Genomic DNA, 144,179 nt, shown 5'->3' on the forward strand with positions numbered 1-144,179 from the left:
TTAAAGCATTCTTCAAGAAATATTTCAGTTGTTTGAATATGGATGCATTCTCCTCAAGGGAAGAATGTTTTTGCACCTTATCTGTTAATACATTCAATATGAATAAAATAGGTGAAGCAAAAGTCATTGTTGTCCCACAGTAGAAGGTTAATTTAGATTAAGTTCAAGACAGAGGAGCTGCCTAAATGAAATACATAAACTGATATAATTAAGACACATTTTTATTAGCATGTGTTCTGAACAAAAAGGGTACAAGAGTATTCACCTGAGATAAAGCTAGTATTTGAATATTTCTAAGTAGTAATGAGTTTCGCTTGAGGAAAGCCACTTGAAATTTTAAAATATACATTTTACTATTATACAATATATGCAGTTTAAGTAATTAAGATTGATGCTAACATAAAAGTCCTAATCCCCCTCCCCAAAATAATCACAGTGTGTATCAATATTGTTAGTTACAAAATTTATGCTACTTCATAACTTTTAAAAATTATAATGATTATAAATTTTAAACCATTACTTCTAAAAGTGATCTTTTGAGTACAAGCTTTAAGGAGCAATAAACTAAAGCATAAGAATTAGCTTATTACAATTTAAATATATACATATTCACTGATTTAGAAAATAATCAAGCTTTGGAAAAAATGTACAAAATTGATTAATTTTGCTTGCACTGGTTAAAATAATGAACTATTCTAATCTTTTTCCCTAAATGAAAAGAACTGTTTCCTGAATGTGTAATGAAAAAAATTTAGTATTGAACTTCACTTAAGACTAATTTAACAGCAATTTAGAATTGCCAAAAAGATGCATTTATAAGGATTTTAAATACACTTTCTGTTACCAACTTAGGTTGATCAGCAGCTTTTGTTCACTCTCAGAATCCTTCAAAAAGGGAAACTCAAAACAGGAAAAAGGCATATATAAAAACAGTAAACACTGACCTCCTGAGGTTCCTACAACAAAAATATTCAAGTAGAAAATTTACACCATTACTTAGCAGCGGCTATTTCTGTAGTTTAGCACACTAACAGCACTTTATTCAGTGTGTAAGGAGCAAATGAAGTAAGCCGTGCTTTTAGCATGCCAAGAGGCAGAAACACTGGAATGTAACAAAGACAAACTCACAATTCTACCAGTATAAACATTCAGTCAACATTCAAGAACTGTCAAGACTACACCACAAGAATTAAGATGCTTTTTATATATCCCATGATGCAATAATTGAATTATAACTGTTAATGCTGATTCAGAACTTTTCTTACCTCACATTATACCCTAAATGGCTTCTGCAAACCTCTGCGCTATATTATGCATTAGGAATATGATTTATTTGCTTTAAAATATACCATGAGAGAACTTACTGATAAAAAAGACTATTTTGTCAGTACTGTTTATTTCTGCCTTATTTTAATTATTTTCCTTGCTGTTATACCAGATCAGTTCACATCTGTACAAATACCTATTAAAATATGTATGTACAAAAGTGGCATCCTAAGCTAATCTGAGGTGAGGTGGAGTGGTTTTATTTGGTTAAAGGGGCTTTCTGAAATTTAAGTTTAGTTAAACTCAGATTCTAGCTGTAATGCTACAGCATTATTTGGGTAGGTTTTCTATTCTACAATGTTTTTAATGTCATTTCTCTGAAACTCTTCCCTAATGTTCAAACACATTTAAAATTAAAGCAAGTTTGGGTCTAAAATAATATCCCACCTTGCTAAATTTTAAGGGTTTTTTTTTTCCTTCCAGAATTTAAAGTGGTTTTAATGACTATTACTAATTTATTTCAGAGTTATTAGTTAAGAAGGAATTTTGTATTTGCTACCAAAGCAATGTAATTTGAAAGCAAGTTATCACATGCAATTTTGACCAAATTGAATAAATATTATGTACTAGCATTACCGAATGTACTTCATACAGTACATGTCCCAACAATTATTCAGGCGTAATCCATTAAAACTTGCAAAGCCAAAAAAAAAAGGGGGGGGGGGGCATGTAAAACATGCATGCTATCATGCACAAAAAAATTCAAAACTCTTTAAACAGCATTTATAAGTTCACACTCACACAGCTCAAACTTCAGTGCAATGGCTAAATCATTCAACAGTCAAAGAACAGAACCATGCAAAGAACAAGTTCTTAATAAAACAAACCCCAAACAAACAAAAAAACCCCAAGACTGTTATCCAGTATCCATTCTGCAATGCAAAGGTGAGAAACAAAATCTATAAAAAGGCTGTTATGGCTTAATTTTGTTTTGCAGATTAATTATGCAGCACTTGAAAAATGGAAAGGTGTGGCTTCACCTCTGACCAGCAGAGTTAAAAATCTCTCCATTTTCCTTTATCATCATGGGATACTCTTTAGGCAATCTAACTTATTAAAGACTTGCCACTTTCAGATGGACACAAGATCAAGTGTACCAGTTAGGATTTCACATTCACAGTACATAAGAAAATACACATGGAAGGAAAAGTAAAGGGTTAACTTAACAAGGATTTATTCACAGGAATACATGTAAGTAGAGAAAAAAAACACAACAGAAAAGCTAAACAAATGAAATGAAGAGGATCCAAACCAACTTTCACTCCGTAGCTTTAAACTTGCACCCTTGTGCATATAACTACATCACAAAGGGCCACCAACATGCGCCGATACAGTGTAGATACCCTGCATTACATCCATTAACTTAAACATCTCTTTAAGATCATGCTTTGAACAAAAAGAAAGCGTAGAAGGTAATATGTTGAGTGGGAATAAACACAAATATAGCAATCATGTCATCAACTTCTACAATTGTCTTTACGTGCCAACTAACATTTATGCAGCCTTTAACCGGTCTTACCACGTAACTCATTTTTAGAGATTCTGATAAAATCACTAGTATATAACCATGCAGAAAGCACATCACACTGACAGCACAGAGGCAAATATTTTGCACAGCTATATCAGCTTTCCACATTGTGCAGGTTACACACAATACAATATCAATCTTATTCTTAACAGATCCTAAAAAGGTATTTCAAGGCCTAATTGTTAACTACAGTACTTTATATCTATATTCTTAATAAAAATAAAATCCACAGAATCTTAAAAAAGGAATTTTAAATGCAGGGCTATATTGAATTGGTAAACTGCAACACAAAACTGGCGCAACATAGGTAAATGTATACCAATTTCACTCTATGTGATGCAAGCATGCTACTTTCCCACTAATTTAAATTACTTCTCATCACTATGAGCCAGAATGCATGCCTGAACCTTAAAACTGCACGTTAAGAATAATGCCTTACTCTAGAAATTAAATCTAATGAAGTACAATAATCAAATCATATTCACTACTTTAATTTTTTTAATGTAAAAATTAAGATGTCAATCTTTCTTTTGAAAAGTCCCTCCCCTTACCCCAAAAATGAAAGGAGTGACTTATTTGGCAGCTTGCAGGTTGCTTCATTTTGTCCAAGTTAACTTTATTAAGTTATGATGGGGTTTCTATATTGGACACTGCAAGTGCCTGCTCCTAGTACAGACACAAGCTGCATTTTAACTGTACTAACTTCATTTGTGTAGTTCTTCATTAACATGCAAATACCTAGGAATCCCATCAAGCAGGATGAAATAATGTAGAAAACCCTTACTTAAAAAAACATAAAAGAAAAAAGAAAGCCTTTTACTGTTTGTGACCCCCCATTCTTAGGTTTCCTTTATTGTGCGCAAAATAGTTTTCCTCTTTACGTATCCCTATGGTTCAATTATATGGTTCTTATTTTGGTACAATTCCCCACAATGTTCCAAAATGTGCTGTTTTGTGACTAGATTCTTTTTTTTTTCTTTTTTTTTTTTTTCTTCTTCACATCCAGTGCAGAGTTGTAATAGGAGACAGATTTCCACCCACAAAGGCTCCAGATGTTAAAACATTTCCCAACATCGACTTAATACAGTGACGGCAACACCTCCCTCCCGCCCCTCCCAGTAGGGTTGGGATTGTACTGTATTCCCTACTGGTTTACCCTTCCCCCCAGTAAAGGGTAGCATTTTCCCTGGGTGCAGAGGCTCCCTCATAGTCTCCCAGACTGAAGGACCTGCAAAAGGAAAAGATAAAGGTATAGTTACATCTTACCTTAAACCTTAACTGACAGATCCATGTATAAACAAAGAACTTTTTTGCCTTTTTTAAGCATTAGGTGCCAACCTTTGACTAAAAATGAATTTATGCCTAGATTTTCCCTTTTAAGTGTGTTTAAGAAAAAAGCCCATTTATATCAGGAAAATGATTATTCATGAAACAACAATGTACACTTTAAAGCTAAACTGACAGTTGCACTATTGTGGCTAAGCTTAGATTTAAGATAAAAGCAGTCCTATATATTCTAACAAGTTTTCCATTTTTAGCATAAAATTATGAGGTAGTTATGACATTGAGAAAGAATATTAAACACATCTGCTACTGACCTAACACAACTCACTTTCAGGTGGATTAATCAAGATAGCCATACTGTCTCCTCAGTTCAAACTGAGAATAATGGCAAATTTTATCCTTTGGATTCCTCTTCATTAGAAGGAGAAAACACCCTTAATGTCAGAACTAAAATGCCCTCATTGATAAATATGTAAATGTTTGAAATGGGTTTATTTTAATCCATTGTTCAGATCAAACATGCAATTCAAACAGGATTTCTTATATCACTGACTTTGACAAAATCTGAGGCTGACTTTTAAATGGTTGTCCATTCAACAATAAAACAGAATTGAATGATTCACTTCCATAATTTCAGTAGAAAAATTCTACAGCAAGTATCAAATTTATATAAAGACTCACTGAATAAACTTTATTCACCCCCTTTTTTGGGTAGTATAATAATATCTTCACAGAATCACACTACTTTACACATGGGAAATTTGTTTTATACAGTGTGCACAGACAGCATACAAAGCAAGGTGGTATAATAATATAACTATTCTACAATGCATTGTCACTGTTCTTTGCTGAAGTTGACTCATTTGCCACACAGAACTGAAACAATTCTGAATTGGTGCACAAAATGGAACATGGCAATAATGAATACATCAGCCTCCCCAAAACATCAAGCTCTATGGTTACAGCAGAGTTACAGGTTAGCATAACAGCCTTTATTCAGTGCAAAGATCATCTAGTATGTGGTTAGGAGTATATTTGACTTCTAACAGCTAAAGTGTGTTAACAAACTTGCTTTCCTATCCTAGAGAAGCATTCCTGCTTAGACCAAGTCTGCTATCTACTAATTCATAAGACATAAGGGAGCCTGTGCCTTTACTGTGATGGCTTGAGGATCTCATTCATCACTTTGCTTATTAAACCTGAAGTGGCACTTTGTTATACCTACACTTCCAACCTTATCTTGATACACTACTGTGCATATCATACACTCACTTTTTCTTTCTCTCTCTCTCTCTGTGCAAAAATAAAATAACAGAGTCAGGTAACTGCTTTTGCTACAGCTACCATCATCTAGGTATACTATCATCCCTTTTTTCCCCTTCTTATAGGAAGGAAAGATATCTCATCCAGTGCACCTGAAAAATTCTAGTCTGATGAATTAATTACGTTTCATATAATGGAAAAAGGGAGAAAGTCTGTTACAGAGCTCTGTTTAGCAAGGAAGATTCATGTACTTACCTCTAATTATGGGACTGCAGCTACAGTGCATGAGGTTAAACTCCATAGTAAGCTGCAAGGCGCTCTTTTAAGGGAAGAGGAAACTGGTCAGAGAAACGCCTCCAATTATCATCCCCAACTTGATTTTTAAATCCATGAAGAATCTACAAATGAGAGGGGGGAAGTCAAGATAATCACTAAACAGTAGATTCATGATCATTATTTACTAGCAACATAGGCAGTAAGCCACAAATTGCTGGATTGTACATCTGGCCATTTGAATTCTCCAATTTAATACTGAAATGCTACAAAGAAACAAAGGAAGTCTAGTAATGTCTATCTTAACTGATTTTTTTTTTTAAGGGTGACATATAGAATATCATCCACACAAATTAGTGTGTGTATACCTATCTGTATATGTGTTTTTAATGAGTAAGTTGACTTACAACCTCGAGTTAGGCCATTACAGTATGCTAAACATTTTATCAATTGACACAGTTTATACACGTTAAGATTACTATATTCACGTTTCTTTTTTAAATGTGTAATATGTTGTGGGAAGAAAGCTGAGCCAAAACTGCAGCCAGCATTTGACAGAATGAATGCCTGTCAATTTCTAGCACAAATACAGAAGCATCCTGTGAGAACTCTGTTTTTTCCATGGAACCTGTAAGACAACTGTCATTAAAAAGGAAGCTGTTAAAATCTTTGGTACTTTGAAAGAACATGGATCCACAGTCAGTGACAGTCAAAAGCCAGTGAAAGAGGAAAAAAACCCCAAACCGTACAAGTTTCAGTCTGGACCTTCCAGTGTAATAAATTAAGTGAAAACTATGAAAATTAAATGATACTATCAAAAAGGTCTTAGTATGTTAGCTCTGAAAAAAGCAGGTTTAATATTAAAAGGCAAACATTAGAAAGAACAAAAGCAGATGAAATGGTGCCTCATCATAGCAAATACCACCAAGAGAGTCTAAAGTTTTTTCTTTTTTAAATTCAAAGATACTGAATTGTGGAACAGTATGTCAAGAGCACATCCTCACAGAAAAGGAAATGTTAAAGTTAAAGCTCATGGTACCGAGTTTACTCTCAACACAACATTCTCAAGCAGAGCTGTTCTTAAACAGGATATAGCAATATGACATTACAGTGTCACCAGTTAACTTACTGCTTTTCTCCCTGGAAGAGACCTTCCACAAGCAGGCTCACCTCTCTTTCCTAACCCAGAGAGTCAGATTATCCAGCTCCCAAGAAACTACTAAAAATCTAAGAATGTTCACATATGACAAAAGGAACACTTTTAAAATCATCTTCCAGTAGAATTTTAGCAAGTGAGCTTCAGCTAGAGTGTTCAGATGTCCTGGTCTTATAAAAAGTCAAAAAATTCTCAGGGTATATGTCAGATTTCAACGCTGGTAGCTCATCTACCCATGCTCTTGGAAGTGGCATTTTTCTGTGTCAGTTCCAGTGCTAAAACCAAACCAAAACAAAAAAAAAGACACACTGGACAATCCCATTTTTTTCCATTGTTCCTGAAAGGCATAATTATTGTTGGAAAAACATCTAACTGGATTACAGAAATCCTGTATCCATGAGGAAGTAATCTAAGAAATGTGCATGCCATCACTTGAAAAAAATCTTTGTCTCATTTCTTGCATGGCAGAAAGCACAAAAGAATACAGTTTGAAAAGCAAGGATGCCCTTATGCCAAGTGACCAAGAACCATTGTGTCTAGTTGGAATGCATTAGTTATCCCACATGGATAACTTGGAAAGAATCTGAAAAAGAGGAGCCTAACTTACTGAAGCAAGTATTCAATGCTGAAGGACCACTGCAGAAATATACACTGACTGCTTTGGACAACCATCACAGACAGCATCCTGGCCTTTCTTTTAAGCTTCTAAGTATTTCTGCCGATGCTAGAATACTCACAGCTGTGCACTGCCTGGATGTGATGTTCCTTTGAAGGAGACCAGTTATCTGAGAGGCTAACTATGACAGCGAGATTTCTATCTGTGCTCTTAAAGATGGGATACAAAAGTTCTAGCTTATGATGTTCATACATGGCATTAATTGAATAAAAAGTGCCAATACTGACCCATGATCCTTGTAAGTACTTATGAATATGCTCCATTTCTGCTTTAAGAGGATTATCATGAACTTTTGACATACATTCTTCCTAAAACCAGATATTTCACTTTACAACTATGAGGGGAGCCACACTGCTGAACAGTAACAGCATCTGTTCATGAAACTGAAATTAAGTTCTTTTTTCTTTTCTCTTCTCTTCCCTTTCCCTTTTTTAAAAAAAAAAAACAAACCTAGGACACTAGTACCAAAGCACAATATATTACATTCTAGGTGGGCTGTTTTTCTTTGCTTAATTTACACAGGGCAAACAGTCCTTTCACTTAAATTCTACTGACACTTTGTCTAGGGATGTATTCTTGGGTATAACTACACATTAGTTTCTTAAAACTTTTTCTTCCAAGAGGGATTCTGAGGATGATTAAGTAATCCAGAGAACTTATTTTCAGCAGGAGTAAGAGAAACAGATCAGGATACTATGCAATATTTTAATTTGCAATTTTCTAGATATTTCTCAAAAATAAAGCAGGCATTTTTGTGGCAAAAAAGTCTTGAACCATACAAATCTCATTTTCTAGAAGAAAATCTTAAATGTGGTATAAAACCCCCTGTTCTTCCAAATGCAGGCAAAAAATAGTAGGCTGGACATTATGAAAAGTTCTTTGAGGATGATTATCCCTTCAAGTAAGATCTCAAGTGAACTTTTCAATAAACCAAATGCATATAAGAAAACAGAGATTTAAAAAAAAAAGTCAGGATTTTTATGTTTTGTCTGAAAATTGATAACCTTGCAAAGAAGCCTCCATGACCACAAATACAGTAAATATTAACAGTGGAAATAGAAAGCAAGAAAAAACCAGAAGATCCAAACCAACCACCATTAGGATATGCTGTTACATTAAAACATTACCTTACAGAACATGTCTCGGAGATCATCTTTTGGGCTAATCCACGATGCAACAGCATCACAAAAAAAAATAAAGTCCTACAAGATTAAACAATCACATAGGTTAGAAACCTCAATTTATAGGTCTGAAAACAATGCTTGATGTTCATTTTATTAACTAGGGAGGGTTGTTGATCCTAATTCACAACTGCTTTTGTTTTTATGTATTTATTTTCCAGTTAATTCAGACAATAACAGTAAGTCACTGTATACCTAAGTGTTCAGAAATAGAAATAGCTGAGTGTAAAACCAGCTTTGTTGAATTAGGTTTTTGATTAAATAAAACCACAGTTAAAAAACCTCCAACAACTCTCCCCTCCCACAACTCACTTGTTTAATGTTAATTCTTTCAGTACACGTACCAACTTCATGAACCAATCACCTTAATAACAAGCAACAAACTCAAGACCACAGTAGCAACACTCTCACATGCATTTCCAGTTGGGGAAAAAAGCTGCTGCATTTCTTTAAGCAGAACCAGAAGCTTTTTCTCGGATGCATAGAATGCTTATCATACAGGCTCAAAACTAAAGCCACCCCAAAACCCCTATACTTAGTTCATCTTCTGTCATTCATTACCTCCTACTACACTATTAAATCACCAGTCTTTAATCATTAAGTTGATAACACACATGTTTTTGGGTAGGAACTGAGGATAACAACTACAGAGAAGGAGAGATGGGATAGTGAAAACAGTCCTTAATTACCCTCTCCCCTTAAGCAATGCGAAAGAATAAATCGACAGCAGACGAGGGAAATGTTACAGAATACAGCATAAGTGAAATCAACTGAAAATTTCAAAACAAGCTACAGGCTCAATTGCTGTGTTCCAGGAAGAATTCCAGGCAGAGGAGGGAAAATCACCTTCATTTTCCTCTAAGAAAATATTACATTGGAATAGCTTTACTTTAGAGGTGTGGAGACCAAAGAGCAAGTCATATTCTATTCTTCAGATGTACCATTTATTCTCAAGAGATGCGTGTTCCTTGTCACATTAAATATTTAAGCAATATATACAAAGTTGAAACAGAAACTTCCCTACCCAAGTTTTAAGAATGAAGGGGTGGTTACTGGTTTTGTTCTGTTTCTTGTTTTAAAAGCCTAGCTTATATCTGGAAAATAGGTTTAAGTATGTCAACTTTTGTCTTCTATTTTCATACAGATCCTGAACACAACCTGACAGCAGTATCAAAATACAGTTATTTTAATCAAAGTTCATTGTTTACATATCCTTTGTAAGTAAAAGACACAAACTGAATGTAACAATACTCTTCTCCTTTCCTTTGCTTGGTGATAATTACTGAAGCATCATGATACGTACCATGCGCAATACAAACATTTTGGTCTCCTTGACCTCTAAATAAAGCTACATCATGTACTGCGCGGAATCACGTGAAGCTAAAATTTGTCATACTCCATATACGACTTTCACTAAATTTCACATGAGTAAAGAAAAGAAGTTAAGGTCTATTAATGTATCTTACTTGGACTACTCCACTGGGGTTGACCGTGATCATGGTACATATCCCGCGGAATGCTGAATCCTTTTCCTCATTGTCTCTTATGTTTCGCAGAGAGGTGCACCTAGCAAGTAGGAGAGCATAACTTAGCTTACTCTATTACTTTTTCTTCAATCAAGTCAGAACTAGATGACAGTATTTGATGGAATAGGTCACACTGATAAGATGATCTGAAACACTATTTTGAACACTTAGAAAAACACTTGTTGCACACAGTCTTTACTAGCGTATTTCCATTTGGCATCATCTCCAGAATTTTGTTCTCCTGTTGCACTATATACAGTTAGATAGTGTGACCTGTATTCCATTAAATACAAAAGAAACATGTATCTGAAATATTTATAGAAACTATCATTATTAGAAGCGGAACATATAATACTATCACAGTATGAATTATGTCAGATACCACTTACAGAACAGTTATTTAACTTTTACAGCAGCAAGCAAGCTATTTTATACATAACAAATCTATAAACATGTATTCCTTACAGCAATTCAAGCCTCAGACTAAATTTTAAGTAAAGTAATGCACGGTTTAAATTTTACAGTATTTGCATGCATTGTATTGTCATTCTGGTGGATTTTAAAATGCTCTTTCATAGTCAAGCTTTAACACAGCAAGCATGTGACAATCTTATCCCATGCATAAATTAGTCGTTAGCCACAACATAAAGAATACATGACGGTGCTACTAAAAACTCACAAACCTGATAGGACAAGATTAGTCACATGGTTGGCAATGATTAAGGATTGAGATTTTGTAACCAACTGAAAATATATCTAAAAGTGAGATAGAGAGAAGAAAGAAAGAAAGAGAGTGAAGAAAAATGAATTAAAAAAAAAAGATTGAATAATACACACCAGGGTCTTATAAACTGCTGTAGCATGGGGGCCACCTCTTGAGGACAAACGTAACCAAGACGACCAATTGTTATTGCTAAGGTAACGCAATCACGGTTATACACCACCAAACGCCAACCAAGACATGAGCAAATGAGGGGGGAGGAGAAAAAATAAAGAAAAAACAACAAATAACTCAGAAACAGAAACCAACAGAATCTGTGTATGATAATAAACATAAGATTTCACCAGTGCTGTTTATTACCACCCCCTAAATAAGAGGCAGCAACATATATGGTATACTCTCCAGGGTAAAAGAAAAAGAAGTAAATGAGAGAACACCAAAAACACAATTTAAAATCCAAAGGCTTTCTGATGTAAACAGTCATTCTGCCCTCTTCGGAGTAATCTCTTACAGTAAATTTACCTACCATACATTTTGAAGTTTTTATTCAAATGTACTATTATGGATACTATTGGTAAAAGGAATTAACCATTTTCAGTTTTAGTATCAAGTATTCTGACCATTTTTTCCCCCCAATGTTCAGGATTCAAGATTTTAATAGATGTACTCTATCAGTAAAAATAAGTTCATAAATACTTTTACAGGGAAAATATTGCGGTCTATATAAAAATGCTAAATAAATGAAACACTTCTCAAAGACCACTAAATATTTGTTTTCTTCATAATTTCAGAGATAATTTAATTTAAAGTGACTGCGGATTAATTATTTAATCCCAATATTTCTCCTGTTCACAAAAGGCTTCCTCATAGAAGTCATATAAGTATCTGACTTCTGATACCAAGGACACAAGAAAAGCAAAATTGCTTCATCAGATGATTAGGTAGCTTGGTCCTTTGTTCTGAGGGACAGACTAAAGAAAATATCATCATGCAAAAGTGTTTTAATGGTGTTTGCTCAACTCACGAAAGATTAATCTTTAGAAAAAGGAGAGGGTGGGGAATAATGTATCAAGATTACTTGAAGCAAAATACATGAATAATACTAAAATCCAGCAGATTTATATGAAGCAGAGAAAGGAAACCTATGTTGAAGGGACATACTATGCAACACTCTAATTAACAGGCATTTGTGAACAGTTTCATGAAACGTGCAATAAAGCAGATGATGCTTTCTCCAATAAATTTGGTGTAGGATATGTTAGCAGTTTGAAACATACTCATTCCATGAAAGCTGCAGCTCACTGGTAATGTACTGTTTTGCCCTGACATTACTCAATTTCAATATGCAGTGTCTAAAATTTTCAGTAGATCTAACATAAAACTTTGAAGGGCTACTTTCAAATGAAAATACGCTTTTATCTGTAAGTTCTCACAGCTACACTCTGTACAAGGAATAGTAATCTCTGTCAAAGCTCAACTTTTTGGTATGTACTGGTTATTTTCTATGTAATTACTTTTACTTAAGGTGGTCTCACGTTTCCATAGGAGAAGTGTTTTCATAGCTCATTACATAGCAAGCTAAAGCAGAAAACAGTAATATTCTTGCACATACTAGTGGCATGCAGCACTATATCCCACAACAAACTTATTATAAGTACACCACACTCAACATTTATTTGCAGTTATGCATCCACATTTAAAGTAACCATTAAGAGAATAAAAAAAAAAAAATAAAATAAATCAGTGTTTGGATGCTTCCAAAAATTCTCTAACAATGATGGAAGCAAACATTTAAGTACTGGATGCCTCTCAGTTACAGGTATTACACATCCATCAATGCAGAGGAAGGGGGTCAGGGCAGGGGTGGGGGAAGAAAATTTATACTGCTTTACTATTCCATGGTATATTTCACAACAACTAGGTATTTGCTCCCCAATTATCTTTTTAAAAAGTAGTACCTATAATATGCCAGACAACTAGGCAATTTTTCCTTCAAGTTCACCTTCCATACTAAATGGGGGGAGGGGGTCAGAGAAAGTGCAGCTTTCAAGTTTAGAGAATACCAGAAGAAAAATATGCATTGAAGATCTCTCTCCAATTTATCTCTTGCTTAGCTCAAAAAACATAACTGTAGTACTGAATATGCATAATTTTCAATCATGTCAGGTATAATGACTAAACTGTCATTTTCTTACAAGACAGTTTCCAAATAGGAAAAAAAAAGTAATTCTTAATCAGTAAAACAGTAAAACAGAAACCTGCCAAATTATTAATAAAGTTTTGCTGAAGTATGGAAGGTGCTCTTCATACCAGAACGTGCCCTCTATAAATGCAAAAGAAACAAGCCTCAGAAATTCTGATTCAGTAAGGCATTTGGGGATTGCTCCCAATTTGGAAGGCAAAGCTGTGGGCCAGAACATAAAACACGCATGCCATTATTAAAATTATTTTCAGAAATTTGTTATTAAGTGACCAGGTAATTGAAGTTAAAGATAATTTCAGTTACATTGTGGTAAAACTGCCATCACAGATCTAGATTTTTGTGCATGATATTACAAGTTTATCTTAAAAAAAAAAAAAAAAAGTAGTGCATTTCTTGTAAATTCAGAGAGTTCATTATTTGTTTTATATATGCCAATTACATTTGTTTCAAACACTAGACATATATATACAGTACACATGTGTAAGGACATGCATATATTAAAATCAGTGTGAATGAAGTATTTAAGTGTTACTGCATACATCTGTCATACTCAATACATAAATAAAATTAGAAGAATACTTAATTAAACAGATGATAAATAAATATAATAGATGTTATAAAAGTGAGAAAGCAATAGCTTTAAGAATCTAGATATATGATAGATGGTTTGCGTCAAGACTGAGACTTGTAAGAGCTTCTGCAAAACAGAGTTGCTTTGCTTATAAAAGCCAAATACGTAGCAATAAAATCAGTTCTGGTGTGGTTCCCCTATGCAGTTTTTTAAATCATTATAAAAAAATTTCTAATTCTCTTCACCATGTATGGGTCAGTTTTTGGGTACCTGTGTTCTCTAACAACGTCTTTGGTGTGTTGGGTCTGTTAATTATTTCTACAAGCTGGTGCAACACCATTGGAATATAAGGCTGCATCTCTATACCTGAAAAAGCCAAAAAAAAAAAAAAAAAAAAAAAAGAAGAAAATATTCAGAAGAAAATGACCATACATAATCAAATCAGATCTGGTATGCTGAACTTACTAACAAGAATCTCAAATTTAGTTTAAATTTTAACATGAAAGTATCACTAAAAAATCCCCCAACCCACGCCCCCCCCAGACAAACCATGCTAAATGTGCGAAGATTCAAAGAAAAAATAAATCTTACCCATCTGGATGGAGATTTCTCCAATTGCCCAGGTGGCATTGTTACACACAGAAATGAATTCGGGGTTTAGGTTGGTTCCCAAAATGGGCATGAAATCAGCTAGAAAAAACAACATTTTAAAATCTCATCACACAATACAACCATCTTGTCCCATTGCTGTAAGATCAGAGGGGAAAAAAAAGTTTTTTAAAAAAATAATCATGTAAGCCTATTTAAATGCTTGGAAAGTGTTACACATGAATTAACAAGAGCTATATTTCTGCTATATATCAGATTAACCTGGATTTTAAAACCTAAGCATATCAATGCAAATATTTTCAAATTATGATTTTAAAATGTTTGTTATAGGCTTTATCTTTATGTAACTCTAGAAACCTTTTTTCTCCCCTTCTCTTGCTGGAGTGGGGGGAGAGAGGGGAAGAGGGAAGAAGAAAAAAACCCACAGCTACAAGTACTTGTACTTTCATAATATAGCTGAACAACCCTCAAATCACCTGGATAGCTATGTATTCAGCTATGTTTGAAAAAACAATGAAGCCTAGAAGGCAACCACAACCTTGATTAAATTTTAAGGAAAAAATAGTCACAAAGATAGATTATAACATCTGCCAAATAAACTTTCAATTCCAAGCCTACCCAAGCATTCATTTGGCAAGTTAAGGGTATCTCAAGAGTATCTGCAGGAAGAGACAGCAAGTATCACGAAGTGTCTAACCGATGCTACTTCCCTACTGAAATTAAAAACAAAGCAAAAAATCAAACCAAACCCTACTCTTTAGTCTTCTAAGTTTTCATATATATATGTGTGTGTGTATATATATATATATATAAAATTTTATGTAACAATATATTCTAGTAGAACAAAAAAGCTAGAAATTCAAGGATTTATCAAAAGAAGCAACTATTTTCTAGTTGAAATCTAAGTACACCTGTTTTGCTATTTTCCAGCACCACAGGTAGCTTGTTACATTATAAAAATCAAGGACTGCACTGTCTACAAAAATAAGAACATGTCTTTTAAACACACAATTTGAAGAAGAAAAGACTAGACCCTTGCTGATAAAGGAAAATGAAAACTTACACCACCATGAAAAGGCAACCCATAGAATAGGAAGCTTAACGGTTAAACCAGCCTCTTACCAGTTTTTAAAACAATTTAATTGATTAATATGTAAAAGAAACATACCAATGCAAGGCTTCACATGCTGAAAACACGCCTTCGTCAGATCACCTAACAATGCAAAAGAGCTCTGCCGTACCTCAGGCATTTTATCCTAAGAAAGGAAGAAAAAAAAAGACAATTCTAGAAGTGTTTCTGATTCTCTTAAGAAAGAAAATCCTTGGATCAAACAGGTTACTCATCTCACCTGCATGCATTGGTACATTAGTGTCAGGATATTGCTGCGAGCCACTAGCTGTTCAATGTTGCCTCCAAGTCCTTCAGCTAAACCACTGAGTAAATCAAGAGCCACAATCATGAAATCTTTATCTGGAGCCTCATATTGATCTGGCTGAGCATTATGCAACTGCAACAAAGAAGTATGCATTTTCAAAATAAGTATTAGATTTTCTCAGTGGTATGCGTAAAAAAAAAAAAAGTTTGGAACTGCAGATTTATTTAGATATTCAATGTTATGCTACAAATCTCCCTGTAAACCCATAACTTTACAGTTAACATATTGGTGTAAGGAGATATTCTGAAAACGTTGGAATAGCAATAGAAAAATACCATGGCTTGCGTAAGGGTCTTCTGCACCAGATTTACACAACGCTGGTACACAGGTTCACAGTATGGAAGAAAGCCAGATTGCAAGGCAGTAGCAACTGACGACAGGCACTAGAATTCAAAAAAAGAAAAGACAGAAAACAGTCACTACCTTTCCTCGCATCCCTGAAGTGCCTTTTACTTGGGAGAGGTCAATTAAAAGATATTAGCATTTTAAGTATACCCACATGTAACTGATACTAAGTAAACACAACCTAGAAACGCAGGATTAGCTGAGCTAAGGCAACTATCAGGAAGTTGTTACTCCTACATATGTCAGTTGAGAATTTCTCAGCAGCAGCATCTTCTTAGAGGCAGCCAAGAAAGTGCATACAAAACCAGTTACAATAATTCAGCCAGCACTTACACTAAGCTTTAGTATCTCGACCAGGTATAAGCCCTGACATTACCTAAGAGTTATGAAATTGATTTTTCTAGAGATGCTTTCCTGCTTCTCACTCAGAAAGTACAGAATAGACTACGTGGTCTGGTTCATACCTTCAGCTCGTCTGACAATAGTTTTAATGGAGGGATGAAGTGAGAGCAAGGAGAGAGAAGTCAAGAATAAAAGGGGGATGCAACATTTATTTTTTTTTTTTCTAGAAGAATCCCATCAAAGAAAACACTCCAGAATGCCCCCCCCCCCCAAGAAATCTAAAACATTTCTGCTAAACCTAATGACATTTCCTCAGTCACAAATTTTTCTTACTACAGTCAGAATATTTTCTCCATAATGGGAATTCTTATAGTCATACCTCCTAGTAGGAGCATCTTTAGTAGAAAGTGGAATTCCTAAAAAAGGTTGATAAAAAATATTCAAATTTTAACATTTACCTCTAATAAAGGGAAGAGATCTTTATCTTCATCCTTCAACATGTTCCACTTCTGGATTAATGGGGGCATTAGCATCTGAATATACTCCTGTTTAGGATGAAAATGCATCAGCTGCTGAAACACTTCACTGCATACTATTTTATTTCAAAGCTAGAAAACGGATGTATTAAGAATTGATATATATTTTACTTTTTTAAAAAACCCCACACCCCGAAGTACCATAATTCAATCATTGTTGCTATATGTAGAAGTAGTTTAATATTACAATTTATAGTTTGTGTCTTAAGATTTTTTGCTGAAGCACAGCACCTTTGCAGAGTGAATCTTTTCCGCCAGATTTGGTTTCAGTCTAGCAACTTTTAATAGCTGTCTGGGTTGTTACAAATCTATATGATTACCTCAGGGCCTATGGAAAATGATTTTACTAGCAATGCAATCTGGCTGTGCGTCTGCCACCTGCTTTTCTCAATCATTTCCCATTGCCTTGATGCTGCAACCCTATCCCCCCAAATTCCTGAAACTTCTTCCTCAAGCAACTAACCATCCACGAAGAAAGTAATTTCCTGTCCCTCCAGAAGGGCACACTTACCCATTCTGTATAAAGCTGGTGCATCTTCCCTGCCACTGCACAGCCACAGTCACAAGGCCATTAGGCAAGGCATCCCTAAAGTGCCGTTGCTCCCAGAAGGTATCTATAGAGCCAACAGATGCTGCCAGCTAATGCTATGACCAAAATTACAGAATTCTAAGTGACTAAAGAAAGTCCCACCATCACCAGGAGTTCCCATTTAGCTTCCTCCTGGTGCTGTCAAATGTCAAGGCGGCCAGGGCCAGAGAGAGATTGAAAAAGAGATCCTTTAATGGTATGGGGTCTCAGATGGCAAGTAAAATGCCATGGACACAAATCAAACTGTGTTATTCTAATGTGTCTATGTCATGTGAAGCACTTCAGTAACCATTGTAAGAAGATGCACACATGTCATGTATGCATATTCTATTAATTAACATACATACACTAAAAAAACCCCCACTATATCTGCCTGTGTGTTATCTGTGCTTTGTCCAAAGGATTCTGTGTTTTTATATATAAAATGAATGCCTGTCTCACTCTCTGATACAACAATTTCTAGTGATGATGTGCTCCAATACATTGGAAAGAGACACAGGGAGCAGCTTAGCTATACTGAAAGTGGTTACAAAAAAAAGTGTTGTCATTAGAAATTAAAACCCTCAGTCCACTGATTTCTCTACAGTCCCATTTTGTACCTATATTGATATATGTATCTCCTCTGAGTCAAAAAATTCTCAGCGTAAGGAAAAAAATCACAATGAGAAGCACATTTCACAAGCCACCACACACACAATCGTTTATTCAAAATGGCAAATATTTGTATAGTGGGCAAATTACATGCAGTCTATGTATTTTACTTGTAAATATTTAGTATAATCAAAACCTGCACAGAAATATCAGCATTTCTGGTTTATAACATGTAAAGCACACTACAAAAAACACCAAAACACTTTTTCAATTATGAGGAGTGCTTCTGCAGAACGTAAGTTATACTCACTGGTTTATTTAGATGATGTCCTACAGAATCTGCTAGAGTTCCTATAGCATCATAAAGAATGAGCAGGTTTTTATGCTGGTATTTACTAAATGCGAAGACCAAAGTGTCAAGTATATATGCAAGATAAGGAACAAGCTCTGTACAAGCCTCCTCTTCTAGAGTAGCAAAGGCACTGAGGGACAAAAAAACAGGTCAGTTAGTATCTTGGAAAAAAACCAAAACAAACAAGACGACCCCAAAATGCCTCACACTAGCCACTTCTGTTTAAACATAAAACTACATAGTCCTCAAATTCATCCAAGACATGTTTTGAAAATGGTATTACTGAGGTAACTTCGATCTGTTTTGATTGAACGCATAAGGATTCAGCTCTTACATTGTGATGAACAAAATTAAAAAATATTGCTGTAAACCCCATTATGTATACGTAGGAAGCCCCCACCAAGAAAAGTGTTACTGTACACGAGTTTCAATATACTAACTGAAATAGTAACAAAAGCTGTTTACTTAAGTTAAAAAATGGCCCACTATCTTTAATGTATGCTGTAGCTGCACCTTGAACCCTAGTGCCATTGTGCCAGTACAACATCAGCCTGTACTTTCAGCAGTTCACTACATAGAAAAACAGATACAGCAAGACATGGAAAAATAAAGACAGGGAATGAACAATTTTAGCCAGCCTTGGTCAAAGCACACATCACAGCATCATGGAAGTTTTTCAGGTTGTCTGTCAAGTGTTTGAACAGCATTAAAAAACTCCACCCAAAACAAACATCCCCTGCCTGCCCGCGCCCCCACCTCCCCCGCAATGCTACTTCAGAAAAAGAAAATATTATGACCTATTGAAGATTTACTGGCCTAGCTTGTGTCAACAAGATTATTATTAGCCTGTCCCTGCACTAAAAATGCGTGCATCACTGCATGAGGTGAACAATCCCCTACTAGTGTGCTACCAAATACAGAAATGCCTTTTTCTTAACAATGCAACTGTGAACACTAAGTGGCTAGCATTCTTATTTTATTTATGATTTTATTATATTATTATGAAGTATTCTTTCAGAAAGGCACAAGACATAAGCAGGAAAACATGTTTCAGTAAAATATCTTTTCAAGTGTCACCAACTTAAGGAGCACTTTCTCAATAGTACCAAAATTTAGACATCTGCTATGATACAGTTAGCAATGAGAACATACAGAATCCTATGACCAATTTTCAATTTCATAGAATCATAGAATGGTTTGGGTTGGAAGGGACCTCAAAGATCATCTAGTTCCAACCCCCTGCTGCGGGCAGGGACACCCTCCACTAGACCAGGTTGCCCAAAGCCTCATCCAACCTGGTCTTGAACACTTCCAGGGATGGGGCCTCCACCACCTCTCTGGGCAACCTGTTCCAGTACCTCACTACTCTAACAGTAGAGAATGTATTTCTAACATCTAATCTAAATCGACCCTCCTTCAGCTTAAACCCATTACCCCTTGTCCTGTCACTACACTCCCTGATAAACAGTCCCTCACCATCTTTCCTGTAGGCCCCTTCAGGTACTGGAAGGCCGCAATTAGATCTCCCTGGAGCCTTTTTTTCTCCAAGCTGAACAATCCTAACTTGGTGCAACTATTCACTGTAGGAATGCACATTTTCCTCCCCTCTGAGAAGGACCATTGTATTTCCTTGCAATTTAGAAAGCTAGTATGTTTTGGCTTGTAACAGCTCTGCATTTTCCTTAAAGTGGAGTTTACCAGTTTATTTTTTACCTGCAACAGTAATTTTAATCAATCTCTGCTCTAAAGAAAGCATTTCAAAACATATTATAAATATGATATTGAACTTTGAATATAAAAAAATCAGGTCTATCATTATTTTTAACATTTCTATTCTATCTCTTTCTTATTACTTTAACAGTTTCCACTGCTCATTGCACTTCCTTCATAAGCACTACATGAGGGCATTTAACAACTGCAACAGAGCTGTGTTCAACTACATGCGCATTTCAGTCATGTTTTTGACAAGGAAAGTATGAACAGAAGTGTGGGGGTTTTTATTTGTTGTTGTGGGGTTTTGTTTTGTTTTGAATAGCATCTGTACATAATCTGATTCCTTGGGTCTGAAAATGTGTGAAGCAAGTAGTCTTCATATCACCATTTTCCTGCTCATTCAGGACTGAAACAAGACTATCACTATGAAAAGACAGAATGGAACAGATGTTAAAGCTCAACAAATTTGCTAGCCCAATGTTTTAAAAGGTTTAGAGAAAAAAAGGAAACAGTGTTTAATACTCAAATCTTAACTAAGTACATTTCATTAAATTCACTATATCTGTTCTCAGGCAAGGATACATCTACCCTTTTTGTGCAAAGCTTAGCACAAGAACTCTGACGTCAACCTTGCCCTTCAGCACTACCGGTATTTGAGGGTGGGGAATAATTAACAACAACAACAACAACAAAAACAATAATACAATTTGCATGTTTCAAGTGTTAAGCATGCAGTCAGATCCAGGTCTAACTCTGCTTTATGAAGAAACCTTCTTGGCAGTCTGCTGTGTACACTCCTGCCCCACACAAACTGACACGTAAAAGCTTTATTTTATGTACTTCCTGCACAAGAGGTGCACCCATTCCCATTCCATTAATGGTGTGTCCATTAATGGAGCTTTTTTTTTTTTTTTTTTTTTTTTTAGTATCAGCAGACAAGGGGGAGAAGGGAATCTTATCATCCAGGATCTCCCTTGAAGAGAAAGGGAATATCCCTTAAAATAATCATAACCCAAATGTTTTGGTAATCCTGAGCTAAATATAAACACCATCAGTAATCCAATGACAAGATAGTTTTCCATTGCAATCAGTATTGACCTTGTTCATAGGCATATTAAAAAAAGCCAGACTTGTGGTCAATGAAACATCATATATTGAAAACAAACAAGTGTCACAAACAGTTTCTTTTACTACAATAAATTATTTACTTTGGTGATTCATACACTCTGAAAACAAACTGGACAAGAGAAATACAAATTAACTCTTTTTCATGCTATTACCACTCAGAGTAACTTGTAACTACTCCAAAAGAAGCTGCGTCTACTCCAATTTAAAAGAGAAAGAAATAGATTAAGAGCTAGAAATGGAGTCATGCATTCATTGATAAAGGCATTAAAACAGTTTCCCATAAAAAAACAGTGTCATGGATAGTGCTTTTTGCTTAAGCTTTGGCTTACCTGCAGGCAGCTTCTTGTACTCTCTTGTTGCTATCCAGGATACGCTTTAGCAACTCAGTCATTAATGGCTTCAAGTATGTGTCTGGGGGTTGACTGACTACCCAGTGTGCATAGCGACTAAGAGTCCAGCATGTAATGGAGCGCACAAGAGCCTTTTTGTCGGAGAGGCACTGAATAAGGTGAGGGATCAGCTCTGGAAGATATGGAATCATACCCTGCATGCAGCCTACAAGGAAAAATATAGCTATTGGAGTTCCAGAACTAACAAAAAGTTATATTGTTTTCTATTTTCTGGAAGGACATAGTTTCACTCTCTATCACATAGGAATAGATTTCAGCAATATACAAAGCAAGTCTACTTAATTTATATTAAGTCCTGAAAAGAAACCTTACATAAACAATAATGAAAATCCCCAATTAAACTTACACTCATTTCAACTACACTTCTACTTCAGAGCTTCCTCAATCTCCAGGAATTCTGCTTTATTAAATGCAGTATGGCAAGTACATGCAAATAAAATGAGTTTATAGAGCCTGGAGGTCCTACGTCAGTCTGCTCAGAGTAACCAAGACAAGTAGAGAAAGACTCGGTCTTGACAACAAATCGTGACATCCTTAAAAAGGATTCCTTAAGAAATTTAAATTTCTTCTTTTCTCTTAATATCACACAAATACTGACCAGCAATAAAAGCTACACGTTTCAAGCCAGCAAGGGCAGTAATACACTGAGATTTGCAAAAAGTGCTAACTTTTACATTGCTTGACTTGAAATCATAACCAACAAAAAAATTTTCTAGCAACAAAGAAAAAATTATGTTCACTAAGCACTGTGGCAAAAGAACCAGGCATGGACCCAAATGTATTCCTTCAGCTTGCAAAAGGGACAGAGATGCTGGAAATGCAGGCAAGGAGCCAAGCAAGCCTGTGAGTAAGTACAAAGGCATGGAAGTTATCATATTTAAGTTGGAGAACTATCCAGAAAAAGCAGCTCAGGGCACGCGAAGTCACACGAGTAGTCTTTTCCATTTCTGAAAACACTTAAATGAAATGTAAGGCTCAAATTTATTAAATATTCCTCTTCCATGAAATCAAGGTAGTATTTCATGAGACAAATAAATATATGCTGCAGAATTAGGAAAGGGAGAAATAAAATGAATTATCTAAGTTATTTAGCCTCCTAAACATGCATAATTTGAAAATGAAAAATTACATAACTGCAGTCACCAATTAGTAGACATAGAGATTAATCACCAAAATCAAACCAGCTTATACTGGTTTATATATATACTTGTTTTCATAAGTAAATTCACCTGGAAGGAATCACAGGGATGCTTTCAAACCAGTCAAAAATTCAGCAACCTGATATGCACTGTTGCCTTACCTTCAGCAATTGCTCCAAGAACAAGGATACCAGATTCTTTAACTACCCATTCAGGATGGAAGAGCAATTCTTTCAAAAGGGGCAAGATGTGTGGCAGAAGTTCATCACGAAATACATTGGCTAGGACGTCTAGAGCAGCAGCAGAACATTTCCCTGAGGGGAATTAACAGTGTTAATCTATGCTTATTATACAAGTAGTTGTAGTTAGGCAATATAATCCTCATTTTAACTTTGACTTGCCAGTGAAGTCTCAGGGCATTAGGAGGAAAGATACTTCATTACAATACACAGTTATCCACTGTGCTCTGGTGCAAAGCCACAGCTCTTAGAAAGGCAGTTTTGCAGCACTTAAGTAGCTACTAGAAGGACTTACACAGTGGCGATATTAAAACACTCACTGACACATACCATTAACACACCAAAACACACCATTATATTACAACATTATATACAATACATGATTTCAGGATGGCATAAGACTAAGGAAAAGGGAAGGTCTGTGACACGAATGTAACATATTGGAAAAATTAAGGAGAAATGGCCTAAAAATATTAGCATTTGATTCAAAAGAAAATGCGCAAACATGATCCATGTCTCAAAGCAAAAAAAGGCAAAATCACCCAACTCTAGAGATTGAAAGGAATTTGCAGGCCTCTGCTCTGAGCTTTTATACCTTATTCCTATTCTGTGATACACCAATATAAAGAGGAAGACCTCAAAATTTGTTTGAAAGTTTTAATCTCATATTTTTAGGAAACAAAGGCTCATAAAAGAAAAATCAGGAACAACTGCAAAACATGATTCAGAAATCCTTACTCTGGTTTTCTGCTGTGCTGTTGTCATGTCTAGAAAAACGTTTTGCTAAAGTGGTTTTATAAAGAATGCTTGTATTACAGAATTTATATTGGGCTTTTTTTTACACTGAAGTTAAACAGGTGATACATGATTTTTGTTATCTTGTAGAATAAAAATTCTAAGTCCCAAAATTCTGTTGAATTGTATCCAGTAAATGTTTGTAGCTTGATCTGCCATATTCAAAATAAGAAATAAGCTTACCGATGGCTAGCTTTTGCCAATACAGTTACATAGTCAAAGTGTCATCTGATAGACTCCCCCCTTCCACCCCATCCACCAATTACATCAGCAGATAGTTCTTTTTGTATTCAAAAGCAAAGCTTCAGTATTGCTATATACAAAGTCCTCTTTTTACTGTGGTTCTTGTATTATGTAAGTAGATCTATTTTAAAACATTTTACACATTACTCTGACATACTTAAATTCCAGTCGGAAATAGTATCATCATCATCAAGTTCATCATCATCATCGTCATCATCTTCAATACCATCTTCTTCATGCTGCTGAGCCACTGTCCGTGAACGATGAAAACGAGGTCTTATGTCCTGCTCACTATCTGGAATAGCTTCATCCTCTTCAACATCCCCCTGTCATCAAAATGTTTTATCAGATACACTACTCCAATTATATTGCTGAAGGAAGTTAAGAATGTAATTTTACTTCAAGATTTATAAGCATATAAAGGATTCACATCCCACTTGTGCTGCCCAGCTAACTGAAAATGCCATTGTTCCTGCATTCTGCTGCTGCATTTACCAGAAAAATGGCAGGAAGACAGAAGCAAGAGAGGTAAGCACCCGCGCAAAGTATCCTTCTTGTTAAAAAACTCCCTTGATGGGAAGAAGTGATAGAGAAATTCTGGTATACAGAAGTATTCTAAAATGTAGTGATGGAAAAAGCTGTGTATTCAATTTAGAAGGCCTTAGAACTGATTCTGAACATTTTTTTAGGCTGCATTGTTACCGTAGTTCATGTGTAATTGTATCCCAGCTCTGCCTAAATTGAGTGGGAGGGGCAAAGCATGAAAGCCCACAGATTATTTTCCAACAAACACGGCAGCACTTGCCTTTAGTATTTGGAACAGCACACCTTTCCCAGAAAGCTAATTCTGCATTGAATGGATGGTAGACCAGATCTGCCCACTCTGATTTGAATCATTCTGATTTACACATCAGAAGCTAACCAGATACTCTTACAGAGTGAAAGAAATTGATGCTCACCTTCAACAGAATAATATCAATCTCTGAATATTTCATACCATTTACCAGCACAGGTATCAGCCTACAAAGAAATATTGATACATGTCAAAATACCACATAAAAAAGCAAGCCAGTTTTCAGTTACCTGGGCCATAATTTTGGTTGCAACCATCACCCCCTCAAGCCAAAATAAAAACCCCCCACCCTTAGAGTGCTAATAAAACCTAGTATCTAAACCAAACTCCATTTCATAACGTTCATTAATACTTTCTAATCTGAAAAAGTGTTAATTTCAAATTACAAACTTTTAACTAGAGGTAGCCAGATGGCACAACTGAGTTTTAAACTTAAAAAACAGATATTCTTCCATATGACGACTTTGCTCTGAAGCACCTTTCAGAAATTGAGTCTATAGGCTTTCAGTAAGAATTCCAACTCCCATAACATGCATGATAAACAAATACAAAGCTGGCCCTCACCAACAGTACTTGCCACTGAATTTGCTCGTGGCTTAAGACTCTACCTCGCTACTCTTAAAGATGGAAACTGAACTACATTAAGCCCTCCTATACTTTTGTGATTACTTCAATAGGACAAGTCCCCAACATTGCAGAGATCTTCACTAATCTATATTGGGATTTCACTTTGTTATTAAACTGGCTATGGCTATGGGACTCCAACTGTACAGATGTATAGCTAAAAAAAGTACCAAGGGAAAAAAGCCAAATACTTCACATAAAAACACATTCTCCACAAAAAAAAAATCCATAAAAATATGTATTACAAGTCAAATCAAGCTAATAATGAAATTGCCATGGACATACCCAGCACCAGTGACAGACTCAATCTCTCTATATTTTGCATCTGGGGACTATTGTTTTTGAAGGTACTAGGCCAGCAATAATATTCACGCATTGCAATGGCACATTACCTTCTGAACTTTAAATGAAGGAATAGTAAGTACTGACATTAACACCAACTCATTGGCATTTCTACAGCATACTTCGTGAAGCATGCAGCAGCTATGTATTTTATAAGAAAGCCTACAGGAGCAAAATGGAACAAGATGTTAGATAACACATGAACAGGTTTTGAGAAGATCTTCTCCCACTTCAATTTAATATAAAAAATTTTAAGATTACCATCAAGTATTGACAAACTCATATAGCTCCCTAAGTCAAACGGGACTTACCAACAAATAAGTAGCTTTCAATAAATGCGAGATTGAAAGATCATGAGAGAAATGTAATGTTACTCTTATTTGTTTTTTTAGAAATTTAAAGGCTTTTAAAAAAAAATTAAAAAATTCAGTATGACGCTTCTGCAATACCAATCAATGTTCATGTAGGCCAAAAGAAGTTCAATACTAGTTGTTATTGATTAGTAGTTAGTAACTGTTAGCCTCAGTATAAACACGATGTGTGTTGGGAAGGGGGTGGGTAAATTCAAGAATTGTGCTATCATTCTTTTGTCTTTTGAACTACAATAGCAGGAATTAAATAAAACCATTTTAAAACTCAAAAATTATTTCTCATAACATTGGTTCTCCAGTTTTCAACTCCTATTTCTCCACTGCTACAGTCGGTGTTTTAATCTCAATTCTCTATTTTCAAGTTGCTTATGAAAACTGATTTTTTTAATTGCTTCAAATCTATAATGCTTATTTTTGCTGAGAAGAATGCATCTCTTCTGTCTGTGATTCTGTTCTACCAGTTAAGATCTTGAGAGAACTGCCCTAGTAATTTCAAAAACCTTCCATGCATGTTAAAAAAAGAAAGAGTATCCATTTACTGCAAACACTGAAGAATTCATTTCCTATTGCAAAAGACTTCAGATTATTCTGGAAAATAGTTATAAGCACTGTTGCAAACATGCAGATGTTTAAGTCTCAAACATGGATATTCATTCCGATTCAATGAAAAATCTACATTTTGAGGCATAGGATAACTTTTTGAAACTTACAAAAAACTGTATTTGAAACTGAAAGTACTATCAGGCTGCAGAAGTATGAAGGAAACATTTTACATGCTTTCTTCAAGTTAAAATTGCAATAGCAGTTGATATAAAATTGATTCCTAAATCCAAGTGATGTCATGCCATTTTGTTACATTCTTTATAAAAGGAGGAACCCTTTGCACGACTGTGCAACGTAGAAGCATTGCGCACAGATGCCTACATCAGCAAGTAGTCAAGACATGTTCGTGGTACACCAGATATTACAGGTAACGTTACGTGGAGATGTTTGAGCTTAAGTGCATATTTGTCCATCTTTGTATTCATCTGAAGCTTAAGAGCCTGTTAAGCTTGAGGCAAAGCACCACAGTGACACAGTTTAGGTTGCTTCTGGAGCTTGTTGGGTCTGAAATCCTCAGAAGTCTTTTCAATGAACTCTGTGCTACAGACATTTTTACTACACACAAGAACTCGCTACAGGTAAATTCTTCTAAGCATACTGTAAGCTAGATACAGTCTCTATAACAAGGAACAAGTCAACTGAAGTTTAAACGTGACTATTTAAAAATAAATAGGAGTTGTAATTCTTAATACTTACTTAGTAAGATGCCGACATAATACATCCTTACAAATTGGCTGTTCAGCCAAAGTCAGCCAAAACTCACAAGCCTCCAAAGCCACATTCTCATCTTGGTCCTGGGTCCTTTGAAGCATGTACTACACAATATAAAAATAAATTACTTGTATGAGAGAGAAGTTTTAAGTGTCCAGAAGCAGCTACCAACGCTGTGAAGTGTGTTCGCAAAATCAGACTATGCTACCACAGCAATTTTGTTTCTTTGGGGTGAGGGGAAGAAACAGACATAAGAGACTTCTTAAGGCTATAGTGACAAAAAGCTAAGAGAATTCTTTCTTAATGCTAGGTGATTCAGATTCTAAATTTCTTCATTGCTTAAGTTAGAACATTATAACCAACAAACTGCAGAGACCCAAGATAATAAACAGCACTTTCCTGTGAACAGATTGGTTTTTTTACTCTCCCTTTGCACTTTTGAATAAAAAGGTACAACTATACGCTTAAGATGATGGAAACAGTTTTTATTTCCAGTGTCATAAAAAAAGCTTCCCTTCCAAATCTAGATTACCTGGTAGGATGTAGGTAAGTAGAACCCATAACAGGAAGGAAAAAGAAAAAAAAAAAATCTCACATTTTTCTAGCATGAATGGTAATTCAGAGATTCAGTATCAAAGCTTTAATCTTGCTATTCAAATTTATTTCTCCTTCAACCAAAAATAATCAAATACCTGCATAAACAAAAAGCCTAAGCAAACTACTGCTACATCAGTTTCTTATACACAACTGCCAAAACAATTTAGGGAAGACTCTTGCAACTTCCAAAATAGTAATTTCTGCATTCTTCCATGTCAGCCTTTATTTCTGGAACAGTTGGTCCTTCCATTCATTTTAGAAAACCTCATGGAAGTCCATGCAGCTACACATAGATTTAGAGCAAAAGAAATCCCTCTTCAGTTGCTTCAGAATACCATTTTATTCTCAAAATCAAATAGAACGGGGACACCTTTATTTTCCTTATGCATTTCAGGGGTGCGAGACTTGTCATGAATGCATCCCTTCCTACAGAATCGCATTAAATTGCAAGCTTTTCCTTAAGAACTCACAGTAACAGAAATACTGCTCTAATTCGAGTTGTCAACAGATCGCAGCTCAGAAAAGTTGAAAAATGTCCTACTCGTCGTAAGCAAGGCTTCCTTAATGCACCTTAAGTTAAGAGATTTTGCATTTTTCACCAGAGAGCTTGAAAATCCACTCTTTTGTTGTGGATTTGTTATTTGTCAAGAAGATGAAAACAGAATGACAAAAAATTATAATAATCTGTTTGAAGATGCCCCTCACATTGTCATTTCATCTTTAAGTATCTATTATAAGTATTATACCATATACTTCATAGATAGCTGTAGACTGGAAAGACTGCTTACACTCAGTGGTGTAAGGCAGCCATACACACAGCTTGGAAATCATAACAAGAACAGTGATTCTAGTAACAAAGTAAAATATGGGAAGGGTATCTGAAGGCTTTTTTTTTAATATTATTATGCCAAATTGTAACAAGTATTTTAAATTACACGCTATAAAGTTCTACTGACTTTAGGCAATGCAAATAGTTGCTTGGTCAAAATAAATTACAAAATAGCATAGGAAGATTATTCAGTATAGTTTTGTCTATTCTGTAACTGAAACAATGTTGTGTTAGTCTTGTTAAATCAAATCAGAAAAAAATAGTGGGATATGCAAAGTATTAAGAACAACACATCCTTTGAGTACTTACAGACCTGTCTTTATCTGAAGAAAGCAACAGGATGCAAAAATCAGAATTTCTACTGAGAAAGATCTTAGGAGCCATGTGTTTGGATGAAAATGCTCTGTGAGCATAAAAATGCAATCTAATATTTGAACGTTACGTTGGTCTGCTCCTGACGTATCTTGTTATCAAGTTCTCAGACAAAAAAAAACCCAACACGTGCTTCTGTGCACCTGGAAATACATGCCCCAAAAGCCCAATGAAATCCAAACTCAGCCATTCCTGTATGCTCCACGTATTTGGCAAGAAAGTTAATATTAAGCCTGTCTGCTTCAAAAGCATGATGTCTGCCAAGACTTTCGTAGAATCACTAATGGATCATTAATATAACTTTAGCACTTTAATCACTTTAAAAGTGATTCTTCATAAGCATAAAGAACATAATTTAGATAAAAGTTTTTCTCTTTTAACACTTTCTTCACTTATAGCAGCCATCAGCAGCAGCATTCAGCTTGCATCAAAGCCTCAAAGGTGCAAAACCTGACTCACTTGAATACTGAACAACAGCCAGCTCTGGGATATTACATTTGCCCATACCAGGATGTATACAGAACTGGGAAAATCAGTAACAATACACAGAAGTCCCAAAACTGGGAAAAAAAAAAGCCTAAACTTTCTGTTACAGATCAGAAATCACTATTACTGTCTTTTGTAAAGAAGCCTAGTAATAGTTTTCTGAAGAGCAAAATACCAGGTACAATGAGAATACAATCTTGGATCTTTTTCTGGTTGGTGACATCATTTCTGCCTACAAAGTCCAGAAGTTCCTTAGTGATCTTAGGAGAGTGAAGAGCCAGAGAAGTTATCACTTCTTGACAATATCATCTCCAAACCTTTATTCTCTCTCAAAACACCAAAAATTCAACCAATCAAACAAAAAAACAACCCACCAAATACCAACAATCTTTGCTTGTCCTATGTTATACGAGAACACGTTTGCCAAGACTGGTGTAATGGAATCCCAGCCAACATTAGGAAGACTAGACAGCAGGCCAAGGCTGTGAAGGGTCACCTCAGGTTTATGCATCTCTAACGCCTGTGTCCAGGAGCAAAAAAAAAAATCTTAACATCTTCTTCATGTCTTCATGTTGTCTGGACTTAGTTCTTATGGAATTTGACACTGCGTTATGACCCACCTGTCCACATGAAATCTGCATGAGAAACATTCTGATCTTAGCTATATTTCTGGTCTGGCAAGTAGCATATGTAAACGCTACCTAGAAACTGCCAGTTATCCCCAGAAACATGGAAATTACAGCTCAAACAGTTGAGTAGACAAAAAAACAGAGCTGATTGGTCCTTCTGGTAGACAAGTCTGCACTAATTGAGAATGGTAAAGGAACTATTAAATGACATTAACCTCTACAACTGAATGCAATGGGAGGCAATGTCATTAATAGCTCAAATAGCATCTCAGCTATATAAAATAACATGCGTTATCCTTGTTATGGTCAACACGTCCAAAAAAAGTGACAGCTTCAATGTGTGAACTGTAGCAGTATAGGCGCTAGCACTACATTTTTAACATGATCTTCTCACTTGGGGTCAAGCAATGCCTGGCTGCTCCATAGTATAGCTGATCCCAGCCATTTCAGGATCAATTAACTCAATGAAAATTAAACAACTGCCATATGCATTGTCTGTCAAACACAATGTCAAGTTGGCAATTAGCTAAGAAAAAAGTTTTGCAATCTCAGTCTTGAAGGAAAATGAAGGGTAGGCAAGTGCAAGATGCTCTGATGAATGCTTTTTATTTGTTATTATTTCTGCAACCCCAAAGAGGTTTCAGCACACAGTCTGGGAAATGAGACTCACCTCAACTATACTAATCATATGAGGAAGCAGGCGATCCATTCGAACTTCCAGCAACATTACCAGAGCACGGCAAACATTTTTGCGTACTTCAGGCTCCTCGTCACCAGCCAGTGCAAAAAGATTCTGTTGGAGAGTAATACCAGTTGAAAAGCCTCAGTTCATCTAGTTCAACTTGCACTTAAATTGACATTACTGGCAAACTAAAGTATGCAAATATGTATTTCTGTATTCTCCCACCCCGCACCTCAGAATACCATTTTATTTCTTAAAGACATATGGTTCAGCAAATGAACTCTTCAGACTCACTATGTGTATTGTACACATAACTAAAACACTGGGTAATATCAGCACTGGCACAAGAACAGTATTTCCTGGATTTTTTTTCCTACTAAACATAAATTAAGATCTGAAGCCAGAGAACGACATCACTATGTAACAGCAGCAAATCCCATACTCTAGATAACCCAAAGTACTACCCTTCTAATCTATGTTCAGTAGCAGTATTCAAAGACACCCAGACGGACTCAGTGACATGATGATCCCTGTACTGCACTTTCCATCATAGGTGACAGACTGCTGCCATTACTTTTACAACTTTATGGAACAAAAGTTTTCTCCACTTATGAAGAGGAAGCATCTTTCAAAATACTATTTTTTGGGCTTGGAGAGTGCTTAGACTAATCAACTCTGAGCATGAGCATACAGAATGAACTTCAATCCATGGAGACTGAACCTAAGAATAAGCAACCAGAAATGGGGAGTTGGGGGTAGAGGTAGTCGTAAAGCATAATTCAAAACTCTTGACAAATCAGATATGTAATTTGACTTAAGCCCCCCAGTCAAGAATGCACACCCACCTCAATAAAAGAATCTATGTGCAACATAAGAGCTTGAGTTCTGCTGATGATAAATTGATTGACACATGCAACAGCATGAGACCTACAAATGGAACAGTTAAAATATACATTTTTCATGAGTTAAAAACATTTTCTACATTGTATATAGGCATCAAAAACATTAGGAAGCAAATTACATTGTCAAAACATCTAGAGGCAAGAGGGAACAAATCTGAACATCTATAGTATTACCAAGCAAAATTACTAAACCACATTTAAATACCACCTTACACTCTGATATATCTAATAAATATTTAAAAATAAAGCATTCGACAAATAAAAACCAGGACAGGATGACTACATCTGGCATTTTTGTTCCAAACAGTATGTAAGGATGTTCGTTTTGAGTATATTATGAATAATGATCTTCTCAGGTATTAACAATTCCATACAAGTCAACATGGTGAAATATTAGCATGCCTTTCTTCTTCGTTAAATATTCAACTGCCTTTGCAATATTTTTAGTATTTAGTGAGACCAGTATGCGTCAACAATATAGTTGTACCTTAGGAAAAACACACACTTGTAGTAGGATACATACTAAAACGCTTGTGGTAGAAACATACTAGAAAATGGGGCATTGGTTCTTCTATTCCATTTCATGCAAAGCCATTACTTACAGATTTTTTTCATTCTCAGAGATACAAGTGTCAAATTTTGTATGTAAAGGCACAAGGCAAAACAAGTTGTAAAAGCCTCTGAAGATCCATTCAAGTATTCTTACTAATGTAACTCCAAACTTCTATTCTGTTCGGACATTTCTTGGAAGACTGTCTCATTAAACATTGCTAAAAAGTTGTCTCTTAACAGATTTAAATATAAAATATTGTACCGACAGTATGAATACTTCAGCACTATGTATTGAAACCAGGCTGTGGGTCAGCAGGTGGCTTGCTTTAAACTTGAAACTGGTTTAACAGTCTCAACAACAAAACCAACGCAGCATAGGAAAAAAGTTAGACTGTATAATGTGGTAAGGAAAAAAGTGTGTTTTTCTTTATGTCTCCCAGCTCCAAAGAAGTATTAAGCACAGCCTTCCACAAGGGCAAGTTCATACTTTGTTATATATCCTTCTCAGTATGCATCTATTTTAGGTCAGTTTCTAAATCTTATTTGTGTCCTATCATGATATATTATACTCTTCCTCTTAGTCTTCACCATATATTACAGTTGGCAATAAAGAATTACCACCTCCAAGTTGTAGAGTATTAATTTTCAAATAGGAGTTAAAAAACACATTTCACAGAATCACAGAGAATCACACAATGGTTGAGGTTGGAAGGGACCTCTGGAGGTCATCTGGTCCAACCCCTCTGCTCAGGCAGGGTCACCTACACACCTAGTTGCTCAGGACCATGTCCAGATGGCGTTTGAGTATCTCCAAGGATGGAGACTCCATCACCTCAGTGGACAGCCTGTGTCAGTGCTTGGTCACTGTCACAATAAAAAAGTGTATCCCGATATCCAGAGAGAACCTCCTGTGTTTCTGTCTGTGCCCATCACCTCTGGTCCTGTCACTGGGCACCACTGGAAAGAGCCTGGCTCTTTCCTCTTTACACCCTCCCTTCACATATTTTCATACATTGATGAGCTCCCCCAGTCCTAGCTCTCTCAGCATTTCCTCACAGGAGAGATGCTCCACTCCATCATCTTCACAGCCCTTTGCTGACTCTCTCCAGCAGGTCCATGTCTCTCTTGCACTGGACAGCCCAGTACTGGGCACCCAGGTATGGCCTCACCTGGAAGATGAGGGGAAGGATCACCTCCCTTAACCAGTTGGCAACAGTCCAGCCCAGGATACCATTAGCCTTTTTTGTGGCAGGGGCACACCATTGGCTTGTTTCAGGGTAAAGCTACTGTTCTTTGTAATAAGTATTAGCAATAACAATTTAATTCTGGAATTTTTCTTCTATCCTATACCTCTGTTACTTTGGAGAGATTAATAGAGTTTTACAGTACTATGAACCCATTTAATTTCATTCAGCTGAAAGACAAAGAGCTTTCTAAGGTTTGGTGCAGTTAAAGCAGAAAACATTTTCTGCAAGAACTCAGAAACTATTGTCAGTAAAAGAATTTTGACTCTGCCATTGCTGAAGTCATTACAAAATGAATGCAAAATTTTTCTTTCTAATCAGAATATTAAGTTCTAACCACAGCACTAAATTTTTCATAATAAGATGCAAAAACTTAAATTTTCAATATAGGCAGATTGTATGTTTGGAAGATGTATAAAGAGGTGAGATTGTTGTATTAACTAAGCAGATGAACATCGAAATTACTGATGCATGGAATCTCTGTGGATCTCTGCAGGATCATTTAAAAAAAACTAAGTATGTTTTAAACAGATCTGCAAAACAGTAACCTTTCTGCTCATGCAAATGAAATTTTAACAGGTAACTGTACTACAACACTAACACCTACCTGATTTTTGGACTGCTGTGCTTGAAGAACTGCAAGAATTTAGGTATCATGATATTGAGTGGTCGATCCAACACATCGCTATCTAAAATTTCAGCAGAATCTTCACATATCTTCTGAAGAGCACCAAATGCACCCTGTTTAAAAAAAAAATCTTCTTTAACATTCTGAAGAAAGTAAAATTTCAGGTTTTGTACAGAACAGGTAATTTCAGCATAACACAGTAAATGTAGCTAGTTAACACAGTAAATGCAGCTAATTAAATATGGAGTTAAACGGAAACATCCTTAAAGGCTTTTTATTTAAGCATTTTATACTGACATCTGCAAGCTCTCAAGCTGGATGAGTCAGTGGATAAGTGGTAATTTTAATTTTAGCATTCAATGCTCATCTATTCAACCATATTTTTAAAAATGCTTAAAATCTAGTTCTTATTTGAGAAATAAATGTCCATGTGCAGAAGTATCCAATTTAATTACATATATAATTATGTTTTCTTTCATGCTGTGTTATGGGGCAAAACAGAACCCTGGATACGATGGTCAATTTTTCATTTTCAAGCGTTTTTTTCTTTTTCTTGAGAAAGCAGCACTAAACCACTACATAACAGCATGGCATCTTGGACCATTATCCTACCTCTGGGCATTATTTTATAAAAAATGTTTCATGGAGATAGTATCAATTAACTAAAATTGTGTGATCATAGATTTTTATTTTTTTTTAAATCAGACAAGGCTTTTTTTCTCCTCATAGTTTAAAACAGTTAAGTTGGTGTTTCTTTTCCTTCATACATACTGAACAAAACAATTCATTTCACTCTGATATAGCAATGACAGATTGCTTTTCCAGGATACTTATCAGCTGAGATGCCACGACTACCCATCTGCAGTCATATTCTGCTTTTATGCAAAGAAAACAAATTTGTTTGAATGAACAATAAGAACATGGAATGCAGGTAGAAGAAAAAGTATAAAATTTGAGCCACTGTTCTTTGAGGAGAAAATGCGTGCATGCACACACACGCATACTATACATACACATAGTGTCTATGAAGAGACATAAAAATAACCAAATTCAGATGATAACCATCTATTTTCTATAAGGCTCCTTACCTCACAGGTATTGTAATCTTCAGAATCCAATAGGCTGCAAAGCTTTGGTAGGAGTTCAGGCCAATTCTGTAATTCCCCTTTAGAGGCAATGGTTGTTATCAGAATGCCTGAAGGAATCAGAAGAATGAAGGAAATGAGATCACACATATGTTCACGTTTCATACCAATTTTTCCCATTTTTCTCCTCTCAAAGATCTAAGGAGTTAAGAAATTTCTTGTTTTGTTAAGAACTGCCAAGCACAAAAAGACGAATGGTATTTGAAGGGCTCTGAAATGCAAAGGTGGGTTGTTCCTTTCTACTACCATGAAGGGCTCATGGAAGGAAATAATCACACCCAAACACTGCAGGGCAGCTTTGGCTCTAAATATACTGAACACTGTACAAATCTTGGCCTCCAGTAAATATAGAATATCCACCTATAGTCACCCCTTCTTTGTTATAATACAAAAGCATGAACATGGGAAGCTGTCATACAATAAACTTACAACCCAGTGGTACGTTATGTGTTCAGTCCAAATGTTAAGGACATGTTCTAAGACAGAGATACCTACTAAGAGCTTGCACACTATGGTGGGCCATCCAGTAACCAGCTGTAGGGGTTGGCTGACTGAAATCCAGCAAACAGATAGGTCAGCCTATAGAGTCACTAATTTTGTTTCCATCACATACAGAAATCCCAGGAAAAACTAAATGGGTGACAAGAATAGGGAAGGCTGTTTATAAATTAGGACTGACTTCTCATAAGTCCATTTTGTGTCAAGACAAAATGAAACAGGTAGCATAATCCATTATGCTACTGACAGTTACTTCTAATGAGTATGAACATAGAACAACTTGATAATACGACAACTAGTAATGTCTCAAGTGATGAAAAAAGCTTTCCTAAGCTTTTTCATTGAGCTAATCACAATATATCATTTGGTTTTGGAACAAAAATGTTAAAATTCTTGTTAAATGCACAAGAACACAGGACAACATTACAGAGCAAAGGACATTCTGGACAAGACACAGTAACTAAAAGATACTTTGCATCATGTTTCCTTTGATGCAATAAAGCTGCAGAACCCACAAAGGCAAGGGGCAAAAACGAAGGGAGAGGTAAAACACAATTTTACAGCTCCAGAAGTAGTTTGTATCCAGTTCTCTTCATAACTGCAACTGAATAGAAAAGATTTTCAAAAGCCTATGGAGATCTATAAAGACTGCATTTCTCCTGAATATTATGCAAAGAATATCAGATGAATTAATAGAAAATAATTATTTTACTCTTGCTGGACCTTAATGATCCACCTTTTTTTTTTTAAATTAAACTGAACTTCACAGAAAGAACAAAATAAATGGATTTTCTTGCTTCCTAGACAAAGGACTGCAATTGCAAAATTGTCTCCCTAACTTAGATCTGGCAGAGGTTTGTAGACTTAACACGGGTTCAGAAACAAAGATAAGAATGAAATTCCTGGAACTCCTCTGGATTAATAGGTGACATAATTTATATGCTAAGTCTCAAACGGGTAGGTAGTTTTGGAAAAGAGTTGGTTGAAGATCTTTTCAAGGTCCTAGAAGTGGTTTCAGAGGATGATAAATGGTCTGACTATACTTGGAATAAGTGCAAGCTACCACAGCTGAAGGACAGGCTATTTGAAAATAACTTTATGCGTTCCTCCAAAAGGCTTATCGCAGATACCAACAGGATAACCTAGGAGGAAATACTTCCAGATGCATAGGCAAGAAATGACCTGAGGCCACTGACCCTTTCAACAGAGATGTATGAAGTTCAGACCATACACATCATTACAAACTTTCTGTACAGGTCTGCAGAGAAGCCATTTAATGCTGTGCTAGTGTTTTTGAAATGATAAAGAGACACTTTGGTGGGGGAAAAAAAAACCCCAACAATATCAGACTATCAAGAATTTAGAGAGGCAACAGGTATAGCATTTGAAATTTTGCAAAAGGTTTTAAGAACAATGAGGAAACAGCCACATAAAGTTAAGTTTTAGGCATTTATGTTCATGTTAAAAGGAATCTTCATGGGCTTCTAATGAACTTCATCTCCTTACAAATGTGACATTTTTCCCACCCACCTGCTGCTTTATTTGACCAGCAGGGAACAGAAGACACTAGAGATTAGCTTTTGTGGCTTTCTCTGCAACACTTCAGACACAGAAACATGGACATCAGAAGAATAACCAAAGTAAAAAAATAATCAGTTTAGTAGCTTGCAGTTTTTTGACAGGCTTGGGCTAGAGCTGACAGTTAAAACAGGCCTTTCCTTCTGACCAACATACTAAACTGCAACGTTAGAAATCTCAAACTGAAAGTCTTTATAAAGATGGTCTTTGATTTGTAATTAACTTCAAAACAGTATTACAGAATCTGTTGATATTTCACTTGACAAATGTGAAATCTAATGAATATAGCAGCTGGGCTAATTGAGCAGTAAATATACAAGAGAAGAAACTCCAGAGGGATGTCAGAAATTGTTAAAAACATAAGCGTTAATTGTCATGATAGCATCTTTTATGTCACTGTTTCAATTACATGGAACCCTAGTTTACAGCATTAATTCTACAATAAAAAAAATTGAACATAAAGAAAAACCAGCTATGCTTCGGTACTTTCATGCCAATAACAGGACATGGGGAAGGTTGGGGGTTTTAGGGTGGTGTTTTGCCTTTGTAGCTCCTAAAGTTGATTTCTGTATTCCTTCATTCTAAAAAGCTGAACTTCATAGCAAAATTCCCCCTCACAGGGCAAAAACTAGGTTTCCCTTTCCTACTGCAGTGAAGTTCTCCAGTCCTGCCACTCAAACTATTTCTCCTGCTTGCTTTTAAGCAGCAGCTACACTAAGGTACTGCCCAGACTAGAATCCCAGAAAGTTTTAAGAACAGTCAGAGACACCTCCTAAATAGATTAATCTATTTCCAGGTAAGGTTGTGGGTCCTCAACACATGCAGCCATCTTTTTTGAACTTGAATCCATATTTCAATGTTAGCATATGGGGTTTTACAACCTGTACCACACAGCACAGAGAAGTTCCACACCGTTACTCATTTGGGGATTACAATAAGGGAAAGCTAAGTAAGGATACAACAACATGTAGTTACCATTTGGTCTCAAGTCACAGTTCTAAAATCAACTTTATTGCCATGCTCATTCTCCTCAGCGAGGTGACTTCTGAGGATGTGACTAATCAGCTTGCCTCCACCTTGGCCAAAAGCTTTTGTCTGGTTAGCACTAGATGCTAGAGACCACAAAGGAGAGTGAATGCTGCATTAAATTTTCTCTGATGCTACTTTGATGTACTTGCTCATCTTCCTCTCGGAATTCCAGAGATCTTACTTGCATTTGGGTCATTAAATTGATAGCACTTGAACTACAAAACCCCATATGCATCTCAAAGAGTAACTCTAACTAGCACATGCCAACTCATATGCTAAGAAGGCATCCTAGGTAGGTAGTAATATATTTACACCTAGCTTCTACCAAGAGACTGGTGGGTTCTAGACCAACCTCACTATTAAGACTGAATGCTACAAGGATCCAGCATTTGATTATACCAAATGTGAGGGTGCAAAAGATGCGCTAAATAGCAACTCTATGTAAGCATACAGTTCATCAGTTGATACTCATCTTCAGAGTTCATACATGCTTGAATAATCCCTGCAAGGATCACTTAAAGCTGAACAGTAACTGAGCTACTAATCCACAAACATTTCATACTAGGAGAAATCAAAGAATAACTGCTTGAAAACAAACAAATCCTCTTCCCCCCACCCCCAAACCATCACCACCAAACAACCCTAAGACAGCAATCTAAATGGACCTGGAATATATCCTTTAGTCAGTTCCATTGTACTCCACTGACAACTCCTATGAACAACCAACCAGCATGACTCTTCTACAACCTGAAATCACAAAAGCACTTGCCAAAGACTTGTTTCTACTGTCATTAAGAAAATGAGACATCAACAAATTCATAGTAAAGCAGCTTCATAAGCGACCAGACAGCAGGAAAAAGCTAAGAGATTGAGTGTTTTTCTCTAGCCAGTAGTCCATAACCCAGATATCTGGAGAAGGAATCCTACAGAAAAAGTAAATTATTCTAAAGCAGCCGTAACTGGTAGATTATTATATAGGAGGAGTCAGCTAACATAAGCTGAATTTCTTTCTGAACTAACACTCACCCCCTATTTTGTCTACTGTAGTCAAACATACATTCATTTTACTTTTTTCTCGTTTTGAGTGGAGAGGGAAAATTACTACAATAATTGTAGTAATTGGAGGAAATCATATTCTCAAAGAGCAGACAGAAAAGCATCTTTACCTAGAAACAAGGAAATATAATGCAAATATGCATATTTTATGGAAGAGGTGTACTACAACAAAGTATCTACAAGATCAGAAATCCATGTAACAAAAAAACTTCTTGCTAGAACTAAGTATCTTTAACGTCCCTTCCAACCGAAACCATTTCTGTACACTACAGTTTATCTAATGTTTTCTGATAGAAGGTATTTAAAACCAGAAACTCATTATGTGAATATGCTATGCATGGTATGATGATTCCCTGAAAGGATGTGCGTGTGTGTGCATATGGGGGGTGGGGTGCAGGAAATCAGCTAACAGAAGTGTTTCATTGATGCAAGTGGAGTACTGAAACAGTTTTGAAATCAGACCTTTACCTTGTTCCTAGTTTTAGGTATAGACATTGGCAGCAAGCTCAATTTTAGTAGATTCAAATAAACTTATGTTCAGATACATTTCAAGAGATATGAACTGAATTGCTAAACCATTTCTAAGAGAATAGGAAGTAAAAGTAAGTGTGACTTTCGTATGTTCACACTAAAGATAAGTATCGGCATTAAAACATAGTGAAGTTGTGACAATTATCAGAAGCAAGCCGTTTTATGAATTTACTCATTCTTTATGTCACTAGCACAGTTCACACCCATGTCAGTAACAGTTTCAATATGCAAAAGACAGTAATAAGAGTAAACTTACCTACAGTAGCTCTAATTAAGGGGGAGGAATCACCAATGTTGTTCAGGCATTCGCTTTTAATGAAGTCAGTTACCCCATTGGGAAAGTTGTGAAAATGTGCTTTTACATTATTCTTCAAGATGAGACCACTCAAGGAACGTGTCGGTTCATCTACAACAGAAAATAATTACATTCAACCTTCAATTAGCTCATAGGAATAAGGCAGATTTCCAGAACAATGCAACAACAGCAAAGCTTATAGAGCGATATTAATCTTCATTTTCTTACCTGTCCTTTCAACTACACCCATCAATTTACATAGCAAAGCTTTTCAGGTTCAGAGTTCACTGTTTCTATATATTCAAAATTAGAATATCAGTATTACAAATTCTACATTTTACGAGAAAGTTTTGTATAGAGATATAGGCAAGGACTAGATGTGAGGTCACATGCTGTAGGAAACTCATTAAAGAAACTGGTCAGCCAAAGACATTCAGACATTCTGATTATACTGAATGGCTTGCGGCAACACTGACAGTATAAGAAATAGATAACAAACCTGCTTTCACCACAGTGAAACACAGAAATGATGTAGGGACTATGCAGTAAATCCTCCACTGCCTACTCCCACAGAAATACAGTGTTCAATTTTTCTACAAAATATTGTAATCCCTTCAGATACCTGCTGCTCTATTGCACTGATCTATTAAATTAATAGAGGGAGAAGAGGAAAAAAAGCACCTTTAAACAACAGCCCTCTTTAAACAATGTTAAGAGGTAGGTGTTATATAGTGTGAACCATAAGAAAAAAGTGACCAGAATTGACCTGCACTGAGTAAGAATTTAAGTTTAGGCAATAGTTCTCTTCACTGAGCTCTATCTGCCTGCAATTTATCTAAATTAGTTGGACAAGAAGATGAATGGAAAAATAACAGCCTAGATTTTTCATTTATATTGGAGCAGACTCATGTTTGGTTCTTCAACCAAGGGCATGAATAACCTGGTATTACTTCTGAAATATGCTGAAAGCAAGATCTGGATGTTCTACATAGAAAGGATTAGTTTACAGTACAAGAAAACTTAAATTTACAGTTTACAGCAACCCTAATCAGCACAGTAAGCTAATACTAATTAGGATTTTGGCCACTCATTTCAATTTTTTTATATGAAGCCCTGGTTTGGGCAAGAAATAAGGATGTTCAAAGTTCCTTTGTGCCAAGAATTAGTTTATGCATGGATCTATTCCAGGCCTTCAAAACTACTACCATCCCACCAGAAAGAAGGACAAGCAAAAAAAGAGACACAACTTTCAAATATATAGTATTTTAAAACTACAGTTACTGCATCACAACACCAAGACACTCAGTACATCCATGGTGTCTGACTGACAGACATTAAAGACACTTTCTATTGTGATTGGTGCTAGTTAGGACAGGAAGAGCACTTCTCAGAAGAGGGGGGTTTGTTTGGCTGATCAGAAATTAAAATTCATCTTAATCAACTGATTTTATTTGAGTGCCAAAACCAGACTGCCAACACATACTTTTTAATTTTTTTTAATGTTCTTGTTTCAGTTCTCCCATTAAGTTCCTTGTGTTAGAAACAGGTGGATTAGCCAGCTGGTTTAGATAAAAATCAAGGTTGCATTAAGGTAAATTTCAGCACCACTTTTTCTTCATGACCTATCCCATGGTATGCAGCAGCATGAAAGATCTTAAATCCATTCCTTTAGCCAAGATAACAGAAAGATTATTCTTCATAGTAAGTGTTTATCTCACAGACCTGCAACAAAGATTCCAAGGGATTCATAGTGAAAGTCATATCTCTGACAAATGAAAAAGAATTCATGAAGTGAGAAAAAGAAAGATTAAAAACAAAAAGCAAAACCAATTATCACCATATTGACAAATGACAAGCAGAAATCAAAGACTTAGTGCTATGGAAACACAAACCACTTGAGCTAGAACAGCAGCATAGAATCTGATACTCAGGAGTTCAGAAAAAACCAAACAACCAAATGACACCATAGTCAAAATATTAATTTGAGAAAAAAATTTCTGATATGAAAGCACAAGGATATTTATGGAATCCAGAGTGTTCAACAACTTAACAGCTACACTGTCAGAAGACAGTAATGTAGGTCTGGATGGAATTCTTGCTGTAACACCAAGATTACAGGCAGATGGCCTAAGAGCCGAGTAAGACACTCTTTAGTCTTCATAGATTCTGTGATAAGTTCTGTCAGCCATATGCTTCAGCTAAAAAAAAGATCACAGTCTTCTCTCCTATCTCAGTCAACCTGGAAGTATAAAGTTGACAAGAACATATAGTACAAGAAAAAGAAGGAAAGTGAAGCAGACCTCTGGCATTTGGTATCATCTTTGGTGCCAAATCAGTTAATCAGTGGAAGATTCCCCTCTCACATTGCCTCACTTTATAATAAAACCATATAACATAATCATCATAATCCTCACAGTGGGATTGAGTGCACCCTCAGCAAGTCTGCTGATGACATCAAGCTGCACAGTGTGGTCAACACGCTGGAGGGAAGGGATGCCATCCGGAGCAACCTGGACAGACTTGAGAGGTTGGCCTGTGCAAACTGCATGAAGTTCAACAAAGCCAAGTGCAAGGTCCTGCACCGTGGGTTGGGGCAATCCCAAGCACAACTACAGGCTGGGCAGATAATGGATTGAGAGCAGCCCTGAGGAGAAGGACTTGGGGGTGTTGATTGATGAAAAGCTCAACATGAGCCGGCAGTGTGCACTTGCAGCCCAGAAAGCCAACCGTGTCCTAAGCTGCATCAAAAGAAGCGTGACCAGCAGGTCAAGGGAGGTGATCCTGCCCCTCTACTCTGCTCTTGTGAGACCCCACCTGGAGTACTGCATCCAGCTCTGGGGGCCCCAGTACAAGAAGGACATGGAGCTGTTGGAGCGAGTCCAGAGGAGGGCCATGAAGATGATCAGAGGGCTGGAGCACCTCTCCTATGAGGACAGGCTGAGAGAGTTGGGCTTGTTCAGCCTGGAGAAAAGAAGGCTCCAGGGAGATCTAATTGTGGCTTACCAGTACCTGAAGGGGCCTAGAGGAAAGATGGAGAGGGACTGTTTATCAGGGAGTGTAGTGACAGGACAAGGGGTAATGGGTTCAAGCTGAAGGAGGGTCAATTTAGATTAGACGTTAGAAAGAAATTCTTTACTGTGAGGATGGTGAGGCACTGGAACAGGTTGCCCAGAGCAGTTGTGGATGCCCCTTCCCTGGAAGGCCAGGTTGGATGAGGCTTTGGGCAACGTGGTCTAGTGGAGGGTGTCCCTGCCCATGGCAGGGGGGTTGGAACTAGATGATCTTTCGGGTCAGGTCCCTTCCAACCCAAACCGATCTATAATTCTATGACTCTATCATTTGGTTCTCATTAAATTTTCAATTCTGTTGCAAGACTCTAATACCAGTTCCAGATTTTAACGGTTTACAAACAGAGCAAATGGACGCATACCCACATTATGTATGCTTTTAAGAACTAGAGTATGTCCTCACACAACCATATTTCCTCTAATGAGGGTTTGTATAACACAGGGTACGTATTTGAAAGCAATAAGTTTTTTGTAGCTCACTTGCAAGTCCAGGTGAGCATTTGTTTCACCGTGCCTTTTCATTCTCTCTTCCTTAGGACATAACTTCCTAGATTGCTAAAAGAACTGTGTGACTGGTATGAGGGTAGTGTTTATCCATTCACAGACTCTGATATAATGATTATGAGTATGGCTATATTTTGCCCTATTACTTTTGTGATACTGGCAACTTTAAATGTTAGGGTGAGACTTCTTCTAAAGCAAAACTGTTCTGTCTGTTGATTTCAGTCTCAAAGTTGTCTTTTTCAGAAATAAGTTGCAATTCTCTGTGTTTTAATAGTGATATGGATAAAAATAATGACTAGTGTCACTGTTGCACATGTAGATTTCTGATCCATTAATGACAGATCGGTTGTCGCTTAAAAGAGCTAAAACAAACAAATAAAGGAACAGAAGATGAATAATTTCTTCTGTCCAAATGTATATGAATACAGTACAGAGACACATTCCTGAGCTTCCAAGAAGATCCTACTCTTTTTTTTGTGATGTTGGACTTTTAAGTAACCTTAAGTATAATACTTTTGGCTTGAACAGCTATGGTTTATGATCACATCAGAAGCAGGACCGAGGGTGTTTCAAAACATTCGGTGTATCTGAATACATAAATGACCTTGAAATGTAGTGGCTAGTGTAAAATTAATTAGTGCTCAACTGACTCATGTGAGTCATGGAAAATAATTTGACACAACTGACTAAGTTTAGGAATGTCTGTAAGACACCAAAACAAAGCTGGAAATGTTCTGCTGATACTGAGTGTTGCTTATGTATTGAATAATAAGTAGCAACAGCTATGCTTCTGAAGACAGTGTTGTAAATAAAACTGAGTTGTGGACAATATGAGAAGGGTGTTGAACTGCTGATCAACAATTAGCTTGCTGGTTAGTTACAGAAGTTTCTGCATTCTAACTAATAATGACCACAAGTCAATCAGAATGCCAGAATTTGCACATCTCTACAGGTTTGCAAAAATTCTAAAAGTTTAAAGAACTAATCCTCTGATTTCACTCCTACTTTCAGCTTCTCTATCATATCCCCACAAGCCAGTTGTCTCAGCACTTTTCCTCTCAATGCTATTTATCATCTCCTGATCCTACAGTTAAATCAGTGCTAGAATTCCGTCAAGAGCAGAAGAATCCTTAATAAGAAACGGAGATCAGCATGATGAGAGTATGATTCACTACAAGATTCCAAACCATGCAACGAACCCAATATAGTGTTGCAATTTGAGAAAATTTAAATGTAATGTCATCTCTTGTTGGGGGAAGGGGTGGGGAGGGGTGGACGACCAGTACCTTAGCACCAAGTCAAGTATATAGGGAAAGGAAATGAGGAGCTTCCCAATGGAGGTTGCTTAGTATTTGCCAGCAAATGAATTCGGATTTAGAGTCATTAATCTATCTGAAGAAATTACTTGGTCAGATGAGTAGAAGTGTTGTCACTCTCTGAATATATCAAAGGTGAATGTTAGATATTAAAACGTGACAATCTGTCATATGAACAGCTGTTGGAAAACAAGGATTAACTGGATGAGTTAAATGAGGTTGTGTTATTATACTGAGTTTTTCAGTAGGTATAGGTTAACAGAAAGTTGTGTGGTGGCATGCATAGAATAACAGAAATAGCTTGGAAAAGACCTTTAAGATCATTGAGTCCAACCGTTAACCCAGCACTGCCAAGCCCACCACTAAACCATACCCCGAAGCCCCACATCTACACCTCTTTTAAATACCTCCAGGGATGGTGACTCAACCACTTTCCTGGGCAGCCTGTTCCAATGCTTGACAACCCTTTTGGTGAAGAAATTTTTCCTAATATCCACTCTAAAGCTCCCCACAATGGCACAACTTGAGGCCATTTCCTCTTGTCCTATCACTTGTTACTTGGGAGAAGAGACCAACACCCACCTGGCCACAACCTCCTGTCAGGTAGCTGTAGGGAGCAAGAAGGTCTCCCCTCAGCCTCCTTTTCTCCAGGCTAAACAACCCCAGTTCCCTCAGCCGCTCCTCATCGGACTTGTGCTCCAGACCCTTCACCAGCTTCATTGCCCTTCTCTGGACACGCTCCAGCACCTCAATGTCTTCCTGGTAGTGAGGGGCCCAAAACTGAACACAGGACTCAAGGTGCGGCCTCACCAGTGCCGAGTACAGGGGGGCGATCACTTCCCTGGTCCTGCTGGCCACACCATTTCTGACACAAGCCAGGATGCTGTTGGCCTTCTTGGGCCACCTGGCCACACTGCTAGCTCCTATTCAGCCAACTGTCAACCAATATCCTCACGTCCTTCTCTGCCAGAGGTACAGGTCTGGTTATAAAGCTGGACTACTTTGTTTCCTCTGATACCCTTCCTTGCCAGTAAGGCTTCTCCCCCTATAATGCCCAACTAATTACAGACAAAACCTTCTCATTTTTGTTTCTTAAGTTTGTACGCAGTGTTTCCTTTTTTTTTTTCTTCATTGTGGACTTTTCTGGACACTATAACCAGATTTTCAATTAGCAGTATATTCGGTTGCACACTGGTGAACGGCAGAATAGTGTTTTGGCACTAGTGGAGGTGTTCTTCCTAAGGTGTTGTGCATCTAGGTACAATAATAAAGTAGAGAGCATGGACTTGCTTTTAATTCAATGTGCCTTTATACAATTTCATCTTTTATTAGTATTATTTTAGAAACTTAATTTTCTTCTAGTATTTGGCCACACAAGAGTTCTTACCAGGAACAAAATAACTGATCCTCTGCTACTCAGAGTACCGGTGAAAATGAGGCTGTATTTAAGAAGCTTTGATGTATGACCATGCTGCTCTTCCAAGTCATTTGAAATCAGTCTTCAGAGTCTTTAGTTTTCAGTTTCTATGTACAACTTCATCAGCTTCCTTTCTTTGGGGAGGAAGGAAAATGAGGGGAAACTGTGAGTGGCTGCCATTTTGGAATGCTTAAAGCTCCTGAGACTTAAAGCTTGCCAGTCAGAATTACCTCTGATCAGCAGTACATCTTCTGATTCAGAGAAGAACATCCATCACTTGAAGGTATGTAAATGCTTTTTCCTTAGAGATACCAAAATAAAAATTTGTACTGTTGAATCTGTACTTGCCTGAACAACCAGCTTGTGCCACTTCAGATGAAGCGGACAACCTCCCTAGGAGAAAAATGTTGCCCAGTCCAGTGCTGCAGGGCTAAGCTGCTATAAGCTGCCTATACTGAGCTGGATGCAGATTGCAGTCACTACTGATACTTATGACTCTGTCATGGCACTGGTGCTCCTGAATACCTTTTGAAAGCAGAAGGCACAGCTGAGTAAAATCTTCATGTGGTTCTGAAGAGTGAGAATTATGTCATTTACAGAAGGAGAAGAAAGGAGTTTAAAACGCTTTGCAAAAGCAGTAGTAATGCTTAGCCAGTTATCGAGACGAGCATCAGGCTGGGGGATCAAGATGTGCTTTTTATATGGCTCTTTAGATTGCTTTCAGTAAATATACCCAATGCTGCAGCTGGCCAAAAATACTGTGGGTACTATTATTGTTGGTATTGAAAAATATTTGGGTTCTAGGTTCCACACCCTTTTGGCATTAAAGGAAAGATGTTTTTACTTGCACATGAGAAGTGGTAACAGACATTCCTTTTTAAGGCTACATTTGGCTTCATGAAAGTGGTCAGCTAACCAATTGCACCTGCCCCAGCACTGCAAAACAACAAACACACTGAAATTGTTATATCATCCTAACGCCTCACAGCAAGTCTGCTTTCTGAAAATCTAGAAAGAGGTGGTTATGTTGCTTCCTAGGAGCCATCACAGCCTAAATGAGACACCAGTATGTAGCCTCATGAGTAGGAGGCACTTTTTTTTTTCAGGTAGGAGGCATCTCAGAATGGCACTGAATCAAGTTCTGCTTGGTGTACAGAAGTGCCTTTAGAAATCACACCAGAAACACTTTCCTTTTCTGTAGGAAACCACCACATAGGGATGCTTGATACTGGCATTTTACATACACTTAGATTTGACATAAGAAACAACCAAACATCTCTGAGGAGAGTTTGACTTAAAAAAATACAAAGAAATACCCCTTGCAGCAGACTACATTCAGCTCGTAAGACACACTAAGAAAAGGTTTCAAACAGCTGACTAAATACCTCCAACTTACCCCCAAAAAAGCACATTTATTGTGAGGCCAAAACAGACTTTACTCAAGACTACCCGAGCTTCAAAAAAAGGCAGAGCAAGCAAAACTGAAAGTTTGATAACCATAAGAATCAAGGGAAAGCCAGAAAACTTCTGTCTTGACTGTCCACAAGCTACTTGAGAGAGAATATATTCCAAGACTCACCCACAAAATGCTTACAGTGAGCAGCACTTTTGAAGAACCTAAACCAACGCGATTAAGTACGTGAAGGCACTAGGCTAGTCAACAGGCCAAAACACTCCAAATCTGCCTGGGAGGGCTCCCAGCAAGGTACGGGGCATGGACCTGCCTCCAACATACACAAGACTCTTCGGGTGGCTTCTTTGCAGGAACCTGGAAACAGGTATCTCCGGGAGTGTGTTGGTCTCCTCTCAGACAGCAGCCCCAGACTCTTCTAAGGTATTTACTTGAAGAGCATTGTGTATGTTGGGGGAAGGTCCACGCCCTGTAGGTCCTCAGGAATTCTCCTAGGCATCTTCTGGAGTGTGTTAGTCTCCTCTGGAAATGGGTGAATTCCCAGGTAGCAGCCCTAGACTCCTCCAAGGTAGCTACCCAAGGAGTTCTGTCAATGTTAGAGGCAGTTTCATTCCTGTGAGCTCCCCAGGACTCTCGTAGACATCTCCAAGAGCATTTTTGTTTCTTCTGGACATACATAAATTTCCAGGTAGCAGCCCCAGACTCTATGGTAACTGCTCAGAGACCACTGTGTGTGTTGGGGGAAGACTCATGCCTGGTAGCAATTTGGGAATTTTCTCTATGATCAAGAAACTTTTCTTTTACTTGCTCTTTTTCAACACTTTCCTTGTATGGGCTTCAGGGATAGGGAAAGAGATAATGGAGATCCAATACTCTGATTCTGGATGCTCAGAACAAGGAGCTCCAGGAAAGCATTCCTGAGGCATTGAATCACATACTGCAATCCACTGGATAACTTCAGTTTCTTTCAAGACTTTAAATAAATAAATAATCTGTCACTTCTCACATATGGTATGTATGCCATACAACTACTTAGGAGAAGCCTTTTCCTTAAATCTGCACTACAATATCCCTACAGAGGCATGGAAAGGAAGAATTAGCCAGCATACAAGGAAAAACCATGGAATTTTTAGTGATCTGATAAAATTAATTATCTCATAACTTAGTTTCCCTTAAGATATTTATGCATCTCAACTACTTTATGCATTGATTACTGAAATGCAGTAAGGCTTAATTTATTTTTGTAATTTTTAATGCATCTGAACTTAAGAGAAAAAATGTTTTGCTGTTGTTTAAGTAGGATGCTACATATGTTATACAGCATTTTAAACTGTAAGAGTGCATTAATCTGACTTGACTTCTGAATTGTAATGCAATCAGATTCACTCCTTTGCAGTTATTTTGGTATATTTGATAATGACGTCATGTGGAATGTTGCGGGTGGGGAGGAGCAGGGAGTAGTAGGGGGGCATTTGTTTAATTAAACAATTAAACCACTTGTTGAACCACTTTTTTGGATTAATCCTGCTCAAGTATACCATCCTGAAACTGGTAATTAACACTTGACCTCACACAATGGTCTTTGTCTTTTTCTTGCTCAGCCTCAAACATCTTTTGACATCAACATGCCAAGGAAGTCTATAATGGACTGTATAACTGCTGTCCAGATCAATTCTGAATTCCACCACTCATCAGAACACATTCACATCAAACCTACAAGACTACTTTGGATTCTAAAATAATAGTTTATATAAAGCCATTTCAAGTTCTGCTTGCAGAGCTAGATGAATTATTAGTGTCATGATTACAAAAAAAAAATTATCATCTGTGTGGACTTCTATTGAAACAAAAACTTGGGGGTGGGGAGGGAGGAAATGGGGATAGGACCTTCCTCCATGGTAATGTTCCATGTCAAAGTAACGTACTCGAAATGACTAAGTCATCACGTGAACAAGATCAAGAGTTGCAGGGACTCTGCTCTACCTTCAACTGCTTTATAAAAATCCAAAGCCTATGACAAAGGCAGTACTAAAGCAGCGTTTTCAATCCCAGCTCAGTCACCTTCATACCAAAGTTCATCTCAAGGATTCTGATCCTTGACTGCGATTGCCTTACACCAGGCGATGATCAATCCACTGAGATAACACTCTGCTGAGACCAAAGACTAGAGTTCCCATGTTAGGATGGGGTGAAGAGTCAGTCACTAAAATACAACGCAAGATCAGAATCACAAAGGCATTGTACAGCTGTGACAGGACACAGAGCTACAGCTATACGGGCCAGCAGAAGACTACCAGGAGCATCATGCATTTCTCTCAGTGTTTTCCCATTAGCCTAGGTCCTGCCAAGATCTCAGCAGATAGGGGAGAGGGAGGCAAACACAAAACTTCACAGAAAGTGTGCACAAACTAACCATGTCCTCTGTCTCTTGTCTAAGAAGGATAAAAGGTAGAACTGAGAAAGGACATGTGTGTTTTGGGAATAAGGATGGACACTCTGAATCTTAACTGGAATAGGTACCGTATCAGTGATTCTGTTTTTTCACTACATAAAGAGGCATTAGGTATGTCAAATCTTACCTAAGTAGTGGTAAGCTTTGACACCACTTCTGTTCTTGCAATTTTTATATAAACCATCCACCAACATGAAGGCCATAGCAGGCCAAGTAGAATGCCACATTAATTCCGACCTCGTATTAATACAACTTCCTTTTTTTTTTTTTTGCCTAGAGGTGTGAAGATCACAGAGAATGGTTACATGCAGAAACATACTAGGAATAGTTAGTAGAGATTACAAAGTCTCAATTTTGTCTTTCCTTAGCATTGAGCAGAGAAATGCTACCAGAAGGCAACACAGTAGTCTTTGCTAATGCAAGTAGGCTGTGTCATCTCACAGTATGCTGATACAACCTTGCATCTAGAAATTATTATGGCAGGATTATGACAAAGTCATCACACTCAATGCTCCTTAACTGACGAATTGATGAAAATTACAGAGTATTGTTGGTGAATGACATTGGACATCATCTCGTGATAATTTATCACAAGCCAGATCTGCCTTTCATTCACAAAATTCAGGATGCTCTGCGAGATAAAGCATGGTGTAATTCGAGGTTAAAAATAATAAGACGACGACACCAGGGAATTGATAAAGTTGTCCTACAAAAGGCCAAGACAGATGAATTAAGGAGGATGCTATTTTTGTCAGTCTATTTTAGATGGGGGAAAAAAAGGGATCTGATAAAAATTCATTTACAGAAGGTATATACAAAGCAAGGCTTTGATACAGACAGCTTTAGGAATTTCATCATCATGGTCAACAAGGTTGTCTGAAACAAACTCAGAACTTCTGTTTACAGTATGAATTGTCTGTATTAGGATACATAGAGGTCCTTCCTCTGACCTGCCTCACGCTGCAGGTGTCTTGGACAACTGCCTCAAAACACCTTAATTAGAGGCTAGATCTGGCCTTGGCAAGACAGCAAGGAGGCTGCAATTAGGACAATACTTTCTCGTATTTTCCTTCAAGGGAACAGACTTGGACTACAGAAGCAAAAATGTGAACAAGGAAAGCAGGACTTAGATGCATGCCTTGGGACAAAGAAAGGAAGCTGCAGGTAAGTGAAGAAAGTAACAACAGAGGCAAAGCTGATACCCTCTTGCAGCACTGGACTGTTTCAGTCAACCACACACAAAATACAGAAAGCGATCTGAGAAGCAACAGCAGCAACATGCACATAATCCAGAAAACAACTCATTAATAGAATACAGAAGCCTATAAGATTCAGGGACATCAGAAAAAAAAAAAACAAAACAACCAAAAACCCCAGCACTATGTAAGGCAGAGCAACGCCACTATGTTATCTACCAGGTTTTATACATGCCAAACCAAGAAGAAACAGCTATACTAACAGCTATACTAACTGAATAATATTTTCATTCACAGATAAATTAGTAAAAACAAGCTTCTTGCATTCAGGTATTTTTCAGTTAATCTGGACTCCATCTCACCCAACTAAGAAAGATCTCTGAGCACCATGCCTCCTGGGAAGTACCTTCCAGAGATCTATACCTCAATCTTTAATAGCTTGGGATTGTATTTTATACCATCAGCTTGTCTACTGTCTGACTTCAGGACTGAACACTGCTTCCTTGACATTTTTTATATTCTGTGATATCTGTAACATTGGAGTTCATCCAGATTCACAATGGTATCTTTAGTTAAAAGAAAAAAAAGAAAAAAAAAGGAAGTGCTTAGAGCTAGGGCACGTATACGCCATAGCTGCAAGCCAGGCCATATATTTTCATTGATAAAAATGGTAGTTGGGCAACACCTGTTTCCAGAAAGAGCCAAACTTAACAAGATTGACAGCTGAACAAGGCCCACAGAATTTAAAAACAAATCCAAGAAAACCATCACATACATGTAGGAGTCCCACAACGGACCTAAACCAGCAAGTCACAAGCATTCAGACACAGAATCCTGGAGGAAAAAAGATGGTATACTTTTTGCAACTGAAAAGTAATACCTCTGGTGCTAAACCAAAGAAAATTCCCTACATGTAAGGTTTACTGAAGTATCTTAGAGGCAGGTTGTCATGCTTTAGCCCCAGCTGGCAGCTGAGCACCACACAGCCGCTCACTCACCCCCACTCCTTCCCATGGGACAGGGAGGAGAATAGGAAGAAAAAGATAAAACTCATGGGTTGGGATAAGAACAGTTTACTGGGACAGCAAAGGGAGAGGAAAACAACAACAACAACAGTTATAAAAGAATATACAAAGCAGGTGATACATAATGCAATTTGCTTATTGCCCGAAACACGATGCCCAGCCCCTCCTCGAGCAGCAATATGTCCTCCCTGGCCAGCCCCCTTTATATACTGAGCATGACATCATATGATATGGAATAACCCTTTGGTCAGTTTGAGTCAGCTGTCCTGGCTGTGTCCCCTCTCAGCTTCTTGTGAAAATTAATTCTATCCTAGCCAAAAAAACAGGATACAGGCCTCCGTGAAACAGCTAGCTTTGGAAGCATATTTATTTGCTTGCAAATAAAAGTTATTTGTCTGCAGAGGTGCTAAGACTCAGGCCAAAGATAATTTGGTACAAACTCCACTGCAGTAAAATGAGGGTATTTAACACATATTTCAATCAAACATTACCAAATTCCACATTCAGAAGCTGTCACCTAAGTGTATCCTTAAGCACAGTTTTCTCAGCAGTGGTTTCAGAGGCAAAAACTGAATCAAAGGTTAGTCCCATCTGCTGTCAAATCAAGCTTTTTTTCTCATGTAGTATCAAAACACCTTAATTTTTTTATTGAATAAGCTGTCAGAGATGTTGGAAGCTTACTTTCATGGCTCCTTCTGCTGAAACAGTATGGCTATAACAGAAGAGTGAACTTCCAACAGTATGAGTAACTCTGCTCTGGTCTGTGGTGTAAAGTATGCTAGTTATTTCCCCTAGCCAGACTTGAAGAGGGTTCCTTTAGCAGTCAGTCTGCAGCCTCTCCAGGAGGGGAAAGGAAAGAATATTCTCCCAGTCGTACTGAAGACCGTTATCTACCTGATGGGTCCATCACATTCTTGTCTACTGGTCAAAAAAGAGGATGCAGGAGTATTACCACCTACTGAATAGCTGTTCTAACAGTCTCTTTACCTTGCTTGGGCAGGACTAATGAGGGACGATGGAGGGCTGTTGGTTGGATTCAAAGCAAATCCAACCAACAGTCTTCCATCATCCCTCTTTAGTCCCATCCAAGCGATGTAACAGCATATTTAGAACTTGGCAAATACTACGAAAAGCACCAATACTGGACTCAGTGATGCCACCCTCAATGTTCTGCAAGTTTCCTGAACTAGAAATACAAAGTTAAAAAGCAGTTGCTTTAGACAAAAGATTATTACTCTAAAAATGTCACTGATGCAGGACAAGAGCATCTCTGAAGCAATAGCTGCTTGTCAGCAGTCCCAGTAAAGACCTGATGTACCTGTGAGAGGTATCAGTGCAGTCCGATCCCAAACACCTCTTCTTAGAAGTCAACTTACTACTTCTCCCCAATTTGCTTGCCTCCTCAAGCTGCCAGATCATATTTCTTTTCCCTAGATAAAACAGCTTTATACAACCACTTTGCATAGTTAGCATCTCCTGCTCTTCATTCAATTCCAAACAGATTAATGTATCTAAACATTAAGAAGGGTAAAAGAGAACTACTGGGTAATCCAAGGAGACTTGTTGGGAAGAGAGATTATGACACATTGCTGAACACACATCAGTATCCAGAACCTCAAGCTCAAGTGGTGAATGGAATGAAGAAAAGGAAATTAGCAAGTAAGGCAGGATTAGTAAACAAGTTTGGTGGGGAAAAAAGTGGAACACCCTTCTTATCACATCCTTTGTACAGACTCCTGCATTGGGTTTGCATGGCAAGGTTTTGGAAGTGGGGGGGGGTGGTGACAGGGGTGGCTTCTGCGAGAAGCTTCCCCCATGTCTGACAGAGCCAATGCCAGCCAGCTCCAAGACAGATCCACCGCTGGCCAAGGCCAAGCCTATTAGTTGCAATGGTTAACACCTCTCAGATAATATAGTTAAGGCGGGGAAAAACCAACCCTAGGAGCAATTTTTGCAGCCAGAGAGGAGTGAGAATGTGTGAGAGAAACAACTGGGCAGACACCCAGGTCAGTGAAGAAGGAGGGGGAGGAGGTGCTCCAGGCAACCAGAGCAGAGATTCCCATGCAGCCCCTGGAGAAGACCACGGTGAGGCAGGCTGTCCCCCTGCAGCCCATGGAGAAGACCACGGTGGAACAGATATCCACCTGCAGCCCATGGAGAAGACCCCACGCCGGAGCAGGTGGAGGCACCCAAAGGAGGCTGTGACCCTGTGGGAAGCCCATGCTGCAGCAGGCTCCTGGCAGGACCTGTGGCCCTGTGGAGAGAGGAGTCCAGGCTGGAGCAGGTTTGCTGGCAGGACTTGTGACCCCATGGGGGACCCACGCTGGAGCAGTCTGTTCCTGAAGGGCTACACCCTGTGGAAGGGACACACGCTGGAGCAGTTCGTGAAGATTGCAGCCCATGGAAAGGGCTCATGTTGCAGAATTTGGTGGAGGACTGTCTCCTGTGGGAGGGACCCCACACTGGAGCAGGGGAAGAGTGTGAGGAGTCCTCCTGCTGAGGGGAAAGGAGTGGCAGAGACACCGTGTGATGAACTGACCACAACTCCCATTCCCCTGTCCCCTGTAACACTGGCAAGGAGGAGGTAGAGAAAAATCAGGAGTGAGGTTGAGCCTGGGAAGAAGGGAGGGGTGGGGGAAGGTCTTAGATTTGGTTTTATTTTCTCATTACTCTACTCTGATTTGATTGGTAAGAAATTAATTTTCTCAAATTGAGTCTGGTTTGCCCATGATGGTAATTAGTGAGTGATCCCTCTCTGCCCGTATCTTGACCCACGAAAGTTCTGTCATTTTCTCTTCCCTGTCCAGCTGAGGAGGGCAGTGATAGAGTGGCTTTGGTGGGTACCTGGCCTCCAGGCAAGGTCAACCCACCACAACTCCAGATCCAACCTTTGGACTCACTCTGCTTTTCATTTTTCTGTTAATGGTATAAAGCATATGGTGTATCTACACCAGCACCTTGCTCAAAAATTTAACATCCTGGCTGATTCAGGTCTTGAAAGTTGCCTCTCCAATTTGAGGTATTACCCCAGGACCGTACAGGTGATCAGGAGACTTCCTACACAGAACACACAAAAACACTGAGAAATACTCCAGCCTTCAAACATGAAAATATACTTTCTTCCTCTCTGTTTCCTTCCTCCTGAAGTAAGCTGATAGCACAACCAAAACACTAGTTAAAACTTAAGATAAACGTACTTGCTGATTCTTTAAACGTTACAGGACCAAATGCAAGTAAAAATCTAACTCAAAAGGAAAAAAGCAAGCATCTAGAAACCCAGAGGTGAAACACCAGGAAGCAAAAAGCACTGGTAGCAGGACGCTAAGGAAAAAAAAAACAAACCAGAAAATAACCCGAACAATCAAACACAGTAAATACAAACAAATGTAAAGAAGCCAGATGTGCTAAACCAGATCTTGAAACAAATTCATTTCCCTGTCAAAGACCTCACAAATCAGTAGCTGTAGTACACTGGAAAGACAATCTCTCACACACCCTGATCATTACTAAGGAATCGTCTGAATTTACCAACTGGTAGAGGTTACACAGTATGCCACATGCATCCTGTACTAACATCCATATGAGTAAGACAACAGTAAGTAGTCAGTTGATTTCTAAGTGCATTTTACTAGAATTAAGACTTCAGAATGAAAATTCTGACAGACATCATCTTCAGACAACTCCAGTACGTGACCTTTGAAATATTTAAGCGTCTCATTACTAGTGAGATCATTATCAGAACTGAATTCAGCAGCATGTTTTATAATGTGTATCGTCATGATTCATCAAAGTAATTCCACAATTACACTGCAGTCTGACAGAGGTATGATGCTCCAACATTTCTAGGTGGATTCCATAGGACATTTAGAATGGAATCTATTCCAAGGCTGAAACTACAAGCACCAATAAATTATCAAATTTTTTCCCCCCAAAGAATCCTGAGACAATGAGTTCTACATGACTATTGAGCTCAACCAGCCAGCAAAGCTACTACAGGCATCAGCCTCCTATTTTTTCCAAGCTAAATAAAATAAATTTTAAGAAGTAGAATAAAACAGTCAATATCTCAAGAACTTACCTTCAGACTTCAACTTTGTAAGAACAAAAATCAGGTAGTTGTTGAAATCTGGATACTGATTGAGTTGTTCCAGTTTCTGAAGAGAAAAACTATTAAGGAAAGTTGAACCTTTCCACACAGCATTTATAGCTTTCTGGATACAAAGACTATTAACTGAGTTATGTACTGCTGCATCACTTCAACCAGCTGTGACTATAAGCTTACAATACACAGAGTATGAACAATCTAAAAACAGTTTCTGTCATTTTCTTACTGAAACAATAGCTTTTAGTTATGGGGAAATCTGAAAATAAAATAAAAAAATAATCCAGGGACAGACACAGAAATTAATAGATCCTTGAAAATATCTGTAAAGCCACTAAGAAAAGCTTCCTCTGTACAGTTTTGGATTTCAATATTTACACTTTAGAAGCCCACAAAACCTAAGGTATTCACTGAAACACAATCCAGTATCGTCATTTGAAAGAATATCTGAAGCCTTACCAATTCATAACTTTGTTAACAAAGGATTCTGTCTAACCTATACTCCCCACTTTGTTATATTTGACTTCCAAGCACCCAAATGTGCCAAAACAGTGCCATAAAGAGCACAACAGTATCAACACACCAATATCTTACAAAAAATTATGGACTGGAGTACTTTACATTTGAAACCATTAATTACCACTCTGGTTGGACACACTACTAAGTAGCATTCTACATACCACAGCCATCACATTTTTTTGTGGAAACAGTCTCAAACTACATTGATTTTATTTTTAAATTATAGGACATGAACTGTCAAATTTTATTGGAACATTTTTCCAAAAGTGATGATAATACAAAGGTAAAAATTGGCCATTTCTCTAACGTTTACAGGCCAACATAGGAGGATTTCCTTGAAAGCACAGGTATCTCAGCACAGCAGGGAGTTATCACTAGTATTTAAAAACAATTTCAAACATCAGTGAACAGCAATTTTGTTCAGTCAGTTTCTACTCATCTTCAAGACAGACAGCATCACCTGTATTGCCCATCCCACACATACACTGGTATTTTTCAATAAACAAACCAGATGCTATTAAGTTGTTTGAAGCAGAGCTTTAAAAAGTAATTTTACATTAAAGCTACACTATCAACACTGTTGCTATAAACATTTTTGTATTTTAAATACTAAAGAGCACCAGTTTAAGTCTGGGGCATTATCAGAACATTTCACTTAGACACTCCTGTTCAGGATTTTTCAAAGGAAGCAAAAGCATCTTAAAATCTGAAGCATAGCTGCAAGAACAATATGATCGAGATGAAAACTATCTTCACCTTTCAGATAAGAGCAGAAGCCTTCCTAAGCTTGACCACATCTGTTAGAAAAGTGGAGCAAATTTGGCTTCATGCTAAACTCTTAAAATAACATAAATATATATCCATATACACACATACATATATATGTTCTTACCTACATAAATAAATTCTGTTGCTTTCTGTGAAGATCTTTAAGCAAATGCCTTAAATAAAAAGAGGTGGTGATGATGATAAAATCATATCCTTCATAGAATTTCAGGACTTCCTAGACATTTTAAAAGCACTTACACGGCTAGCTCAAGGAGCAGGAGACAGTAGACAAGGGCTTTATTTTGCAAGACCTATGCTTCCATGAGTCTTAATTTAAAATTTTATTATCTCAATCTTCATTCCTTAAAACCTTGCTACTCCATCACTTCTACAATCAAGAGGCACTTAGGGGTGTAAAAGACCCAACAATCCACAACACTAACACCAACTGCACTGCAAAGCATCACAAGAAGCCACACACAGTACACTTCTCCCTTCCTGTGAATTTTAACGAGGGTAACGAGCACTATTTCAGGCTCAGGCTCCTAGGCAAGCAGAAACATCCTCACAACGTTGCAAAATGCGCAGTGGCAGAGCCAGCAGGCCAACGAGGGCGTGCAGGCAGCGGCTCCACCAGGGGCACTTCCCCCACCAGCTACGGCTTTCGCCTCGAATCCCAGCCCCGGATTACCTCAGGAGGCCTCTGCTCGCCCCCGCTTTGCCGCAGGGACGACGGGTACCCCGCGCCGCCTGCTCAGCCCGCCGGGCCGCGGGGCACCCCGGCCCCCTCGGCGGGATCCGCCAGGGCGAGGGCCGCGCTCCCGCCCCGCCGCGGCTGGGGGCTGGGCGCTGGCGGCGGCCCAGCGTGAAGGAACCCGGGAAAGCGGCAGATACCGGCAGAGCCGCGCCAGAGCCTGGGCTTTAAAAAGAAAAAAAAAAAAAAAACCCACCCACACCAAACCGGCCCTTGGCTCCGGGATCGCAACAGGTGCCCGGGCCCCCGCCGGGGGAAGGCAGCCCCACGGCCCACAGGCCGCCTCGGCGGTTCAAACGCCGCGCCACGGCCGCCCGCTCCGGCGGAGGCTCGGCCCACCGCTCTGTGGCGGCTCCCAGGGCAGGCCAGGCTACGCCTGCCGCAGCGCCGGCCTGCTGCCGCGCAGGCCGCGCTCCCCTCGCCCGCCGCCCCCAGTCTCCCCAGCACCCGCCCGGGCCGCCGCGGCCCCGCTCCGCCCGCCCCGCCCGCGCGGTGCAGGCCTCAGCCAAGGATACTTGTTGCACGGCTCTCTGCGTAGTGGTGTCCGGGGACTGGGACTCCTTGAGCAGCTGCAGGATCTGCTGGAGCCCCTGCTCGTCGGGCTTCCACTCATACTCCATCTTGGCTTGCTGGAAAACACCAGACAACAGGCGGCCGCAGTTAGCGGCGCGGCAGGGCCCAGGCCAGGGGAGGCGGGAGGGCAGAAAGGAAGGAAGGCCGAAGGGAGGGAGGGGGCACCGCGCCGCCCGGCCCGACCCGCTCGAGCTCTCGCCCCCGCAGCGCGGACCCCGCCAACCGCCCGACCCCGCCACCAAACAGACAGACAACACCGACCTGCTCCCGCCGCCGCCCGCAGTGCTCCAAGCCGACTGAGTCACGGCGAATTTGTAATCTGGCCCGAAGAGCCGCCCCGCGTCCTCCTGGGTCCTAGCGCCGGGCACGCCTCCCCCCACCCGGGCCTCCTCGGGCCCGCCGGCGCCGCCGTCAGCCTTTTCCCTGTGCGTCCCACACCGTCAGGAGCCTGGGGGAGACAAAATGCGGGTCCCTCAGTCCCGGCCGGTGGGAAACGGGGCGCTTCCGCCGCCCACCCGAGAACAGAGAGAAACCTCCGGCAGCCGCGACAGGCGAGGGGCGAAGCGGCGCCCCGGCCCGGCCTCCTGCGACAGCTGCTGCCGCGCACCCGCAGCGCATGGCAGCGAGCGGGCAGGCTGCCGCCCACGGGGGAGAATCGGCGGTAACGAGCAGTATTTCAGGCAGACCCCAGGAGTCAGGAACGTGGTACCCGCGTTGCCGTTTGCTGTACTTCTACGTGATTTGGTTGAGTGCTGAGCAGATCTCAGAAGTTCGCAGTTCCACGTGTAAAGAGGGAATAGGACCAACTATGCAGGGGCGGGGGGCGGAACTCAAATTGCTTTGAATACCTAGTGTATCTTATCCTTAGCCTCAAAATGTATCAGGGGACATCTCGGGTGAAAATTAGCAATTTAGATACATATATACATATGTATATAGATAATGCATATGTATTACATAATTTTTATATATAGCTATTTTTTATATATTATACATATGCTAATGGACAAAATAAGAACACATGCTGCTTAAAACTGGTCTAAAATATGAAAATGAAAACCAATAATTCCTTGGCTTTTTACGATCTTACTTTTAGTTACTGTGTTTGTAAGCATCTCACTTGACTATATGAAAACTAGTTTCACTTTCTGCTGCAGTGCAGGACTTGGTATGAGGGCTGCACATCACAGCCCTAACAACTGTTCAGAGGCATTGAGGATGGGGAACATCAGTGATTCCTAACTGTGCATCACAGGTAATTTGCTGTGTGGTTCTTTGTCTCACCTCTCCACACTGACAGCCAGCTGTCCAGTCTCAGATGCTAAGAAGTGTCCTGAGCCAATGTTCCTTCTATTACTATGAGGCACTATTCTTGAAGGAGACAAAATTAGTACTGCAGAGTCTCCAGCAAAACAGCAAAAGGAACCATCATAGGCAACAAGCAAGACAGGCAGTGTGCTTATATTATTTCCATATCAGGATGAGGACAGTGAAAGAGGGTATATAATGAATTGGTTAAGCACGCACACTAGAACAAGCGGCAGGAAACAGCTGAAGAGCAGAGAAGTATGCAGCACAGCACACAGGAACAAAACCAATGGAGAGAACAAAAACAGCTTAGAAAAAAAAGAAGAAACAGGACATGTTTCTTAAGCTGTTTAAGCAATTGCATAGCAGTGCGCCTCTTGAGAGCACCTCTTGGGTGCACCTCCTATAGCACTGAAATGTCTACAAGATGGAGTCAGTAATTAGGGGTGTAAAGGCATGTTACCAGTTACTAGGAAAGGATGAGCACAAAGTTTATACAAGATTTTTGTGACCAAGGTGAATCTCCACTAGTTTCCCTCTAGTACAGGAAAGCATCAAAACAAAGGATGTGGATCCAGGCCATTAAAACTCATGTTCATGGTTCACATCTTATGGGGAGGAGACCTCTCCATAGTGATGCTTGTGCAGCTGAAGCAGATGAAACCTGAGGTCCAACAAATCAAGGAAGTGCTTAATTTGGGCCTCATTCCCCTAACTGCTGCCTCACCAAGAAGGCTGTAGAAACTTGATTATCTTTGAGACTTCTGGCCCACTGTCAAGTTTATTTGAAATTGATTAGAGCTTCAGAAGTTACTACTTGTGTGCTAGACAAAAATAACATTAAATATGGGAAACAAGGGAAGAGACCAGAAAGGAAGGTTGAGAGAACAGGAAAAAGCAGGAAGAGAAACAGGCCATGGATCCATAAGTAAGAAAATTGTAGGTTTCCTTAGAATTAATGTGACCAGAATTAAATCCTGGTAAGATCCTTCTGCAGTGAAAAGGAGAGAAAAAGGCCAACAAATCAGAGTATGAATGGGAGCATCTACAATTAGTGGGGACATCTAAATGCTTTAGACGATCATCCTCCAAGATCAGTTCCTCCTTAGGTTCCATACAGGATCCTTTGGGAACCACTCAGCATATATAGAAATCAAAGCAGATACCTCATCTTGCTGGATACCTTCTCTTCTTGATCATTACCTGTAAGTTACTCTTACCTATCTCTAATCTTTTAAATTCCATATGGAAGCAAGAGAGGGGAAAATAATTTAACTGAGTCAAAAAAACCCCCTTCAGATTGAAAGCACAGAATGTTATAGAAAAAAATAAGAAAATTGTTTTTCAGTATCCTTTGCTTCTTTGTTTTCTACTACGTGTTTCCCTCAAGCAAGAATATCCTCATGTAGAAAGGAATTAATAATCAATGATAAATGAAGTACCAGGCAGAGGCATGAAAGTTACTATTCAAAACATAAAATGGCCTGGTTCATCCCACTCAATCAGTAGAATGCACCAGAGATAAATTTGAAGCACTTCACCTACATATGTTAAGACAAAAGTTCACTAAGACAGGAGCCTTGTACAAATGCTGAGGCTAATCTTTGATTTCTCTATTATCCAAGCTTCAGATGTCATGCACTAGCCAGAATCCACTGTTACCACAACATTGTGTAATATTAAAAAACAAAAAACCAAAACAACAAAACCCTCCAGCAAACACTAATCTATAATTCCTTTCTCTCTCCACAAACCTTGCTGTGTTCTACTCAAGTATCTGCAAAAAGCCCAGAAATAATTTTTTTATCTTTGGTTTTCTTGCCAATACTCTCTTCCCTTTCTTTCTCAGAATGTCCCATTAGATCAGGCTGAAATGACACATATCTGGCATTTGTCATACAAGGAGACAAAAGGAATGGCTACAATAAGTAGCACTGCTAACTCATTCAAAATACAGTAGCTAGAGTAGTAGCTCTGAATGCATGAGGCAGGCTTCAATTCTTGCTTCTTCCTAGGGTAAGGAACCAAATCTTTTTTTCTGGAAAGTGTCCTTACCATCACATTAGAGTGTACTTCGTGCTACGCCTTTTAATCTCTCTGGTTCCCTTCCATTATGTTATAGACAGATATTAACAGGAACTTGGATGAGGAATTGTTTTATAATCAGCAACCTGTACAGTAATTGATAGTTAATACTTAAGAGGCAAATGTAGACAGAACAAATAGGAGATTCATAACAGAACACCCTCCCACCCCTCCAGTAGTCTCAGGACACTGAAAAGAGAAATAGGACACTGGTGCAAATCCATCCCGACAAAGAGCCAGAAAAGAGATCTGCACTACTAGGAAGATGTCCCATCCCTCAAATGCCATACCTCCAACCTGTACCTGTGCAAAGTACAATTTCTTGCTGCTAGCGGTTTTGCAACTAGTTTCAAGTAATTATTCTCTGATCAAAGTTAATTCTCAAATTTGTCCTAATTTCAGAATTGCTAGACAATTTCAGCCATTTTATAATTTAGAAAAACCTTCCCAGTCTTTAGTGTTACTACATTGGTAATATTGGATTTTTTTTCTTTTAGAGAGAATTCTAGTGAGCTACCTTCTTGTCACAAAATTCAGGCACTGCTACCTGTAAAACTGGTATTTAATAATGGGAATCAATCATTCAATCCATTGCTAAAATCCAAGCTTCCAAATTTCCATGCAGACTGCTTAACAGTCTCTTTCTGTACCTCTGTGTATAGAAGGTTTGTATCCACAGAAAAAATAACTGATATTCCATAATAGCTTTCTGTGTAAACCCTCTTATTTCAGGCTAAGAGTGATGTAGATTATGCTAAGCAGAAAAAAAGCTCTCATAACAAAGAATAAATGTGTCTGTGTGAAGGAGCTCATGCAGAATACCTAATGCTACATTATTTTGCAATACCTTCTGTGTGGAGACATGCCCTAAGCTTTCACTTAAAAAATACTGGTAGTCCTCACATCCAGCGTATCAAAGAAGAATCCATTCTCAAACATTTAGTGCGTCTTCCTGAGTTCAGCCATATGATACAAGATTAATATTTATTATACAATAATTTATTTGAATAGTCTTCAGAAGACAGTTTGACCCTGTGACGCACCTGAGAGGTTACTGAGGAGAGACAGAAAGACAGTCAGAAAGGATTTTCTGTCCATGATTGAAATGTCTATGAAATGTTCTACTTTTTCAGATCTGATTGGTTATGATGACAGAAGGATTGTTTTAAACAGAAGCCTGAGGAAACTTTAGATAAATATTTTTAGGATGGGAATTCAACATTAGTTTATATTTGTGGAGAGTCATATAAAAACATTAGGCAGAAGAGGCTTTAAGCTTACCACTTTCTGACTAATGCAACAGTAACTAATTTCACTGTTGCAAGTGCAATTTTGGAGAACATAGGACTTCAAGGTAAGATTTGCACAAAGTGTTATTTTCCCATATGCAGGAGTGGAATATCTTCCTGGTAACTAAGGCCACAAACCCCATTTTTTTGAGTTCTTCTATGTCAGAGGATGACAAAAGGCTGGCTAAGGCAGTACCAACAGGAAACCCACCTAACAGAAGGTATGACAAATCCAACATGATCAAATGTACAACGGTAAGCCTTGGACTAAAGTAAAAAGTTTTGTGGAATGTACCAAACTAAGCATTTGCTTCACTGGTATGGTTAAGATTATCTTAAAAAAGAACTTTGTTTCTTCTATCTATGGACAGAATTTCTTCCATCTGTAAGGAGCAATCTGATAGCAACATTCAAAGAAGCAAACGTATGTGTTTTCAGATATAATTTCAGATTTGGGTACAGTTAATTGACCTTCATTTCCTACTGTCATTCATTCCCTGCGGCTGGTAGGTCCAGGAGTAGAGTAAGAAACTGAAGAAACTAAGAGAAATTCTGTTAGCTTCCTACCCTCTTGAGACAATTCTAGCTATAATTGGTTTTGTCTTATGTTGCATATACTAGAAATTGTGTATATGTACAATTGATCCCACAATACGACACCTCGTAATGAAGCTGAACTCAAATTTCCTGGAACACTGGACATTTCAATATTGGAGGCAAGTAAATCTGTAATGTGATTTGCTCTCCATGGAATATCATCTTGATGATGGAATTTTTCTGGGAGTACCTACAATTACGATAATGTACCTGCTCAGGAAACCTGCTACACTGTTGCCTGTGAGAAAGGCAGAGCTGTTCTAGCTCATAGTTGTGGCATCACCGTCCATCCACATTTTCATGGATTCTTTTCCCAAAGGTGAAAAGCACTATTTCTTTTTGCAGATAATATCTATAAAAGCCTGCACTGTGGAATCCCATTGAGCAGATGAAATAGTACACATGATAATGTGATAGCCTGTAATACCACTCTTCTGACAGAAGTATGTTCCTTCTTTATTTAATAAATACCCCTGCTCCTCATGCATCCAACGAACATAGAGGAATGAGTACAGCAATATAGTTTCCACGTATACAAAGGTACAAAATTATCACACTATTGCAGATCAAATGGATGACAGGCCACAGCATGCACTAACATTTGCTGTTTTGTAGAACTAAGACTTAACACAAATTAGATTTGCAAACATCAACACATAGCACAGGCTTATGTACAAATCAGAACTGAAAACCAAGTCTATTGCTGTTGTTGGGTTCAATTAGATATATTGACATTGTCAGCTGCAGAGACAAAAACTGTAAAGCTTTCACCAATTTGGAAATCATCAGGAGTGCTTTGAATTCTACTTTGATAGGATGAAATACCATTCTTATAATTCATTAGAAGTCCAGCTGACTGAACAAGTGGTAGACATAGTGCAAAACTACAAAGATCTCTGGATTTAAAATGCCTTTGATCAACTAATCTTCTGGACAAGGATAGATTTGGATGAATCTCTTCAAACTTGCTGTTATTTTATTTCAACAGCTAGCGATACCAAGTGGAAGGATATTGTGTTACTAATGATTTGCTCCACTGTAATCATACATGCTCGGTATTAAAAAGGCAGTACATGTTCTTAATGCTGGCAGTCATAAAACAATCTGAAACTGAACGGAGGGCTGTTTGAGAAAATCATCACCTCCTGAATTTGTGACAGAAGATATCAGATTATCAGCTGAAGTCTAAAATAATAAAACCTCCCCCCACCCCATTTTTTTTTCTCTCAAGGACACAAGCTTTTTTTCTCCAAATTCTAGAGTACTTTACTTAGCTCTCCTACATGAAGCATATGAACCTCTGTAGTTGCCTAACATGAGACAGATTTTTGAAGGCATGGAAAATAAAGATTAACTGTTAAAGACCATCTTCAGTCATAGCCTTGCCCAGCCAGTGAAGAGGGCTTTAAACTGAAGTTGCTGGAGGAGGGGAACCTCAATCCATCCCACTCCTACCAGTTTGATGCCAGTGCCAGCAATAGATGCCCAGAGCTGGGAGAAGGATCACAGGTCAGCAGGAGGACACCCAAAGTGTGGCACAAAGGAATTCCAGCCAAACCAGTCAGTCAGTCAGCTTCATCAAGGGCCCAACTGAAATGCCTCTACGCAAATGCATGTAGCATGGGGAATAAATGAGGAGTCAGAGACACGTGCACACCTGCAGGGCTGTGATCTCATTGGCATCATGGAGATGTGGTGGGATGGCTCCTATGACTGGAGTGTTGGGATGGAAGGATACAGGCTCCTTAGGAAGGACAGGCAGGGGAGATGAGGAGGTGGTGTTACCCTCTATGTCAATGACCAGCTGAAGTGCATGGAGCTCCACCTGGAGATGGGTGAGGAGCCGAGCAAGAGCTTATAGGACAGGATTAAAGGGAGGGCAGGGACAGGGGACATTATAGTGGAGGTCTGCTACAGGCCACTAGACCAGGAAGACAGAGCAGATAAGGCCCTCTATAGATAGATAGGAGCAGCCTCACGTTCACAAGCCCTGGTCCTCATCGGGGACTTCAACCACCCTGGTATCTATTAGAGAGACAACACAGCAGGGCATAAGCAATCCAGGAGGTTCCTGGAATGCATTGATGGAACATCCTTCTCCAAGTCCTAGAGGAGCCAATGAGGAGGGGTGCCATACTGGACCTTTTTCTCACTGACAAGGAAGGGCTGGTGGGGAATGTGAAGCTCAAGGGCAGCCTTGGCTGCAGTGACCACGAAATGGTGGAGTTCAAGATCCTCAGGGCAGTGAGAAGGGTGCACAGCAAGGTCACTACCCTGGATAGTGAATGATAAAAGGAAGACTAGGGAAAAAGTGGGCCCTCTCCAGAAGGAAACAGGACACCCAGGATATGAAGAAGACTGAGGTGCTCAACAACTTTTTTGCATCAGTTGTCACCAGCAAGTGCTCTAGCCACACCGCTGAAGTCACAGAAAGCAAAGGCAGGGACAGGAAGAATGGAGAACCGCCCACTGTAGGAGAAGATCAGGTTTGAGACTATCTAAGGATCCTGAAGGTGCACAAGTCCATGGGACCTGATGAGATGCATCCAAGGGAACTGGCAGATGAAGTTTTGAGAGTGCTGCATCCAGCTCTGAGGGCCCCAGTATAAGAAAGACTTTGAACTGTTGGGAGCGAGTCCAGAGGAGGGCCATGTAGATGATCAGAGGGCTGGAGCACCTCTCCCATGATGACAGGCTGAGAGAGTTGGGGTTGTTCAGCCTGGAGAAGAGAAGGCTCTGGGGAGACCTTACAGCAGCCTTCCAGTACCTCCAGGGAGCCTACAGGAAAACTGGAGAGGGACTGTTTATCAGGGTGTGTAGTGACAGGACAAGGGGTAATGGGTTTAAGCTGAAGGAGGGTCGATTTAGATTAGATATAAGGAAAAAATTCTTTACTGTGAGGGTGGTGAGGCCCTGGAACGGGTTGCCCAGAGAAGTTGTGGCTGCCCCTTCCCTGGAAGGGGAAGGCCAGGTTGGATGGGGCTTTGGGCAACCTGGTCTAGTGAGGGGTGTCCCTGCCCATGGCGGGGGGGGAGGGGTTGGAACTAGATGATCTTTAACATCCCTTCCAACCCAAATTTTTCTATGATTCTATGTGCTTTTTGCCAGCTTAAAAATCAATCAAGCACAATTAGTGTCAGGTACATAAACCCCCTATTATTCAACTCCCTATTTAAGTATGTAGTAAAGTTTCTCTCTCTTAAGTTTAGGATGCAAAGCAGTTGGTGTCTGCTGCAGAATTTCTGTTGAACTGTTGAACTTAGATGTCTAACTGATGATCAGGCTGCCCCAAGACAGAGATAAAACCAAACTGATGTATAGCCTTTGAATCTGTTCCTCATTAATAGATCAGAACAGACACTTCTGAAAATATCTGAGAAAAGTAGCAGATACAATTAAAAAATAAAGTTATGACTGAAAAAAGCCACAGCCATTGATAAGAATGACATAAGACTCTGAGTTAAAGAGATGTGGTCCCTGAAACTCTAGCATTTACTTTCATTCAGTTATGCACTCATCCTTGTCAACTAAGAGATTAGTCAAAACAAAGAAACAAACAGACACAAGATTCCTATCTCCACTTACTGCATGTTTGAGAAAGTGGTCCTAGCCCCTGCAAACCTTGGAAGTAAAGTCATAGAATGAGAGATTCCATGGTGCCTGTTCCTCTAGCAACGGCTCAGCCATGACAGACAGTGCCTTTGTGGGAGGCCTGGTGGCGTAAGCATGTGGTAAACATCTCTCCCTTCTTTTTCAAAAATGTTCAGAGAGGAAGTAATTTCCTGCTCTGACAATAAGGTAGAGGCATGCCACAGCAAATGCAAAGGAGAGTACACCTCATCAGGAGGTAGTGCCAAATTTGGGGAAGTTCTTCTCCCTGAAGAGAGTGCTTTGCTTCTTTAAAATTAAGTCATTCACAATTATTAAAAACAACTTAAGTAAGTGGCAATCTGTTTTTAAGCTAACTTTGAAAAAGCTGAACCACAATGAACCAAACTACATCAGTAGTTCTCTAACTGTAGTCAATCTATACTGTAATAAACCAACCAATTTTAATGCAAAATATGTATAGATCACTTATATATCCCCTATAAAACATTTCACCAGTTTAAAGGGGATATTTTTGTACAACATCATCTGAAGCATAAATAATAATTATGCAGTGGAAATATCTTTGATATATTTTACATTAAAATGTAAAAATTAGGAAACTCATTAAATAAGAAACGGAACATGTAAAGGTACTGAGGCCCTTTTGCTAGTAGAAAGAAGTAACGAATACAAGACAAATGATATATTTATTTGCAAGTATGTTTGGATGCATAAATGAGATGAGAATAATCTATTGTGGAAAAGAAAAGCTACAAATGTAAAGCAAAATTAACCCCAAATACACACAATTAAACTTTTTGGCCTTCTGATTTAAATTATTTTACACTGTTTAAATCTGTCTTTACACTGCCTTTTCACAGTACACACCAGCACCAACTGTAAAGAAATGAGTACAAAGGATGTCTCAAAAAACTGAGGATTCTCCTCCAGTCAAAACTCATCAGGCATTATTAGGAATTCAGTATGGGGGTCAAGGCAAAATTGATATTGGGATTCTAATTAGTCAGGATTAGGTTTTATTTTTACTTCTTGGCAAAATATCTCGCATCCAGGATGCACAGAATTCAGAATTACACGCTCACCTACTTCCCTCCCCATTTTTTTCTGAACAGTCAATGTGTATCGAAACATTCACAGACAGAACATGCATTAAGACATGCAACTCTCAGTGACACTACCACCCTCAGATCTGTCATTGGTGGCAACACTGTGTTGAGGGGTATTTGTTTCATGTAAATAAGTAAGTTTTAATTAGAATAAATTACTTAGGAATATAATAGAGTGTGATTTGTGTTATTTGCTTAGCTTTACTTAGCATGAGTGGCTAGATTTGCTGAAGCCTTTAGGCCACAATAGAGGTATTTTTCTCGGTAATTTTCCTAGTAGTTTTCCTAACAGCCAGTACAGAGCTGTGTTTAGTCTTTGAGTATGGGAAAGTATTTTGATATCACATTGATGTCTTGGTAGTGTTTTTCCAAGCCTGAGACTCTTCAGTTCTCCACGTTCTGCCAGCAAGAGCAGGTGCACAAGGAGTCTAAAGAAGAAGATAAGGAGGCTCCAACCTTCAGGGAAAACTGTGGAAACTGCAAGTCAACAAGGTAAGAGCCTGCCTGCATGGACACAGAAGAAGAATCCCATTAGAAGACTCCAGACCAAAAAACACCACTGGATGCGTGAACAGTGCATGAAAGTGCCCTTCATGCCGTGAGGGGTGGGTGTATGGGACCCAAGGGTATAATTACCCTGAGATTGATTTGTTCTGAGTCCCTCTCTTTGGAGGCACCCAGCCCAGGCTGCTGCTGCTGCTGCACCTTTCAATTAAATTTTTATAAAATCCTGTGCCTGAGACTCTGCTGCAGAAGATCTAGGGTCAAGCCTGAAGAAGGAGGAAGCGTGCCCAAGAATAAGCGTGTGTGCATGCGTGTGTGTGCGCGACACCATGAATGGTAAGTGAATGCCTGGGCAGCAGCTACTCCTTTAACACGCTGGTGCTTTGGTGATATGTGGAATAGTGACAGCAATACTGTAGGCAAAACCATCATCATTGGTTATTGTACACAGAAGGCTAGTGTATTGTCCCCTGTATGGCTGATCAATTTCCTTACTACAGTAAGTGGCTTATCTAAGCACCGTAAGATGCTTTTGCCTCAAGAAAGTGACAGTATTTGGGTTTCTATTAGTCCCTCTGTGACTTCAGTGAGCTGGTATCTGTCCTGCATAATGACTAACAAGAGTCATATATGACTTGGTAGGGACACAAATGGAAGACAACTTAAAAAGCTTCAGAAAGAAACTGGAATTCAGTCTTTCATCCTGTGAGCCTGAGTACAGTTTTTTGGCCTTCTCTAATGTCAGATAAATATTCCAAATTTACATCTTCCTGAAAAAGAGTGAGCAAGTAATTACTGATTTGGAATGGAGCTCCCTCCAAAAGAGACAAAGCTATGCATGTGGTCATCAGTGACGGGAATTAACTGCTCCAATCATACACATAAACAAAAGGAATGATGCCCTAACCACCTTAATCAAAGCAAAACTCTTAAGGTAAATAAGACTTACTTGGTCTTACTGAGACCGCTAAAGAACGACTGCAGACATTCCTTGTCTTTCAAACCTCAGATGAAGAGGAGGGTAAAAAAAGAACAAAGGGTAAAGGTAGAAGTACACACACCGTCCTGCCACCCCCACATTGTTCCTACACATATATACACAGTGGAATTTGCAGACACATTAAAAACAATGTTTTTGCCTACTCTGAATATCAGTATTTTTAGATGGCAAATAATAATGAGTTGAATTTATTATTTTTAATATAAAAACCCGTATGGTGCAAGTGCTTCAACTTTAACTCAGCAGGAATTACGTGAGGCAAATCTAAAAGAATAGAGAAATATCTTTAGAAATTAAAACAGTATTAAAAACTCCTTTAGAAAATTTCCAGTTTTCATCTATCAGAACAATAAAACTCACTGGATAATCTGGTAAGGAAAGCAGCATAACCTTAGCAATGAAGACTATTTCAATTAATAGATGCACATTGTATATCTAATACAAATGGATGTTACAACAGAACACTTCAACCTTCTTCAGTTTAAGCATATTCAGTCATATTCTAAATGCTCTTGGACATGACATCTGAAGATGAGATTTAAAAGAAGTCTTGGACTTTCAATTAAACAAGATGTTCAAGTTGCTACAGCTTGAAGCCACCAGACATCACAGAAGAAACTATTTACTTCTTCTACACAGATCTTCATGGCCCCTTCCAGCAAGGAGTGTTAAGAGATCACTGAGTAATTCCAGGTGGACAGCTGAACTTACACTGTCTGGTTAAAAAAAGGCACAAACACATGAAGTAATTAAAAAAAGTAATGTATAATGGTATCATTCTTACTGTATTCTCTCATTTCTACCCTTGGTTTTTGAAAAAACATTCTTACAACTGTAAGACCAGCTTTGAAACAATATTGAACCATTGTAAAAGAAATTGCAAGCAAGTCTGAATACAAGCAATGCACCTAAGCTGAAGCTTGTGCGCTGAAGTGACTATGTTACTGTTTCTACACAGATAGAGGCTGTTGTTGTGTCGATGAATCAGGCAAAATTCCTTTGGGGGTTAATGCAGCCTTAGCCAAAAATGATAGACATTAAAAGTGCTACTAGTCTGCTTAGCAATTATTATACCCCTTTCTAGTTCAAACACAGCATTTCATGACAAAAGAAGAACCATTGGAAACCAAAAATTAAAAGTACATTATACATTCAGGTAAGAAAAGCCAGATAGACTGGAAAAATGTTATTTGATGAGGAATTTCATTGTCATTCTTACTTGAGTTGTACATTTTCAGTAATTTAGGCATTTAAATATTTTAATGTTGGTTTGTGAAAGATACCAGAATGTTATTTGAATCAAAGATTAGCTGCTGTGATTAGCTGTTAGTCTAAATAGCTACATATATAAAGTAATTCCCTTAAAATACTATTAATAACACAACCAATACAAAAAAAATACTTCAATATTTTTAAAGGGTTGATTTTCTTTTTCCCTTGCCCAAAGGTAAAGGAAATGTTTTTAGTTGAGAAATTGTAATTTAAAATAATTCAGTTTACCTTAAATGCACAGGTCATTTAATAACTGTAAGGCCATTTTAATACATTTTAAATAAAAATCTGTTGCAAATAGCTTCACCAACTCCACTAAATAAATTTGCTGGCATTCTACATATCATCTTTGTCTTCAAATAATAATGTAACCAGTACATGAAATGTAAAGCTATGAAGAGTTGAAGCCACAGATACAGGTTAAACTGTCTATAGACAACAGAATAAATTAATGTCTTAGTCCTATATATCAGTTCTTATATATTATAATGCAGAATCTGGGGTTTTTTTTCTTGATAGTGATTTTATGGTCTTCACCTTGAGGCTCCACTTACTGACCTGCAGCATGCTTTCTCATACGCTGCCCTTAAACAGTAATGCAAAAACCATTGCAAGATATTTTCTGCCTTTTCTCACATTTTATATGGTGTGCTGGTTTTGGCTGGGGTGGAGTTAATTTTCTTCATAGTAGCTGGTATGGGGCTATGTTTTGGATTTGTGCTGAAAACAGTGTTGGTAACACAGGGATGTTTTTGTTACTGCTGAGCAGTGCTTACACAGGGTCAAGGCCTTTTCTGCTTCTCACCTCACCCCCCCTGTGAGTAGGCTGGGGGTGCACAAGGAGCTGGGAGGGGACACAACTGGGACAGCTGACCCCAACTGACCAGAGGGATATTCCATACCATATGATGTCATGCTCAGCATATAAAGCTAGGGAAAGAAGAAGGAAGGATGACACTCGGAGTGATGGCATTTGTCTTCCCAAGTAACTGTTACACGTGATGGAGCCCTGCTTTCCTGGAGATGGCTGAACACCTGCCTGCCGATGGGAAGTGGTAAATGAATTCCTTGTCTTGCCTTGCTTGCACGCACAGCTTTTGCTTTACCTATTAAACTGTCTGTATCTTGGCCCATAAGTTTTCTCACTTTCACTCTTCCAATTCTCTCCTCCATCTCGCCGCAGGGGGAGTGAGCAAGTGGCTGCGTGGGGCTTAGCTGCTGGCTGGGGTTAAACCACGACGTGGAAATTCTCCTCTGGTGCGGTGTTCACAGATGTCTTAAGTCTCTCTCATAGTTCTCATTCTCCCTATACGTGCATACTGTAGAACATTTATCTTTTGTTTTGTAATTCAGTTGTAAGCCATATGTAGAAAAGACTGTGGTTTCCTTACACTTGCCTAACGTGTTAGAGCTCTAATTCATATGTGCAGCTCCTGGGCACTACTGTAACTCAAATATTAACTATAAAATATTATATTCAATTGCAAAAAGATTTGGGCTATTTTCTGCATGACCTGGCAGCCAATTTTTTCTTCTATTTTTTTTTTTAAATTACTTTCAAATAATTTTCATTAATAAAACTGAGTATTTGACAATGCACTAGTTTTAAAATGGTGTCTGACATACAATCAAAAAAATACATTTGTAAACTTGGTCCTACCATCACAGCATACTAACACCACTAGTGTTAAAGCTGCTCAGCACAGATAAGACCAACATTGAATTTAAGTATCTTTTCAGGATTTCAAAATTGAAATTAAAAGTCTAATTGAGAAAAGCAGGGTTCAATCCCAAACATGCTTATGACTAAATTAGCATAATCTTAAAGGACATCTGTATAATAAACAGTTTTCTCTAATATACACTTACCGAAAGTGTAGACAGCACAGCTGAACTTTACTTAAGTAAAAAAATACATTTGCTTGCCTTCATTCAGTTCTTCCTAGATGCAAGGCTGAAGTAATTCATCTATACAATACTGTCACAACAGTGTCATTAGTTTTATTATCTTAAATTGACATCGTCTTCTGGAGAACCCAAGGATTAGATTGCAATCAAAACATTACACTATACATGACCACTTCGTTGAATTTCCTCTGAACCTGAGGTATCTCTTGTAAGCTCCACAGAAGATGCTATAAGGGATGTTGCAGAACTCAAAAGCACATATTATAGCACCTTTTCTAGAATTCCTTCTGACAGATGTAATGTTTTATCAGAGATATCAGATTTCCTTATACTGGATAACTTCACCAGATCTCTCAATCCTAAGAATTCCTTATGATTTCTGATAAAACAAGAGCACCAACAAAACTGGACCAAAAATATAAATGTTATTTTCTATTCTTGTTCTCCCTAGAATTTTACATTAGAATGAAGTATTTCTAAATATGTTTTGTGAAAACAGCAATTCAGATCACCAATAACTCACAGGCCAACTTTTAAAATTTCTATCATACTATAAGCCCAAATTGTATGACCTCAGATAATTAGGATAGTTTTCAAGTGCATGTTCTTTCTCCAAAGCTTCAGGAAATGTGTTGTAAAGTTTTAAATCATCAACTAAATCTGCATTACTTCTGAATTTATTATGTTTATTCAAAGCAAGACCTACAAGGAGATCCTCAAATGGCAGCTTCTGCTATCTTATTTAAAAAAAAAAAAAAAAAAAAAAAAAAAGTCCCACCCCAGTGGAGCTGAGGTTACCTCGCTATGATCCATTAGTCCTGTTATACAGCATAAAGGAAACAAAGTCGTAGTAATAGTAATCTCAATGTCTGCTGATTCTTAATCTCATGCACTGATATAAAAATCCATATTGGAAAACCCAAAAATATTAAAGCATGCAGCTTTATATATTGTATTCTTTTTTTTTTCTTATCTAAAAGAAACCTATCTCATCTTTCAAATACATTGTACAATAATTAATTAAAACTGAACTCTGTGGTGGTTACATGTAAGATTAACCTCTTTCGCATACAATTCCTGTATCAGTATCATCTCTTCCAACCCACAGTTTAAAAGACCGCAAATGGAAGTAGCAAACAAAACAAAGCATACCTTGAAATGTACACTACAAACAAAAGAAGCTGTGAATACTACCAATTGTGCTTTATTTAATTTTTGTTTGCTATTTTGATTCCGTGCAGTGACCAGGAAATTAAGAGAATCACTAGAATGGACAGTGCCTAACCTAAAACACGCTTCCTTGCTAAACTAAAAGACATATTGTTGCCATAAATTGTAAAATATATTACAAGTACTCAATGGCTTAGAGAACCAATAAGGTTCTCTTCTGGGAGAATAGAGTATTCTCCAGAAGCAGAGAATTGTGTGAAATTACCCAGTTTTAGTGGAGAAACAGAGGAAGACTATAGAAAATCTTCTACAGAGAGGAGGATGATTTTGTAAGCGAAGGTGTCTGAAGTAATTTTGTAATGTGACCAAATGACCAACTGGATTTTTACATATGAAAGGTTAAAAGATTTTAAGAGAAGCAGATATCCAAAGACATGCTACACAAACACAGATACTTGCACTAGTGTATACACTTCTGTATTAGAAAGAATCATGAAACAACCATACATTTTAAAATTTTTTTAAATGAATAATTTCCTTCATCAGCTGGCCTACTTTAATTCCTCTTCCAAGGGGCTCCAAAAGAATTTCTGCTTCAGACTCCACTGTTTTCAATCTAGAGCTGACTAGTTTCTCACGAGCGAAGAATGGAATTACGTGACTCGTGTTCTTGTTAATGCAATTGGTCCCCATTTATTCAAAAGCTCCAGTCAAACCTCATCTTGTTTCTAACTACTTCTTACGCGCCAGATTCAACAACTGAAGCCTTCACCTCTTATGCCAACTCCACTTACACTACACCTAATGGAGTGCAGTGAAGTCACTCGTGATTTCCAGCCATGTAGCTCAGGGCTTGCCTGCACAAGAAAGTGAGACCAATTTAGCTTAATCTTGCCTATACATCAATTTAGAAAATCCTGTGCAAAACAATTTATTTTAATTTAAGGTTGGCTTATGCTATTTTTTTTCTCCTGAGGAACTGACTCAAGCTCAGCTGCCATAAAACAGACTGAAATACAGGTATCTGTTTGGACTTTTGCATTGATTTAACTTATTTGGTATAAAAAGCAGATACGTGTTTTTTAGTCTCTGATGAGAATTACTGTTGCCTCCTACTGACTTCCCTTGTTTCTCTACAAAAGAGGCTTCCATGACATGTTCAATACTGAACTGAGCCACAGCTTCTACGTCTCACTGCTCTTATACAGGCAGCACAGTAACTGCCTCCTAGGTCCTGCAAAACCTCTGTAAACACAGTTAGGAATTACCGCAGCCACCACCTGTATTCAACAATAATGAATAGCTCTGCTGCCCCCGGGCAGACCTGCACTTCTGGTTCAGGATACAGGAAGAAGATCAAGACAAGGTGAAGTAAGAACAGGATTAGTGAGATTGCATGCACACAGAGGAAGCCATGGTTCCGCTTTGTCTTTGCTGTAAGTGAAGGTTCATGATTTGGGTGTGTGCAGGATAAAGGATGTGGCTGAAGTCTGAAATTAGAGTAAACTTCCATAGGTGCATGAATGGATAGGGAAGCTTAAGTGTGAGCATCAGACTCCAATCCCAGCTTGGAAGATGGGAACATGCAGTAAGAAAGCTGGGAGAAGAGGCCATAGATGAGGCTCTGGTTTTACACGGTTATAAAAGCATGTGACCCTGGATGCCAGAAGCTACTGATGATGATCACCCGCTAACTAGGTTTGGAAACCCCGGTCTGTGCTACCTCACCATCATTTCTGCAAGTGTGTCCTTATTGGGTTCTAATATAGTAACAGTTTTCTTGCATCTTTGTACCTATTCACCTACTATCTATTTTCTGCCAAAACCATTTTGTCTTGCCTTTCCCTCTGCTTTTATATTTAGCATTGACTTATTATTTAAATTAATGCACTTAATGGAAGACTCATCATAAGCAGCATGTTTTGAATGTTTAAGGGTATCTCACAATGGCTTGTAGAAAATGCTCTACAATACTAAATTATTTAATAGGAAAGTAATTTAGGAGTAACTCTATTCTATACTTAAGGTTTAAAAGCCAAAAGTTTTCTTGAAATATGAATTTTATTTATTTTGTCTTATTTCAGATTTGACTCACACACTCATATATATACACAAACTGAACATTTCAAAAGCATTCAATACACAGGAGATTAACAGGGAATTTTTTAATTGTTTAAATTTCACTCTAGAGTCTGGTTTTGAAAGGAAAACCTTCTAGAGGCTAACAGTGATATTTAGAAGTTTATTTCATAATATATTAAAAGATACCATATTCCATGGCATCCTTGTGTACATGCATAAACAGATTACGTAGACTGTTTTATCAAGTATATGATAGATCACACACATAAACCAAACAACAGTCTACACAAGTATATATCTATCAATGAGACTTCAAAAAATAAAATTTCAGTATGAATTGCATACTATACCTATATCTATATAATACATGAATATATAAAATACATATAATAAATAATATTTTATTATCTACATCTGAAATCTATCCATATATCAAAAACCTACCCAAACTATCCAAATCAATACTAAAAAACAGTGGAAAGAAGTGGAACTGGTGATCAAAACATACTACTGTTACATGTATTTTAATGTTCATTGAAACTGGAACTGAATTAACTAGTAAAATCAATTTCTGTGGTCAAAACCAATCAAAGCTACAGTATAATGAAGGAATGAAAATAATGGAAAACCAGTCCTACCCTTTCAAAAACAAAGCAAAGAAAAAATCCTCCCCCTGTTGCATGTCACTGGCACAACTTCATTGACAATAATGCATTGATCCCTGTGTACCAATTTCACTAACTTGTGGCACAAACTTTTTTATGACAGTGACAACAACACTGGGTCTACAAAACACTGGGTCCACCAATGAGACATTTCAAAGGTAAAATCTCAGTCTTGATTTCAGCCCCGATCTTCAAACCGTACAGATTGTGAATATCAGCTTCGATGAAGGAGGATTATACTTGGCCTTCTGCCACCCTCCTTTGTAGCCATAGCACGTTGGAGTGCCTGATGCAGGAACAGGAAGGAAACTTGAATAAATTATACTCTACTCCAGCTCTGCCAGTCTGCTGGACAGCTCTGTGCATACCTACCACCTGATTATAAGGTAGCTCTGTCCCTGGTGTTGCCACCATGAACCTAAAAGCAAGCATGCATGTCTGTGTTCTCTTGAATATCCACATATAAGGACTCCTAAGCAGGATTCTAAATAAATCTAATAAAAGAGTATGCCAGATAATCCAATAAAAGCCTACATTCATAAACCCATCATTAATGTCATTTTCACCTTCCTGTCACAAGGCATGCTTAGCTCAACTTAGCAGCTGTGCTTACATCTGTATCAATTTCTGAAGTCACTGAAATGTGTCACTGCCTGTTTCAACAGTAAACATGGTCCTTAGTCAATAATAATTCTAACGAGAGCCCTCCTCCTTTAAGACAGACAATAAACTGCTTTTTTAACTCTGTTTTTGCAAGATCATAACTACCCTTTTGTATTCTACTGCTTTGAGTATAAGCTAGCTATATTTTGAAGAAATGCATTCTAAAGTAATTCTGATCATATAGAAACTATTCTTCCCAATTGTAGGCACCTTTTCTTCATCCTCCCACATATAACTCAAAAATAACTACAGTTCACACAGCAGATGCAGAATGAGGACTTTTAGAAACAGACCATCTACTGTCACTTTTAAACACAGCTGAGACTCTGGATTAGTGATACAGGCTCACTTTCCAATTCTACCAAAGGCTCCTCATATGATCTTGGACACGTGATTATTTTTTCCTGCTCAATTACTCACGTACAGAAGGGACAAAAGGCAACATCTTGTTCAATGAGTGTTGTAAAGATTGAACAACATCTGTGAAGTATTCAAATACCACATTAAGGACTACTTAAACATGCAAGAAGGGAAGCTAACAAGTTATGAAGCTGCAGTGGCCAGAATACATTGCAGAACAATTCTCACAGCAGGAGGATCTCTTGGATCCTGAGTAGAAATTCAAGTGAGAGAAATAATTATCTTCACAGCAAGGAGATAAATATCTCACAGACCAATCAAGCCATTTATACCAAGCCAAAAAGCATTCCTACCCTTTGTACAGTCACTCCACAAAAGCTTTACAAGTTCCACTGGCTATTTCCAATGAGCGCCTACATTAACTATCTCCATAAGCAAAGAAACAAAAGTACAAGACAGGAAATTTCTCTCCTCTTGTACGGAAAAAACCCCCAATTTTAAAATCCCACCCAGCCAAATCTGTACAGCAGGGACCCCGCACGCTCCAGAAAACCAGGCAGGAAATATGGCCACGTTCCTACATCCCGAGGCGACTTTCACTTTCCAGCTCGCTGCAATGCCAGAGTTTGCGGCCCGGCTGCGGAGACGACACCAGCCATAGCACCGGGTGGGTGGAGAGTGTGTGTGTGTGCCCGGCCCTCAGGCCCCGGCCGCCCCTCAGGCCACCACCCGTCCGTCCCGCCCGCCCTCCTTCCCTCGCACCCACCCAGCATCCACCCACCGGTACGAGGCGGCAAAGCCCACGGCGACGGAGGGAATGGCAGGAGCAGCCCACGGCCGGGCCCCCACAGCTCCTCTCCCAGCGGCGGCGCGGAGGCCCCCAACACGGGCAGGCCCGCAGCGGCGAGGCGCCCCGGCGGCAGTGGCTGCCGCCCCGGCCCTGCCCCCCGCTCGCGGACAGGCCGCGGCTGCCGAGGATGGGACGTCCCAGCCCGCCCCTCGCAGCCCGGACACCTACCCACACCATCCCAGAGCCCGGCCGCAGGGGAGTGGCGAGGGAGCGGACCGTCCTCTCCCTCCGCGGCTCCGCACCCGAACCCGCTCCGGCCCCTGAAATGGCTGAACAAAGGGAATCTCGCTCCTCCGCCACCGCCCCTCCGATTGGCCGGGGGGCGGCCGGGGGGCGGGACTCGGCGCGCGGGGGAGGGCGGGGGCGCCACTGGCTGGTCACCCTGGCAACGGCGGCCTCGTCTAGGGACCGTGGCCGCGGGTGTGATGGAGAAGGCAGTGAAATGGCCGCCCGGCCCCACCCAGCCTCTCTCTCCGGCCCCCGCCCTCGGCCGCTGCCGGGCTCGCACGCAGAGGGGGGGCTCTCCTTGCCGGCTGCGTGCTCCGGCGGGGGGTCTCCGCTGCAGGCGCACGCACGCAGGCTGCATGCCCGGGCGCTACCGTCCGCAGTGATTCCCCCTGGGGACGGGGAGACACTGTCGTTCTCAGGGGCGCCCTTTTTCCCGACCCGTCACCACCTCCCTCAAAGAGGCACACGTACGAAGAGCCGCCAGCCCCTCGGCAGCACCCACCCCCACAGGGAGCTCTCTTCCCTCCTCAGCAGTACCTGCCCCTCCAATCACCGGCACAACCGGGCTCCTCGCAGGCGCCCTTCCCCCTGGGCCCTGCCAGGCTGCCCAGGCTGGGCTACTCTCCCCACACCCCCCAGCATACCCCACGCCAGCCGCAGCAGAGAGCTGCAAGAGGTCCACAGGAGGTGGCTGAGACATGTGTCAAAAATCATAAAAATTAAAAAATGAGGCTAAGGGCTAGGCAGCAAAAGTACAGCGCCCTGGATTTTATCTTGAGTTGGCAATGCAAGTGCATAGCCAGACTGTTCCTGGACTTCTCTGGGAGGGAGTGGATTGAGAGCAGTCCTGAGGAGAAGGACTTGGGGATGCTGGGGCATTGGACGTGAGCTGGCAATATGCACTGGAATCCCGGAAAGCCAACCATATCCTGGGCTACATCAAAAGAAGCGTGACCAGCAGGTTGAGGGAGGTGATTCTGCCCCTCTACTCCACTCTCCTGAGAGCCCACCTGGAGTACTGCATCCAGCTCTGGGGGCCCCAGTACAGGAGAGACATGGACTTGTTGGAGCGAGTCCAGAGGAGGCCTGCGAAAATGGTCAGAGGGCTGGAGCAGGTCTCCTGTGAGGAAAGGCTGAGAGAGTTGGGGTTGTTCAGCCTGGTGAAGGGAAGGCTCCGGGGAGACCTTATTGTGGCCTTTCAACACTTAAAGAGGCTTATAAGAAAGATGGAAATGGACTTTTTACCAGGATCTGTAGTGACAGAACAAGGGGAAATGGTTTTAAACTGAAAGAAGGTAGGTTTAGATTAGATATAAGGAAGAAATGTTTTATGGTGAGGGTGGAGCAGGTTCCCCAGAGAAGTTGTGGATGCCCCATCACTGCAAGTATTTAAGGTCAGGTTGGACAGAGCTTTGAGCAACCCGATCTGGTGAAAGATGTCCCTGCCCGTGGCAGGGCGTTAGAACTAGCTGATCTTTAAAGGCCCCTTCCAACCCATACCATTCTATGATTCTATGACTTTTGTGGCTGGCTGTCATGACAAGAACACTGCACATTGTTTCATGGCTGTGGGTATCCCAGCAATCTCTTCTTGCACTGCAATCCTATCTCCATGACTGCAAGCACTAGATACTTTTTTATTAAACAATGAAAGCTGTTTTCACCCAATTTCTAAAGCTTACAGGGCATTCAGAAAAACACAGCCTTGAGACAAATTCAGAGTTGGTAACTTTGCTTATGGTCCCCTTGTCTGCCTCCTGCTCCTGGGGATGCATGGTCTTCTCTCAGGCACTCATCCAGACAATCCTCTCCGTCCGCCTTTTTGGTATGCACACACCCCTCCCGCCCCCCACACCATGATTTCACAACAACTAAAATCCCTTGACAGTGTCTTCCATAAAGAGAGCTGCTTTCCCAGCCACTTGTCTAAGTTGACACCACAATGTTGCTGCGTTATGTCAGCTCTAGCGCTGTGCCAGGCTAATTCCACTTTTTAAAAAATTTCTCTTAAAGGTCATTTTCTGATCATTGTTGCAGAGGAAAACTTGAAAACATGACTGGGATGAACACCAGAAGTTTATGTCCGTAACAAGTCCATCATCTATTATTCCAATGCTTATGCCAATTTGCTGATTTTCATGGGACCTGTCTGGTGATCTTGCAAGTATTAACACTTCAGTACTATGTCTAGATCTCCTTGTTCTGACATATCTATATGTGCACATTCAAAAGGCTGCTTCCCCCTATAAAAAGCCCTACCCACACAGTCCAATTAAATACCTGTTATTTTTCTCAACTATTCTTTTACTCCATAATGTTCAGAACAGATTGTATTGTAGTTATAGACTGTACTGAGTTACACTACACTGAGTTATTGCTTAATATTTATACCTGCAACAATCATTGTATATCCACAATCTCACAATAAAATCCAGCCTCTCAGCTAGCATGAAAGTAGGTATGTGGGACTATGTCTTTCAGTTCAGCCTTCCTGAGTGCAGAGACGTATATGCTATAGCTTACCTCCAGTTTTGAGGTTCTACGTGCCACCCACAGCTACAGTAGGCAAGATGCTGTAGTGCTAGGATGCAAATGTGTTAGTTGCAGTTGCCATGGCCAAGAAAAAGGACATAAGAACCAAATTATTGAGTCTCTTATTGAAAACATGAAACTTGACAGGTCAGAGTAAATGCTGCTGGTAGAAATTGTTAAAGTTGTTTAATAATATGTTATATTGAAAGAAACAAAACAAATATTCCAATCAAAAAGAGGTTAAACAGTGCAGCAATAAAAATGCATTTACAATGTATTTACACAGTATAAACTGTATGCTTTATATGGTGATATGTGGCAAACATTTACAAGGTGTACATTTACATAAGCACAACGGGCCCATTTAGCTTTTCTACTTTTTACATTTAAGGTACAAAACCCAAGATAGAAGATCTAAATAGATACTGCAAATACAGCAGCTACTTCGAATCCAGGGAACTACAGCTCAAATGCTTCAGTAGTTCATTCGCAAAGGATACCTATCTGAATTTCCTATGGCATCAGTCGAATCCTGACCTGCTTTCCTCCTGACATGATGCTGTGTGATCCTGAGTTCTGCGTGGATGCTCAGTCCCCTACTATTCTTTTCCTAGCAGTTTTCAACCTGTTGGTCAGCTGCAGTCACATCTGACTGACAGGTGGAGGTCTTCAAAAGATAACAAAGTTCAAGTCTTGTGACAGACAGCAGGAGCCAGGTAGAGGAGAGAGACTATACTAACGAGGAGATGTTGCAATCATAGAATCATAGAATTGTTTTGGTTGGAAAGGACCTTCAAGACCATCAATTCCAGCCATTAACCTGACGCTGCTAAGTCCCACCACTGGAAAGGGTAGAAGGAAGGCATATTTTCTGCCTGTTTCATATACCACCAGTTTATCAGTACCAACATACTGGCTAGTCTGTCCCACACAAGTAATATGAAATGAGACTCCTAATACTGTTTCTGGCCCTGCTGTCAGTTCAAAGATGTGGGAAGGAGCTCGTGGTAACACAGAGGGTTTAGTGGGTATGGGAAGGAACTAGAAATACTTAAGTTATGGTGCATATCCTGGTTCCTACTATAGGTATTTTAAACCAGTTCACAGTACAAGAAAGCTGCAAAAGTGGCACAATCAACTACTTAAGTATTCTTGCTAAAAGTGATGGGGAGCCAGTGTGGCCATGTTGCCCTTGTACTTCACAATCTCCAATTGCAGAACAGCCTTTTCAGTGGCTATCACAATAAAAATGATCCAGGTCCAGGGTGTCCTTTCACTGGCTAGAGACCAAGGGATAGAAGAATGAAAGATGAGAGTTACCTTTGTCTGACTTTAACCAGATTTAAGGTATACACAGAGTATTAACTTTCTGACATCTTTCTTAAGATTTCTCTGTCTTAATGAAATAAAATATTACAAGGAAGCAATGCATTTTCAGGAGCAGTTAGCTAGGCTCCATTGAAATACACCTTCAGACTTGATATACCAGGCTGCTGTACCTAAACAAGGCCAATAAAACTGTAGGTTATATTTCCTTTTTGCTCTAATGATAGACAGTAGCACAATGTGTTTAAATAGCTTCTCCTTTCCATGCATGGTCAACATTAACTGAAGGGGTTGGCATGAAAGCCATCTTCTGTACAAAGGAAAGTACTTCCCTGGTGGTCCATTTCAGGTGGTGCTGATGTTCTATGAAGAATGCATGAAGGAATTGGGTTACTGAAAAATGAACTTTGTCTCCATGTCCATTCAGAATATACAGGCACTGCAGTCTGTTGCGATGGTGAGTTACCTGAGTACCAAACACAACCTAGCCCTGACAGCACATAGCAAACCATGAGCTAATTTAACTGTTTTCTCAGCAGAATAAGGTTGCCTGAGAAAGCCAAAGTTAGACAATTCCTAAGGTTGTTTAGAACCAGCTTAACCATCTCTACATTGCACTAGATGGTGTGTTATACAGATATACATTTAATTTTTCTTTTGATCGGAGGCTGCAATTCTTCCTGTGTGACTGCAGATTTTTTTTACGAGCAGATTTAGTTATTTTCACTATCGTTTCTTATCCTAATCAATTGCCTTTTAAGCATCTGATTTTCCTTGGCAGGATCAAGTAGTGGAGATAAGTCATCTGGATGCAAGAACAGTTTTCTTAGTCATAAGGGAAGCTATGCAGTTCCCATGTAAATTTGTTCTCTAGCTTACAAAGAATCACTGAACTGAATTTTTGGTTTGTTGAACAGAGAAATAGGAAACAACCTGAGGTGTTCGATGGATGGTGATGGACCGCAAGGATGACTAGGGGACTGGAGCATCTCTCCTATGAGGAAAGGCTGAGAGAGCTGGGTCTGTTTAGCCTCAAGAAGAGAAGACTGAGAGGGGATCTCATCAACACTTATAAATATCTAAAAGGTGTGTGTCAAGAGGATGGGGCCAAACTCTTTTCAGTGGTGCCCAGTGACAGGACAAGGGTCAACAGGCACAAACTGGAACATAGGAAGTTCCATCTCAATATGAGGAAAAACTCCTTCACTGTGAGGGTGACTGAGCACTGGAACAGGCTGCCCAGAGAGGCTGTGGAGTCTCCTTCTCTGGAGATGTTCAGAACCTGCCTGCACACAATCCTGTGCAACCTGCTCTAGGTGATCCTGCTTTAGCAGGGGGGTTGGACTAGATGGTCTCCACAGGTCCCTTCCAACCCTTACCATTCTGTGATTCTGTGATAATGTGTCCTATGATTGCTCCAATTTTTTGTCTTCTATTTTTAAGTAAGTGTAAAGTTATGATCAAATAAAACCTTGAAATTAATGTAAAGGTGTTGTGATATTTGACTGAGTTTGCAAATTTCAAAACAACAGGTAGAAGGGGTGGTACTGTCAATTTTATATCAGTGAGATGTCAATTTATATGGTCATGAATCATATAAATGTTAATATTACTCTTTTATTGACCATCAAAGTCAGGAGAAAACCAAAATTGTGATTCTCCATCATCTAGTAGCTGGGATGTTTATTTTTGCTTAATGTTGGTGGATCTGTCAGAGTACTAGCAGCTACTGTGTTCCCTCGACAAGAAATAACCAAAATGAAGAAACCTAGCAAAACGATGATAAATCTGACAGAAAACTGCTGTCCTAGAAAGGGAGAACAAGGTGCAAATGTGAGAACAAAGTAAGATGAATAATTTGGCAAAGACCTGGTCACTATGAGAAATACATGATTAACTGGGGGTGTTGCTCAGACAGAAGTACCCCATATTAATTAATTTCATAGACAAAATTTTCCATTGAGCGTCAGTATGTGCAAAATTGCTAACTTAACTAGTTCCTGGTCTACAAGAATATGAAAATACCACTGCTATTTGGCCTATTCAAAGAATATTTCTTTTCAGAAAGATATTTCTATCTCTATTAAGCTGGTCACTGAAAGAACTCACCGTTAACAGAAATGACATAAATTTTTATATTTGGGTCACTGCTTATGAGAATTTGATCCATGTTTTTCTAAGTTAAAAATATTTTTTCAACTACATACAGGCAAGATGGTGTTTAGTGTTAGCTGTTGAGATCTATCTCAAGTTAGTTTCTATTTTATATCACTACAAAGGAATAAGCTGCCTTCCTAAAAGTTTTGATTCACAATTGAAGATATATTTAGCACTAGCAACTAAAGCTGTTATTGCCTGAAGCAATCTACACCAGCCATTTCTCTGAGATTAGTCATAGGATGTCAAGTACATATTAAGTGAAATTTAAAATATAAATGCTCTGTAGTAAAAGTGTATTGGTTATAATGTGGTTAAACTAAAACAAATTAAATATATGCTTTACGGATACACTTTCACTGGGCAGGCTGAAGGTCGGAAAGGTTAAAAGTCGGTATGTTAAATAAATGACCATGGAAAATGTGTGAAGCAGGCCATCAACACGTAAACCAAGGCTGTTGGCAGTTGCAGACATAATAAACAAATTCATCATCTGTCCAGGTACCATTTTTAACAGAAAATTCTTCATGAACATTTTGTATCATCTTCATGTTGTTCTTGGTTGACCAACCAAGGTTTTTTTGATAGAACACTGGATCCTGTTTGATTCCTGTTTCATAAAGCTACTGGTTGTCCATCTGGAAACAGTAGGAATTCATAGACAGAAGAAATCTTTGGACATGACCTGAATGAGTTGAATGAGCTGCACTGAGAATGTCCCTTGTTGCCACTAGCACTGTGTGTTACAAAAGTTTTCAACTCCTTTCCTGTGAGTGGAAAAGTGGCAATAGTAGAACCAGCAGAAAAGATGTGTCTGCCAGGCAAAGATTTGTTATCTGAGTATGACAAAATTTACAAAGAGTGGTGTAGAGACACAGGCATAGACTGCTTACTTTTGTCTTTAGAGTGAGTGAAGGCAACAGCGGCAAAGCAGCGCTGAAAGCCCCTCTTCTTTTTTTCAGGAGCAGCGCTGGTGACTACATTAACCAGCTGTGGAGGTCTGTATGTGGGTTATCTCCCAGATAGCAGTGCTGGAGGAGATTGAAAGAAAAGAAATACTGTGAGAGGGTAGAGATTGGCTAACTTGAGAAAGATGAAAAAAATTTTGTGGAGAAGAACTAGAGAAAGACAAGATACTAGAAAAAAGAGAAGGGCTATAAAAGAGAGAAAAAGATAGTGAGGACGTCAGGTAAATACCCAAGATATGTGAGCCATGGAGTTGGGACTCAGAGAAAGGGGAGAGAAGGATGATTGCCAGCTTTCTTCTCCTTTTTTAATTTATGTAGTTCTTTCTTAGAACAAAGTGGTGTATAGCTTACTCTGTTGCTCCTTGATTTAAGTTTTTATAGATCGCTATATCCTAAAGCACCACCTTCCAAATGCTGAGGTCTGGAATGTACCTGGTGAAGCTGTCATGACCCTGAAGAAGCAGCCTGGGTGTTGTCGCATGGTGCTCCTGAGACCGGTGTGCTGGGGAACCAGGGCAGAGCTGGCTGCGATGCTGATGCGGGGTCCTGCCTGCCTGGTGAGCCTGGTTAGATGAGAGTCCTGCCAGCACCAGCAGTACAGCTGGCAGGGCAGAGGAGAGGTGGTGACAAGTATGGGAGGCTGAACAAGCACTGTGTGGAATACTGCTAATTTTTCAAAGAGTGTCTTTGGCTAAAAAGACTTTGGGAAAGATTGGCCTAGAAATTGCAGAGGTTATTGGATTTTGTGAGAGCTGGAAGTCCCATGCACACACGGTGCACTGTCTGTGGGGTCTAGAGTAATTACCAAATCCCTTAAAAAGGGATCAGGAGTATTTTCAAGAATCTGGATACAAGGGAGACCCAAGGACATACCTGTGTGTGCCCCATAATGTTCTGATAAAAATACATATTGCAGTATTTTCCCCAAATAATATAATAATTTTATTTCTTTCTCACAACTCTGCTCAAAGATATGGCAATGAATCCTCATCTAGTGAATGAAAAAACACCAAATTCGATGTAATCAGGTTGGCTAGATTTGTGTTAGCTTTGACACAGCTGTGATTTCTGTGTGCCCTCTTATACTGTATGCTTAAGAAGAAATACAATTACTGATCCATTAGGATACATGGTCCCAAAGTGCTCAGCCATGATGACAAAAAGATAGAGAAATTGATTGCTTGCATTCCAGAAAGTCATAGTTGTAAATAACTTCATACTAAAAGCCAAAATGATGACATGACAAATGTAAATTGCATAAAGTATAAGAACTATATTATGAAACATCTCAGTAATACAAACAAGGTTAGGTTGCCTTTCTCTTCTGTTTTCAATTTTTTTGTTATGCTTGCAGATATAAAGGAGAAATTGCGTGTGTTTCACAATTACAGCTTAAAATATATTACAAGATCCAAGTCATATCCAGGTCTAAATAGCCTGGAAAGTTGTATAGTAAATATGTAATTATGACATCGTCCCTAACTAACTCTGGCTTCATCAAAAGCATTGGCAGCATTCCCACATTTTATGTGGTGCTAAGATTTCACTCATTGCCCAGTGGAGACCAAAAGGCTAAAGAGCTGTATTTCTCAAGGACACCAAATTTTTAAATATGGGAATATCCACTTAGGTATAATCATGAGGTCAAATATTTAGTAAAATGCTTATATTTAACTTAGAAAAATTATTCCAAAGGAATTCTGGGTGGTTAGAGTACTGCTGTGACAACCATCTTTGAAAAATCTAATAGCATCTTTTGAGCAAGGCATCATCACTATAATTTAAAGAGCATTATTCTATTTTCTCCCCAGTAAAAATGGCTGCTAAAACAATGAATTCAAAGCTGATTTAAAAAAAAAAAAAAAAGAATTATGAACATGAACATGTTAGGCATGAGAGGAAAAAATTACTCTCTTCCTAACCTCCCAAAAGAAAGAATGAGTAATTGGACTTGTGTTTACTTAGATATTGGAAATTTATCAAACTACAAACATCCCTGGAAATGTTCCAGTACAAGCTGTAAGCATTCTTGCTAAGGAAACATGTTTAGAAAGACATTAACTGACCTTTCCTGGACAAAATATCCCCCTATAAAATCTCAGAGAAGGGTCTGAAAAAACCTCACAGTTCTAAACAGTCATTAACCAAGCTAAGTTAATTTAGAGTATTTGAGGCATTAAGTTTGGTCGAATGGCAGCAGAGCTCTTGCTTTGGCATGTATTTCTTCATGATCCCCAGAGGCATTCTGACTGCTGGCCAGAATCATCCTGGAGATTACTGAAGGCATTTATTGCACAACCTTTCTTATGCTCACTGTTGCAGTTTGAAAGCAATAATAATTTCTCTGCTTGTGACTAAATTGTGTCCGATCTTATTACAGATACTAAAGGAGGAGTGGAGACTACACAATGTCCTTTTGTGTATGTTTGGGCATGGGATATTGTTAGTCCTCACGTCCATCTCTAAGGGGGAGAGTGGGGAGGACATGGTACCCGTTGTCCTCACCCTTCTGCCTCTGCAAGCCTGGGCATTGGAAAGGATACTTCCAGGAAGGCACACAGAGGCTCTCAGAGATGTACGTCATACTGTACCAGGCACACTTACTTCCCTTGGAGATGTGGGACCTGAGAAAAGGAATGTGCCCCGTAACTGATGAAAGTCAGCTGTTTACATCTTTCAATCTTAGCAGCACTGCGTTATTAGATAATGTTTTCATTTACAAAGAGAAAGTCTATACGCTTAATCTATTTTTATACAGAGTCCATGGCTCTCTTTCATTGGCCTACAATAAAAGGCTCCCATGATCTTCATCCAGTGCTTTTTTCTAGTGTTCGTTGTTGAAAGGAAAACCAGCCACAGTGGGCAAAATTTTATAATTCTGGAAATTTTTTTTCTGTTAAAAATTAATATAAGCATGAAAAACATAGACACCAAAATTTCTAGTGTGAATTCTTTCAAGGCTGTGAAACCCTATTTCTCTTCTCCAAGTTCTTGATAGCTAGTCTCCAGTCCCAAGAGATTCTACATGGAGAAATTCTTTAAGTGCCCCACGCTCTGTCATATTCAGATTGTGTATTTAGTTTATATTTAGCTCCTTTTGTCATAAAGGGACATCAGAGCTTGTGATAATTTTGCAGACCTTAGACTGTATCAATTTACTGGCATTAACTGCAAACTCTTTCCCACAGCCTTCTGAACTGATGGACTTCTGCCAATCCTCAAATTTTCTTGCAGCTTTTTTTTGGACAGTTTAACATTAAATTTTTAAATGCCATATTTTGGGTTTTGCTAGTTTATATTGCTCCCTATATGTCTATGACCAATTACCATGATCACATGGATCATCAGTGGTTTCAGTTTGGAAATCATTTCCCTAGACAGCAGCTAGTAGCAGAGCTTGACAGCCAACATGCCTATTCCATAAGAAATATTGCATACTAGTGAACCTATTTGTTTCCCAACTCTGCACAGTTAGGTGAGCATTCTTTCTGCCTGTCATCTTTAAATAACATTTATATTCATCAAACATCTTCACTTCCCTAGCAATTAAAAAAGAAATAATTACTGAAGTCTTTTCCCACAAAAGATTTATATTACTGCTGAGTTGGAGAAGTATTTCTTTTTGTTTCTTTAAAAACTATGCTAATGATTTTTTAATAGATATAATTCTTCAAGACTGATTTACTGTGTTTGTCACTGTGCTATATCCCTTCTGAAAAATAAAAAAAATTACATATAAATTAGAAAAAAAATGTTATGAACCAGAAAATGTGTTTAGGTACAATAAGTCAATTTAATATTTGTTTTATTCATTCCTTTGGTATGCTGAATTTAGCACTGATGGACAGACCATTTGCTGTGAAAGAAGCATATGGCAGCTCTAGGTGAGAAAAATCTCATTTCTGAATATATAACAGAATATGATTCCATATAAACTTCAGAAATGGCTTTATTTTCTTTGGGAGATATTTTTCAAATCATAATGTATAGCATACAGAGAATGGTTGAGGTTGGAAGGGACCTCTGGAGGTCATCTGATCCACCCTCCCTGCTCAAGCAGGGCCACCTACGACTGGTTGCTCAGGACCATGTCCAGATGGCGTTTGAAGATCTCCAAGGATGGAGACTCCACAAGCTCTCTGGGCAACCTGTGCCAGTGCTCAGTCTCTCTCACAGTAAAAAAAAAAAAGTTTCCTTACATTCAGGAGGATCCTTCTGTGTTTCTCTGGTCCTGTCACTGGGCACCACTGGAAAGAGCCTGTCTCTGTCTTCTATGTACCCTCCCTTCAGGTATTTATATACATTGATGAGATTTCCTGCTGCCCCCCACCCCCAGCCTCCCCCTCCCCGAGCATTCTCTTCTCCATGCTGAACAGTCCCAACTATCTCAGCCTTTCCTCATGGGAGAGATGCTCCAGACCCCTCAACATCTTCGTGGTCCTTCGCTGGGCTTTATCCAGTATGTTCACATCCCTCTTACAATGGACAATCCAGAACTGAACACAGTACTCCGGCTGTGGCCTCACCTCCCTCAACATGCTGGCAATACTCCTCCCAATGCAGCCCAGGATATCTTTAGCCTTCTTTGCAGCCAGGGCTCTACATAACAAATAATTTTCTTGCATTGTTTTTATTAGGGACTTGTTTATAGAAAATTAACTTTTTTCCCAACATTTAAGACATTCCTTTTGTTATTGCTGTGCTTTTCTCAGCAACAATGTGATGGCAGTAATTTTTCTAAAATCAACTTTAACAGGATCTACTTTATTATGTAACCTGAAGTACATATTTTGAGCTAATTTCCAAATAATACCCCACCTGTAGTACATCAGTTTTGTAGTTCAGCACAACTAGTAATTTCCCAGAACAGAATCCACGAATGAATAGTTATTGACATGTACATTGTAATGTTGCCTTAATGTTCATACAGTGCTTTGGAAGCCCATGCTGTGGAAGAACATGTTACATTGACCATGCAAGGGTGTTGAAGAAAATAGAAATGGATTAGCATGCTCTTGGATGTTCATGCAGGTAGTGGAATTTTAAGGGCAGAGTCTTGCATATTCTCACTCCTCTGAGTGAATTTTACAAATGCAAGTTGTTCTTTTAGTTGCAATTCTATCAATTAGTACTGCCAGTCCTCAATTAAGACAAGCTGGCTCAGAAAGTGAAGAGGTCACATGATCGTAGTGGACCAAGAGGAGCGTCACTTCTCTGTGCATTTCATCCATCAGTCTCTACAGTGATGCTGTCAGCAGGGAGGAGATATTACAAGGGAAGGATGGCCACAAAAACCTGTCTGTTTGGACCTTCAATAAATATTTCTAAGGCAGGCCATATAAATTGAAGTTATACAGATCAAGTAGAATGATGCTATGGTAAGAGACAGTGAAGACAATCCCAGTAATGTTTGTTGACTCGTGTTTGTTAACCTGAAGCTGCATCTCTTTTGCAGGTGGGGAACCTCAAGCAATATTCTATGTGATGTCCATTAACCTTTAATGCATTAGACCCTACCTGTATTGGGGGCCTTATCTGAGAGAATTAGAGCAAGGTATTCTGAGCTGCTTATAATTTCCATCTCCCATTTGTTTCAAGCCTGTCTAAATGAAGAATTTTGAAAATGGATGCCTAGGTGACCTAGTAGCATCATCCAGAAAGTTTTTGGAACAGCTACCAACGTCATTTTAATCTATCAGTTCCAAGACCTGCACTTTATAACCACAAAACTGAGGACTCTTCATTCTTATCTGTCACCAGGTTTCAGTCTTTTCTTGTTCCAGTGTTGTCCATTATTTAACAATTGCAATATAACATCTGGCAGATGCTATTTATGTTTACATTTTTGTTCTTCCCCTTCATCACTGAGAGCAGTAAGAGCCTTAACACTTGTATGCCATTTGTCCTTCAATGAAAGCAGCTGATGTACATTCTTCCCCCCACTTAGATAAAGAGCAGTTTAATGAGATTTGAGTGCTGTTTCTGGTAAGAGGCCAGTGGCTGATTAGTGAACTAGGAGTATACTGACCTCTTCCTTTAACCTACTTTATATTCACCTCATGTTGACACACCAGTGTAAAGCTTTGAGCCAAATATATAATGTTTCCATGATTCCACACCCAAATTTTCACTCACAAATACCTTTATGCATGCAGCAGGCTTACTGAATGTTATTCGATTTCCACGGTTCATTGCTGAAACTGGATATGTAGACATAGATGCTAGCTGTGTAGAGATCCTATGCCTCACCTTTTAGAAATGATCTTTGATTTTACATATTTTGAAGTATCTTTAAAAATATTTTGATAATTAAGATTAATTTCTTTAACCATTTTTCTGTAAGTGGTTAAGCATAATTTAAAAAACAATACTACACATTTGGAATTTTCTTCACGTGATGGACCATACCTGTGCTGGTATTTATCATATTTGCAAGATAAAATTTCAGAGTAATAGCAGAGTCTTTTAAACTCTATTAAATTGATTTTTAGACCTGACTTGCATCAAGTAGTGGATAGAAAAGGGTTACAGCAGAATACATCTATAAAAATTCTGCGCTAAATCAAACTATGCTGGAATGTAACAGTTGCTGCCTTCGTGAGTGTCAATGCTATTTGCTGATGCAGCTCAGTGCAGTTGAACCACCACAAGGGAGGCATTTCAAGAGCTCGGTGTTCAAGCATCTCTTGGATGAAATCCATAAAAGAGCAGACACGAACTGAGTAATAAATCCTGTAGACATATATGCTGGTGCCATGAAATGGTATCAGTAATCCTATCCACAGTCACAATTAAAGTATCACAGAGGAAGTCTACAAATATTTTTCCTTTTAATAAAAAAACTACATGAAAGCAACAAAGTAAGAAATGATAGAAATTTTTATATAACAATGATGTTCTATTTCCAGTTGTTAATATTTCATAACGGTGAAATATATGGCTGCCTTTCTCCCTGTAAAAGCTGAAACATAAAAAATATGCCAATAAAGGCCAGGCCCTTAGACTTTTTATGCACAGATGCAAGCATGAAAGATTCTGCATATATCGACTAACGTGCTGGCATTCTTAAATTCCGTAGGAGTGTCTAACAGCTGGTTGTATATACTTGAGCATCTCAAGGCAGCTTATGACACTGCCGATTGAAGGGTCCTAACTCATTAAAATCTACAGAAGACTTCCAAGCTTAAATAACTAGAAAGTTGCAGCCTGCTTTTTGCAAGGCCATTAGTCAAAAAATGTTGAGGACGTGGTTTTCAGGACTGGGCATAATAATGAACAATTTATCCAGAATTTCACTGTTAGCAGGCTGTTACAGGAGCAAATCCATCCTGAACCACATGTGACCCTCTCGGTCTCTACCAGGACTTCTGAGGTTGCTCTGACAGCTGTCATCTTTGACAGACTACTTCCTAATGATCACATCTGAGGATGTGAAAGTTATTTTGCCAAAAACTTAGGTAGTATGCAAATTAAAACAAATACTAGAGAGAATCTTCCATGGCAGATATGTAAATGTTAAGTACACTGCATTAAAAATAATGAAATCCTAAATCACAGATAGGTAAGTTACAAATAACAAGTAGTTATTAGGCATGCACGGAAGAGCTTTCAAATTGTCTCCATCATGATCCATTAGTGTGTTTCCGTGTTAACCTTGCAAACTGACAGATTATGGGCAGCCATTATTTGGGGAGGACAAATACAGTTCCTTTCAAATGGCGTATTTAATGATGAAGAACAGAAATATATTATTTTCATATACTTTGCATCTCATTAAACTTTCTTTTCTGAGTGGTTCCATTTATTTCACATTTCTTTTAATGTGAATTTGACTGAACTAAATTTGACCCCTCATTTCTAAGTCAGCATTTTAATTTAGTTCTTCTAGTGGGCAGGGTCTCACAGTGTGCATTCGGAGCAGCTCTAGCCAGCTGTTCTGGTTTCGGCAGGGATAGAGTTAATTTTCTTCCTAGCAGCTGGTGTAGTGCTGTGTTTTGTATTTAGGATGAGAATAAAGTTGATAACACACTCATGTTTTTAGTTGTTGCCATGCAGTCAAGGACTTTTTAACTTCTCATACTGCCTTGCCAACGAGAAGGCGGGGGCACCCAAGAAGCTGGGAGAGCACAACCAGGACAGCTGACCCAAACTGCCCAAAGGGACATTCCGTACCATAAGATGTCATGCTCATATATAGCTGAGGGTTGGCCAGGAGGCAGGGCAGCTCAGGGTCTTGCAGACCATTGGCTTCGGGTGGTGAGAAATTGTGCTGTTCATCACTTGTTTTGTACATTCTTTCATTATCATCATCATCATCATCATCATCATCATCACATCATCATCATCTTCCTTTTCCGTTCTATTAAACTGTCTTGATCTCAACCCATGAGTTCTACTTTTTTTTTTTTTTAATTTTTAATTCTCCCCCCCCATCCCACTGGCAGGAGGGTGAGTGAGCAAACAGCTGTGTGGTTCTTTTAGCTGGCTGTCGGGTTAAACCACAACACCATCAAGGTGCTTACATTTTCCTGTATACATCCTTTTCAAAGAAGTGATATGAGTAACACCATCATAATGTGGACTGTGCTCCTTGTGAAGACTGCAGGCAAATTTCAGACCTTTTTATTTTCCAGTCCACCAGTCCACGGGTAATTTCTGTTATACGATAGATGCAGGAAGGATTTCAACGTCTGAACGTACAGATTTTAAGATATGTGCACAGTATGTGCCTGTGTCTTCCCTACAATTTTGTAAAGTTATTTCTTCCCAAGAAATGCATAGGGATCAGTGGGTTTAGCAGTTGGCTGCTGGTGAGTGGGGCAATTTTATGTGCCAAACTTACTTGGAGAATCCCTTGGAATGGACTTGCTTCCTCTGATTGGAGCATGAGATGTTGTGGAAGGAGCGTTTTGGTTCATGAGAGGAAATCCAGAGGAGATCTTTCCTTTTGCTACAGTTTTGACCTATTGCACTGAATATCATATAGCTGGGGAAATGCATGGGACTTTTTCTGCACTATATTCCAGGAAGGATCAAGGCTCCAAGTTGCCAAGTGAAAATGAAGTTGGCTTTGTTAAGACTGTTGGAGGAATGTTGGAGGAGGGGAAAATGGTCAAGATAAAGACATATTTGAAATTCATTTGGGAGTGGACAGGATAACAACAGCAAAACCCCTCCACCAAGACTACATGGTACAGTCAATGAAAGATCTTTTTAAATTAGTCTAAGAATTTGAGTTTTACCAGTCTTTTCGTGCTTCTCTGTATTAATGAAATTGACACTAAAATGCATCATGACTTAAATACATGTAGGACAACAGTTGTTATCTTGACTTAATGATAGTTTTTGTAAAATCTGATTAATTTTTAATTTGTAACACACCTACATTTCACAGGGGTAATCACATAATCCAGATAATCTGGAGATAATCTGTTGATGACCCTAACCCAGACTGCACTGTGTTATATTCTGTACTCCTTTCCATTCATGAAACTATTTTTAACAACACAGTTAAGAAAACAATCCTTACTATAAATAAAAAGGCACAGCTCCCCATCCCAATTGCAAAAAAATAGATTTATACTGATCAGAAATTAATGAAATAAAGGCTGAAAGTAGCCCATCAGGAAGGCCAAATGGCAGCAACATAACAGTATTGATGACTTTTATTTATAATGGGACCCCTTGTCCCATTTAACCAGTTGGAGAATGCCATACTTATATAGCGTATTTATTTACTACTTACTGATTCTTTTACTTTTTGAGTGGGTGAAGAGGGTGTTTGGCCATAGGATAAGAAATAGCTTCAATTTTTAAAGATTAACCCATTTTAGACCAACACATACAAACACATTAACCTAATTGCTTGGATACCTTTTAGCTCCTAAGGGTGGAATGGCTAGCATTTACTTTTTAAAACTCACTTTTTAGACAGTATTTAGAGACATGATAACACATTAAAAAATGTAAAGAAAGAGAAGAACTACTATTTTGATAATATAAGAAATTTACGTTATTTTATTGCTAAATATAAAGACATTACAATTAAATAACTAATTTGCCTTTTTAAGAAGTCTGCTGTTTTCCTGCTAGTTGCAATAATAACTTAGTTATCTCATCAAATTTGACAGATTGATTCTGTGATTTGTTTCTCAGATAAAGAGTTCAACTATTTTTTCAAAGACATTCTTCCAACAGGTACCTGAGACACTTAAAACAGTGTTTAAATCTGCAAATGTCTAGATATATTTGGGAAATTAATATTATGGAAAATATAATAAAAAACCAGGATATAATTTACCTGAATTCTGGGATAATTTTGTTACATAAGAAGATACATAATCCCAGTTATTAATTTAGGGCAGAAAATTGCAGTGCTGATAACATCATGAAGTGCTTGCTGAAATTCTAAATGCTGGTAAGAGCAATTTTTTTTCTAATTTATAGCTATCTGGTAATTAATGTGGCAACCAAAGCAAGTCCGTATACTAAAATGACTGGTTAATTATTAAAATGATAATGTAGCATCGTCTGCAGAGGTTTCTGTGGAGCATAAGAATGAAAAAGCAATTTTACATAAATTGCTTTTATTTTTATTTTCAGTTACTTTGCTTAAAAAGTTTACATTGGTCCTGTGCTAAAGGATTAATTGAGGCTTTGGGCAATCAAAGATGAGCTGATGGAGTTTTGAATGGAACCAGAGTGAATAAAGCTATAAACTACTCAACTGTGGAAAGTACCATCTGAAAACAAATGATTGGGAATAAACTAGACAGACCATGAAGCAAGAGTACATAATTACCTACACTGAACAGAACAAAAAAATATATATTTGCTTTACTGGGAGAATGAGCCACCAGGGGCCGGCTAAGGTTACAGGTATAGTTAATTACGTAAAAAATTATTTCAGTTTCTTTTATTTTGTTCCATATCCATCTACTCCCTTTCTACCTCCTCCACGTATACCCTGTCTTCTCCCTGTCTTTTGGAACTTCAAGATGCCAATTCCGAGCCAGCTTATATGCAGCAAAATGCTGGGGAAACCATCTTCCAAAAGAGTTCCCAAAATATCTGCCCCCTGTGATGTCCAAAGAAATCACAAAGAAGAGTGCTGAAGAACAGAAGGTGATCTGGTTTGTGAAGGAGAGGGAGGTACCAATTCAGATGGTGGATATATGGGAGGCTGGCTTCTGATAGTAAAGAACTCCCTTTGTATATAAGCGGGATAGCAAATCCAAATTTTATTTCCGTACTGCTGATACACCCAGGCTAGCAAAATTCTTTCTCTGGGGATATCAACAAACAATGACACATCGATGATATATTAGATCGCCACACAGTGTGATTTTTTTCTTCCTCTTCATGTACACGTGCTCGCATTACACAAGATGAGCAGAAAAGGAAGACTTTTACTTTGCAGCCTTCACTCCGTTCTCATCACTAAATTGCCTTGGTTAGACTCTGTTAATAAATCATAGGACCTCTTTGGGTTTATGAGCCTTCTCTCTGCCAGAGTTCCTTGAGCATTAACAAGACGCTTAACTCTTATCTATTCCAAAGAAGAAAGAAAAATTCAGCCTAACCCTTGCTCTAGCTGTTTATCTCATTATTCAAGCAAATCTGGTTCAGGGTGGGTAAATGTGATTCTGATCCCAGAAATTGTTCTGGCATGGACTTGCTGTGCTCTTTTGAAGTGAGATTTGGGTACTCAGTGAAGACCAAATTTATAAGGCTCTGGTCTGTTACACCCACTGTAATGAAATGCTGCAATAGGTGTCTTCACTGTACTTTAGCACGCCAGCCAGCCCTCCACCTTAAGAATCCAGTGCTTAATGGACAAGGATCTGTGCAACTGAGTGATGGAGAGCAGGAAGGAGGTAAAATGAGAGGATCAATCATTTGAGATGCAAGGTTGCCTTCAGAAACTTCCTGGAAGCTAATTCTGTTCTAGAGACCTTGCAAAAGATGTCTGTGTTCATAGCACAGTGAAAGCCTGCTTGCTCAGTTGGTGTCAGAATTACCATCCTTCATTCATTTCTTTTCTCTCTCTGTTAGTCTCTTTCCCACCAAAAACATCTGAAAGAGTAGAAGAGCCAGTGAAGGGTAATAAAACTGCTGCAGCGACAAGGGGTCTGTTTCTACTACCATTTTAGGACTTTCATGGTGATGAAAGGCATCTCAAATTGCCCTCTGCCTTGAAGAGTATGGAGGTGTGTTAAAAAACCTATTTGTTCAGACAATTCACTGGCCTGCCAACACTCTCAGTTCACTCCACATTGTATCTGGTGCTCCAGCAGCTGACTCCTTTAGCTCCTTTGAGCTGGAAGTTTACATAAGAAAAAGGAACAAGTGAAAACACTCACAACAGCATTTTCAGCATTTCATTTTCAGCATGGCGGATGCAACACCATCACCTTCTTCCTGTTGCAGGACAATATTTATTTAGATATGGGCAAATGCGGCCACATCCAACCTGGCCTTAAACACTTCCAGGGAAGGGGCAGCCACAACTTCTCTGGGCAACCTGTTCCAGTGCCTCACCACCCTCACAGTAAAGAATTTCTTTCTAAAGTCTAGACTACATCTATCCTCTTTTAGTTTAAACCCCTTACCCCTTGTGCTATCGCTACACTCCCTGATAAACAGTCCCTCTCCAGCTTTCCTGTAGGCCCCTTCAGGGACTGGAAGGCTGCTACAAGGTCTCCCCGGAGCCTTCTCTTCTCCAGGCCGAACAACCCCAACTCTCTCAGCCTGTCCTCATAGGAGAGGTGCTCCAGCCCTCTGATCATCTTCATGGCCCTCCTCTGGACTCGCTCCAACAGCTCCATGTCCTTCTTGTACTGGGGCTCAGAGCTGGACACAGTACTCCAGGTGGGGTCTCACAAGAGCTGAGTAGAGGGGCAGGATCACCTCCCTCGACCTGCTGGTCACGCTGCTTTTGATGCAGCTTAGGACACGGTTGGCTTTCTGGGCTGCAAGTGCACACTGCCGGCTCATGTTGAGCTTTTCATAAATCAACAACCCCAAGTCCTTCTCCTCAGGGCTGCTCTCAATCCATTATCTGCCCAGCCTGTAGTTGTGCTTGGGATTGCCCCAACCCACATGCAGGACCTTGTACTCGGCCTTGTTGAACTTCATGCACTTCACACGGGCCCACCTCTCAAGCTTGTCAAGGTCCCTCTGGATGGCATCCCTTCCCCCCACTGTGTCTACCGCTCCACACAGCTTGGTGTTGTTGGCAAACTTGCTGAGGGTGCACTTGATCCCACTGTCCATGTCGCCGACAAAGATATTAAACAGTGCTGGTCCCAATACCAACCCCTGAGGAACACCACTCATCACTGATCTCCATGTGGACATTGAGCCGTTGACCACAACACTTTGAGTGCGACCATCCAGCCAATTCCTTATCCACCGAGTGGTCCATCCTTTGAATCCATATCTCTCCAATTTCGACACAAGGATGTCATGCAGAACAGTGTCAAATGCTTTGCACAAGTCCAGGTAGATGATGTCTGTCACTCTTCTCTTGTCCACCAGTGCTGTAACCCCATTGTAGAAGGCCACCAAATTTGTCAGGGATGATTTTCCCTTAGTGAAGCCGTGTTGACTGTCACCAGTCACCTCTTTATTTTCCATATGCCTGAGCATAGTCTCCAGGAGGATCTGCTCCATGATCTTGCCAGGGACAGAGGTGAGACTGACTGGCCTGTAGTTCCCTGGGGCTTCCTTTTTTCCCTTTTTAAAAATGGGTGTTTTGTTTCCCCTTTTCCAGCCAGTGGGAACTTGACCAGACTGCCATGACTTCTCAAATATGATGGATGGTGGCTTAGCCACTTCATCTGCCAGTTCCCTCAGGACCCGCGGAGGCATCTCATAAGGGACATGCTAGGTTAAGATAGATCTCCAGAAGCCACTGGATAAATCACGGTCCTGGTAAGGAAGTGGAGAAACCTGCACCTTTCCAAGAACTTGTGGAAGAGGTGTGATCAGAGGTAAGGCTGAAGGTCAAGCAGCTACAAAGTTCACATCCAAAACAGGCTCCAGGATGAAGGGCAAGACAGCAGTGAAATCAGGCAGACAGAAGGAGACACCAGCGCTGACGAAACAGAAGAAGGAAGCAAAACATGCGTAATACCCAAATGACACACACTGATGTGTTGGTTCATGGCCAGTGTGTTGTTTCTCTTCAGCCAGGTCTGGGTTTTTAGGTCTTACTCACCACAGACAGTAGTTGTAGCTAGGCTGCCAGTTGCCCAGGCAGATGTCTTAATATGCAGTTAATTAAAAAAATCAATATGCAGGACTGAAAAATCCTGACACAAATTTGAAATAGTAGTTGGAATATGACAAATGCATTTTTTTAAAAATTAAATTTGGCATTTTTCTACAGACATGGAAAGTATCTGTGAGGACAGTGGCAATGAGGAAATATACTCACTAAAGATTCATACAGAAAAGTGACTCTCTTTCTAAAATATGAACAGTATGGATGAATTTTTGGAATGGTGACACTGAAGAAAGCTTCCCTGCCATATCAAAAAAACCCCAAACAAACCAGGCTAGAAAGAGTCTGTGGTGGCTTGCCTGTGGTGAGCAGAGAGGCTTCCCTGGGGTAACTGTGTCCTAGTCCTCTGAAATTACCAGCTGGAAGGTGGGCAATTCCATGAGGATGCCACAGCAACACCCATACAGGTGTTTCCTCTGCTGAGATGGAAAAGCTTACCTGTTCTTTGTTGTAAGAATGGCTTCTGACATACCCATGTTTATTTTACCCATTTTTTTGCTGAGAAGCAATGACCTATGTCTGCCTTAGACTTGCCACCAGTCATCAGCCACTGTGTGTGTTGGAACATACAGACTGTAACATGTTTGCACTGTACCCTTTTTCATTGTTTTCTTAAAATAAAATTTTACTTGTTTCCATTCAATGCATTGAAAAATGTGTGTGCTGTGAGAATAATACAAAAATTACCATTTTTAGCATGTCATAAAAAATTATTAAATATCAAATGCCAACTTGAGGGAAATAACTATGTTTAGTTTTTAGGGTGAGTGCGTGACTCCTGGATTTATGCACTTGAGCTGAGTTTTGGGTTTTTTAAGTCATTGTTTAACTTGGCCATACTCCACAGAATTTCTATGAATGCATCACGTATTTTGCTGTTTCTTTTAATAGAGTTCCCAGATTTTCCAAAGAAATAAAGTGTGGTCATCTGTAATCCTCATAGTCCATGAGTTCAGCACCTTTCAAAGTACAAATACATAATAGCACATGAATATTCACAGCTACTGTCAAAGCCATGGTACATCACTGTGACATTAATATCAAACAGAAGGGACTTCCCACTGGAAAGCTGGTGCAAGTAGGCTTAGGCAGACTTCATCTATCCAATCATTCGCTGTCATGTGTGTCATGCAAAACTGGCGCAACAACTTGTTAACAGACATAATGTCACTGCACCATATCACTACAATTGTAACTACAAAAGCACATACGTACACCAGATTGTAGGAAATACAGAAGGCAGACATGTTAGGAACAAAATTCTTGGCCAGCATGGTTTATCCTAAACTTGCATGTTTAAGTATCAAATAATAATTAGAAATACTTCATATAACTCTTTACCTCTTTAAATACCAAACGCTTTTACAGAGATTTTTTTCAACACTACCGAAAGAAACCTGGCAGGGAGATAGGTTTAGGTTGAACTCTCCATAGAAGCACAAATCACCACAGATGGAAATAGTCCTGTTCTTCCTGTACTTCAGGAAGTTTGTGCTATGGATGTGACTGCTGCAGCTGTGCTGCAGAGGTTGTACCACTACACAAATGGGTACAAGTGAGGGGACAAAAGCCCTGCTAGTCTCTCTTGACTGCCAGCAAAGCCAGAGTTAAATAATGTTGGAGAAGAGTTACATTTTGCTTTTTAAAGGTTTCTTCCCACACCTTCAAGCTCTAACTCTGAATTAATTTGGTAAAGCAGAATAGTAAAATGGTGATAAAATATAGCACCAAAAAGAAAAGCATTTAACTTCTATGCAGTTAGTTTCTGTGGCAGGCTGAGGGATATCAAATTTATGTTTCTGCAAAACATAGAAATAATACTTTGCATTTTAAGCCCATCAGTGCCAAATGTCACCGTCCTGTAAGATGTATTGAACTGCTGGGGATCCAGCTGCTGGTGGTCCAACCTGAGGGGATGTAACAGCGAACACCTGAGAGCCCATGCTGCAGTACGTTTCCTGGCTCTGTTCCTGTCCTGGCTTGATCCTGGCCTTCTCCTGTCTGCCTTTCATGCCCTGCTGTTTTCACAAAGGCCATTTTGCAAAAGTAGTGATTCAGTACCCTAAACTGTCAAACTGTGTTTTCCTCCTTAATTTCTGCTTCTTCTTTTTTTTTCTTCCTTTCCTTTCTGCAGTTAAAAAGCATGTTGTAGCAAACTTGCCCCTCTGTAGAATTTACTGTATTAGTTTTTACCCAAATTAACTTTTGATTATTTACTTGGCTCTGGCTTTTAAACAAATAAAATGCATTGTTCTATGTTTAGATGACTAAAACTATGTTTCAGTTATTTATTAATAATAGGCAGAGCAAGCCAGCCCAACAAGCTTCCTCTTGACAAGAAAAGCTTTCTCATTCTGGATGAATAATGCAAATTAGAGAAATAACACTGCTCCTGCGTTTTATGCGTAGGCAGATAATGTCCTATCCTCCAGCAAATGCATTAGGCAAACAAGAACACTTTGGGGAAACAGCCATCTCCCAGAATAGAACATTGTGTTCTTGCCGTAGGAGAAAGAACTTTCCAAGTTAAGTTACAGTATCATCAGCCTCGTGTTTTAAGGTTTTGAGGTGCAGCTGCTTTGGGTGCCTTGCCTCTGCAGTCATGACAGCAGGAGGTGTTACAAACGAATGGTCCTCCTTACTGTCAGCAGAAACACCTGGCTCCAAAGGGCTCGTGCCATCCCCAGCAGGTAGGAAAACAGGGTGATGTTTGATCCTGATGAAGCAATGAAATAAAGCTGCAGAGAGGTGCAGAATGTCCTGCAAATATATGCTCAGTACTGGCGGTTGGTTTACTTACTGACAGTGATCTTCCCAGCAGGTCCTTAGAAACTGGGATAATGTTCTCTGGAAAGAGTCAAGTTATTCCTCTTTCTACTGAAGAGAGTTACTCTGATTTGCGGACTTTGAATGCTCAGAGGTTCTCAGACTTTTCAAGGGCTTAGGCGAGGAAGCCCCCACTGCCTCAGCCAGCTCAGCATATCCTATTTCCTGGAAAAACCTTGTTAGGCTGGTGTTAAAGCCATGGATTTTTATACCTATTGATAAAGAAATAACAGGAAAAAATGTCCACAAGCCTCACACTATGAGCTCTCTAAGGCAGGGAGTTTCATGACAAGCATTCCTTTATATATTCACAGGATATAAAAGAGCATGTGTTTCTGCGCAGTACATGAACGCAACATGCATGCTGCATACAACTGACACATTTTTAGACTGTTCTGAACTAGGTAGTAATTCAATTATTATTACTTATGTTTGTTAAGTTACTGCTGTATAGAAAAAATCCAAATCCAAGTGCCTCTGTCTGAACTATTTAGGAAATAAATGCAGACAAGGTAGGATGTTCTGACACTCCCCTAGAAAATGTCACCATTTTTCTTTTCACTTTCTTCATCTTAAACATGTGGGTGGTGAAGACAGCTGATTAATGTGTCTGTGAGATCACAAATAAACTGGGTCTCTGGAAAAGATCTAAATAGAAAGAAGGCAAGAAGGCAGCATGGACAGAGACACATAAAACTGAAGAAAGAAATAAAAGAGTCAGCCACACCAGCGTCCTTGACAGCTTCATGTTGAGTGTGGGGAAGATCAAATGCAATCTGAGATGGGGCTGAATAAAAGATTGAATGTTCAAATGTAAATTGAAAAAAAACCTCAATGCATTAGAAAGTTAATTCAAAGCTAAGGTTTATCTCTGGGATAGTATAATATGTATGTGACGTATGTGGCATAGAAAAAACAGAAATAATTCAGTTATTGGCGAAAAATTTCCCACATGAGTATAATGAGAAGTATGCCCATGAAGAAAAGACCAGAAGTTATTAATGCCCCCAGGAAATCTCGCTCCCGGGTTGTGGTTCAGTCATGTCCTGCAAATTCTGCATACATTTTTGTGAAGGTGCTGTGCCCCTTCCTCCTCTGGGGCAGCAAGTCCCAGCTCCCAGCCATCTGCCCAGTGCCCAGGTCTGCACGGTGTCTGCACGCCCAGACATACTATCACAGCTGTACCAGCACAGTCTAGTGACCTATTGGAATTGTGTTTGGGGCCTCGGACTGGACTGCAGCATCGCCTGGCGATCATTTCTTGGCTCACTGCCTAGACTGAAGATTTATTAAAAATTTTATGAGAATTTAAATGAGACTCTTCAAAAGGAAAATACCCTAGAAGCCCTGACTATGTTTTATGGTTTTTGAAACTCAGGTGTCAGAATGAGGCAGAAGAGATTGAGAAAATACCAGGGAAAGTTCTTCCTTGTTGTTTCTCACTTCGTCTAGCAGGAGGGTAAACCTGACCCTCTGTTGCCACAATTTAATTATTTTCTCTGAGTTACCGATAAACATCATTTTCCTGACTCTAGACACAATGAGCTATCTGGCTAGCAAAATAAAAGCTTCCCGAATATAATATTTATTCCTGAAACACATAGAGAGAACAGATAGTGCCAGCTGCTAGTCTTGTCTATTTGTATTACTGCAACGCTTAGTGGCTCAACCAAATAATCTCTGCTCACACCCAGCAAGTCAGCGATAGACTGGGCATAGAAACTGGGTTTCTCTGTGCACTGGGCTACGTGCCTCAGTCCCACTGTTTACAGAATTTCCCATGCTGAATTCACTTCGCCATGAATTATTTCGGGGAATTATCTACAAGGATGGAAAAGCCTCCATATATAACCTATTCTTTGGCAACAATGTATACAAGAAGAACCAAGGTGTGGCCTTGGTATTTTGAATGGGCCAGAATGTTTTACTGTTGTACATGTCTTCAGCAAAAAGAAGAGTTATACGGGAATGGAAGAGTATGCCTTCATACCAATTCTCATCAGAAATTTTACATTTTTGCACCTCAAGCCTCCCTGCTGAAACTAGAAACTGATTTGAGTTTGTCAATGTGAGTAAGTAAGTGATGCAGTTTTCTAACTTCTATTTTGCTTATTAACAGCTTCGTTAATGTTGCTTTTAAAATCTGATTTCCTGCCGTTAAGTCAAAAGCAGGTCAGTTTATAACATCTTTTTGGTGAAATTTATTAATCTAAAAATGTATAATGGGTTTATTTTACACGAATAAATTAAGTTCTGTGAAATAAATAATCTGCTACAGGGCTATTTGGAAGGGGTAAGAAAGTTCTATGGCTCTGCTGATAGTTCAACAACAAAACAACTGCCCTCCCTGTCACAGCTCATTTATTTCCCTTTTGTGGCAGCTCTTAAATACCACGAAAATTACAGTGGTAACATTTTGTGTGGAGCTATAGAGAACTGTCCAGGAACATAATAGCGAGAATCAATGAGACAATTTTTGAGAGCAGAGGAAAATATGAAACACCCTCTAAGAGTAGAACACATGTTCAATTGCTGTTAAAGCAGACCAATAACATAATTATAATTGGTTTGAAACCTTCCTTATGATATATAGTAGATACACATGAAAGTTACAGTATAGTACTATAGCAGCAATCATGAAGAGAAAAAACTTAAAGGAGTGAGAGAAAGCCAGTCTGAGAACCGGGACTTATTTTGCATGCTCGGCAGAAGCACAAATTTCATCATATATCTGTCAAAACTGGTGCAAGAAGCAGCTGAATAAAGTAACTCACAAAACATTCGTGGTAAGACTCTCTAAAGATGAAATTTTCAAACATCCTTGGGGAATATTCTTTTAAAAAATTCTAGTTATGAGATGGACAGAGTTCTTAGATAGTCGAGGTGTTAGTGGAGAATTTTTGATATTGTCTCATTAATTTTGAATTCTTTAAGACCCACACAGTCAAGTCGTGCTAAAACTGGCTACAAAATGTCTGCATAATTTTAATAGAAGAAATTCCTAAAACTGCAAAATACTACTCAGCACAGAAAACCAAACTGTACCCCTGCTACTCATCCTGACTAGTAGTTGCAACTTGAGTAGCCCCTTGAAAATGTTAGGAGCACTTGCAGAATAAACTGCTACTTAGTCTGAGTAACATGTGAGTAAAAGGAATGAACAGTTTGTCTAGTCATTCCCAAACCTTTTAACAGGTGTGCAATACAGCAATAGTTGTAGAGACATAGCTTTTTCGGCAATCGTTCAACAGCTCCAACGCCATAATCAGCTTGCAGCCTTGGCATTTGCAGTGGCCTATGCTGTTGCAAACACCGAGACTTGCCAACAGTAGCAAATCAAGAGAACACACAACCCAGCAGAGCTTTGAGGTTGGAAAGGTCCCACATTTCATCAGAGGCAAAATGTACAGCTGTGCCCAATTCTTCATTTCAATCTTTGCCTCAACAGGTCGTTTGTGCCTACAGAAAGACCCCTGTAGCAAACAAGGTGCTGTAGAGAAGCAACCTTCTCCAAGTTGCATATTAAAATTTAATGGAAAGTAGTCTGCAGTTGGGGCTAATCTAAAGCAGATTGTGCTCGTCATATTCCGACTATAGGCTCACAGAGTTGTACGCTGATCTAGGAGTCAGAGACTACAGCATGCTGATCAAAGCAGCAGGCTGTCTGCCCACTTGAATGAACAGCTCAAAAAGCCAGTTGCTCGTAGCCTAAATGATGAGTCAATTATCTGGTACTGCAGTGGCAGTGATGCTACATCATTACAACTAGCAGCAAATTACTCAAAACAACAAATTATCTCAGTTTAATTCTATCACTTGTACAGACAAAACCTCTGTTAACTTTTTGTAAGTACAGGAAACTTTGGCCATGCTTGCCTGTTTAAATTTGCCTTAATTCCTTGCTCACCTAGCCTAAATTTAATTCCCTATGCCTGGTGTTTCCTGATGCTTAGCTGTACACTTACTCAGGATCTCTGAACTTCTGAGGCCCACAGAAAATTCACTGCATGGCTCAGACCTGGACATTTATGTATCAATTAGACTAACTCTTGGCCTGAGCTTGACGGGGCAGCAGATGACATCTGCTTAGGGCACTTCCATCTCATGCAATTCAATGGATAACTTAGGTGAGCCTCTCAAAGAAAACACGACATAAACCAGCTGTGTATAAAGAGTACCTTTCTTGTGCTTGAGCTCTGTGTGCTCAAAGCCACCATGTAAGGCAGACCTTGCAGGGCAGTGCTCCTCTAGGATAACTCATGCAGAATCAAACCAACTGGAGCAGCATCCTAGTGGGAAGCAATGCTCCATAGCACCATAGTGTAGAAATATAGAAAAATCCCTTCCATTCAGGCAGTAGCACATGCTCAGTGTCCTGGTTGGAGGCCAGAGTCCTGGCGAGATCCCAGCTTACAGTGACCCATGGGCTCTGCAGACAAAGGCTGCTCTCAACCCTGCCGTGGTATTCACAAGCAGACAGACTTGTGTCCTGCATTATTTCAAATTGTGAACAAAACCTTAGTAAGGTATCTTACTAAATAACATAGATGCGGGATGTGCAATGGATCGTGCGTGGCAAGTAAGATCTTTCTCTGCTGATATCTGCAGCCAGGTATGGTATTAGTGGCAAAGATGAAGAAGAAATAGTGTGTCAAGCTGCCAGGTGCAGTGATGGTAACCCTTGGTTTTGCCTAGTAATGGCAGAGAGGTGATATGGGAGAGGTCTCACATTAGAGACAGCGTGTGGGACAATTTCCTCTGATATTGCTTCTTCTTTCTTCTGAAAATGTAGTCATTGGTGTTGTCTGTGTGTCCTGTCCCACTCAGGGGGTGAGGGTGAGGTTAACCTTTTAATTCTCTGCACGGTAATCAGAAGTAATGACAATTACTTTAGAGGTTCAATCCAATCATAAATTTACTTAAAACTCAGTGGAACTACAAAAGATAGAGGCTTGGCAAAGGTCATAACAAGGCTCAAAATTTAGCAGAACTATGAAAGGTAAGGGTTTAGCAAAACATGTGACGATATTACCCTAGTGTGCTGAAAATTAAGTTAGAGACAAAGAGAGTGATAGAGAGGAAAAGAAAGAGAGAAAGAAAAGAGAGAGAGAGAGAAAGAGAGAGAAAAGATATCACCACCCTTGGATCCAGCGATGGTCTCTGCTCGTAGTTGTAGTCTTCAGGTGATGGGTGCGCGCCGAAAACTTATGTTTCCTTTTTTTATAACCCGATGTGCCCGCCCCATAGGCGGGGGTCTGTCATCACTGAGCATGTGCAGTATGTGCTCAGGAATGTTCAGAAATGTTCTAGAAATGAGTCGGCGGGTTGTGGGAGTCCTGGGGGTCTCACTGCCCCCCCCCCCCTCCCTTCAGGGCTAACCAAGTGAGTGGTGATCTGTCACAGGCACATGGCGCACAGGGCATGGATGGTCGTTGTTTACGTGTGTCAGGAATAGAGGAGTGGTCTCACAAGACGTTATCCTGCCTCCGCAGGTTCCGTCCTTGTTCAACACTCCCTGGTCATCATCAGCCCATCCCTGTCCACGTCAAGACGGGTGTTTGCGACATTCACTTGTTATCAGGGCCTTACACTGTGAAAATGCATTTTTTTCTGAGGAAGTCTGGCATTCTTAGCTTTCCAAGCACTCACCCAAATCACAAAACCATAAACTGAAGCTGTCTGAAATATTTTGTGAAGTACGTTTTTTTCTCACAGGGAAAACCCATGCAAAGAGATGATGCAAACACAAACTGCTTAAATCCTCTCTGATTTTCAGATAACATGTTAAACCTGATTAATGTAATAATTTCACTGATGAAGGTACTTTCACTTTAGCTTAAGAGTATTTTTCAAACTATCATGGGTGCTCACTCTTGTGAAAGATTATGGTAATTTTTCAGTGCATCTGAAAAACAAGACAATTAGTTTGTCAAGTTACTAAGTTACATACCTGGATTTTGTTTTTAAACTGTCTGGTTTTGAAAGTATTGAAGGTCTCCTTTGCAGTGCTTTTCACCAACTACTCAAGATTTTGAGGATGCTACAGGAGAGTGATTAAGGATTTACCACCTTTATCAATTTAGGCTCAGAGCATATAAGATCCAGGTGCACAAGAATTTTTCTTATTGTCTTATTTTCCCCTCATTCTGTCAGTTAACTTTATTTGGTTCCTTTTACCAAGTCTTCGGTTTAATCATGTTGCCTTGTTTAGTCCTCCGAGCCTCTTGTTAAGGGGCAATAAGCACTTTAAAAGACAATTCCTCTTCGTTATTAATTCAGAGGATTAAATGCCCAAGTCAGACAAATATATTCAGGCTTTCAATTTTACCTTTATCACTACACTTAGTAAGGTCAATGGGAGAAATACCATTGATACAGAAGTTGTGTTTTGTTAAATATTTCACGTCGTATGATGGCCTCCATTCTGCTTTCCATTATTGCTCTAAGTGATACATTACTCTGTAAAATCCTCTTATTCGTTCCACTGAACATTTTGTAAAACATAATCACAAAAGTTAGATCCAAAGATGTTGGACCAAATAACTTGTTCTACACCTCCACTGAAATCCATCACCTGAGGGATGAACTTAGTCAGCTGGTTCAATCTTTGCAGTCACTTGCCATATAGTAGTGCAAATTTCCTTTGGCAAATCATGGAATCATAGAACAGCCCAGGCTGGAAGAGACCTCACAAGTTCATCTGGTCCAACATTTTGTGGTTCCAGAGCAGTCTTGTGTATTGGGAGCAGTCTTGCAAGCATACATGCTTTGACATAAGGTTAAATTTGGGTTGTATATCACAGCTCATCTGCAATGCATCCAGGGAAGTGTGATGTTCAGTTCTTGAAAATGTACTTGCATTTATGGAAATGATATGATGAGTTTATCTGGTGGTGTTATTATGTCAAAGCCAAGAGATTTCAACTAGTTTGGGATCCCACAGAGCAAAGCATTCTGCAGATATGCAGCAAGCTCTGTCAAGAGCTTAGGATTTACATTATTATCCAAACAGAAAACAAAGAGGAAAAGGAAAACACAATGACTTTCAAAATGCCTTATAGCAAGGCCAGGAATGAGAAGTCAGTTCTTCCAAATTCTTTTCTATAAGCCCGTCTACTATGCCACAATATCTCATCAAGACAAGCAGAATAAGTTAATGTTTTGTCACATGAAACAGCTTCTATACGTAAATTATATGTGCACGTGTCTGTGTATGTATGTACGTGTAGGTAGGCAAACGCACGCCTACGTATTTCCATAAAAATTTTCTACAGTTTTTTTGGGTAGATGAGATTCTTTGCCTATAAGCTTTGACCTTCACATGAAACAGAAATACATTGACTATCTCCTTTCAGGATAAATTGTGGTATGTTTTTACCCTTTCTATTTCTTGTTCATTTTCTGCTCCAGTAACTTCACTTGTCTTACTGTTGTTTGCAAAACACTAAAAAACCCCGCTTGAAACAGTGTCACTTCAAGAGCAAGCTTGGTGCCACCTCGGTAGCTGCATGACCTTTATCTTACCTCGCTCTATATTTTTTCCAACTATGTTACACAGGCTCAAACCACTGTATTGCCATTATTTACACATGGAGAGGTTGTATCGCTGCCCTTGCCAAGACGATTAGGCATGTGAATATGTAAACTATTGTTTTAGTACTTTCAAAAATAGTAAAGAAATTAGGTATCAATTTGCATGTTTGGACAATACAGTCCTTAAAAATATGACCATCAGATATCAATACATAATTTCTGTAATACGTAAAATGCGTACATAATTGGTGTAATTATAAAAAATATTGACATTTTATATATGTAATTATTTGCACTGGGGGAACAATGTCTAGTGTTTTAAAATCTATAATTGAGACAATCAGGATAGAAACTTTTCCCTTTGTGTCTGTCCTGATGCAAGAACTTACGAAATCCACTATTCTGGCTGTTCAAGCCATCGCTGGAGATCTGTTTGGTATATGATAACAGGGAAACATTTTTCAATCTTTTTTTTTTTTTTTTAATGCAGATGAATTTATAGTATTGGAGCCAAATAAAACATTGTTCATTGATATACTGAAGGCACCTAAAATGTGTCTACAAAAGGGTAACAACATTCTTAATCCCCTCCCAGCTGCTCTCTCTCGTCAGCTTCCCTCCCTGCCCCTCACCCTTCCCCTGAGGTTGAGCAAAGGTGAATTTTTATGCACCAATTTTGAAAGGCCCACATACATATTAATGAGCTGAAAGCTCTCTTTGCTACCGAGGGTGTGCATTTTACCATTCAATATCATGTTTCCTTAAGTATTTACTTAACTTTTGATGACTAATAAATCACCAAGAACTGTCTTTAACAGTATTTTTCCTAGTAGCACATCCCTGAGGTGAGACCAAGGGCGTGCAGTTTGAGCGGTGTTACTCCGCTCTGTAGAACTTTGACAACTCTTTTCCAAGGGGAAATTTGCAAGCAGGATTCTGGCAGATGTGGGCCACCACAACGAGCTCCAGAAAAATCTCAGGTGTTTCTGCCCGCAGCCATCTATCCCTGTCCCTGTACCAAAGGCTTGCCATCCGCAGTGCCGGCAGTGGGGACGTGGGTTTGCAGCAGACTCATGCTACAGGGAGCTCTGATTGCTGGCACACGCACTCGCACGCTCACGTGCGCATGTACTCGCGTACACGCACAGAGCATTTTTTTCCATGAATTCTTGCTGTTGCTGTGGCTTTCTACTGGCTGCGGCTTTGAAGTACCAGTGTTCAGATGAAAGCGCTAACAATAAAGCAGCCAACACCTGCCAAAATTGCTTACAGAAGTTCACATGTAATTGGCAACTTGAGGTCATGTGCGAATCAAGCTCCTGTTTCGTTCCTACAGGACTTTAACTTTTGATAAATTTTGTAAGCAATTACCATAAAGTACAACTGCTAGCACAAAACATAGCAATGACCATGAAACTCTGTAGTACCCTGTGCTGCTGAACCACTCATTTTTGCATTTCTCAGAAACATTTGCCATCTGTTTGAAGAACAGGATCCCCTACAGCGTTTTTTTTTTCATTTTGATGATGGAAATAGCATAATGATTCAGTCCGATAGCTCTTTTAATGGCAAACTAGCGGCAAGCAGGAGCTGTGAGAAAAATTAGGTTTGACACCTCACCGTATTCTGAAGCTGACTGAAAAAAGAAAAGAAAAAAAAAAAGAAGACCTGCAAGGCTTTTTGAAGCAATAGCAAACTGCCATAAATGATTACACTGGACATGAGCACTGAAACTTCAGGTGTAAAAGCCGAGTTTGAATATCATGCCCGCATAAACACATGCTCCAAAACTTTGGATTTCCCCCTCAAGGGCTGGAAGTTTGAACTGAAATACAATTGTACTGAAACTCCTGCTGTTTGGATTTAGCCGCTGTGATTGCTTCTGCTTTTGGTATGCTGCTGCTTTCTGTTTCTGAGAGCTCTGCTCTGCAGAGATCAGCAGCCATTTTACAGGGGGCTGTTACAGTCTGCAGCAGGAGACAGACATAGAGTTGATGCTATTTTTAATACAATTGAAAATGTTTCATGTAGAAGTTTTTTGCTTATTGTAGGGAGACATTTGTACTGTTATACAGGTATGCATATATTCAGGTATATCTCCAGCCGAAGTGGATTTAGATACTATTGTTACATCTCATGATTAAAAAGGAAAGTTGCTGTCTCTTGTGCTGTCATTCTCTTTTCAGATTTAGAAAACATTAGCAGGAAATTTTAACCAGCTTAGCCATCTGAGAATTGTACATCAACATTTTTTTCATTAGAAAATGTCAGCAATCTTTCATAAATAATTTTTCATGAAAAAACCCACCTTTTTTCTGATTCAAAAGAAAAAAAATATTACAAAAGGATTCCTTACTGGTCATCCATAGTTTGTAATGTTTTCTTTTGTTTTAATTTCATTTAAAAATAGCTTTATGAAAAGTACTTTTTTTTCGGGAACTGGCTATAACTAGTAATGACACAAGACATGGGCATTAAAAACTCAAATGAAAACCAGAACGTCAGTCTTAATGACACCTAAAAATCACTAGCTTTTAAATAAATAAGCATCACATATCTAGAGCAAAAGCTGGTATTTTTTACTAAGCTGTTGTTAATAGAAGCTACAATGATGGGCTACAAAGCTTTACTTTCTAGGGCTAAGAAATGCAAGTTGAATATTGTTGCTGTTGTTGCAAAGCACTATCAAATTCCAGGATGATGATAATAGAGAAAATTTGTTTTGAAAAGCTTTTAAGGACTGAGTGTTTAACAACTCTCCTGCTTGTACTGTCCAGAAGATTGCTCTGATAGCCGTGAAAGCTGAAGCAGCTGAAGATTTAGAAAGTGACCGAGTGTTTAGACATCATATTACCTACTTAGTAGGAAACAGTTCACAGTTTTGTCTTGTAGTTCTCTAATCACGAACTAGCTGGACTGTGGATGAAACAGCCCTGAAAAGATACAGAACATCAGAAATAAAAGGGTTAAAGCCCGTGCTACATCTCAACTGTAATGCAACTGTCAGTCAAATGAGATGGTAGTAATAATATACTTTGCATTTTTATGTTATAGCTCCTTCATACCCAGCCTCTTAAAAAACCCTTTCTAATATTAAGCACTTAATATTGTCCATTAGTTCCCATGTTTTGTCAGTAATATATATGCCTGGGGACTATGCCATTTTTCTAGCTGGCTGTTCACTATCTCAGATGACCTGCTCTCAGCACATTTTTGTGTATCAGGTCGGTGGGGACTAGGAGTAAATATACTAGTGACTTCAGTGAAACCTCTACTCTGAATAAAGTCTATGGGGTATACACAGGTCAGTGAACAGGTTGTCCTGTTGTGGAGGTTGTGGAGTCTCCATCTTTGGAGATACTCAAACCCCAACTTTTCATGGCCCTGAGCAACCTGCTCTTGGTGACCGGTTTGAGCAGGAGGCCACTTCCAACCTCAACCATTTTCTGACTCAGCAGAGGTCCATTGGCTTTCACAGCTCTGAAGGGAATCGCATGACTTGGGAAAAAAATGCCAACAGCTTGGTTGTCACTCCCTGCGCTGAGTAAACCTGCAAAGGCTCCTACAGCCTACAAGTGTAGATCTTATGCAATGGGGCCCAATTTTCAAAATAGCTCAGCATACAATCGTTGCCATTTAGGAAACCAGGTCAGGAAGCTGCTTGATATTTTGGCAAATCCCTTCCATGTCACTTGCCTCTCTTAACTTTAAAGGCCTTATGCTTCTTATCAAGAACTCAAGAAGACAGCATTTTTCTTTGCAACTATGATTACAAATATATATAACGTTATGTAAATATACATGTAACTATAGATGACATTTCCTACATTTGTTATAATGTAATAGTCCCTGCAATCATAACCATTGTGTCGTATCTGACATGGCTCTTAACACATGTCTCCTGTGGCACCGTACCACACATGGATCTTCTTAAATGAGACTCGTAAATCTACCAATGTCTCCATTAGCTGTATAGTGAAAAAGAACAATGAGATGCTTATGTTGTGTTTGTGTTGACTGCTGAGTTAAATGGTTACATCTGGGTTAATATTTAAACACATTGGTTCCCAAGTACACTACTCCATAGCAGAGTTGTCTCCTCCTGTATTAACAAATACCATGATGTAATGGGGCCTTTGTGTTGGCTGCAATACAAAAGCTGTTACGTTATAAACATTTGACTAAAATTATTTTCTTTTTTAAAGTAGCCTAATGCACAGAGCTGGTTTGAAATCAATAGCGCTTTGCACATAGAATCAGAGATTGTACTGCATGGACAATAAGACAGGGAAATAATAAAAAAGCCCTTCTTAGTAATGAAAAGTGAACGCTCAGGTTTTAAACAGCTACTGTGAGTACTGCAGAACAACTGGTGCGTATCACAGCCTCAGTGTTCTCTGTAATTGCAAGACATGAGCATTTCACAAGACACACCTTGTGCTTCTAGTCTAAGGAAATTGTCGGGAAACCAATGAATTAAAAGTTCGGTTTTTATGTAAAGCGAAATTCTGATGAAAGTATCTTTGTGTCGGCAGCAAATTTTTTTAAGTTATGAAAACAGTGAAATAAGAGCAGAGAATCTGTCCTACTCCTAATGTAACACACAGCACATTAAAACTTAAAAACAACAGTCTGAGGCTATCCTCAGACTATAGTCAAGTTAGATCTTAACAACCCGAAGAAAAATATAGATGGTGTTGAAAGGTATCCTGTGAAGGGAGCCTTATCTGCTGCCTACCCCAGGCTGTAGTGACTCTGGGTCTGGAAGTGAATATATTTCAAGCTCTGCCAAGACTTTGCAGCAAATTAAAATGGAATAACTGAATATATTTGTCAGTATCGGAACACTCAAGCACTTGGATGATCACTATGTTGTGTGAATTTTCTAGCTGGTATGTGGAATTTGGCTGCTGTTACACGAAGTGGTTTAAGAGTTGTTTTCTGGATTTAGTCCAGTTATAGTCAAGGCTGCTGCTGCTGTAAATCATTTGAGTGTTATGAAAGAATCTCTGCTAGGCTGATTAGACTAGCAGGCCAAAATGAAGTGCTTTAATCGTGAAGGCTCTTCCTCAGCTGAAGAGCAGAAGCAGCGATATGAACTGCTGAAGCAGCCCTGACAAAGCTGCTACTGAGATGTCGTCATACTCCCATTAACCCCAGGTCCTCCAACAGCTCCATTCTCCTGTCTTGTTAATCACCATAAAGATCCCATCTTTCCAGTATTTAGACAATGTAAATGGGTGAAACATGAAGGCCAGTGGGAGTTTTGCCATTGCTCTTCACCAATACCACAACGGTGACTGTGTTAAGTTCAGCTTGGGCTATAGGGTTACACAGATTTGGCACAGAGGCAGATGCACAGCCTAGTGCCCAGTCACTCATGTCTTGGGGTCTTACCAGCACAACACATTAAACAATGGATCCTAACAGGAATGACACAATGCCATGGCCCTGTGCATCACAAAAATAGGCAGACTGGAAGGTAACTGAGCCACCAGCTTCAAGTCCACAGCTCTTTCAAAAGTGTCTGCAGGTGGCTGGGATTTTAAGAAGTCCCTCACCTCGCAGATCACATCACCCCTCTCATCTGCTGGAAATGCTTCCAGCTCAGCAAAACCCCATCATGCAGAACCCTACTCATCTCCTCTTGGACACCCTCACCATGTAAAGGTGCAGCATAGCTCCTGCCTTGGCTTGTGCAACTTGAAGGCTCAGTCTGGCACCTTGCTAAGGTAAATAGTCCAGAACGGGTGCAGTGGAACAGTTTCTGTGCTCTGGCTCCTCTTGTGGTCACCTGTATACTGCATCAAGGGTGCCTTTGTGTGGCTTCATTTACTCTGCCAAAGAGGACTAGGAAAGCACAGTGACTTCTCAAGACTAGTAAGTCTTCTGGACAAGATCTCTGTATGAATCATGGAAGGTGGAGAGTGTGGAGATTTTAACTAACTTTACCGGATAAAAACTGTAATGTGGGTAACTGGAGGAAACATTGAGCCAGGCTCTCTACGTTTTGTTAATGGACTTTACAGTAAAAAAAAAAAAAAAAAAAAAACATAAATAAAATGATTTGTTGGAAATTTAGGGTTGGAAGTGCTTTTCAGTAGAGTCTTACTGGCAACACAAATCATTTGCACAAAAATTCAGTATGGTATTCCTTGGTAATACATATGCCTAAACTCTAAAAAAATCCCCCAAAAAACAAAACCCAAAAACCCAACAAAACCCAAACCCCCCAAAACCCCCCAAACCCCAGAAATAGTTGCTAGACCTCAAAACTGCCCTAAAATTGTGCTGTGCAATAGTCTATTAAGGGTCATTCTGTGTCATGTTTTAACCCCAGCCAGTAACTAAGCACCAGGCAGCTGCTCACTCACTTGTCCCCAAGGGGATGGGGAGGAGAATAGAGAAAACTTCGTGGGCTGAGATAAAGACAGTTGAGATAAAGACAGTTTAATAGGATAACAAAGGAAAATAATAATAACAATAACAATAGCATTAATACAAGTGATGCACAAATGCAATTGCTCATCACATATGAAAAGGAAAAAAGAAAACAATCCAATGCCCAACCTGTTTCCATGCAGCAATCCTGCCTCCTGGCTAGCTTTCCCAGTTATAACTGGAGCATGAAGTGATATGGTATGGAATATCCCTTTGGCCAGTCTGGGTCAGCTGTCCTGGCCGTGCTATCCCAGCTTCTTGTGCACCTGGCAAGGGGTGAGAAGCTGAAATGTCCTTGAATTAGTGTGGGCACTACAACTACCTAGCAACAACTAAAAACATCAGTGTGTTATCAACATTATTCTCATACTAAATCCAAAACACAGCACTATACTGGCTACTAGAAAGAAAATTAACTCTATCCCAGCCAAAACTAGGACAGTATCCACCCCTTATTCCATACCACCTATGTCATGCACAGGTCCTATAATTCCCAGCACATTCCAATGAATCATCATCACTTTTCCTGTCTTTTGATATGCACACACATATATCATTCCCTTAGTCTATGGGCCATCCCTCTAAAATGTCCATTGAGTTCATTTAGTCCATGACTTTTGGGCTCCATCTGTCATAACAGTCTCTCAGGGCAGAGAGATGGTGTGTGCTGTTGAATTGTTGCATGCTGCATCTGATGCAGCTGATGTATCTGGCACAGTCCATGCTCATGGTCTGCAGGTTGAAGATGTTGATTTCGAGGAAGTTTCTGGGTGCTTGTTGCTGAAGCCAGTTCTGATTTTGTCACCTCTGCACCTTGCTCGTTTTCATCAAAGTTCATTCTTTATTAGACTGGGTGATTCTTATTATAATACTGTTGCTGTGGCATATAGCAATCATAATAGTGATGACATGCAATATCATGTAGCAATCAACATCATACAATTTAAATCATTGGCTATTCTCACCTAAAATCAAATCCCCTTGAGGTACACATTGGACTTCCCCACCCTTCTGCATTACCCACCAAGTGCACCCAGGTCCTTGAGCAAAAGCAACCCCATGGATGGGTTTGCCTTTGCTTGAGGCAGGAGTATCCCAGACTGTGTTCCCCAACGTATTTTATATATATATACACACATATACATACATACATATACAGGAACTTTATCTCCTTCTACATGATGTGGAAGTATTGATTCGGCAGGGCCAGTTCAGTTGGCAGACCCCCTAGTGTTAACTAATCAGATGGCCTGTGCTAAGTGTGTATCCCAATGTTTGAGGGTCCCACCACCCATTGCTCTCAGGGTAGTCTTTAACAGTCCATTGTATTGTTTGATTTTCCCAGAGGCTGGTGCATGACAGGGGATGTGAGGTACCCACTCAATGCCATGCTCTTTGCCAGGTGTCTATGAGGTTGTTCCGAAAATGAGTCCCATTGTCAGACTCGATTCTTTCTGGGGTGTCACGTCACCATGGGACTTGTTTTTCAAGGCCCAGGATAGTGTTCCGGGTGGTGGTATGGGGCACAGGGTATGTTTCCAGCCATCCAGTGGTTGCTTCCACCATTATAAGCACATAGCACTTGCCTTGGCGGGTTTGTGGGAATGTGGTTTAATGAATCTGCCAGGCCTCTCTGTATTTACATTTCAGCCGTTGTCCTCCCTACCAGAGAGGCTTTAACCACTTGGCACGCTTGATTGCAGCGCATGTTTCACATTCATGGATAACCTGTGAGATGGCGTCTATGGTCGAGTCCACCCCTTGATCATGAGCCCATCTATATGTCGCATCCCTTCCTTGATGGCCTGAAGTGTCATGGGCCCAGCAAGCTATAAATAATTCACCCTTATGTTGCCAGTCCAAATCCACTTGAGCCACTTCAATCTTAGCAGCCTGATCCACCTCCTGGTTGTTCTGATGTTCCTCAGTGGCTTGACTCTTGGGCACGCAGGCATCTACATGACATACTTTTACAAGCAGCTGCTTCTAGCCAGGCAGCAATATCTGGCCACAATGGGGCAGCCCAGATGGGTTTGCCTCTGCGCTGCCAGTTGTTCTGCTTCCATTGCTGTAACCACCCCCACAGGGCATTGGCCACCATCCATGAGTCAGTATAGAGATAGAGCATCAGCCACTTTTTCAGCAATATCTAAAGCCAGCTGGATGGCTTTCGCCTCTGCAAACTGGCTCGATTCACCTTCTCCTTCAGCAGCTTCTGTGACTCGTCGTGTAGGACTCCATACAGCGGCCTTCCACCTCTGATGCTTTCCCACAATGCGACAGGACCCATCAGTGAACAGGGTGTAAAGCTTCTCATTTTCTGGTAGTTTGTTAGACAGTGGGTCCTCTTCAGTACGTGTCACCTCCTCCTCCAGCGACATTCTGAAATCTTTGCCTTCTAGCCAGTCCATGATCACTTCCAGAATTCCTGGATGATTGCGGTTTCCAATTTGAGCCCGCTGTGTTATCTGTGTGACCCACCTACTCCACGTAGCATCGGTTGTACGGTGTGTAGCAGGGACCCTCCCTTTGAACACCCAGCCCAGCACTGGCAGTTGGGGTGCCAGGAGGAGCTGTGCTTCAGTGCCAATCACCTCTGAAGCATCTCGAACCCCTTCATGTGCTGCCAATATCTCCTTTTCCGTTGGACTGTAGCACGCCTCAGATCCTCTGTATCCCCGACTCCAAAACCCCAGGGGTCGGCCTCGACTCTCCCCCAGTGCTTTCTGCCAGAGACTCCAGGTAGGGCCGTTCTCCCCGGCTGCGGTGTACAGCACGTTTCTTATGTGTGGTCCTGCCTGGACTGGCCCAAGGGCTACTGCATGGACTATTTCCTGCTTAATTTGTTCAAAGGCTTGTCACTGCTCAGGGCCCCATTTGAAATTGTTCTTCTTCTGGGTCACCTGATGGAGAGGGCTTACAATCAGACTGTAATTTGGAAAATGCATCCTCCAGAAACCCACAACGCCTAAGAAAGCTTGTGTTTCCTTTTTGCTAGTTGGTGGAGACATGGCTGCTGTTTTGTTGATCACATCCATTGGGATCTGATGATGACCATCTTGCCATTTTATTCCTAACAGCTGGATCTCCTGCGCAGGTCCCTCGACCTTACTTTGTCTTATGGGAAAAACAGCCTTCCGAAGGATTTGGATTATTTTCTTCCCTTTCTCAGAGACTTTTTCTGCTGTGTTGCCCCATATGATGACGTTGTCAATGTCTTGCAGGTGCTCTGGAGCTCCACCCTGTTCCAATGCAGCCTGGATCAGTCCATGGCAAATGGTGGGGCTGTGTTTCCACCCCTGGGGCAGTTGGTTCCAGGTGTACTGGACACCCCTCCAAGTGAAAGCAAACTGTGGCCTGCACTCTGCTGCCAAAGGGATTGAGGAAAACGCATTAGCTGTATCAATGGTGGTGTACCACTTGGCTGCCTTCGACTCCTGTTCGTATTGAAGTTCCAGCATGTCTGGCGCAGCAGCACTCATCAGTGGCGTGACTTCATTCAGGCCACAATAGTCTACTGTCAGTCTCCACTCTCCATTGGACTTCCTCACTGGCCACATGGGACTGTTAAAGGGTGAGCGGGTTCTGCTGATCACTCCTTGGCTCTCCAGTCAGTGAATCAGCTTATGGATGGGAACCAGGGAGCCTCATTACTGATGAATGGCTTTGTGTGGCACGCACGGTTTTCTCTCAGCCGAAACCTGGACATTCTGTTAACCAGATTTTCTGCAATATCACAACGTATTGTGACTTGCCCCTTGTAATTCACATTCTAAACTCAATTAGTGTAACTATCCTTTAAATAAATCCATCACTACTTTCTAGTCAAATGTTTTATTGATTTTTTCATGACATGATAGCTTCCTTCAAAATATTGCGATTTTTCACTGCACATATAAACAGAAAATTGAATTTTCCCTCCTCTACTTCAAATACTTGTTGGTTTTCAGTCTTTAAAGAAAAACTCAAACTTTCAGTGATTTTTTTCCCCCCATAGAATAATAAATTTACCATTTTTAATAATAAGAATTAATAAAGTGATCTCTATAATGTGATCTAATGGATCTTATGTAATGTCAGAAATATTCCTGTGTTCGTCGTACACAACTGAAATAGTTATTGTTCTCACATATGTGAGTTCAATATTTCTTAAAAGATCTATATGATTAAGCTACCTTCCATTAGATTAGGTTAGATTATGAGCATTCATTCTTCAGAGGTACTCATGCTACATAAAAAGCAGAGGACAAAACCACTCAGTGCTTCCAGGACTGGAATGAATGCAGGAAGCTGATGCTACTGCTTCTATGTCATTCACTTATCATGTAGCCAATAATATGCATACTGTGATATTATTTTAAATGCTGACAAAATTTACTTTCAAATACTATTTCATAATGATGTTTTCCATAACTGTTTTGAAGAAAAATACATTGGAAAAATGCTCCAAACACATAATTAGAGATTCAGGGTGAATATAATTTCTAAAAATACATTAAAACTACTAGAACAACAGAATTTTTATTTAAAGAATCACTCTAGGAACACATACTGATTATTCTTGCCTGCCTGGCTCTTCCTGAACTTAATTCTTAGCTAGGATCAAAAATCTGATCTGAACATGCACTCAGATTAAGAAGTTATTACCAATTAAGTAAACATAGACTGAAAAAATATTACTAATGAGAATGCTTCAGTAACACAAGACAACTGGATTTCAGTCTAGGTCACAATTTTGAAAATAAAAATGTGTGCACTTGACAATCTTTCCTCTATGGGCAGTGGGTAAAAAACATACTCAGAGAGAAGATTAGTGTCAGCTGCACTGTCCTCCAAAGGAGCTCGGCACACAAAAACCTTGTTCTTCCCTAGAGAAGATGCAGAGGTGGTGAGAGGGGAGGGAATGCACCCCTGAATCAATTCAGTTTTACCCTGCTTTCATAGGGATGGCTTTCCACACAGCTCAGAGGTCTGAGCTGAAGTGTTATGTTCCACAGCACTGTCCTTTGCAAAAACTGAGTTTTACCATGAAAGGGCTAATTTAATTGACAGTGCTATTAGTTTTCTTGGGTAATACATGATTTCTCAGCCTCTCTTTAGTGTAGGAGTACCAATACACTAGAAGTGAACAACATAAAAAATGAGACTTTTGGGAATGAGCATATAGCTTAATATTTCTTTGTGTCAGAATAAGAGTAGCGTGGATTTCTCTTTCCCTTTCAACATTAAAAAATGGTAATAGACAATAAGAAGCAAATAATTGAAAAATAGTATCCATGAAGTTATAGCACCAGTATGTAAGCATTACATAGGTCTTCTTGTGCACAACAGCATGTTCTCTTTCTGTAGTAAAAATGATGGCTCTAAAAGCATCTCATTTTCTAGCAATTGATCCCATTCCCTGACACTGGGAAAACCCTTGTGTTTTGGAAAAGTGTGTAAGATCTAATAATGCTCTATTCTTAGAAATCTGATGATGTGCGAAGCTTAAAAATCTCTAGCAGTGATGCATGATCAACAAGTATGTAGAAGGGCTCTTGTGTTACTTGGGGACACAAGAGCCTCTTTCCTCTGCATTAAAAGAAAAAAAAATATGGAAAGAAAAACAAAAAAGAACCAAAGCCCCCCAACTTTCTACTCACTGCAATACAGTCATACACATGCTGAACAAACACGATCACAGCTGTTATAGCTCCGCTGCGCAAGAGGAAAAAAATCATCTGTACATTTGTTTACATACTCTCTGCTCTGACATTTGGCCAGGCCACACAGCTCCAAGCTGAAGTGAAATACAAAAATCATATGCTGCAGACGTGGTCAGTATGAGGGGGCTTCTCTTCAACAGCTGGCCTCCCTGTGCTGCACGTATAAACAGACGGAGAACTGAATCCCAATTAACCTACTGTTGTCTTAACATCTTAACTCCCAGTTCAACATCTAGCAAGCCGAAGCCTTCTACTTTCCAGTGTGCTGCTGGCGAGGGAAGGATGCAGGAGGTCGGAGGCAACCCGGCTCAGGAGGGACCCCCAGCAGAGCTGGCTGCAAAAGGGACGTGGGGCCCTGAGAAAGGAACTGGGGACCTGTGAAAGCCCCCGAGCTGCACCCTGGCTGCTGGCAGAGTACCCGGCAGTATGTGCAGGGGCAGCATGCATCCCGCTGCCTGCAAGCAGGGGGGCAGCGTACAGGGCTTACGTGGGGACTTCGGTGTTTTATACCTCTGTACAAACCTGCTCTAGGGCTGACCATGTTGATCCAAGTCTTGTCCCGGAAAAAAAGGAACCTCCAGCACTCCAAAGCTCAATCTTTGAATGATTTCACTATTTATTTCTAGTGGCTCTTCTGAGATACCTTCATTCTGAAGTAGTGTAGAATGGAGAATTATGGTTCCACTGGGTGCAGTTTCAGGATCCCTAAAAGTTTCCCAGAGGGTGTTGAGAGAATATAAACCTATTGACTGCAGAACTGCCATCCTTAACTCCTTTTCTCAGAATCATAGAAATAACCCACAGCTCCCCAGGGTCTACAGACCCTGGACTGAACGTGTTGCTAGAAAAAAAATGAAAAACCTATTTCTGCAAACAATTACATCTACCAATTTTTATTTGTGTCTGTAGGTTAGAAAACTCATGGAAACAAATGTGATTATATCTAGGTCTAAGAAGTTCCAGCTACTTGCTATAACATCATGGTTCAGTTATTTAATTCCTGGACACAGTTCAGAGAGAGGTAAAATCAACATCCACTTGGTGGAATTTGTTTGCTTTTCCGTTCATCCCTCCTTTGTTTTTCCAGTCCATCAAGATTTCTACAGGAAAATGGTATTTGTTTTCTTTTGTATTTAACAGAAAGTACAACATGTTACCCATAAAATAAGAGGAGGCTTTATGTGTTGCTGTTTTCCTGAACTTACTAAGCAGATTCTGCCCACAATTAGTTATGAGTAAGTGGGACCTATATGTTGTTTCTGTATGCGTACCTCTCCCTAGCCCTTCAAATAAATTGACTGTAGAAATAATAATGGGAAAAAGCTTGACAAAAATGGTCCACTTCTATTTTTTTCAGATTTGTTTCTGATCATGTAGGCTTTGATCTAATTTGCAGGAAAAGGAATGTATAGATCAAAGCAAAACCCAAAATGAAATTCTAGTAACATAATGTATCTACCAGCCACATCAAGAATACAAGCAGGAGAACTGAATTTGTATATCATTTAAAGACTTGTTGATCAGAATATATATAAATATGCTTACATACACATGCTTCTGCTCAATTCCAAACCTCTTCAAGCTCATTTAGAGTTACTCCAGAGACTTTGTGGTGCAATAGATCAGATTCTGGTCTAAATGACATCATTCTGGCCAAATGGTGGCAGTGATTAATCTCTAAATTCATCATTAATTAAAAAAAAAAAATCACAGCTGAGATGCCAAATATGTTAAACCCTTGAAGAGAAATGATCTAGAAGCTTGTCTGGAATGTGATGATTTCACCAACCCATGGGACGGTCTGCACACAGTTGCAGATGTAGAAATCTGTTCATGGCTTTATGACAAAGCACTAACCTGACCATGGGCCAAGTTCAGGCTTGGTGTGACGGAGTGCAGAACCGATTTAAATGGATGGAGTTACACCAAGGAGGACTTCCCCCCCAGAGGTGCAAACAGGTTGTTGGTGAGTATACTCCAGTTAACAAGGCTACGTTCATTGAGATCCAGGTTTTGCTGATCTCACTCTTGCTGAGTAGCATCCATGTGGGACACTGACATCTCACTATAGTTGATGGATAAACTAGGAGAGCCATGCTGGAGCCGGCCCTACAGATAGAGTACCTTTCCAGTGCTCACGCCTAGGGGAAGGCACACCCTGCAGCACAGCACAGCCTGGGAGAGAGGCCCAGAAGTAATGTGGTCTGTCTAAGACTCCAATAAAAACAGCTGACAGAACATAAATATGCATGGTATATCTTGTGAAGATAAATTTACACTCTTTGTAATTGAAAAAGATTCACAAAAATCTTTGTTAACGGTGGTTTTAATTTCATTTAGCATATTTTGCTCATTGCGTGATTAATGTCCTACTTCAATGCTCAGTAAAGAAATTAATAAAAATATTGGGGCAGGAATGACAGAAGAATTGGAAATAACTTGGGAATTATGCTTGTCACTCTTGACTTAATGTATGGCCGTTGAAGAAAAGACCCAACATCCGTATGCTGAGATTACTGACAGTCTGAAAAATGGCCAAGAACATACACTGGCCCCTGCCCTGAGCCCCACAGCCAAATCCGCTGCTGGAGGGACGCAGTCAGGGCCCTGACAGCAAGAATGGTGCTCATCTCTGTTCTGTACTACCAAGTGCCTCGAGGTGAAGTAATTTAGGAGATCATGGAAGATACTATGGATGATATTTTACAGAGCACTTTCCCCATCTTTTCCTTTTTTCTTCTCTGCGGAGGATAAGAAGGCTCTAACACAGCCCACCCTGCAGAAGACCCCACTGAGGATATGGCTGCACTGGCAGGAGACGCTGCCACAGTGAGCCACTTCCATGGGAAGCAGCTAGCTGTTGCTCTCAACAAAGGAAAGGAGACTTACATAAATTTCACTTTTTCATTCTTAATGCACTTAGAATAACTCTCATAGAATTACAGTGGAATCAAACCCACATAGTTTCTGCCCTGATGATCTGTGTCGAAATGATGGGGGCTTTTACCTCTGAGTCCTGAACTATGAAGACAAATGTAGTGCTTGTATAGACAATTGGGCTCAGATATCCTTTTACACCACCGCTTACAAATTTAGTACAAAATCTGATAAAGGGAAACAAAGAAAATAAATTCTACTATCAAGAAAAAGACAATACTCACTAAACAAACCAAGGACCATAAATGTCCAAAACTGTCAAAGAGTGAAGATTTGATCTGAAAAATATATAGTCTTCATTCTACAATTTCTCTCATAGAGACAGCAGTCCTGAAAGTTATGGTTATGTATTTCCACTGCAAGTAAGAAATATCTAAAATCTATTATTTGTCTGTGGTGTGCATACTGAGAAAAGATTCATTCCCACACCTGTCAACACATTTCAAAGTTTAGTGCTTATACTTGCAATACTAAAGGTGTAACAATAATAGATGGAACATAAGGAACAGAAAGCCTTTTTGCCTCTGTCAGGTTAATGGCAGAAGGATATGCTGAAAGACTGGTTAAGATGGTTGAAGCCATTCAAGAGAAATGAAAGGTCTAACTCATCACAAAGTATGCTCTGGTTCACATATGCACTTGGAGATGTAGACTATGCTCTTTTAACCTCACTTTTTTTTAGCTTTTGCATCTGTAGCCCTTGCTTTTTAACTTAAAGAATACATAATACAATGTAAACAATTTCCTTTTTAAGTTACATGCCCCTGATGAAACAAGTATCTAATTGTTTGGCTTTTAGAATTGTTGTTTCATATGTTAATTATTGAACTCCATTCAAACAGACAAGGACACTTACACAGCAAAGCAATCTTTTTGTCTTGCTGTAAAATCACTTAAATTCACTCCATCAAAACTATTTCAGTAGCAACATCTGATTTTGCAAACACAAGATTAAGCATTTGTTGCTACAATATGCAAGCACAACTCATCTGAGCACAGTGGAGCTGTGTCTCCCTGTGTCAGCAACAGATTTGGCCCCAAGGATTCATTATTTAGATTGTGAATTCCTGATGTGAGGAACTATGTCTCTGTTTGTTTGAGAAATGCTTCAGATACTTTAGGTACTTTATAAATAATAAATAAAATCACAATCAGAAGCCCCAGGGAAGAGGAAGACTGATTGTGAGACAGACGGACTTTGTACAAATACAGAAAAACCTCACTCCAACTACCTTCCAGGGACTCAGAAATAAAAAATAGCTTAGGTATTTATTAGGTATGTTGGTCTTTAATTAAAAGCTTTGGCCAGTGTGCATTTAGTCTCCGGAGATACTTCAACATAAGTGCCCCAGACAGTGAGTTATTCATCTATGGATGGTCCTACTGCAGATCCCCATGTGTTTATCAGGTTTTGGGGAAATACACAGAAGGAAATAAAGTATGGGAAGAACTTCTATGGTTCCTTTTTCAGACGTGCTTGGGAGAGGGTGAAGGGAAGAGGGTCTGGGAAGGTATGCACCTTTACGACCATCTTCTGGGCAATGTGTCTCACCGTCACATGAAGGTGATGAAGCCATCACCTATCCAAGCACCGTGGCCATCCTGGTACCTTCCCAGCTGGAGGCAGCTGACCCACATGCAAAGCCACCTTACACAGCCCAGTCAAACGGCCAGAAATTTGCTTTGACTCATCAATACTGAACAGCTAAGCAGTGCAGCCCTGAAGAAGTAAGTACAATCAGTCACATTCACAAGTAATTGGGAGAATTTTTACTCTAAATTTACATAAAATAGAATGTGGAAGATCATAATCTTTATGAGGGAATGAAGGTTTAGATTTTTGAGCAACAACATAAGCATTTGAAGAATAACCTATCCAAACAGGCTTTGTCTGTGCCATTGGTAGTACCAATTTCAAGACATTAGTAGTCTAGGCAAGTATCACTCTGTCTTTGAGCACCCTGAGAATATGGCTAAGTAGGAGCGTCAGTAGTGTGATGAATACAAGCAGGTCCCAGAGCAATGACTTTACAGGACTGAACTCATTTGAATACTCATTAGGTAAATGTCTAGAGATTGCTATACACTCAAATTATTGGTGGGAATTTGCAAGAGCCGTCTTGCTGCAGAAATTATTGGAAGATGACAATCACAGTGTCACTTTTCCAGCACAGACCAACATTATGCTAAGAATTATATACAGAGGAAAATCCTCAGGGCCAAATGTAATTGAAACTTATTCCCACAGAAAGTATTAGCATGAAATGTGTAACCTATAAGGGCCTCTGGAACAATGTGTACAGTAATAGCTTTGAGACAGATAGAAAACTAGATGCATTTGCAGCTGAGAAGACAAGGACTACTGTGGGATTTCAGGTCCTTTTGCTACTTTGTTGAATCTTTGAAATGACAGGTTCATTTAGAAAATATATTAATTTCTTATTTCAATTTAGCTAATCTTAGTAAACCTCTGAAAGTCGCAGAGATTTTGTGTCAGCACTCTTCTACTGCCCAAAGTAGTAATTTTAGCTCTCACACAGAGCTCCTCTGTACATCGATGCATTGTAGGGCTGTGTTAGAGGGACGTGGTCCTTGTTTCTGGTTGTCTGATCTGACACTGTTTTTATGCATGTGTATTTTTTTTAGATTCAACTTTGAAGGCACAGGGAAAGAAGTTCTGTGTTTTGTTGATATGAGTGTTATTAAAGACTGGATGAATCAGCAACAAACAGTATGTATTTAGATGTACAATGATGAATGAAATGCATTCTTCATCATTATTGAGAAGGAATTTTCAATGACTACCAGTAATGATGGTGATTTTACTACAGAACTGATTCAGTCATATAATGTCAAGCATATGATAAATCTAACTTATTCTCTTCTAATAATGCAAAAATAGATACTGTAGATTAAAGTGAAATGAACAACTGCTGACAAAATAAAGCTTGCCCATAACATATCATTTCATTACTGACCATCAGATCAAATCATCTGCCATCCAAAGTGTTTGCAATGTTTCTTGAGACAAAGTAGCCTTTTCCACCACCCTGCAGGACAGACAAGTTTAAAAAACATCCTCCTCTTAAAAAAAAGACATTTCTATAGGGCAGATATTTTATTCTATACACAATATAAAGAGAAGAATGAAAGGTACATGACCGAGAGTAGAATAAGAATTGTGTACTTTTCCACATATTAGAAGACCATCCAGAATGCATTATTAGTAAAGGACCAACAGGACCAAGCAATTTAATCAGAGAATTTGGTTCCTTTTTCTCAAAAGTCCAGGAACTGATTTTTCTCAAACTTATTTAGCCATTTACTTTCAGGATTACACAGAAGTAAATTAAATCTTAGCCATTTTACTCAGGTTTTATGAATCAGTGAAGTTATAGCAGTAACATTGTTTCTGTTCCCAGATGTGAGAGCATTTCTGATACCAATTATAAAATTCAGTTTTTAGTTAAACAGGCAAAAAAAAGCACACTCACATATAAAGTATAAAGGGAATAGCTTATGTAAAGAGAACTCCCTACATGTGTAAAAACTGGTAGGTTTTAGGCTTGAATTGAAATCAACATATAATAGATTTATTTTTTTTTAATAGGACATGTTTGTTTGGTTTAGAGGAATGGGAGCAAACTAATTTTGTAATAGCCACAACAGCATTTTGAAACACAGTTTGGCAAAAAAAAGGTACATTATTTGATCAGCAAACACATACTGGCATTTGTATGAGTGTTTCAAATAATCTTCTACAGAAATTAGCTCTATATTCAAGTATTTTAAGCTGAAGTAGTAGCTTTTGCTCTCCCATGCTATTTGTTGAAAATTCCCCCTGCTTCCATTTGGTCAAAGAAGGTAAAAATGAAAAAAAAAAACCCAACCAATTCTTTCATACCTCCACGACTGCACTGCTCTAGCAAAAAGGCAGAGAGAAGCAATAGAGTTTATTCAATTCCCCAGGGCACAGTACTTGTAGTTGATTTTGTAGTTGTATTGCCAGGCAATAGGAGGTTCACAGAGTGCCTCCTGACCTATGAAGGTCACTGCACTCCAGGCTCAAAGGAAGTTGTTCATGTCTACAATATATAGGAACTGAAGTCTTTGCGTCCGTGATACTCAGATGGGGAAATTTGGGAATGAGATGCTGACACAGAAAGGTGATTACAGCAATAATAAGAGACCGTACTGTGGTTTTGCGGTCTGGGTGCAGGCAGAGTGCTTTCTATGAACTTCACAACCTCTCTCCTTCATCTTCCCTGTATGTAAAATGGGAATAATTCTCTGCTTCAAAAGAGAATGGAAGAATTAGCAGGGTGTTTGTAAAGCACTGTAGAAGTGATAAAACACAGTCAGTCAATAGAAAGCCAAGTTAAATAATTGTACAGAAAACAAACCAGAAATCTTTAGGACGAAGTCCAAGAAGAAACATCTGGCAAGAGAAAGAGTCATAGGAGGCCTGACAGAAGGAACAGAAAAGCAGCATTATTGGTTTGTTTTTTCCTTTGTAGATCAAACCGACATGTCAGATGCAACGCAATCTGTTGTTTGTACAGAAAAATTGGGGGAAGAAAGAATGGGAACATCTGAACTAAAAAGTCTCTGAAAAATTAACTGTGCTGTGCCAAGAAGTAGATGGAGGGTGTGGATGGACACACAGGAGTACATGGAAGGATCTGGCTTTGAGCACCAGTGGTATCCCAGGAGAGGGACACTGTCAGCTCTGAGATCCAGGCTGGGCTGATATGAGCAGTGCTCGTGGGTGGAAATAGCTTTTTGAGTCTCTGCAAGGAAGTGAAGAAAGGTGGGGAGAGGTCTAACTTATCCGTTAGCTCAACTTCATAATATAGTGGTTGACATTCAGGTACATCACTGAAATGAGCTTTCAGAGACTGTAGAGACTGGAGTTTTCCCTGTTGTCTTCTCCCCAGGTTTCCCATTGTTCTTAATTTTCATCTCCCCTCTTGTCTGTTACATTTCTTCATTTCTCCAGGACTCTTCCTTAGTCATCTTCTGTCCTATTCTTCCTTTTTCTCCCTCTTTCCTCCATTCCTATGTTCCTTTCTCCTCTGCATTTCACAGTTTAACTATGTACTTATTTTCCTGAAGTCTCACCATACGTTGTTCCTTCAGTAAACAATAGTAGTAACAACTGTTTGACCCTGGTGCTCTTCTGCAGTTCTCTTGCCTGTAGGTAATGTTCCTGTGCCTAATGTTCCCGCTTAGGGAACCAAAACCAAACTGATGATCCAAAACCTACAGCTACATGCTGTAAAAACAGTAGCACAGAGAGACTTTGTTATCAAAAAATCAACAGTGTAAGACAAAAGAAGCCGGTGAATATTGTCAGACAGCAAACTACAAGGGAGAAGAACCAGCCTGATGAGCCAAAGTCTTAGCAACTTAGCTCTAAGACAGACAGAGGTTTTTGTAGGTACCACAGTCAAGAAGACAGGTAAAGAGGCTGATCTGAGGCAGAGCAGGGGACCCCCTAGGAGATGTAAAGAGCAACAAAACAAAAAGCACTGTCCTGGTTTTGGCTGGGGTGGAGATAATTTTCTTCATAGTAGCTGGTATGGGACTATGTTTTGTATTTGTGCTGAGAACAGTGTTGGTAACACAGGGATGTTTTTGTTACTGCTGAGCAGTGCTTACACAGGGTCAAGGCCTTTTCTGCTTCTCACCTCACCCCACCCATGAGTAGGCTGGGGGTGCACAAGGAGCTGGGAGGGGACACAGCTGGGACAGCTGACCCCAACTGACCAAAGGGATATCCCATACCATATGATGTCATGCTCAGCATATAAAGCTGGAGAAGAAGAAGTAATAGACTTCAGTCTAAGCCTCCTTACCTATTCCATCCAGCTCAATGTCACGTCCCCATCATATCGACCAGATTTTTTTTTTTTCTAATTGAAATCATGTAATGGTTTAACCCCAGCCAGTAACTAAACACCACGTGGCCGCTCACTCACCCTTCCCCCCTGCCAAGGGGATGGTGAGGACAGTAGAAACAAACTTGTGGGTTGAGATAAAGGAAGATAATAATAATAATAACAACAGCAGCAGCAACAACAACAACAACAAAACAACAACAACAATAACAGCAATAATAACAACAGCAATGATACAAATGATGCACAAATGCAATTGCTCACCACATGTGAAAAGGAAAAAACCAAACTCCAATGTTTAATCTGTTTCTGAGCACCAATTCCACCTCCCGGCTAACTCTCCCCAGTTATACATGGAGCATATGGCTATATGGTATGGAATATCCCTTTGGCCAGTCTGGGTCGGCTGTCCTGGCTGTGCTCTCCGAGCTTCTTGTGCACCTGGCAGGGAGTGAGAAGCTGAAAAGTTCTTGACTTAGTGTAGGCACTACAACTACCTAGCAACAACTAAAAACATCAGTGTGTTATCAACATTATTCTCATACTAAATTCAAAACACAGCACAATACTGGCTACTAGAAGGAAAAAGAAACTCTATCTCAGCCAAAACCAGGACAAATCACTAAACATATAGTTTAAGAGGCATCAGGTCAGCCTGAGAACATATATAGTAGGCACCAGAAATCCTTTCATCTCTTCCTCCAAAGTATAATAGCTTTAGTGAAATTCTTATTCTGCTTCTGTCAAATCCAGATAACTTTTCAAAGCAAAGATATTATTTTATCTAAACAGGATAATTTCCTTTCTCAGTATCTCCATCATATTATTTAATGTCAAACATGCATGACTTTAGCAGCACCTCCTCATCAAACTTCCAAGACAGGAATTGTTGGCAATCAGCAAAATATATGAAAATCAAAAAGATGTTTTTGCACAAACAGCCTACTTAGATTAAACATATAGTGTACTGCTCCTTAGGTAAAAATCATACTGAAATGAAATATCAGAAGGAAGGCTAAAAGCCTGTAGTAGGTTTGTGATGTGAGTTCTTAAGCCCCATTAACATTAATTGTATGTATGGTTCAGAGATAATATACCCCAGGATATTTAAATTAATGTAACTGATTGAAATACAAACCCTACTGCAGGCAATTATAAGTGAAAATATTAAGGGTCTGATTCTGCAAACCCTTTCTCATCTAGTTAACTACCCAGTCACAGTGGATTTACCTACACGCAGGAGGCTGACTGAGTCAGGCCCTAATTTTCTAAATCAAATATTTCCTGCATATTAAAGGAAGATAGCTAACCTTGAAATTATGGTTTTGGAAAGACATTTCTTGACTATTTTTTGCAACACAATTTAATCCTAACATTGTAGTGTTTGGGAAGCTTATTTGGCTTTCCTTCCATCCTCAGTTATGATGAATAATAAGTAAGAATAGTGTCAATAATGTGTCGCACTTACATAACGCCCTTCATTTCACGATCTTCAAGGGCTTCATGGACATGAATACATTAAGCATATGACAACAGTCTGGAAGTAAGTATTGTTGTGCTATAAGGAAGAAAATGAAGTGTGAGGAGTGACATGATTTCCCCAAGTTGAGTCAGCGGTTGATTGGGAAGCAGAACCTGGACATCCTGACTCTTGCTGTCTCTTCTAACTCTTAAACACATTTTCTGCACTTGATCACTAGGAGTGTTTTGTATTAGCAAAATCAAACCAAAAACTTCATGAAAATACTACAGAAAGAAAATAATGAATCATAAATCAGAGAACATCTGGATCATGAGAGTGCTTGAGGAGGCTGCCTCTTGAAGGCCTTTCTAGCTACTGTTCCCAGGCAAGACAAAAGAAAACCAGGAGCATCAATTCTTGAGAAAATGTTGCAAGATTCCCCCTGTGGCTTCCTACCTGGCTGCTCCAAAGATATTTTTAAAGCAAATTCCATGCAAAAGTCAGAGCTGTGTGTCTGTAAGGGGAGCAGAGGACAGGGTGCTGTGAATTCACACACCCACCATGCTCCTCATAAGTGCCACCAGCCGTTCTTTTCACCTCACTCTCAAGATGAATGAAAATCAATCCAGCAGGTCTTTTTTTTTTTTTTAAAAACTCAAGTTTGCCTTAAAACTGAACTTTAAAAAGAGTCCATCTACCACAGGACGGACTTTCAGACTTGACCCAGTGCAGCACCCATTGCAATCAATACAGTCCTTTCTCTTACCTACAAAGCCCGTGACTATGCATAAGCACTGGAAGATGATGGCAATGTTTGGTAATCAAGAAAAATAATGAAGTATTTCCCTTAGACATTTCTTGACATTCTTATAAAAATAATAATACTGAAAAGCAGAAAACAGAGAATGAAATAACAAAATGACAGGGTAGCTGTAGCATATAAAAATGCCTTTGAGAGTAAATTAGCGACGTCTGTGACTTTAGCTTGTGATATAGTGCTTTCCTCAGAGCAATAAGAAACAATGAAACTGGTTCAACAATCAACAGCAAAATGATCAGCTTCAAATCTGGTAATTCACCATTGATATAAAGTGTGCACACACATACCCAGGTATATGTGCATATTCCCTCATATGGCTAATTTTATAACGTTTATTTGGTGGATGGTTTCGGGCCTGTCACACTTCGTGATTGCAGGAGATCTGAGCTGAAAGATGAGGGGATGCTTCACTCAGCAAGCACTGATGCCTACAAACTTGAAAACAGATCTCAGTCTTTGTGCTTGGAGGACTGTCTTAATACTGGCCTGAAGAGGCTCAAAGGATTCAAGTAAGGCCAGGCAACACTGAAGAGCATATAGGGAAGTAAAGAGAAGAAGAGGAAAACAAGGAGAAAAAGAACATGGAAAATTTCCCCTCTCCTAGCTACAGAGCAGTAAATACAGAAAAAGTGTTGACTTAAATGGACTTAAGCTGAACATGCTCCAGTTAACAGAAGGATGTGTCATCTGAGGTGCTCTCAGCAAAATAACTTGTTGCGTTTTTTTTTTTCTTCTGACCACTGATATTGTTTCTTTGGTGAAGAAAAATTTGACCTAGCCTTGATTTTCTAAAATATATTTCCCTGCATCTCATTTCGATTTGAGATGGAAAGCATTCTTCCTCCTTTACACACATTTCAGCTTATATCTGTATTTCTCTGCAGAGATTCGTTGACTAAAGTATTCTTTAACATCCAGGTGAGGAAGAGGAACTTTGTGGTGGCATGCCTGATAATAATTATGGTTCATTTAGCCATGGGACCTGGGACAGAGACAGAAGTAGTCAGACACTGCAATAGCCTCTTACTCCTCCAGGTGATGAGGCTGGGTTTCTGCCACCACTGCTTATCTCATGTTGTGACCTCCTGGGAGATGTGATTGCCTTGGAGTTTCACTAACCACGTGAGCTCCTTTCCTTCATTTTCCTAATTCTTTTCCTTGCCTTTAGAAGTCCCTCCATGGAGTAACGTTACGTTAGTCTCTGGCAGTTTTACCTACCCAGGTACCCACTGGGCTCAGACCCTGGTTTGACACCATCTCAGAAACTTTACCACAAAGTCCTCAGACTCCTAAGATCTGCATTTGGCCTGTTGCTAGGCTGTACATTATAAGGAGACACAGGGTAATGCATGCCAATGAAATTTGACATTGTTTCTGAAGTTTACGGGCTTGGGACAATACAACTTCTGATCTTGTTTAATGGAAAACATTACACCAAACTTGACCTTCTGACTGAATGCAATGCTGCTCTAATAACATGTCTTTCTCATTTGTATCACTCAAGGAAATCCTGCTCTCTGTGACATTAGGGTTTATCTGCACCATCAATCTGTAGCAGAAAGACATACAGAAGCTCTGCTTCAGGGACTGTACAAATCTTTTTTATTATTATTAATGTTGAACATAAGCACTTCAGCTTTGTAGTCATTATTTTCTGAATTCATCTGTTCATTTTTCTGGAACTTGAGAAAAATGTAGGTTTTATGTCTTATTTAACGAACTGTGGTTCGCACTGTAATGGAATTGCACGCTACTGTCAAATCACAGATAATACGCCATCTGTGATGTTTTACTAAGTTGTTGGGCCAAATATTCGTTAGTATAAGTCAGCACAGCTTAATTTACATCAGCAGAGCCTTTCGCTCCAACTTGAAATAACAAATTCATCCATCCAAATGATCTTTCCCTTCTTCTAATTCCACAGCCAAAGTGCAGATTTCAGAAGTGGGATTACAATCTCTAGGAGGGTGAAAGCACTACAGCAGGAAATCAAACAAACCAATCCTTTTTAAAAGAAGTTCACATGTATCTTAAATACATATTATTGTGTTCTATCTGCCTCTAAACATTAAACCGGTCAATCTATAGCAAAATTTTTATCTCTAGTCCTCAAAAATGAATGCACGAGCTGAGCCTTTCCATTTGTCGGTGTTTAAGGACACTGCTTTTTTTTTCTTGTGAAAGTGGATATTATACTGGGTCCAAAGCACAGTCATATCTTGTCTCTTTCACCAGTACAACAAATAGACTTTCTAACTATACTGTATTATTCTTGCACAAATACTTGAGGTAGTTCAAGTACCGACAGCAGCCTGTCTGGAGCAATCACCTTTGCTTTTCAGTGAGGGCAGAATGCCACAATAAAATGGCTACTCAGCCTCCGTGCTATTTCTTATGGGCCTAGCATGAGTCTCTAAAAAAGGCACGTGTGAGACATACCTCTTAAGAAGGGGGCATTGAGTGAGACTAGCTGCCAAAACACCTTCTCTACTCTGCAACCTGCCCCCCAATGCCCTCTGTGCTGGGGGACCTCAGGGACAGGCAGGGAGGTTGCTGTGGGCAGACGAAATGTTCAGACAGCCCACAGACAGTGTCACATCCCCTCCAGTGATGGAGATATTATGTGAACAGATTTCCATCAGACACATGATGGGGCAACCAAAGTTTTGATAAATTCTAGAGGCAATTCCAGTCACTGGACAAGAGAGAACATGGCTTTGCAGTGCCACCATAGGAGGTTACATGACCTGTCTTTGCTGTAATATTTTTCACCCTACGTTAAAATCGTGTGGAGTCACAACTATTGTTATCAGGCATTGGCAAGGATAAGCACAATGTGGATGCTGTGACTCTACTGCCTGTGACATGATGAGACAAGAATCTCAGAAGAGCTCAGCGCTTCGGCAAAGGCACAGACAAGTATGAGATAAGCAGCACATGAGAAGAGAGCAGCACAGGTGTGTTCAAAACTTTCCCAAACTCTGCGCTTTATAGCAAATTGGAAAAGATAAAAACCCCATCAATTTTACGGGGAAAAAAAACCTGACCTAGGACTTTTTGGAAGAACACAGCAAGACTTGCAGATACACCCACAGTCTGTTCAACACTCATCGGCAACAAAAGTTCTGGACTGAGAGAAGGTGTCAGCTGAAGCTCTGCCATTTTTATCCTCTGGAATTAAAAATAGCTTGCCTTTCACCTTGCAGAGCAGCAGCACAAATGGGGCTGCCCACTCCTAAGCAGTCACAACCACGTTGCCGACACTCAATCACTGTTTGGAAAACAAGCAGCTTTGGGAAAGAAAGAATGGGAATATTTTTCCACAATATTTGGGAATGTTTGGCATGCAGAAAACCCCTGCTGGCTGCCTGCCGGCCTGCCCGGAAGCCAATGCACAGAACTGCAGATTCTGCTGATATTGTCCAAATGTGTAAATTTTGCTGCTGCTTTGAGTGTTTTTCATCATCCTTGTCCAAAGCAAGAGATAGACAGGAGAGGCCTTTTCCTGCTCCCTTTGAAGCCCACAGCAGGTTTCCCTTCAACAGCAAAGTGCCAGGGTCTGTACCTAACCAAATAATTTTGTGTTTCTGCAGCTGACTGCATTTCCCTAAGAGCGCTTCATCTGACTCACGGTTCACAGCAAGAATCCCATGGCTCCATAAGGACAGATTTTGGCCCTGGAGCTGGTACCAGCGCAGATGATGCTCCTTCACTTAGTGTCACTCTCCATAGAGAACCCTGGATGTCTTTCCTCACAGTGCCAATGTCCTCCCTGTTGCCTGTGGGACTGTGCCTTCCCCTAAAGCCATACCTTGGCCCTTCTTGGTTTTCACTTTCTGACTTGTGCTCACAGAGTCACCAGCACTGGCCATATTAGCACTTTGTCAGGTCAGGAGAGATCACCAGGGTGGATTATCTTCCTTGCAGTCCCCTCAGTTCTGGTCCTGCAGCAGACCATTGCCTTGCAGTGGAAGCCACCACAAATGATGTCCTTGGTGACAGGTCCCCGTTCTGGTGCTGGTGCCACAGGCAACGGTTCCAGGGCCGGCAGTTTGAGAGATGTGACCCTTGAGCTGCACGCCCTAAGGAGGCAGAGGATTCCTACGCCGCGTACACCTGGAGTGAATTTTAACCTCAGAGGACGCTAGTTATGTTAACTGGAAAAAATCACCTCCATCCTTGAACACCATGCTCACTCTGGCTCTAAGCACAAACTGGTTCTTGCCAATATGCAAGGTGTGTGCACACTCCTGGTTGTGTGCACACTCCTGTGGTGCATCCCCGCTTGTGGCAGGAAGGATCAAAGAAAAAGCTGTAAAGATGATTAAAGAAAGCCTTTAAAAAATCTACCATCTACTTTTCAAAGTAACAGTCTGGACGTGGTTCCTGTCTCACTGCCATGGGTGAGTAAGATGGGAGCAAAGGAAAGTGGTAGCACTGCATTTTTAAGCTCAAAAGAATTAAGAGGAGTATGGCACTGAAATTAAAAATAATATCTGATTTCTGCCTCCAGGAGAAGCATGCTTTCTCCCAGGGAGATCAAGTCTGAACAGGCACAAACATTTACATAACAAGATTGTAGGAAGCAGCATACAGTAGAAGAGATCTGTAGGCCAGTGCTGAAGTGGCAGCGATTTTTCTGGTGATAGCAATACTCAAGCAAATAAACCACAGGGCTTTGAGAACACATCAGAGATACATGCTAATGCTTAAGGCATTCAGATGAGAGCAGAAATGAGTCTGTTGGAGCTATTCTGTATCTGAACAAGATGCAAAGTAGTAGAGTTTGCAAGATGCTTGTGTGCACAGAGCTAACGCACACAGTCAGGAAGCAGGAGGCCCTGTATTATGTGTTTTCACAATACATGTCATGCATATTGCTTTACACCATGATGTGATAAATCATCTGTTTTCTCCACCGCCTGACGCAGTTTAAAACAATCAGCAAAGGACTGCATTGCAAACCAGCTTGTCACTGCCAATTCTCTAAGCTTTCAGTGACCACTGTTTTGTCCATATTGTTACTGTTTGTTCTTTTAAAAAACATGGCAATACAGCAAATACCAAAGCAGGAAGAAAGGAACACAGCTAAAGCAGTAATCTAACTGTGTCCGTCCTTTCTCAAAGCAGAGCTGGTGTTAGGCATCTGCAGCCTGGACGCTAAAGTGCTGCACCTTTCCCCTTCCTCCCTTAACATCGTGCAAAGTACCTCATGACCTTGCACACTTCTGCAGCCTGTGGTCCCACATCGTGCCTCTGATTGTTTAAACCAAATAAAACATGTAGGTTTTTTCTCTGCCTTGTTTAAAAATAGCAGGTGGCAAGTCAATTTTATTTTGCTTTTCATCCCAAATTTCATGCAGTTTTACAGATGATTGTTAAACCTCACAAACCTCAAACAAAATAATGTGATTGTGCATTTTGTCAGAATGAAAACACAAGAACAAAGAAGTTAAATGACCTATTGAAAAGCATACCAGAAAATTAGTGGCAGCATCAAGAATGAAACAAAGTCCTGTCTCACCATTTCTTGTAGCAGCCATTGTACCAAAGAGTCTTCATCACTGTCCTAGCAGTGTACGACTGTTTCCACTGATGCACTACCATTAGCAGCTTCATTGCTTAACATTTTCTTTCCCTGCAGATGGGAAAATGTTGCAATAAAATTTTTTTGATGTAGATTATTCCCTGCCTGTAACAATTATCTCTAAAATCCTCGTGTGATTCTTCAGTGTTTTATGCTTTGAGAGCAGTATGCTTTCAAGAATTTTTACTACAAAATCAGGAATAATTTAGTATTATTTTTTGGGGGGTAGAATATTGAGATAACCAGAAAAGATGACTTCTTAAGGGAAGTCTAGTAAGGGCTTTAATTTTCTTAAATTATCGCCATCCAAGTTGAACACTAGGGGTCATATTTAGATAACCACTGACATACTGCAGAGCACATCCAGGAGAAAAAATAACCACACACTCATCGATGACCCATGAATGTTTAACAATTTGCAGAGGAACAGCAGTGATTTTCATAGTATACAGTGCAAATGCTGGCTTGCTGTGAAGTGCTGGGTCAACTCCTGTATTTCTGTGCCTTCAGCAGGAGTTTCAAAACAAAGTGGGAAGGCTCACGATATGCTCAAAGCATCAGACAAGCTCTGGCCTTTCCCCTAAAGGGGAATGCCCCTCCACAGATGTCTCAGGGTCTGTTCTCTCTCCCTTTTGTATTTTCAGTGCCATGACAATTCGAGTTCAGGAAAAGTGGGGCACAATGTTTTTGTTGTTGAGCCAAAGTGCTCTTGGGAAACCCAGAAAGGTCATTTAGGAGCCAGATTCAGAGGCAGCAACACCAGTTGTTTCATCAGTTTGGCTAAGATTTTGTATACTGACACATTTTTGACGTTAACTTTCACTACCTAGAATCCCCACACAGAAGAGAGATGACTCCAAGCAAAGTACCTTGACATTACATGATTCCTGGAAACGCAGATAACACCCTTGTGAGGAAAGGCCATAGCATAACATTAATTTTTCACCATTCTTACGGTAGTGGAAAGAGACTGCAAGGAGATACGTGCTTTTGTGGAAGTGCAGTCTACCGGTGCTGAGAGACAGATGTGTCCCCTTACGCTGAACCAGAAATGCCAGCAGCGGCCTGGCGGATGTCCTTGCATTCCCACTATCCCCAGCTGTGCCATGGTTCCCCGGCAGCTGTGGAGGGCTGGTGTGCTCACGCTCTTACGGACTGTTGCAATTCTGGGTTGATGTCTACTTGCAGCATTGTGCTGCTGCAGTTCCATACGATGAAGTGCAGACGTAGAAAATAAGCATTAGCTGGTGCCTAATGCCTTTCTGTCTGCATGGCTTGCTTGTTTCCTATGTTATAGTTTCCACTGTGTTGTCCCGTCACCTTTAAAAGTCCTAAGTACTGGAGTTTCCACCATTTCCTTTAGGAGACTATTTCACCATTTGAAATGTCTTGCTGTCAAGGAGGCTTTCCTGACATTCATCCTAAAATTTCCTTCTCTTAATTTCATCTCATTATTCCTAATTAAACACCCATGTAAAGAATTCATTCCCACAACTAGAGCCAGATTGTGACCGTTCTTTCATGTACATGCAAGCTGAAGAAGGAAAAGGGAACCTGAATTTACCCCTGCCCTGTAAGGTAAATGCAGAACCAGCACTAAGTGACTCCAAAGAATATACTTTCAAATTTGAAGTGATAAACATATTAATATACACAGTTAGTTTGAACTCGGATGTTGTAGAAAATGTGAATCAGAACAGAAAATAAATAAGCAGTTCAAGACAAATAGAAGGTGTCATGGATTTTCACTGACCTAAGGCTTTTTTAAGAACATTTACTCCTACTTCATACTAAAGGTACGGTGTCATACGTATATCTTTCAATCTTTCTTTGAAAATGTACCGCCACACTTAATCATCCCCACTGTTTTGTGGAGCTTCTTGTGAAACTCCCTGACCACTATAACAACTCTTTCTTAAGTGCTTAACAAGTTGCTCCAAAGCCTTATTGCTTGTAACTTGGTAGTAACAGGTTATCCCTTGAAGCAGGGATTGATGATCAGGCATGGTGATAAGAAACCCTGGGTTTGTCAATTTGTCTAAACCTATCAGCACTTTGGGCAATAATAAGACATCAACTCTATGCTGTCCTGGTTAAATTCCAATTCACGTCTTTTGTGCTGACATTTAGTTCTCCTGTAGTTTCAAATTTGGTGTGCTGTTTTTAATTTCCCTTCTCAAAAATGGTTGCTAGTACTGAGTGTCTGCTTTGGTTACATCTCAGACACTGAACCTCAACAATGAGTGGAATAACTGGTGAGATACTTCAGCCCCTAAATATTCTGCAGGAAAACAAAAGCTCTATCCGTATAGAAATTTAGCAGTATAGACTTTTTTTTTTTTTTTGTTAAAATGCATAGATGTTCACAAAGATTGCTTTTCAGAAAGCCATGTTTTTTCCTTGCGTATATCAAGTTTATCTCTGGTTTGATTTCAGAAAAGTCAGAACAGTATCAACTGAGACCCAAAAAGACTAAACCAACTTTTAGCAGTCCAAAACATACAGAAATGAAAAGGAACTTTAAACAATACTCCAAATCAAATTAAGTAACCTACATTTAAAGTATTCTTGTTTTCTTTAAGATCTCTGGGAAGAGATCAGCTTGGCTTAAGAAATGGCTTGGCTTTAAAAAGCACACCAAAGCACACTAAATATCAATTATTGCGACTTAGATCTGTTAATCAGAATATCAAAAAATTATGTTACTTTCATGTTTTTTCCTGCTTGGGACGGAGAGGCACCACACAACTGAGAGCCCAAGCAAACATGGCTTTTCCTACTCTGCACATGGCTAGATTAATGGGTTTGTTTTTAGCGCTCAGGCACGCCAAGGAGCGTTGGGTAACTACCTCCCCCGGCTCGTCTCAGCATGGAGGATTTGATCTGGGGACGGGCAGTAACGTGATGCTGACCCTGATTTCAGAGTGGGTGAGGAGAGCACAGGTCCAGCTCATGGTCCCTGGGGATGGGCTGGGGCACTTCTGCGGAGCGCAGGTGGAAAGCCTGCTCCCTGCTCTGACTGTGTGCTGGGAAGGGCATTGTCCAGAGAAAAGCAAAGCAGGCAAGGAAATGAAAAGAAAAAAAATAATAATCTGGTTTCTATGAGGCCCTACAGACAGTTTGGGGGAAAAGCAGGTTTAGTAATAGCAATATTTTCTTCTT

At 39.6% G+C, this 144,179-nt stretch overlaps 1 protein-coding gene and 1 long non-coding RNA gene across 7 annotated transcripts; one reads left to right on the forward strand and one right to left on the reverse strand.

Annotated features, from left to right (window-relative positions):
* Positions 1-205: 205 nt before the first annotated feature.
* TNPO1 (transportin 1) lies at positions 206-80,605 on the reverse strand. 6 transcript variants are annotated; one of them, XM_054809060.1, is made up of 26 exons: positions 80,477-80,605; positions 60,099-60,285; positions 59,780-59,893; positions 57,200-57,275; positions 40,694-40,843; positions 35,689-35,795; positions 34,580-34,713; positions 32,120-32,201; positions 31,263-31,385; positions 27,665-27,783; positions 25,135-25,195; positions 24,333-24,501; positions 23,060-23,212; positions 21,679-21,904; positions 18,467-18,638; positions 16,899-16,985; positions 16,029-16,136; positions 15,667-15,825; positions 15,486-15,573; positions 14,300-14,398; positions 13,979-14,074; positions 11,051-11,126; positions 10,154-10,253; positions 8,634-8,708; positions 5,657-5,799; positions 206-4,082 (listed from the first exon to the last, which is right to left on the reverse strand). In XM_054809060.1, exons 3-25 carry the CDS (start codon positions 59,882-59,884, stop codon positions 5,692-5,694), a joined length of 2,673 nt encoding a protein of 890 aa, XP_054665035.1. In that variant the 5' UTR covers positions 59,885-59,893; positions 60,099-60,285; positions 80,477-80,605; the 3' UTR covers positions 206-4,082; positions 5,657-5,691. The 6 variants fall into 6 exon arrangements, 5 of the variants coding, with proteins under 5 accessions (XP_054665035.1, XP_054665034.1, XP_054665033.1 ...); XM_054809059.1 differs by lacking the exon at positions 80,477-80,605 and adding an exon at positions 80,240-80,395; XM_054809058.1 differs by lacking the exon at positions 60,099-60,285 and having other exon boundaries at positions 80,477-80,497.
* Positions 60,557-64,723, forward strand: LOC129199151 (uncharacterized). Its single transcript, XR_008574602.1, has 3 exons — positions 60,557-60,622; positions 60,995-61,092; positions 64,622-64,723. It is a non-coding gene; the product is annotated as an uncharacterized LOC129199151 (long non-coding RNA).
* Positions 80,606-144,179: the final 63,574 nt, after the last annotated feature.

The sequence above is a fragment of the Grus americana genome, chromosome Z (genome assembly GCF_028858705.1).
Source record: "Grus americana isolate bGruAme1 chromosome Z, bGruAme1.mat, whole genome shotgun sequence".
NCBI lineage: Eukaryota > Metazoa > Chordata > Aves > Gruiformes > Gruidae > Grus > Grus americana.

Coding starts and splice junctions, on each gene's coding strand:
- TNPO1 (XM_054809058.1), bottom strand. Junction 35,796..40,693: donor CTTAATTAGAGCTACTGTAG/GTAAGTTTACTC, acceptor TGATTCCTTCAG/GCATTCTGATAACAACCATT. Junction 16,137..16,898: donor ATCTCTTCCCTTTATTAGAG/GTAAATGTTAAA, acceptor TTTGAATTCTAG/TGCCTGTCGTCAGTTGCTAC.